Below are 122,352 nucleotides of genomic sequence, written 5' to 3'. Positions count from 1 at the left end.
AAAGCATTCAGTTTTATGTATTCACAAAGATACGGTTTGGAATTGGAATTTATGTTTAAATGGGAAGCAGAGCATAAAAGTGTGAAAAATTTGCAGTCTGATGATGCAATAGAAGACTGTAGGTACCCAGAAGTCAAGAATTGAGGTCTGGGAACCTCCGTCTAGATTTCAGAGGATACATGGAAACTCCTGGATGTCCAGGCAGAAGTTTGCAGCAGGGGCAAGACCCTCACAAAAACCTTCTGCTAGGGCAATGGGGAAGGAAAATGTGGGGCTCAAGCCCCCACAGAGTCCCCCCTGGGGCACTGCCTAGTGAAGCTGTGAGAAGAGGGCTACCATCCTCCAGATCCTAGAATGGTAGATTCACCAACAGCTTTCACTATGTGCCTGGAAAAGCTGCAGACATTCAACACCAGCCCATGAAAGCAACCAGGAGGGAGGCTGTACCCTGAAAAGCCACAGGAGTAGAGTTGTCCAAGACCATGAGAACCCACGTCTTGCATCAGTGTGACCTGGATGTGAGACATAGAGTCAAAGGAGATCATTCTGGAGCTTTAAGATTTTACTGCCTCACTTGATTTCAGACTTGCATGGGGCCTTCGTTTTGGCTCATTTCTCCCATCAGGAATGGGTGTATTTATCCAATGCCTGTACCCCCATTGTATCTAGGAAGTAACTAACTTGCTCCTCATTTTACAGGCTTATCAGCAGAAGGGACTTGACTTGTTTGGGATGAGACTTTCGACTATGGACTTTTGAGTTAATGCTGAAATAAGACTCTGGGGGACTGTTGGGAAGGCATGATTGGTTTTGAAATGTGAGGACATGAAATTTGGGTGGAGGGCGGGGTGGAGTGACATGGTTTGGCTTCCCCACCCAGATATCATCTTGAATTGTAGCTCCCATAATTCCCACGTGTTGTGGGAAGGACCCGGTGGGAGATAATTGAATCATGAGGGTGGTTCTCCCATACTGTTCTTGTAGTAGTGAATAAGTCTCATGCGATCTGATGGTTTTATAAGGGGAAACCCCTTTTGCTTGGTTCTCATTCTTTCTTGCCACCACCACGTAAGACGTGCCTTTCACCTTCCACCATGATTGTGAGGCCTCCTCAGCTGCATGGAACTGTGAGACCATTAAACCTTTCTTTCTTTATAAATTACCCAGTATTGGATATGTCTTTATCAGCAGTGTGAAAACGGACTAATACATGCAATAAAGGAGACAACTTGGTGCTCACAGTGGTCACAAGGAGAACATATTGTCTCAATAATTACTGTTGATGTGGCTATGAAACTAAGAAAACTAAGTAAATTTTTAAAACTAAGAAAATTAAGTAAAGTTCCTAAAACAAAAACGCATAGTGTAAACAAACAAAATTATTTTAAAATCTAGAAGAAGTTCAGTGGTTCGGCAAGAATTCATCTTTTTTGTTCCAAAAGGGCTCCACTTCATGAGGATAGTATTGCTTGCAGCTGTTCTCTCTGTTAGGAACTCTGCAGGCAGAGTCATCTGGAGGAGGTGGTAGGGGAAGAAGTGAAAGTACTGAAAATACAAAGTATGCTAAAGACCTCGTCTTGTTGGGTAGAATCATCATAGAAAGCTGATTAATTCGTGATACCAGTAAGAAAATGTACATTTTTTCAGTGCCTACAGTTCTTGGGCCCCACTCCTAGTTTCATTCCAGGACAGGAAGGGCCACACTGACTGAAATGAAAGCAAAGGCCCTGTTGGAATCTCAGTCCTGGAGAAACTGATAGAAACTTCCAGAGGAGCTCAAGATCATGAAGTAAATGCTAACAATGTCAAACCAACTCTCAAAGAAGCGAAAGATTGACTTTCCTCTGGTAGGGGGGATTCAAAAAGTGCATAAACTGAGGAAAATATTTAAATTGAGGTGATGATGACCAACACTGCTACTAAGGTAGAAGCATAAGGAAAATTCTGGTTTGGGGTGAGGGCTTAACATCAATCTCAAAGTTGCTAGTTTGGTGAAAAAGTAATTGTGATTTTTGCCATTTCTTTTAATAGCAAAAACCACAATTAAATTACTTTTGCACCAACCTAATAAATAATTTTAAGATATAGTCAAAATGTCTCTTTTCAATAAAAATCAAATGTTTGAAGATTTCAGGGTCAAAAATAAAGTTTGTTCCCACAGTTTTGTAACCAGACTATTTCTCCTTCCTGAAGATGTAGGTGTTCCCTGATGGAAAACTATTGGAAGAGAATAACATATCTGAGAGAGGTATGGTTGGGTGGGGCTCTGAGAAAACAGAAAAAGTTTAGAGAACAACATAAATGAAAGTAAAGGAGGGAAGAGATACTGATGTATGTGGTATTGAGAAAACCAGTCTGACTAGAGTAGATGACCCATGGGCAAGTAGAGAACAAAGATGATTCTGTAGGGAAAGTCATGGGCACTTGGAGGGCACATGTGGACATTTAGATTTAATGATGAAACTTGAATTGTATGTTTTTGAGTGATATGAAAAAAATGATATTTAAAGAGATTAATCTGGTAGCAATAAACCAGATGGGCAGTAATGAGAGATTGAGAGATTTGTGGAAGGACTTAAAATTTGGAGGATGATAGCCTGAGCAAGGGGAATGAGATTGCTGACGAAGGAACAAATACTAGACACATTAAAAAGCAGATGTTTCTTTCCCCCTTTTTTATTACAAAATTATTACATACTTCAAAAGTTCCAATTGCACAAAAGTATATAAAGTTAAAAATAAATATGTACGTATATATGTACCTATCTGAGCATAATCACTATTAGAAGTGATATTTCAAACTTCTAAACCAGTATAGGAAAAAGTACATATACTTTGACAAATCTATCAAGGCTTTAAAAAGACAGAAAAATTAATGAATATTACCAAATTATAATAAATATGAAAGGTTTAATTGTGAAATATTAAGGCAGACATTGCAAGATCGAGTAAAAAAACTCATCACATGCTGTTTTGAAAAGATATACCCAAAACAAAACAACAGAGAAAAGCTGAAAATACTGGTATGAATATAATAGGCAAATGATAACAAAAATAAAGTAGAGGTAGCATAGAAGAGTCAAGACAAAAATCATTAAATGAGTCAAGGAAGGTATCTTTTTGAATTAATATACATTGTGAACTAATACAATCCAATAAGATAATCATAAAACAATATCCTTAAAAGCAATTTCAAATATGTCAAGCCAAAAAAGTTAGAAATAGGAGACTGTAATAAAACAATTAAGTGAGATGTTTTATATATTTTATTAGAAAATTTAGATAAATCAGACAAAAATAGAAAATTTGAATAACAATGAACTAATTTGACTTAATTTGTAGAAGCATGATATAATATTTACCCCAACAAAAAATATAGATTTTCTCCAATTGTTCATGGAATATTTATAAAAAATTTATTTCATATAGAATACAAAGAAAATATTCCAAGAGGTATAACTCATGCAAGAAACATTCTCCATCCATGAGATAACAAGTAGTAATTAAGGGAAAAATGAAACAGGAAGCAAAACATCAACTAAAACCTAACCACATTGAAATATATACACTTCTAAATAACTCTTGGATTAAACAGGAAAACAAAGCTTTAACTGAATATGAGGTGACAAAACAAACAAACAAACATGAAAATGCTGAAAACTATAGGATACAATCAAACATGTGTTTAGAGGAAATTTTCTAACTTAAATGCAATAAACAGAAAAGAAAGAATTAAAAGTAAACTAAGCATTACCTAGAGAATCTAGAAAGAGATCAAACAGAACTAAAGAATGTAAAAAGAAGGAATTTACAAAAGCAGAAAGTGATATTTGAAAACACTTGATTTTCCAAAAAAATAGATAACTGAAAATAAAATATACAAATCTATGGAAAGTCCTACCAGAGAAAATAAAAAAGCATATAGCCACGTATATGCAAATTAAGGCACATCAGGAAATACTATGTGTAATTTCCAATGAACACATTTGAAAGTCCAGATGAAATGGACAGTTTTGACAAAATTGACTCCAGAATAGGAGGAAATCTTGGATAAAATAATCATACAAGAAATTGAAAGATTTAAATTTCTAGGCCCCAAGCATGCACTAGGACAAAACAGTTATACCGGTGAGTGTTACCAATCGTTTAAGGAGCAGCTCGTGTCTAAGTTATTTACATTGTGGAAAAAGAAAAAAGCTTTATTCACAAAAATATCATAATCCTAATATCAAATCAGGAAAGGGGTATCACAGAAAGGAAAACAATAAATAAGAGTTTCCCAACAAGTGTACCTTGGCACACTGGTGTCCTGTAAATGGCTTGCATGTGTACTGTAATCTTTATCTCCTAAGGCCTTGGATCAACCAGGCAGATCCTGGGAAGCCAAGTTGCCTCTGCCCTGAGCAATCTTGTCTATTTACCCCAGGGTGCCATGATGTGAAAGAGGTAATAGGGCACTTCTATAGGCATTTGTTAATATAGAGTTTTATATCCTAAATAAAATAATGACATACCAAAATGCCACTACCAAATCAGTTTTATTCCAGGAATCTAAGAATAGCTCAACATTAGGTAATTAACTACACTGATGGATTAAAGAGAATAATGATATCATCACCTTGATATCAGCTTGTCAGATGCCAGAAAAGCCATCTTGATAACATTCTATATCCATCCCTGATAAAATTATATGTCAATCAAGAACAGAAGGGCATTTCCACAACTTGAAAAGGGGTATTTATCTGAAACAATGGCAATTATAATATTTAAACAAAGAGGCATTTCTATTAGAGCCAAAAACAGAAGGTTGCCTGCTCTTTATTAATCAACATCAATCTGCATTGTCCTGGAAGTTATAAAGTATTTACCAATGTGCTAAAAGAAAAAAAATACATACAAACATTAGCAAGAAAAAGATAAATGTTTTATTATTTACAAATGGCGTGATTGTGTACCTAAGAAATCAAGATAATCAAATGAAAATAAAAACTACTGTTAGAGCTAGGAATAGAGTTCAATATGATACCTGGATATAAGATAAATATTAAATAGCTTTTCTATGCACTAATGATAAGGAATTTTTAAAATGCAGTATCATTCATGTAAGAGGAATTAAAACTATAAACTAACAAATAAGCCCAACAATTGTTTTAATATCTAAATGGAGACTACAGTAAATTAAATAAATTGAGACAGATACCTTGTTACTAGATGCAAAACTCACTATCATAAAGATGGCAGTTCTTGACATGTTACTCAAAAGGTCTGAAGCATTTCCAAGGGATTAATTTTTTTATGGACATTGATGAGTTGATTTTAAAATTAATCTAGAAAAATCGGATGCACAAGAATAGTGAAAAATTCTGAAAGAAAGAATAATGTAGGGGGAGCAGTCCCATCATACGTCAAAACATAATGCTACAGTAATTAAAGCAGTGAGGTACTAGCTCAGTACTAGAGAAATATTATCAGTTGAACAGAAAAGAAACATAAAAATATACCCAAAGAGTTCATGATAAGAGAATTCCAAATCAGTAGGGAAATAATTCAATTGAGTAAATAAGTTGAAAACACTGACTCTCCGTTCTGAAAAAAACTAAAACTAAGCTTAGATTCCTACTTTCTACCATATACACATTTATAAAACAAAAGCCAATCCTAGATAGAGTACTAAGCAATAAGAATGTACAAAATATTGGAAGAACCAGGCACACTGGCCCACACCTGTGGTCCCAGCTACTCAGGAGGCTGAGGCAAGAAGATCTCTTTGGCCCAAGAGTTCAAGACCAATGAGGATAACACAGAGACACCATATCTCAAAAAATATATTTTTTGATTAGAAGAATATGTGGGAGAATATTTTTATAATCTTGGGAGTGCAGAAGCCTACCTAAGTATGAAACAAAAACAAGAAACTATAAAAGGTTGAAATGTTTGTCTATTTACATAATTAAATCTTTTTTATGGTAAATAGCACCATAAATAAATTTAAAAGACAAATTGATAAACATTTGCAATATACACCAGACAAAAGGATATCAACTCTAATATCCAGAGGTCTACAAATTAATAATAAAACAAGACACATGACACAACAAAAGAATAGGTAAATGATACAAACAAACAATCTCTTACAGAAGAAATAAAAATAGCTAGTAAATGTATGAAAAGTTGCTTAACTCTACAAATTATTAGAGAAAAATAATTTAAAGGAATGAGATTAGATTTTCCATCCAAAATATTGACGAAAGTCAAAAATAACAGCATTCAGCATGCCAGGAGGGCAATTTAGCTCAAACATGTTCATCCAGAAATTATATTTCTCAGGTACCAGCTCTTTAAAATCATTGTAAAAGTGCGAAACATTGTAAAGATGCTTTATATAGCGTTATCTATATTAGCAACAAACTGTTAACAACCAAAAGATCTATCATGTGGAAAGAATTGAATAAAAAATTGTAAAGATGCTTTATATAGCATTATCTATTATAGTAACAAACTGCTAACCTAAAGATCTAATGTGGAAAGACCTGAATAAATAATATAGTACTCCCTACTCTGAAATTTTCTGTAGCTGTTTTATAAAATGACTTTCTACTGAGCAGGACAAAAGCAAGTTGTAGAATATATGTATAGGATGTTAATTTTATGTTAATAACATAATTATAATATGATATTATATTTTATTATGTTACAATAATATAACATTTAATGTCAATAATAATAACATATCAACACTTTTCACTCCCTGTTATGTTTTTTCATTTTCTAAAACAAATGAGAATACATTCAAGTAAATAAAAAACAGTATGAGGAAGTTAACAAAACAAAGAGTCATGGCTATCTCTGGGAGATAGGATTAGGAGGATATTTTCACTTTTTACTTTATACACTACTGCTTTTTTTTTACTTTTTACAATAAACATGTATTACTTTTATAATAAAAAATAAGCCCACCCTATAAAACACACACACACATATATATACACATATATAGGTATATATATGGAATATACATATATACATACATATGTGTATATATGGAATATACATATATACATATGTATGTGTATATATGGAAACATAAAAAAAGTGATTTGAAATCTGACTACGCAGAAGCAATTATTGTTAACATATCAACACTTTTCACTCCCTATTATGTATTTTTCAACATATTTTGGATCATGCGCTATGTAATTTTGAGCTCATTTTTCAATAAATATAATATTCTATTTCCCTATGTCAATAAAAACACATTAACATAAAGTTTAAATATATTTTAATTTTGAAAATAATGCATGTTCAAAATAGAAAATTTCAAGGACAAAGAACCAAAAGAATAAAAATCCCATGTAGTCTTACTACCCACAGATAAATTACTTTAAAAAATAATGAAAGACAAATGTACAGAAAGGGATTAATAATCCTTAGATTGTGCACACTGTCTCATTGATTCATGCAAGGCCCTCTTTTATTTTTACCCATTAACTTGCCTTTTTATTTAATGTTAATAATAATCATAAAATTATTAAATAATCAATAATGGGATTTCAAATACATAATGACACCAACCACTACCCAACATGAGTACTAGAATATTAACCATAATATGAATTCATTTATAGTCCTCCCATATTCTGACCCTCTTTCCTCAACCCCAGTGACCATTATCTTCAATTTTTAAATTATTTTTTGCTTTTTAATAAATTATTTGTATGCTGTGTGTATGTAGCCCTAAATAATATAGTGCTTAGTTTTACTTGTTTTTGAATAATACAAAAAGGATATCCTATTATATGTAGTCTTTTGAGACATGATATCTTAATATTCTAGAAGTAAAATCTACCCACATTATGTGTAGCTGTAGAACATTCATATGATGACTATATAATACTTTATGTGAAACATACTATGATTTATCCATTTTATTTTTGGGACTTTTACTACTAACATTTTAGTGTATATCTTCTAGTTATTTTCCTGAAGGCATTTAGTTTTCCTTCTACAAAACATGAATATTATACATATTTTCGTGACCTATTTCTCTCACTGGTGATACCTTATGAACATATTCCCATTTCAGTAAATATTCTTCCATGGTATAAATTTAAATGACTGCACAGTATTCCATTAGATAGTTACAATACAATTTTCTAACCACCCCAACCGTTAGATATATGATTGCTTGTAATTTTTTTGCTGTGATTATGATGCACATGGTCTTGTTTGGCTCAGCAACTCTCCTTTTAGAAATTTATCCTAAGTAATATGCAAACACATCTGCACACAGATATGTACAGGGACGCCATGTAGAATGACACAGTTTCTGTTCTTCACACCTTACATAAAGTATGTGCTGATCACAGAAGTTTTTATAATACAAGAAAATTGGAAGGAACTTAATGCTCACCCATAGGAGATGGAGTAAATAAATTATATATTAAAATTATTACATAGCTGCACAGTTACTGACATAGAAAGTTGTTCACAATTTATTGCTAAGTGTAAGAAAGAAATAGGTTAAAATGCAGTATGATTACATTTTGTACAAGAAAATATACCAGTGAAAGTGTCTAGAAGAGCATACGCAAAAATCTTTACAGTGATTATCTCTGGATATTGAAATTATTTGAGAATTTATTTTTTTCACTTTGCTAACATATATTTTGAAGTGTTTCCAACAGTAAAACTTGATTCCATGTACAAGAAAAACGATGAATAAATAATAGTTTTGTGCACAATTGTTTAAATATTTTTCCTGAATAGAAAATACCTGTACATTGTAAGAACTTAAAAATAAAAGAATATATAGAAGAAAATAAAATCATACATAATCCAACCTATCCAGTGATAATTAGTTTAGAGTCCCCAATACATTTACTTCTAGTAATTTGTCACTGATTATATATTTTTAAATAGTTGCCATCACACTTTATGTAACCTTGTATGCTGATTTTTCACTTAACTTATAAAATGAATATGCCACAGTATTTTAACGGAAGAATATTCCATCATAGGTACATGGCACATTTACTTAGTCATTCCCTTAATGTTAGATTAAGGTTTTTCTGTTTTTCACTATACCAAATAACTATGTGAGGAGTATCTTTGTGCATGAATTATCCACATGTCAGATAATTTCCTTGGATGGATTCCTTGAAGTGGAATATACTAAACCAAAAAGTATATTTTTATATCCCTTGATGTATATTTTCCAATAGTGCTTCATATATATTTTAAGGCAAAATGAGTAGCAGGAAAAACAAAGAGGTCAAAACAGCTGGGTCCCATGGCTATTGTTAGCACTCAGATTAGTAAAACTGATATATAAAAATCTTTTTTATTTAAGTCACAAGGCTATATTGTGAGAACCAAATGAGAATACAGATTCTTCAGAGTCACAATAAATATTACTTCTTTAGGAATGCTTTCCTTGATTTTCCAGACTCTCAGTTACTTTTTCTTCATGGCCTTACAACGGATAAGTAATTTTTCGATTATCTGTACGTTGTTTGTTTCCCACAGATGATTTTAAGCTTTATCAAAACAAACCTGGCATACAGTTAGCGCTCAATAAATATTTGTTGAATGAATGAATGAATGAATGAATGAGGTGACAGCACTCTATAAAGTATAAATCATTAGACATTCAGAAGGTATTTCTATTTTAATTGGTATTATTATTGTTCCTTTTTGTTACATTATAGATGATTTTAAATCTTTAGAGAGTCCCTGCCTAACTGTAAAAATTTAATTATGTGGTTTTCATGGTTTTCACGTCAGCCAGAGGCCTGGGTAGCAACATTGCTGAAGGTACCTGGTGGGAGCTGAGACTTAGAGAACCAAGTAGTTAGTTCTCTAGATCTGCATGCTGCGATTTAAGGAGTTGTAGCTACCATTAGTTGGATACAACGCAGTGGTCAGGAACCCAGGAAGCAGGTAAATGCTGGAGGTTAGAAACAAACTAAAGGTAAGTGCTCCACATAGTAAGGTACAAACTGGAGAATAGTCAGTAATAAGGGATTCAAACAGATAGAAGAGATAAATTCCAAGCACCAGTACTCAAAGCATGGAGCTATGAATATGATTCTGAAGCAAAGGGTAATTGAACTCAGTGCTTCCTTATGGTATCAGAAAGTGTTTGCACCTACTTCCATATACAGGACCAAGGGAATGGTAGTAGCTGGTTGGGGAATAAAAGCTGTGCATACAAATAGACTCTGGCAGTGACAGGATCAAGCGAGACCATTTGTATATGGAATTGTATAATATTCTACACATAATGTGGAAGCAGTCAACCTTTGGATCACATCATTCTATCATGATTTTAAACAGCAGATATCACAACATAGTGGTTACAATCATGGACTCTCACAACAGGCTAGCCAGGTCCGGCTCCATTATTTAGTAGTTGTGTCCTATGGACAATTTACTTCACCTCTGTGTGCCAGTTTCCTCATCTGTAAAATAGGGATAATGATGGTACCTAGCTTCAATGGGTTGTTGTGAAGATTAAATGAGTTAATGCATGTAAGGATCTTAGAACAGTGCCTGGACGTAGCAAATGCTATGTTAAGTGTTGTTGTTATTATTATTATATTATTCTTTGGTCACATAAGACCAACGCTAAAAATTGATATCATTTAAAATGGACAAATAATACACTACATGTTAACTTTACCTAAAATACCAGTCTTAAACAGGAATTTTTCTCATTAAATAAAAATTTCACTTAGATCTAAACATAGTCAACTGTATAAAAACTGTAAGCACTAGTGAAGTAGTAAAATTTATTGCAGCAGTCCTATCTGTTTATTCTGCAGAAGTTTTATTGTGGACATTATTTTTAAAAGTTGTAGAGATTAAATACACATTTCCTAATTGTAAAAAACACAAACTGCAGTACAGTTGGTTCATAAGATCTAGTCTATAAGGAGGAATGTCCCATTAAATGTTTTTGAAGCTAATTCAACTAGAAGCAGAAATAGTTGAGTTGGAAGATTTTTCTGTAGAGTGATTTTAACATGGGAAGGCTCAGACAGGGGAAGCCTAGATTTGAAAAGGCCTGGACCTGGGGAAAGGTTGGAAGATCTGGACTATAGAATATGTTAGAATACCTGGATATTGCAGACACTGGAAGACCTGAATGTTAGAAGATCAGCACACTGGAGACGTTGGAAGACACGGATATTGAGCCAGTTGATGGAAGACTGGGTAGTTGTTGGAAGACATGAAGATGCTGGAAGACACAGAGATGCTGGAAGACGGGGAGATGTTGGAAGACGAGCAGATGCTGGAAGCCCTGGAGATGCTGGAAGACCTGCAGATACAGGAAGACATGGATTTGTTGGAAGACGTAGCTTAGTTGGAAGACATATAGTTTCCGGAAGATGTGGATTTTCTGGAAGACATGGCTTGGTTGGAAGACATGGATTTTCTGGAAGACGTACCTTTGTTGGAAGACGTACCTTTCTTGGAAGACGTACCTTTGTTGGAAGACGTACCTTTCTTGGAAGACGTACCTTTGTTGGAAGACGTACCTTTCTTGGAAGACGTACCTTTCTTGGAAGACGTACCTTTGTTGGAAGACATACCTTTGTTGGAAGACACAGGTAGGCTGGAAGACATTAATTTGATGGAAGACATGGCTTTGTTGGAAGACGTGGATTTGCTGGAAGACACAGATTTCCTGGAAGACCTGGATTTTTCGGAAGCTATGGATTTGAGGGAAGACAAGGATTTTCTGGAAGACGTGGATAGTCTGGAAGACATGGCTTTGTTGGAAGACGTGGATTTGCTGGAAGACACAGATTTCCCGGAAGACGTGGATTTTTTGGAAGCTATGGATTTGAGGGAAGACAAGGATTTTCTGGAAGACATGGATAGTCTGGAAGACCTGGAGGCCATTGGAAGACGTGGATTTTCTGGAAGACATGGCTTTTTTGGAAGATGCAGATTTTCAGGAAGACCCGAATTATCCGGAAGACCTGGATTGTTGGGAAGACGCGGATTTTCTGGAAGACTGGGAGGTTACTGGAAGACTGGGAGGTTACTGGAAGACATGGATTTTCTGGAAGACATGGATTTTCAGGAAGACGTGGATCTTCAGGAAGACATATATTGGCTGGAAGACCTGGATTTTTTCCGGAAGACGTGGATTGACTGGAAGACCTGGATTTGGTGGAAGACATAGATTTTTCTGGAAGACGCTGACTGACTGGAAGACCTGGATTTCTTTCTGGAAGACACTGATTGACTGGAAGATCTAGATTTTTCTGGAAGAACTAGATTTACTGGAAGACTTGGATTTGGTGGAAGACGTAGATTTTTCTGGAAGACATGGATTAGCTGGAAGATCTGTATTTGATGGAAGACCTTGAAATTATTGGAAGACACGTATTTTCTGGAAGACGTGGATTTTCCTGGAAGATCTGTATTTGGTGGAAGACCTATAATTGCTGGAAGACTGGATTTACTGGAAGACTTGGAGCTTCTTGGAAGACGTGGATTGTCCGGAAGACATGGATTGTCTGGAAGATGTTGATTTTCTGGAAGCTCAGGATTATCTGGAAGACCTTGAGACTGTTGGAAGACTTGAAGTCGCTGGAAGACCCGGAGTTGTTGGAAGACCTTGACACTGGCGCCATTGGAAACCCTGGACATTGGAAACATTGTAAGCACAGGATATTGGAGACATTGCAAGCCTTGGATTCTGAAGACATTGGTTACACTGGACATTGATGATTCTGGAGGCCCTGAACATTGGGATATTGAATATTGGAAGTCATAGACAGTGAAATCTCTGGAAATTAGAGATATTGTAAGTCCTGTACCTTGGAACTCCTAAATACTGGCAGATATGAACAACAGCAAGATATAGACATTTATAAATCCTAAAATGAGAAGCCCTGGATTTTGGGAGACATTGGTAAGCATGGATACTGACATATTTATGTCAAAAGACAGTTTGGAAGAATTAAATTTTAAAGATGCTGGACGTCAAGAATACTGGCAGTCTGGACAATATGAGACCAGGATATTGAGAGGTCTATTCATTCAGACATTGAGGATATTGATGTACCTGAAAATTGTAAGACCTAGTTCTTGCAGGTATTAAAAGACTTGGGCATTGGAGGAATTGGCAATAAAAATACACTGTAAAACTAGAATGTAGGAGACATTTAAAAATGTAAAAACTGTGTGATGTAAGTGCTGGAAGACATTGAAGAATCTAGACTTAACACTATGAGATACATAGCCTCTAGAACACCTGTATATAGGAGATATTGGAGGATTAGGACCATGGAAGACTTGTAATTTAGAACTCTGGATCCTGAAAGACAAGACCTGGACTTTGAAGATGGGTTGTTGGAGATATTAGTAAGACCTAAATTTTTAATAACTTGAATACTGGGAAGTTTAGAAAACAAGGGCATTGGAGATGCTGCAGGACAGGGACTGGAATGCATGGATGTTATAATATTGGGAAGATCTGGCAATTAAAGATGTTGGAAGCTTTGGAGCTTAGAAGACTTGAGTTAGAGAAACTGAAGAACAGAAAGGCCTAATCTTAATAGTATTGGAAAGTCATGCTGAAAGATAGTAGCAATATTCAAAGAGTTGTGTATTAGGGCCTAGATATTAAATTAAAAGACATCATGAGACTACTCTTGTAGTCTTTAATACTATTGCATCTCTTCTGCTAAAAAGCAAAACACAAGGAAATAGTATTCTAGGAAGGTGAGAAAGAGAAGGCAGGGAAATTCAAGAAAAAGCAAATAGTTTGAATGGGTTGGAAGCTATTTTCATAGTCTCGATGAACTGGCCTTATTAGTTAACAAGATGGGAATGGGAAATTATCAAAGAATAAGCAGTATCTAGGTTGAGAGAACTGCTTGGCTTTAGATCAGGGATCAACAAACATTTTCTGTAAAGGTTCAGAAGTAAATATTTAAGGCTTTACAGGTTACATTGTCTCTGTTGCAACTACTCAACTCTCCCATTGTAGTGCAGTCACGGACAGTAAGTAAATGAATGGGGATGGCCGTGCTGCAATAAAACTTTACTTAAAAAAAAATGGTTGGGCTGCATTTGGCCCAAGGGCCTTAGTTTGCTATGCCCTGCTCTAACGCCAAATCAAGGATATGGTAAAGTTAAGTACATTCCAGCCTAGCATTCACATATGAGAACAAGCAGAGAACAAGAGAACTTGTTCTCACATGGAGAACAAGCAGAGAAAATTGAAGCCGAATGGTAAATAACAATATCATGTGCTGTAATGATAGGAGATGAAACTGGCAAGAACCTAAGAATTTAGATCTCTAGGTAATTGTTTGGACGATTGCCCAAACAGGGAGCCTTGTATTCAGAGCCAAAATTAAATGGGTTGCATTCAGGGGCCCAACCAACAGGGCTGAGGATCGATGAGTATGTCCTGATTTAATTAAATAAGCTGGAAGCTTAAGTAAATTAGAGAAGAAACCTACCCCTACAGACTGGACATCTATGGAGGGGAACAGGAAAAAGATTATAGCTTGGTAGACTCTTCCCAGCCACCCCGGCTTCAGGTAATATATGTACTTTCTTAAGTGACAAAGAGCTTAAGTGACAAGCTTAAGGGATCAGACTTGAGCTGTGGGCTGAAGGCCCTTAGTACTTAGATAAGGCTGAGGAGTCAGGAACTATCACATATATTACATGAAAGAGAACACTGGCATACAAAACTGGGAAAGTACACTGGAACTAGGCCATGCATGATTTAAAGACCAAGTAGTGGAATATATAGACAATGGGTGGTCATTAGACGTCTATGAACAAGGAGGTATTGGAATCAGAACTGTACATAAGGAAAGTCAGTTGAGCAGCAAGGTGCTGAATAGCAAAGACTACTAGATATATATAGTAGAACACCTAATACTCCAAGCTAAAACACTTAAAGGGTTGGGATGTGAGGCTAATACAGTTATGTAGGTAAGTGGTAGTGGGGGCTAGAATTAAGGCAGTGACATTTCTGTCACTCAGCAGACACAGCATCAGTTATAATGAATACTTAGCATTCTGAATAACACTATTTTAAACTTCTTGAATGCCATCATAGAATACATGAAATTCAAAGAAGTTCAGAAGCCAGCTGTGAGGAATTTTCCTAGCCTAGTAAGATTACATAGACTTACACAAATTCTCTCAAAAGGCAGCTGAGCTAATACCTTGGTGGTCAAGCAAAAACAGGTCCTATTTAGCTTTATCTTTACCCCTATATCACAGCTACCTAATTTTCTTTAAAGTGGAAACAAGTGGATGGATTATTTTCTAGAGAATAAGAACATATCCATGTCCAAAACTGAGATTACCTCTAGTCACTACACAAATAAATGTTATGCAATGATAACCATATTATAGCATGAAGAATCACTGCAAATCAGGGAGTAACTTACAGGCAAGCAAATTATTGTTTCATGTATCCCTCATCAGCAAACAAAAAGAAATACTAAAACTCATTTTTAAACTTCCTTCTCTCATCTTAAAACCATCATGCATACCTTAATTTGAGGGAAATTAAGTATCAAAATGTGAAAATTTTGCAAAGATAGGCACGAACTCTCATATTCTGGTTGCATAATGCTTATTCATATAATAATAATAACAATTTATTGAGCGCTTACTATGTGCCAGGCACTGTACTAAGGATTTCATATAATCTTATAGCAATCCTACAATGCAGGTATTTTTGACCCCATTTTACAGATCAGAAACTGAAGTCTGGAATGGTTAAGAAATAAGCCCACAGTCACACAGCTGGTAATTGGTAGGGGCAGGATTTGAAAGCAGATCCGTGTGATTACAAAACCTTGGCTCCATGCTGATTCTCCACAACCCCAATAACCCAGGGGTGGTACTGCCAGGACTAAGTGCCACTCACCCAAAAAGAGGGTGCCCCCAGTCCAGAGCAGACAGGAAGTCAAGAAGTCACTGGCAGAGCTCTCCCTTTAAGTTCCATTTTCTTATCATTGTGATACTCACCATACCACTGCCAAGTAGTCAAGAACCAATTCTAGGTGTTTGCAAAGATGAATGAATTATATCTTTAGCTTTATGTAGGAATGCAAGAAAGATGAAGTGCAATGTCTCAAACACAATAGATTCATACTTAATTTCTCAGTATTTGTTATTTATGCAAATGATACTTATTCTTTCATCTATGTTCTATTTGATTGTATAGTTCCCAGTAATATATACACTCTGTTCATAGTACATCATATTTCTGAATTCTTAGCAACCATAACACACTGACATCAAAGGCCATTAAAAGGTAATAACACTATGTAAAGTTCAGTGATCAATGCATTTCACATCGTAAACATTGTTCACGCAAGCTTTTAGACTATATATACTGTCAAAACCCTTTATTAGCATTCAGGTGGTAGAAGCTATGTAATCCAAATGTGTAATTTAAAGAGCTTTCTCTGCATTTTGAACTTAAAAGATTTTCAACAAAAAGTTCTTTTTAAATGTAATACAGGTTTCCTAACATATTCGTCCCATTTCATCAGCCTGGGCTGCCCTTTCTCCCCACCCCTCTCTCTCTCTTTTTTTTTTTTCTTTTTGCCACAATGGTTAAACATGTCTGTAAAGAAGGGAATTTCCATGCACTTTGTAATACTGAGCTCAAGAATTTACCCAAACCATTTGACAACAGATTCTCTCCACTCAAACTGTGCATAAAACATACTAAAAGAAACTGCAGCTTTTATATTTGGGGGACGATTCTTAAACAAGAAAAAAAAAACTCATTTACATAGCAGAGTTGTCATTAACTTCTATTTCTACCTTTAGCCTATACCAAACTTTCTCATCCTCCTACAAGTTTTGCTGACTTGTTGAACTTAACCACGGTAAAATGTTCTTTGACTCTCATCAGTGATACTTCTTAGGTTGTTTTAACTGGATATTGTCTTAAACAATAATTTGATTTATCCCAATATTTTATTTCAAATAACCTGGGCCCTAGATAAATGTTTCCATACATCAAGCCAAAGTCAAAGTATTCCCATGACAACTAAAATCATATAATAGTCAATTTCTCATTTTATTATGTATATTAAGAGTTCCTAGTTGATGCAATTCAATTTAACCTTTTATTTCTCTAATTTTGGTCAAATTAAATGGAAAAATTGCCAAGGTAGTAATCTCAATAAATGGTAAAATTATCAAAACAGCTTTTTTTTTTTTCCTTTTGTTTAGATGGAGTCTCACTCTGTCGCCAGGCTGGAGCGCAGTGGCGCGATCTTGACTCACTGCAACCTCCACCTCCCAGATTCAAGTGATTCTCCTGCCTCAGCCTTCCAAGTCGCTGGAATTACAGGTGCGCACCACCACACCCAGCTAATTTTTATGTTTTTAGTAGAGACGGGGTTTCACCATGTTGGTCAGAATTGTCTCGATCTCTTGACCTCGTGATCTGCCTGCCTTGGCCTCCCAAAGTGCTGGGATTACAGGCGTGAGCCACCGCGCCCAACCAAAACAGCTCATTCTTTAAAGTCATATAGAACCACTGATTATACTAAGGAAAAGATCACTGATTTAAAAATATTTACCTGTAGATGTGATTAAGAAGAAGGAAACAATCTATGAAAACTTAAAGCATTCACCATACAGAGTTCTCTGTTTGGGTTTGTGGAAACAATAGATACAAAATATTGGCATTTTACACACAATATCTGTGCATTATTTTTCCCAAACCCTATAACCCGGAGTGGGGAAAAAGGCTATTATCACAGAAAAAGAAACTCCCAGTAGGTATTTCCTCTCTTTCCTTTCAGAGAGTTGGTGTCTGTATTTGCCTTGTTTCTACGGCATTACGCCCTACTTCCTTTTCTGGGAGGGACTAAAACATGGTAAAACTTGAACCATGAGCACAATTACACAATGCAATAATACTCCTATTTACCTTGGCCTCTATGAAAAAGTTCAGATATTCTCAAAATCAACCATTGTGGTTGACGCACCTTTCTCTCAAGGTAATGTCAGAGATAGAAAGACTTTAGACACCAAGTAGTCTTACTCTCTCATTTGAAAGACAATGAAGGATAGGAGAGACTTGAATAAGACCATTCATTGACCTAGTGGCAGAACAAATCAAAGTTTCCTAGTTCCTGGGCCCACTACCATTTATGTTTTCTATCATAATTTTCCTTAGCGTTCGAGCGGCAGTTTGAAAACCATGGCTATGTAAAGAAACACTGGAGGAACTTTTGAAATATACAGATTCTGGCCCTATCCCTGATTCAGCAGGTCTGTGTGCAGTTCCTGGAAATCTATATTTTTCAAAGCTTTCTATCATTACTCTGACACACAGTCAGTGTTGAGAACAACTGTGGTTTAGATCAAGAGCATAAGCCCTCCTGGAACTGTGGCGGATCGCTAGATCCACAGTATCCTACAATGGGTTTTCAACCCTCATCTTCCTCATTTGAGCATGTTGAAGAATATCTGTCATCTCAACCATAACCATGCAAGCAAGCCCTTTTTTTATTATCATTATTTTACTTTAAGTTCTGGGATACATGTGCAGAATATGCAGGTTTGTCACATAGGTATACATGTGCCATGGTGGTTTGCTGTACCCATCAACCCTTCATCTAGGTTTTAAGTCCCACATGCATTAGGTGTTTGTCCTAATGCTCTCCCTTCCCTTGCCCCACACCACCGACAGGCCCCTGTATGTGATGTTCCCCTCCCAGTGTCCATGTGCTCTCATTGTTCAACTCCCACTTATGAGTAAGAACATGTGGTGTTTGGTTCTCTGTTCCTGTTAGTTTGCTGAGAATGATGGCTTCCAGCTTCATCCATGTACCACAAAGGGCATGATCTCAATTATTTTTCTTTTTTATGGCTGCATAGTATTCCATGGTGTATATGTGCCACATTTTCTTTATCCAGTCTATCATTGATGGGCATTCGGGTTGGTTCCAAGTCTTTGCTATTGTAAATAGTGCTGCAACAAACATACGCGTGCGTGTGTCTTTATAATAGAATAATTTATAATCTTTTGGATATATACCCAGTAATGGGATGGCTGGGTCAAATGGTATTTCTGGTTCCAGATCCTTGAGGAATCGCCACACTGTCTTCCATAATGGTTAAACTAATTCACACTCCCACCAACAGTGTAAAAATGTTCCCATTCTCCACATCCTCTCCAGCATCTCTCATTTCCTGACTTTTTAATAATCGCCATTCTGACTGGCCTGACGCGCGGCAGGTTTGGACAGGCCAGTGTGAGACACACCCAGAGTAGGTGGGCACGCGCAGGCTGGGGTAAGGAGGACCCCAGCGGGTGGCGGGAGAAAGGAAGGAATAGGGACAGACGGCACCACTGGTCCAACGGCCCCCCGAGCACGCAGGCAGACAAACCCTTGTGTGGAGGGCTCACTTTCAATAGATGGCAGTGAAGAAGTTGCTCTGCTACTCATGAAACCCCGACCCAGAAGTCGGTTGTCTAGGAATGGTTTAGCGCCAGGTTCTTCACAAACGTGTGTTGAATGATGCACAAGGGGGTGGCTGCCTTTCTGGCCAAGGCCCGTTTTCCAGGATGAGGGGCTCTCCGCACCGGACCCCGGTCTGGCTCTCATTGTGGTTTTGATTTGCGTTTCGCTAATGATCAGTGATCATGAGCTTTTTCTCATGTTTGTTGGCTGCATAAGTGTCTTCTTTTGAGAAGTGTCTGTTCATATCCTTTGCCCACTTTTTGATGGGGTTGTTTTTTCTTGTAAATTTGTTTAAGCTCCTTGCAGATTCTGGATATTAGACCTTTGTCAGATGGGTGGATTGCAAAATTTTTCTCCCATTCTTTAGGTTGCCTGTTCATTCTGATGCTAGTTTCATTTGCTGTGCAAAAGTCCTTTTAAACTTTTTTGTTCCTTTTCCTTCAAAATATCAAACTCACGTATAGTTCACAGACTGAGGAGAAAGTTACTGGACTCCCCTACGCCAAATTTCATGTTGAGTGGGCTTGTTTCCTGCCTCCTACAAAACCAAATTCAATTTACTCTCCAATGTCAGTTTTTGACACTGCTGTTTAAAGCATTTTTTTTCATTACTGTACATACATTTCCTCATTCTAGGTTGTCTTTATGTTTTCTCAAGTTATATAAAGTCTCTTTTTGGCAAGCACATGCCAATGAACTATCTTTCTTCTTTTCTCTATTCAGGTTTTCTGTGCATCATTATCAGATATAATGATGAGGTCAGTGCTGTGAATCCGGCACAAATAGCAATTAAGACAGAAACAACAGCATTGTTATTTGGACTTCCTCTCTATTCCCCAGAATAACTGTCCAACTGAGTTCAAAATGGACATCAGTTGGGAATGTGTACAAGCAGCCAAAAGAACGGGCAGGTTCATCCTATGTCTTTGCTCAAAATTCTTAGAACAAGATAACAGCGTCATATCTCTGGCTTTGTGATTTTTTTTCCCCTCTGTCAAATCTGCCTGGAAAATTCCAAACATCCAAAATTAAAGCAACCATAACAATAACTTTTGTAACACAATTGAATCAAATAAAGTAAATATAAGGAATTATGGAGGGAATTTAAAAACAATCTGAGAATGATGTCTCCATCACCATCAGAGAACAGGAAGTAATAATATCTGTTTTTTTTTTTTTTTTTTTTTTGGAGGATATTCAACTCTTCGAATCACTGGGGAGGCCAGATATGAGAACAGAAAGAATCTATGAAAATGAACTCTAGCAACTGTTCCTCCTTGATTAGCTACCAAAGGAAATCTGGAAATTTGACATAAATATACTGCTTTTCAGGATCAGCCAATAGCTAACATATACAACTGCTGCAAAACAAATTAATTTAACGTATACCAAACTAATCCTTTCTGGTGAGATCACAAGTTAGACTTAATCAGAATTAAAACAAATTTCAGATCAAGAGTACAAAATCAAATCATCCAGCCAAGTACAGTAGCAGCACACTCCTTAAATGCCATAGTTGAGTTCCTGAAACTCTCAGAGTATCCATGTTGTAGGAATTTAAGACCTTTCAGGAAGAAATGAGGCAGGGATATGAGTATTACAAAAGCCCAATTAGTTTGTTCACCAAAATAAAACAATAAAATAAATATCAATGATATTTTATATTAGCAATAGTGGATATCAGGCAATTAACTTCCTTTGTGATCTCAAGATGAAGATGATAACACATCAATGAAAATGCTTGGTCATAGCAGTAGTAACAGGGAAAGAATAGAGAAAATTGCATTTCATCTGAAGAGATGTAAGCTCAGTCTTCTGCTCCTCTTTCATCCCCAGCACACAAATCACCACATCATCAGAGCCATCAGAGTCTGAATCCCAAGGTTTAACCATCTGTGTGTGGCATATCTACTTCCTGTTTTTCTGTTTGCAGAACGGGTTTGAATGACATGTCCTAATGTCAACCTCTTCTCCCCTTTCAAGTAAGCAGAGAGAAAAGACTTATTGGTGTTTGTTTGGAGGTTTATTACTACTGCTTTATAGGACTGTAAATAATCATCTAAGCCTTACCTGAAAGTCAGTATGTAGTCCACCAAAGGACCTCTTTCTTTTGAATCACTGTGACAATTTCATTTGTGGAGTAGATACTTGAACATTCTTAGAGTTCTGGATGTTAACGTATGCTGGCTTCTTTTATTGCCTTTTGATGTGATCACATCTCCAAAATATTTCTAAACTATCTTTTGACGGTGAGAGTCTAACAATTCAGTAATGTCACTTAACTCAATGTCTTCGAGGCCTTCACTACTCAAATGGTTTGCAGATGTTACAACATTTTCAATTTCTTCTACTACTGGAAGGAAACCTTCTGAATCAGTCACAACCTCATTCCAAAATTTCTGCCAGACTTCATTAAGTGTTGATTGTTTTATTTGTCTCACTGATTCTTCTACACCTGTTAAAGCATTACAAATGGAGAAATTTTGCCAAGCCACTTTCACAGTAAAGTTCTGGTGTCTCCGATAAGATCTGCGAGTAGTCGAAATACAGGCCGAGCGTAGTACATCAGAAACTTTAGCACTCTCAGATGCATGAGTTGAAGGAGTGGAGTCGTACTGGGGGTAATGGAGATGACTTGAACACAAGGAGCAGCATTTATGACTGCATTTTTGTCTGTAGGAGCAGTGTCCAGAATCAGCAACACTGTGAAGTCAAGATTTTTTACTCTTTTAAATATTATTTAACCTCAGAACAAAACACTTCAAAGACCAGTTCAAAAAGAGTTTCTCAGTGATCCATATTTTATGGTTTCCCTTCATGTAGACAGAAAAGTGTTTCTGGCCTTCTCTTTTAAAAAGGCAACAATTTTGGAATCTGTTTAATCAGAACACACTGGAACAAAGCAGAACTTCGAGTTTGTCTTTTCCAGGCTTGAAGCCTCTGGTCCTTTTCTCATGCTTTGCAATAGATGTGCAAGTAGGCATTTGCTTCCAGAGTTTCAGCAGCACTGACAACCTGCTCAAGCAAATTGCCATTTTCCTCAATCATCTTCTTCAGGTATTCAGGATACTCTCCGGCAGCTTCTTAATCTGCTTCCTCTGCCAGCCACTTCTCCACTTCCTTTCATTACAGGCCACAGCTTCGCTTTGCTTCTCTTTTCTTCTTCTCTTCTCTTTTTTCTCCTCTCCTCTCCTCTTCTCTCTTCTCCTCTCTTCTTTTCTTTTTTTGAGACAGAGCTTCACTCTTGTCACCCAGGCTGGAGTGCAATGGCACGATCTCGGCTCACCTGCAACCTCCACCTCCTGGGTTCAAGTGATTCTCCTGACTCAACCTCCTGAGTAGCTGTGATTACAGGCACCCACTACCACGCCTGGCTAATTTTTGTATTTTTAGTAGAGACAAAGTTTCACCATGTTGGCCAGGCTGGTTGCAAACTCCAGACCTCAAGTGATCCACCCACCTGGCATTTCTTAAACCTACCCAACCACCCATTACTTGCAACGAATTTTATAACTGTCCATCCAGATTGAAATTTAAATGTGCATTTTTGTGATGCTCACTGGCAGATTTTACACACAGAAAGAGACCTATTCAACCTTCTCTGTTTCAGAAGCCACAAGTGCGCATCTCTTTATATTTTCTCTACTGTGGCATTTTGAGTTATGTATGATTTTTCTCAGTGATTCTTGTGTGCCCCCGATTCACTGGCCCCAACTGCTTTCTCATTTTTCTTTATTGTATGATGTGTAGGTTCATTAACACCAAAAATATGACCTAGGAAGTGTTGCTTTCACCATTATCAAGCATTTAAAGAACTTTCATTGTGTTCGCTATTAACATAACCTTTCTTGCCCTCTTTACTCTTCTTGCATCTCTATCATCCCTCTTTTTGTTCTTTTGCTTGCATGCCATTCTCACCCTAACTCATGCAAATTTACAACGACCAAAAGTTGTATATCACTGAGAGTACACAATATTAATTTGTAATACGTAAGAACCAAATGATAAAATTCACAAGACAAATAAAAAGGCTACCCAGTTTTTGTATGACAACACGTGTGTGATCAATGGCTGCAGAAGCAACAATACCAAGCAGAAGAACAAGGGTAGAAACAAGTAACCCAAATGTTGGTCTTCTCACAGGAGGTAGCAAGAAAGAGGATGGTGACTTGAACTTGCATATCGTTCCAAAGCTCTCAAAGGCGCAGACTTAGGAAAACTTAAATTTTGTATGAGAATGACTTGCAGTTGTGAAGCGATCGTAGAACTCAGGAGTCAAGGTCAGGCTACCAGGCTGAGGTGAGAAGCACACCATCTAGGAAAAAGCAAACATAAAAATAGGAAATGAGGTCAGGAACAGAGGCAATCTAAATGAGTAGCTTATGAGCTAGTGAGAAAGACAGAAATTTGGAGTAATAAAAATATATGCCAAGGCCGGGTGTGGTGGCTCACGCCTCTAATCTCAGCACTTGGGGTGGCTGAGGCAGGGGGATCACGAGGTCAGGAGTTTGAGACCAGCCTGTCCAACGTGGTGAAACCCCATCTCTACTAAAAATACAAAAAATTAGCTGGGCGTGGTGACGGGCGCCTGTAATCCCAGCTACTTGGGAGGCTGAGGCAGGAGAATCACTTGAACCCGGGGGCAGAGGTTGCAGTGAGCCAAGATCGTACCACTGCACTCCAGCCTGGGTGACAGAGTGAGACTCCGTCTCAAAAACAATAATAATAAATAAATATATATATGTGTGTGTGTATATGTGTATAGATATGCCAAATTGCCCTTACAAAGGTTGTACCAATTTGTATGCTAAAAGCAAATGAGAGTTCTTTTCTCTCATGTACTTACCAACATGAAACATAATCAGCATTTGTGACTTGTATCAATTAGAAGGTAAATAACAAGGTATCTAATTTTTGTTTTAATTGATTTCTTTCATCATCTTTCCTCTTTAAATACTTGTTCTTATCCCTTTTCCACGTTATATTTTTTTCTTACTGATTTATAGGTACTGTTAACATTTTAGAGATCTTATTTTTAATCCTCTCTATATTGCAAATATTTTCTCCAAGCATGTCATTTACTTTTGAATTTTATTACTTTTGTCTTTTGCCATAAAGTTGCTTCTAGTATTTATGTAGTCAACTGTCTCTGCCTTGCTTTGAAGAGTCTTCCCCCCAATAAGATAATACAAATGTGTTCACTTATTCATTTTTAGTATTTTTACAGTTCTCTGGTAGAATTTCAAAACACTAAGGAAAGGATGGACTACTCAAAAAATGATGTTGGAATAAACAACTGACTATCCATCCACAAGTGTCTGGAGTTCTCTCCCAATGGCCTTGTTTCTCTCTAGAGCCTGAGAGTTTCCGGTAGTGCCATAACCCTTGGGCAACCAGGTTGAGCGCTCAAGTTGATCTTAGGTGATCCCTCAGTTTCTTTGGGTTAGTGTAGCTTGGAGAGGAAAGTGTTTTCAAATAAATAATTACTATCTATTTTGTTGTCTTAAGTTTTGTTCTTCCACCAATCCATACTATGACTCATATCAACTAAGCAACAGTACCAAGTTCTCAGATCTCAGATCTTCTGATAATGCTTCACTAATAATCAATCAATAAATAGTCACTCATAGTTTTGGAAGGACTGAGGGAATCTGAGCATGAGTAGGCTGTTAGATGACATTAGGTCACTGCTGTTGATTCTACTGGGTGCAGTCACGGAACTGTGGTAATATAAATAAATATATGTTTTGTCAGGGGAGGACCTGAAGCAAATACATATATAATGTTACCAGTAATTTATTTTATGGAAAAAATGTTAACAATTTTTATATTGTTGTTTTGAGATGGAGTCTCACTCTATCACCCAGGCTGGAGTACAGTGGTGCGATCTTGGCTCGCTGCAACCGCCTCAGCCTCCGGAGTAGCTGGGATTATAGGCGTGAGCCACCACACCTGGCTAACTTGTTACCAAGTTTTAAATCCAGGTGCTTGGTAGGTGGGCATTATAATTAGCACATAATGAGCAGTGAGGACAACCAGAGGTCACTTTCATCGCCATCTTGGTTTTGGTGAGTTCTGGCTGGCTTCTTTACCACATGCTGTTTTATCAGCAAGGTCTTTGTGACATGTATCTTGTGCCGACCTCCTATCTCATCCTGTGAATAAGAATGCCTTAACCTCCTCAGAATGCAGCCCAGTAGGTCTCAGCCTTATTTTACCCCGCCCCTATTCAAGATGGAGTCACTCTGGTTCAAACGCCTCTGATACCATGTCTTCCAGGAAGCTTTCCCTGATCCCTCCTGCTGGCTCTGTATTGATGGTGGAAACTCTCAGAGCCTTCCTCCAATGCCTACTCTGATTACAGCACTTAGGATATTTCACTACAGTGCCATCTGTTTTCCTGTGTTTTAATCATTTGGGAATGCCTTGACAGTAACTGGAATAGAATAGGTCCTCATTTTATAGCATAAATGCTTACAGTACAGAAAGTAAGACCAGCATGCAACACTCTCAAAAGCAGTAGCATTTGAATGGGACCTTGAAGAATGGGTAGAATTTTTAGGGTGTGGAGGAGAAGGCAAGCAGGTGGAAGGGACAAAGGCGGAGGCACGAAATTGCTGGGTACGCGTGGAATTAGATGAGAGATGAAGCTGAAACAAAGGATGGCTGAAGTGGGCAGTAAAAATAAAACTGGAAAAGATTTGTTGAGGCAAATCATAAAGGGCTTCAGATGCCAGATTTCTTTGATGAGGTGGAGTTCTTTAGCTGTCTTGATATTAATGAAAGGGTTTATGATTGCAATGAATAAAAAAGCAGATATTTAGGATTAATCTGACCTATTCTTACTAGGTTTCGGCACACAAAGTGTATGGAAAATTTGCTTTCATGGAGGGGAGGGAGAAAAAAACAAATTTCATTAGATGCTATGGAAATCAAATGGGATTATAGAATTCCCACTGGCAAATAGAAGACAGCATCTAAGACTGAAATGGAAGACCTCTGTAAAACATAACAGGACTGGTCTAAAAAGATGTAAAAGCTGAAGCAACTGTAGATGAAGGAACAAATGGGGCCTATGAGGCCCTCTATGATCTGGCCCCAGACTGTTAAAATAGTTTCCTGACTAATTTTGCTATAACCAAGTCCACCCTCATGGCCACCAGCTTTTTGTTCCCAAAACAGTACCTCTGCTGTGTTTTACTTACTTAATAAGCCTTCAGTGGCTTCCCAATAGCTACAGGACACATTCCAAACTCCTTGAACTGACCATCAGTGACCTTGTCCTAATCCTTGCTTCCTGCATTTGTGGGCACTACAAGGCACCTTCCTCAAGAAAGGTTCTCTGGAAAGACTGCTTTAGTTATTGGCTCCTGACCAAAATCATACTTGTACCTCTGCTCACACCATTCCTTCTAGCTGGAATGCTCCCTTTCCTTTCTATCTATGGAATCTCATCATCCAACTCAAGCCCCATTTAGTCCATTTTATGACCATTAGAGAAACATGAAGCCTTAGAGGAAGCAACTAGGTCCTATACTTATATGTATTTGTGTATGTATATTAGTACAAATATATATATAATATATATACAAATACACATACTAATATATACACTAATATGTACATATACTAATATAATATATATTTATCATATATAATTAAATATGTTATATAATTATTATATTAATTCCTATATATAATTATATTATAATAATTAGATTAATAATATAATTATTATAGTTAATATTAATTATGAAGCTGAAACAAAGGACGGCTGAAGTCAGTCCCTCAACCTTGGCCTTGTCATCCTCTATAACCTCTAACAAATCCCCTCTCCTTCATCTAACTAGCTAGCTATCCCATTGGTTCTATCTCTCTGGAGAACTCTGACTAATACAAACTAGTTTATAGCTTGTCTAAAAACTTCAGAGAAAATATGTCTTCAAAATAATAATAATAATAATATATATTATATAATAATAATGATTATATATTATATATTATATACATATAATATATATTACATATTATATTATTATATAATTATTATTATATAATATATTATATATTATAATATATAATCATTATTATTATATGTAATATAACATATAATAGAAGAATTAATTATAATAAATATATTATATATTATATGTTATAACATATATTTATTATATGTATTGTATATATTGCATCATTAATTCAGAGGCCCAGAGAGAGGAAGCAGCAGTGATTTTGCACAGCTTCTAAGATTACTATTGTACTTCTATTGTATAAGTACACAATGGATGTGTTAACACTAACCCTTTTGTTACAGTCAAATCTTCTTAACATTTCATTTCCTCCTGAGGTCTTCGATCTGCACTTGAATGAAGCATTATCAAAGGAGAAAGGGAATAAGGTCGAGGAAATGGAACTAATAGGTTTTGATGTCAGCAGTCAGTATGTGGCAAACCCTTTACAACCTGGTCATATTCTGGCCTACAACAGCCTTGTATTTGAAAAAGCAGAAGCTCAAAGATGACATGTGGCATGTCCAAAGTCACACAGCTAGCGTCCAAGCTCCAGACTCCAATACTCATGTTTTTTACACTAACCTAAGCTGTTTCCCCTTAAAATGAGTAGCTGTCATTTACATTCTGGTGCATGCGAAAATTCTGTCATGGAGCTGTGTTATGGTTTGAATGTCTGTCCCCTCCAAAACTCATGTTGAAATGGAATTGCCACTGTAACAGTATTAAGAGGTGAGATCTTTAAAAGGTGATTAGGTTCCACTGTCATGAATAGATTAACGTCATTTTCATGGGAGTGGATTCTTTACAAAAGGGCAAGTTTGGCCTCTCTCTCCTTTGCCATGGGATGACACAGCAAGAAAGCCCTTGCCAACTGTCAGCCCCTCAATCTTGGCCCTTGTCATCCTCCATAACCACATGAACAAATTCCTCTAATAAATCCCCTCTCCTCTATCTATCTAGCTAGCTAGCTATCCCATTGGTTCTGTCTGTTTGGAGAACTCCGACTAATACAAACTAGTTTATAGCCTGTCTAAAAACTTCAGAGAAAAGATGTCTTCAAAATATTCTGCTCTGAGTAAGACACAAAGACTGCTTCATGAAACCATTCAAGAATTCTCTTTCATGGCCAATGTTTAAGAGGCATAAGTTACTAAATGTGCATAGAACCACTTATTTAAAATTAGATAAGCAATATTATATGTAAATGAATCTAAGCAGCTCTAGAGCTAAACAATAAACTAAGGGGAAGTTAATACATCATGTTCAAATTAAAAATATTATTAACAATAATGGAAAAAAATAATAGGTAAATGACACTTATAAAGTGATTTTTCTGGGCCAGGCACTGTTCTGGCTGCTTTACATATATTAACTCACTTAATATTTAATACAACCCTATGCAATGGATATTATTATTATTCTTTTATAGATGAGGAAATTGAGGCTCAGACAAGTTACGTAATCTGTCCGAGGTCGCACGTTTATTAAGTAGGAAAGCCCAAAATGTACAGCTATGCAATCTTGCTCTACACTCCACACTCAATCATTACAGTGTACTTGAAACTAATGATGTTAAGATCTTTTCTTGCAATTCTTAACTGCTCAAAATCATCCTAACACAAGAAACTTCTGGTTAAATAAAAAAGAAGGCCTCCACCTTTAGAAAAGATGTATGATAATACCTGTAGCATAGCAATGAGCAAAAACCATATTAAAACACCCAGAATAGCTCATAGGTTCTAACACAGAATGTGAGTCTAAGTTTCTACAATATGAATTTGATATTCCTATCAAAACTGTAAGAAATAAATTAGTATCGATACAACTCTTCCATTAACTTTCTACAAATATGACCTAAACATAGCAAACAGATTTCAATCCTAATCCTGCTCAGAATCATACACATTCTTTGTTATTTCATTTATGGCAGTTAATTATAAATCTTTTACATTTTTAATTTTTAAATTCCCACGGCACGTAGAAGCATATTTTACTGGAGACTTCTCTGTAGAAAATTGAATTGTACATTGTAAGATCACATGACTATTCATATCCCAGTTTTCATTCTTCCAATGAGTAATATAAATTCACAAATTAACTTTCTTTATTTGAAAATTTAAATATCATCCCTATGAGCAAAAGCCCTAACTACTTATGTTGGAAATAATTTAGGGATATGATACCGATATTTATTATCACATTGCTTTTATGTTCTTGCTATTTTAATCTTTGATTGTTATGAAACATCTTCACTTTCTTTCTATGGTTCAATGGGTTAAAAACCAAATAGACATCCATCAGTTTTTAATGATAATCTATTTTTCACATTAAAATTTCATGGAAAATCGTTCATACTTCTTCCTGGATGGAAGTCTTTTAAATAGCTCTGAAAATTCACCACCAAAAACAGTCAAAAAACATTCTATGTGGCTATAGTGCCCTCTGCTGGCCAGAGCGTGGAACAGCTAAACCAGGCCTATGAGAAATCCAACAGCTAAGGGGATCTGCCGTGTCCCACGTTTGACGAAGGCCACAATGACCGTTCGGCCCACCTTTTCCCGATTCCAGGTTAGACAGAATTTGGCTTGATCCCTCCTCAAGGGAAGCAAACTCTTTTTAGCAGGCCAGGGATCACAAGTGCCCTTTTCTTCCTTTTGAAGAGCTGGTCACGCCCAAAACTTCGAAAGATTTTAAGAAAAGGCACACGGATTTGAACAATAGTTTCCTGATCTTCTCCAGGTCTTTTAGAGATCTTCCTCTTAACCTCATTTTTCACTGGCACGCATAAGACAAAAATAAGCATTTATAAATAACACCAGGTCATCCCCTACTCCGGAGCTAGTTGCCCCCCTTGTCACCTCCCTTAAACGTAAGAGCAGCAAACAATTCAAGATCAGCATAAAATGGCTCTAGGGGATGGTAAGAATTGAAAACCCTTTTTTAGCCAGCACTTACTAGGAGAGGTAAATGGTGCTTCCTAAGTTATGGAGTGTGATCCTCATTAAAGGTGCTTGTATCATTGCAACTTCAGACTGAAGTGCCACACGACCAAATACACATGGCAAGCTAGAGAGGAACAATGCGTCTCCACGCGCGGAGGCATCCGTCTTAGAAAAAGAATTCCAAAAGCCGTTCCCTGCTATTTGTAGTTACTTTAAAGATTTTATACTCAATTCAATTATTGAAGGGGTTCCTAAATACTAATTAAAGGAGTGCATTTTCCGCTCTAACTTTGCTTCTGTGGGGCCTCCGGCAGTTCCAATGCAAAGCTTTGCAACCTGGCTGCATAAGCCCTCACCTTTGGGCTACTCCAAAATCCATATCGACCCCAGGGCCTCGGTGAACAAAGCATTGGACTGCGCTCCGTGAGGCTCAGTCCCTGCCCCTTCCCACACAACCAGGAAGGCGTATACACAACGAAAACCGAAGGTCCAGTACGTGGCACCACGGAAAGGATGGAATCACTTCAGAGTTGATTAGTGGCGCCGGGGATTAGGGTGAGGCAAGTGAGGCTAAGTCGTTCAAGTGCAAAGTCTGAGCTTGCCCTTATTTATTAATTGTTATCTAGCTTCTCGCGGAATTTTGGCTGTAACTTTGAATTTTAAAGAGATTGCATGAACATTTTTATCTTGATTACTGAGTATCTGGGTACCGCCTTAAATTTTGTACCCAAGGCGAGTGCCTTGCTCGTTTTGCCCTATTTACGACCGTGGTGATTGAGTGAGGGCGATTATCCAGCTACAGAAGGGGTAAAAGATACCCCGGAGGAGGAAGCCGGGAGCCGAAGCAGGAGCCCTCAGGATGGGAAGAAGGAGGAGGTCGCAGAAGTGGGCTCTGGCTGGCTGGCTGTGAGCCAGCGAAGACGCTCCGCTCAGGACATTTGTGGGGCCGCCAGGAAAAGCAGCTTGGTTAAAGCGGAATACGGGAAGCAGTCGGCTTACCGGGTCTGGCTGCTCCGGGCCACGCAATCGCCTCTCCTGTTATAACCGCCTCCCCTCTCTGGGGAGGATTCGTCTCGTCTCTGCAGTGTGCTACTCTGATGCAGTGCCGTTCCGTGCCACGTTGTCACCCGGCTGCTCTCTGCAGAGACCGGCCCCCGCTGATGGCCTCTCCAGCGTTTCGTTGGCTCCTGACTCGCCTCCCTCTGCACTGGGCGGGGTCGCCCCCTTCCCCCACTCCCCAAGGAGGGGAGGGCTGGATGCTGTCACTTCTGACCTGGTTGCAGTATGCCAGGGACTCTTCCTCAGTTACACCACTCACCACCACCTCCACCCCCGCCCCACTCCGTCTCTGCAGCGGGATTAACCAACTCAAGTCCAGAGCGGTAAGAGACCCTCCAAGGTTCTGTAAAAGTCGTCGATGGAGTAGATCATAAGGCGTCAAATCTTAAAACTGGAAAGAACATCCGATTTGGAGAGCATTTAACATTCAATATCTATCGTGAAAAGTCACCAGGCAAATTAAATGTGGGTCAATATTTAATACCAGTAGTGAATCCTAACAGATACACACAAAAAGAAACCTCTCTGAACCAGGCCCTACGATTTGCTGCCTGTGCACGCTTGACACCTCCATCAAGGGGTATAAAAAAGCTTTTAGAGGAGGACGGAGTTTCTGTTTTGAAACGGCCTGAAGGAAGCTCAGTTCCACAGAACACCAGGCTGGGAGGATTTTTATTTGCTGTTCCTACTCAATTAAAAGACCTCAAATTTCTCTGAAGCCCTTTGCAACATAAAATAGCAAGTGCTCGTTACTTTGAGATTCTTACAAAGCATTTTAAATGGCTTGTTCAACTGAGACTGGCAGCTCAGAATTTGTTGTTCTAGAAAATGGATGTGAGTAACAGCTGTTCGTGCCTTACAGTTGTTTTAATGTGTTAAAGTGCACAGAAAACAAGCAAGCCAGTGGAGATCCATATTTCTCCCAATTCCCCAAAGATATATTTTACTGGAGAAGTCTTGTCTTCAGATCTTCAACTTCATTTATTAAGCCTTTAATAAATGAGGATCGGTCAGTAGAAGAACAAATATCAGACTTAGCAATTTAGTTCACCCAGTTAAAACTGAATCTCAGAGAAACAGTGAATCCCTTTTGTTTTTATTTTAACTGAAATTCACATTTAACTGTGTGCTCTCTTCCTGACAAATCCAAGAACAATGCACCAACTACTTGAATTTTTTATTTTATTTTATTTTTTTTTTTTTTGAGACAGAGTCTCCCTCTGTCACCCAGGCTGGAGTGCAGTGGTGTAATCTTGGCTCACTGCAACCTCTGCCTCCTGGGTTCAAATGATTCTCCTGCCTCAGCCTCCTAAGTAGCTGAGATTACAGGCACCCGCCACTATGCCCGGCTAATTTTTGTGTTTTTTTTTTTTGTTGTTTGTTTTGTTTTTAATAGAGATGGGGTTTCACCATGTTGGCCAGGCTGGTTTCGAACTCCTGACCTCAGGTGATCTGCCCGCCTTGGCCTCCCAAAGTACTGGGATTACAGGCGTGAGCCACCACACCCGGTATACTACTTGAATTTTTTTGTCTATAGTTTTTAACAAACAAGACAATAACAGGCAAAAATGCCACATGGATTTTTAGTAATTTATATGTGCAAAAAATATACTTACCACATTGAAATATGTGTTATGAAAGTTATAAATATATAGATTGAGGAGATTGCCAATCTGATAGCTAAGAAGTCTTGGATCTCTGCAAACTACTGCTTGCCAGTCAAATCAGGCCTATGGTCATTTTTTGTATGATCTTTCACCTAAAAATAATGTTTACATTTTTTAGTGCTCAAAAAAAAAATCAAAAGAAGAAGAATATTTTGTGACAAGTGTAAATTATGTGAATTTCAAAATTCGGTATCCATAAATAAAAGTTTATAGTAACCTATTCATGCCCACTTATTTTCATATTGTTTCAAGCTGCTTTTCTGCTACAGTGGCAAAGCTGAATAGTTTCAACATAAACCATATAACCTGCAAAGCCAGAAATATTTACTGTTACAGAAGCAGTTTGTCAATCCCTGATATAGATGAAGACATTACCTGTAAAGTGGTGTGACAAATAATCGTTAAGTCTGTTAGCTGTAACTGAGTGAGCTCAACATTTTCCTTGTTAGAGAAATTGTTTAGCTATCCTTTTTCTCACAGTCAAAAGAAAAAGACCAGCCGGGCGCGGTGGCTCAAGCCTGTAATCCTAGCACTTTGGGAGGCCGAGACGGGCGGATCACGAGGTCAGGAGATCGAGACCATCCTGGCTAACACGGTGAAACCCCGTCTCTACTAAAAAGTACAAAAAAAAAAAAAAAAAAAAAGAAAAAGAAAAAGACCATGTTTTCATACACACGAAATGTTGGTAAACTGCAAACCGATGGGATACAGGCTGTCTCTGTTTTTTATGACTTCTAATTCACCCTTTGTCCATCGCTAGGCTGCTTCACAAACCAAAATATTGCTGTGGTTTCTAGAGTCCTAAGCCAGTCAGTACTTTACCAAGTGGCTCGCCTGCCATCTAGTGGGGAAAGATAAGAGTGCTTTCTTTCTCTCTCCCTCTCTCTCTCTCCCTCTCTCTCTCTCCCTCTCTCTCTCTCTCTCTCCCTCTCTCTCTCTCTCTCTCTCTCTTTTTCAAAAAACTCTGACGAGGTCGCTATAAGCTGTAGGTCCTTATATGTAGGACCTCAGCCAGTGATGATTATAATAGTAATTCCTTACATTTTAATGGCACTTTGCAATTTACAAACTATTTCCCAAAGTATAGTATTTTAGCTAATCCTCCCTCACCACAATTCTGTGATGTAAGCACATCTTCTTTTTTTCATAATGCATAATGCCATATTTTTTCAGATGCAGAAACTGGGTGTAAACATTGGCTTACTCCAGGTCATACAGGTGGGCTCGAACTCAAACGTCATGCTTTATTGGCTGAATCTAACACCTCTGAATTTGGGCTGTCTCATTTCTACATTTCCAGTTCTATTCTATGAATGATTTTGAGTCTCTGCCACAAGGACATTTATTTTGGGAAACTCCCTTGGGTAGTCTTTTTAAACAAACAGGACCCATCCGAAACATCCCCTCTCAAAAAAATATTCTAAGGAGACAAACAATTTTTTTAGCTAAAGGTTTAATTAATGTTTATCAAAACATGTTATCTTAGACACATTTTATGATGCAAGACACACAAATTTGGAAGAAGATACTTAAGGCTTAAACCTTGGAGAACTGTGACACTCCTGGCAGAACGCCAGCTACCAGCTACCCTAAATCCTTTTCTGATGAAGACATATAATAATTTTTCCAATTCAGTATGAGTTCCAACTTTTGGGCCTACAAAACAATGTTTGCTTAGAGCTTTGACAGTGTAAGCCACAGAGTTCTCAAGAAGAGGTCCATTTTCATTGTTCAGTGTCTCAGAAACTTCCAGCGGCTTACTGTGAATCTGCAAAGGGACCTCAGAACTCATTGTGCTAAAGCTCATTTGAGAGGAAAGATTTGTGAGTGTTTCCAGTACTCACTAAGGTGTGTCTGCCTTGTAACAGCAGCCTTTGTGCTAGGTGATGACCAAGAACCAGATTCAATGAACCAAAGGTTAGGGCAACCCACAAGAAAGAGTCACGTTTACACTGACATTCATCTGCAGAGTCTGCAGTTTGGGACACAATGAGAATGGACCAAATCCTGGACCAGCTGCTAAATGCAGCTGTACTTGAGTGTGTCCAAAACTACAAGGAGGGTAGATGCAAACAAAAGCAGGCTCCAGAGCTTTGCAGGTCCCTGTTCCCAGGCTGTGCCTATTTCTTGTGAACAAGCCTCCTGTGACAATATTTTAGTGTTACTTGCAGATTGTCACACTTTCATATTAAACATTTCAAGTTGTGGTGGGAGTGTGAAAACTAAGACACCTGGGACATGGGAAAGAAATAGTTTTATTGCTATATTTATGAACAGCCTTAAGTTTAACCACAGGTGAACCTTACTGTTTGCAAGCTCTCCTGATGATGTGATTTATATCATAGATGCAGGAGATCTCTGAAACTCTCTAGCTCAGACATGACATTTTATTGGTTGCTCAACTTGCCTTGGCTGCCAACGTTCTGGCTGGGCCATTTTTAGCTGTTGAGGACCAGATATAGATAGATAGATAGATAGATAGATAGATAGACAGACAGATAGATAGATAGATAGATAGATAGATAGATAGATAGATAGATAGGTAGATAGATAGATTTTTTTTAATGGAGTCTTGCTCTTGTCGCCCAGGCTGGAGAGCAATGGCACGAACTTGGCTCACTGCAACCTCCGCCTCCAAGGTTCAAGTGATTCTCCTGCCTCAGCCTCCCAAATAGCTGGGATTACAGGTGCCCGCCACCACACCCAGCTAATTTTTGTATTTTTAGTAGAGACGGGGTTTCGCCATGTTGGCCAGGATGGTCTCAAACTCCTGACCTCGTGATCCACCTGCCTCGGCCTCCCAAAGTGCCGGGATTACAGGCATGAGCCACCGCGCCTGGCCGAGGACCAGCTATTTATGTGTCTATTATGTGGTTCAATTCAGGTGTACCCAAACAATTTTGCAAAGAGCATACATAGTATTGATCATTTCTCAATAGTCCCTGAGGTTCACTTCTGGTTTTCTCAGCGATGTCAGGTCATCCCAAGTATGTTCCTACAAGTTTACAACACAAGCATTTCCTAACGTTGCTACGAATTATGTCACAACTATTATTGCTGCTGCTGCTGCTGCTGCTACTACTACTAGTACTACTCCTAACAACAACAAGTGACACTTTATATAGTGTTACCTCTTGTTAGGCATGGTTCTAACAAGACTAAACTAAACCAATCCTCATTGATTGTACCTGTGGAGTGTAGTATTATTAATGCCCCCATTAGACACAAAGGCTAAGAGACTTGCTCAAGTTCACACAGCTAGTGAGTGGTAGGGCAGCATTTGAACCCAAATCATCTGATTCCAAGGCCATCACTATGAATTACTATTGCCTCCATCCTAAAGCATGGTTAGAAGTAGAAAAGACATACCACTCTCCACTGCCTACTCAACAAAATCCAGTGACCTGTCTTGGCATTCAGTGCCTTCTGTGATTTTCCTCAGCCTGTGCCACCATCCAGACTCTTCCACTCTGGCCACTTCAAAAAACTCACCATTAACAGGCCATGGCTCTATTCAAGCTATTTTTTTTTTTTTTTTTTTTTTTTAGATGGAGTCTCACTGTTGCCCAGGCTGGAGTGCAATGGCGTGATCTTAACTCACTGCAACCTCTGCCTCCCAGGTGCAAGCGATTCTCCTGCCTCAGCCTCCCGAGTAGCAGGGATTACAGGTTCCTGCCACCATGCCTGCCTGATTTTTGTATTTTTAGTAGACACGGGGTTTCTCCATGTTGGTCAGGTTGGTCTCGAACTCCTGACCTCAGGTGATCCACCTGCCTCAGCCTCCCAAAGTGCTGGATTACAAGAGCGAGACACCCCGCCTGGCCTATTCAAGCTATTTCTTCTGTTTTACCTCATCCCTCACTCCTTTCCCTGTTGAACTTCTACTTAGCTTTTAAAGCTCACCTCCAATTTGGTCTGTTTGGTAAATCCTTATCTGAGACCCCAGCTAGAAGTAAACACACTCACCTCTAAACCTACCTTATAGCCCTTTGTCTGAGCTTCTTGTAGGGCACTTGGCATTTCCTGGTATTGGAATTATTCATGGGCATGGCAGTCACACTAGACTATACACTCACTGAAGAAAACCCAGTTCAACGAGTGCTTAGAACATGACTCCTTCCTTGTTTTCCCTAAAGAGAGCAATCCCCAGGCTCCCACATCACTTTGTTCTTACCTCAGTTGTCCATACACCTAACCTTATCCCAGGATGCTGTGACTAGTCTGAGTATCTGCCTTCCCTAGAAGGTAAACTCCTTGAGATCAAATAGTGTTTTGTCTTTGTATTACCAGCCTAGCATAGTCTCATTCTCCTGTGTTTGTTGAATGAATGAAAAAAAGAGTCAAGCCTTTCCTGAATTTCCCCAACTTCCTTCCTTCTCTCAACTCCAATAGCAATATTTTTTGTTGTTGTGACACTTGGTTAATTTTGTTTTAGAGTTATCTACAGACAGGTCTTAGCTCCCTTGTTAGACTATAAGCACCCTATTATAAGCACCCTATGGTTGGAGCTACGCCTTAGGGGCATCTCCATGGCCCCATCACCTAGCAGAGTCTCTGGTCCAGTAAATAGACTCAATAAATACTTTCTGAATGAATTATTTGTCACAATGAGTGTAGCCACTTAATGCTGGGCTCATAGGTCTTCCCAAAGAATAAACGAGCCAAACATGATGGCTTGCAACTGCAATCCCAGTGACTTGGGAGGGAGGCAGGAAGATCACTTGAGTCCAAGAGTTTGAGACCAGCCTGGGCAACATAGTGAAACCCAATCTTTAAACAACAACAACAAAAATTAATTAACTAGGCGTGGTGGTGCATGCCTGTAGTCCCAGCTTCTCTGGAGGCTGAGGTGGGAGAATGGCTTAGGCCCAGGAGTTAGCAGCTGCAGTGAGCTATGATTGAGCCACTGCACTCCAGCCTGGGCAACAGAGTGAGATTTCATCAGAAAGAAGAGAAGAGAAAAGAAAAGAAAAGAAAAGAGAAAAGAAGAAAAGAAAAGAGAGGGGAGGGGAGGGGAGGAGGGGAGGGGAGGAGGGGAGGGGAGGGGAGGAGGGGAGGAGGGGAGGGGAGGAGGGGAGGGGAGGGGAGGAGGGGAGGGGAGGGGAGGGGGGAGGGGAGGGGAGGGGAGGAGAGGGGGAGGGGAGGGGAGGAGAGGGGGAGGGGAGGGGAGGGGAGGGGGAGGGGGAGGGGGGAGGGGGAGGGGAGAGGAGGGGAGGGAAGGGAAAAGAAAAGAAGCTGGGGGTGATGGCTCACACCTGTAATCCCAGCACTCTGGGAAGCTGAGGCGGGCGGATTACCTGAGGTCAGGAGTTCGAGACCAGCCTGACCAACATAGAGAAACCCCATCTCTACTAAAAAAAAAAAAAAAAAAATTACAAAGTGAGCCGGGCGTGATGGCGCATGCCTGTAGTCCCAGCTATTCGGGAGGCTGAGGCAGGAGAATTGCTTGAACCCGGGAGGCGGAGGTTACGGTGAGCCGAGATCATGCCATTGCAATCCAGCCTGGTCTACAAAAGCAAAACTCTATCTCAAAAAAAAAAAAAGAAAATAAAATAAAAATAAAATAAAATAAATGAAAGAAGGCTGAATCATGGAGAAATCAGCCATCTAGGCGGAGGGGAGTTGTGTGTGATAGAATGGCTGTGAGCTACCAGGCTTATCATTCACACCAATACAGACAAGCAGCCATCAGTTGTCACTGTCAGTAGCACCATTAGAGGTAATTCATTATTCTTTGCCTTGCCACGGTGGAAATTAGGAGAGCAAATATCAATGTCTTCCAAGAGAATAGAACAAAGGGATAAAAACCTATAAAGAAAATATAACTTTTGGCCAGGCACGGTGGCTCATGCCTGTAATCCCAGCACTTTGGGAGGCTAAGGCAGGTGGATCACCTGAGGTCAGGAGTTTGAGACCAGCCTGGGCAACATGGTGAAACCCCGTCTCTACTAAAAATAAAAAAATAAAAAATTAGGCAGGCGTGGTGGCGGGCACCTATAATCCCTGCTACTCAGGAGGCTGAGGCAGGAGAATCGTTTGAACCTGGGAGGCAGAGGCTGCAGTGAGCTGAGATCACGCTATTGCACTCTAGCCTGGGAGACAAGACTCTGTCAAAAAAAAAAAAAAAAAAGGAAAATGTAGCTTTCATACATCATTTTTATACAATAGCTGAACATATTCTAGAAAAATCTGCATTTATTGGTCAGTGCAACTGTATTCCAATTCTAGTATTCCTTTCACATCACAATTTTAAGTCATTGAAAATAAAATAATTGATAATTTTAAAATAAAATAATTAGATTATTTTTTAATTATCTTAGCACCTGGTAAGATAAATAATAGGTTAAAATGCTTACATTATAACACAATGGTAGAAAGGTTTTAAAAGTTCACTAAAAATACATAGGTCTATAGGTTAATAATTAGTCATTCCTATGCCATCATGGATGAACAAATAAAAATAAATTTTCTGAGAATAAAATGATCCTCAAAACTCAGTTCTTTATACAATAACACAACCCTAAGATTTATAGGAAAAAAGAAAAATGACATTTCAGAGAACCAACTCTGTGTCAAGTATTGTCCTAGATGCTTTGACGCACATTATCTAATTTATCCCGCTAAAAAAAAATGTATACAAACAGGCTGGATGTGGTGTCTCAAGCCTGTAATCCCAGCACTTTGAGAGGCCGAGATGGGTGGATCTCTTGAGGTCAGGAGTTTGAGACTAGCCTGGCCCACATGGTGAAACCCTGTCTCTACTAAAAGTACAAAAATTAGCTGGACGTGGTGGTGCATGTCTGTAATCCCAGCTACTTGGGAGGCTGAGGGAGGAGAATTGCTTGAACCCAGGAGGCAGAGGTTGCAGTGAGCCAAGATTGTGCCTCTGCACTCCAGCCCCGGAGACAGAGGGACACTCTGTCTCAAAAAAACAAAACAAAAAAAAGTATACAAACAGAAGTGACACAGCTCATAAGCATCTGAAGGGGAGCTTGATCCTATCTCTTTGGTGTCCCTCCATTTATTCTGCCCCTCTAATTAAGAATTCATTGCAAATATCAGTACTGTTTAATCTTCTTCCTCCTCACCACAAACAGCATTTCAGTTGCTATCTGGGCCAGTTAATTGAATTTCAGAGACTCCTTCAATACATCTAAATCCAAGTAGTCAGCATTTCTGCCATTCAGCTTGCCAATGCCTATCATATAGTCCGCTTTAGATAGTTTAAACCTGTTAAGTTAGTCTTTTTAAATTTTTTTCATCTCCTCGAGGTGCACAGTTGTGATAGCCTGCTGACAGAAAGCGAATCATGGCAATCCAAGTAGGCTGAGTTCCAATGGATCAATAACTCACTTGGTGGCTGGCTGCCAAGTGGCCAATCGCCATCAAAAAATATGGAGCCAATTCTTCTCTGGTCTGCCACTGATTAATTGGCAGTTCTATTGTCAAAAACATTTTTCCTTGGCAGTGGTGACAGTCCCTTCCAAGCAATCATAGGCGTGAGAGTAAGTGTGCAACCAGCCTCCAGATAGGGAGTCGCTGCAAACATTGATAGACATTTTTGGATTGGGGAAAAGTTTGTGGAAATGTATGCATAAAGTACTTACGTAATAGGGTATACACAATCAGTTTAAAAACACTAAACACTTGTCAAAATAGCAGTTAAATTTTTTTCAGAATTAAATGAAAATGATGGAACAAGAATCAGGAAAGTAACTACCCGGAAAAAAAAAAAAAATGTTTCTCGGATTTGTAATTACAGTTAATTGCTATGAAACACCATGTTGATTTCAAAAGCTGTTAACTAAATTGAAAATAATGATACTGTGAATTCATATGTTTTGATGTTTGCCTATGCATATGGACTAGGGTAAAGCCCCAAATGACTCTGTGAACCAGCTCACCGTAGCACCTTCTGGACTGGCTGTACATCCAGCCCCCTTACTCTGGTTGCATCTGCTTTTCTCTTTCTCACTCCATCCCCATAGACTTGCAAGTTCCTGCTCCCTTCCCCGATTCCATAGAGCTTCTAGGATGGAGATACCAAGAGAAAATAATTTATGAGATTAAAAAATAATAAAATTAAGCTGTGCAGGTGACCTGGCTTTATAATTGGCATTCGATCGAATCATACAGGGTTGAGTCTTCCTGCGCTTTACATAACTTCAAGGCATGTCATTTTTATTCACTGTAGCCACAACTACCTAAGTACAAGAGGTTTCCAGTTTCATTCATTTCAAAGTTTCATTCAAATGTGATTTAGATTATTATGACTATAGTAAGACAACGAACTTTCAGAAAATCTGTCCTAAATAACAAACAGTGATTTTATCTTTTCCAACTTTACCTGACACAAAAAATAATTTAAATCCATGGCTCCATGTAATGTCTCTTTGATGAGTTAATATTGCTATCCTCTTACAGCTGTTCTTAAAAATTTGGGCCCTAGTTACTTATTCTATTTTGGGCAAGGGGGTATATAATTAGTTCAGAGAATTCTACCTTTTTGTTCAAGGACTTACATGTACATGTCTCAATAATATTTAAATACTGATCCAATATGTGCTTGTCCATTTTAATGACTCCTTATTTAGTAAAATTTATTTATATTCAACTAGAACTTACCCTCATTTATTGTTCACATTTGGGGACAAGCTGACCCCCTAAAATATCTCTCTCTCTGCAAAATGTGTACTGTGGTAGAAGGTGCTTTTCCCAGCTTCCCATCAATGTCTAGCCTCTATTTTACGAAAATGCCAGGGGAATGGAGATATGCTGAGTCTAAGTATTTGATAGAGAAACTAATTAGGCTTTGACAATTAGCTACCAAATTAAACTCCGGTACCTTGAGACTGACCCAAACAGAGGGCAACTCTGTAACCAGATACTTTCACAAGATTCATATTCATAAATTCGTCTATTCATTCTACAAATCTTTCTTTAGCTTCCTGTTCTGGGGGCATCACTGTGCAAGGTGTGGAAAATAGGTAGAACAACTCATGAAATTTTCATAAGACTATGCAGTGGATATTATGATTCCTATTTTACAAGTGGAGCTCAGAGAAGTTTAGTTATTTGCCCAAGGCCATACAGCTAGTAAGTGTCAGAGTCCCTCCAAAACAACTCAAACAACAAATACACATTTAACTTAATCTTTCACTCAGGGAAGTAGCATTTGATCAAAAACCCTGGGCAGAGGATTGGTAGAGTTTTAAGGCACTGTGGACACATAGGATTATTTACTGGAACTTTTATCAACTCTCTACTACCTTGGCAAGATATTACCACCACCAAAGGTGGCACCCAATATGGACATTCATGATCACAGTAGTTCAGCATCTCTTTTTCAAGCACTTGTAGTGTCAGGAAGTTCTGTGACTTACCGGGATCACAAGATACAATTCAATAGAGTCTGATTTAAAAGCCTAGGGTTGTTAGTTATTTTGAAAATCTGTTCTAAATTCATTACCGGGACTCCAATTTTAGTCAACCATAGAAGCTGCGCAAGTACCTATGGCTCTGAGAATCAAGAGGACAATGAGGAAAGGAAAGGAGCAGCTTCCCTTCTTACCTAAGGCCCATATCTAGAGCCCAACCACAAATAAGTATAGATTTTATGAGCATATAGGGATGGCAGACTTCAGTGAGGATGAACCCCAAAATTTGAGGGTGAGGCTAAAAAAAAAAAAAAAAAAAAACACAGCCTATGCTACCAAAAATCAACATGAAATCGACGGCTGCTTGCTCCATGTTAGAGATCCATCCAATTTCTATCAAGCCACATTGTCCAAGCCACATTGTCTACTTTTACTTCCTTCATTATATTAGGAGTCCAAAAAAAAAAAATCCCCCAGTAGAAAAAAATCTGCTGGAAGAAAATTTCTTTACCTGGGAGACAGCCACACTCTTTGAGCTCCATTTTCCCCTCTGAAAACAGACCAAGCAATGTCAAGTATCTCCCTGGGAGACGAGATGCAATGTAATAAGCTGATTTTCAGAAACTCAAACAAGAAGCGACAGCTATGGCAGGATTAATTCAAGTTACGATTTCCTGTCCATTTGCTTGATTTTTGAGTACTGAAGAGATCAACAGTTTTGCCCTTGAGACTGGTTAAGAGTCAGGGCTAAGCCTGCTTCACTGATTCATGCCCCCTTAATCCAGTAGCTGTCCAACTTGGATATACACAAGTTTCTGGCATTCATATAACAAAGTCTTTTTTTTTTTTTTTTTTAATGCCACCCATGGCCTTATGGAAAAAATGCAGAGCACATAAGAAAGGTGACTATGAGTCAGTTTAATTAGAATCATAGGGAGGAGGGGATCATTATTTTTCATAATATGCCGCTGTGATTCCAGTGTGAATCCAAGACTAAGTGCCACTAGTTTAGATGGTTTCAACCTTGGGAGGTTTTTGAACTGGGAACTCAGGTCAAATGTAGCAGGAGTAACTCCCTAGACCAGGCTTGTCCAATAGAAATATAGGAGCTGGCCGGACGCAATGGCCCACGCCTGTAATCTCAGCACTTTGGGAGGCCAAGGAGGATAGATCACAAGGTCAAGAGATCGAGACCATCCTGGCCAACATGGTGAAACCCCGTCTCTACTAAAAATACAAAAATTAGCCCTGTGTGGTGGCGTGCACCTGTAAGCCCAGCTACTCGGCAGGCTGAGGCAGGAGAATTACTTGAACCTGGGAGACAGAGGTTGCAGTGAGCCGAGATCATGCCACTGCACTTCAGCCTGGGCGACAGAGCGAGACTCCATCTCAAAAAAAAAAAAAAAAAAGAGAGAAAAGAAAAGAAATATAGGCGCCATGGGTATAATTTTAAATATTTGGAATAGCATATTTTAAAAAGTGAAAAGAAACAGGTAAATTATTTTTATAACATATTTTATATAACCAAACATATCCAAAATGTTATCATTTCCACATATAATACAGAGAAAAAATAATGGGATATTTTATAAAATTTTCAGACAAAGTCTTGGAAATGTGGTACATATTTTACAGGTATAGCACATCCTCGGTATGAGACAACACAGCTCTAGAAGCCAAAGCACTCTTCCACCATGGGAGTATGCTCAAAGAAATACCCCCCAAAAGTATATGGCTCTTACTTCCCTATTGGTTATCACTCCAACATGGCCCTGTATAACAAATAAAGGCAAAGATGTTTCACGAAGTTACAAACACTCAAAGCTGAAAGGGCCCACAGATATTTGGTCCAATGTCTTGATCTACTAACAAGGTAATTGAGGCCCAAGAGTGGAAGGCTTATTCCAAATTGTACTGATAATTAGTAGCACAGACTCTAATTAGTAGAGACTCTGGAATCTTAGTCTGCTCTCACTATCCTGAAAGAGACTGGTAGTTGAAAAGGTGACATCTGTCCTAATTTTTCCCTTTTCTTAATTTTCAAAAAAGTACTTAATCCTGAAAACAACAAAGAAACTGATCTTCCTCCTCTATTTATGTATATAACAAAGAAGATTATGTTGTCAGCAATTCAATCACATCATCTAGCCAAATACATCAGAAACTTTACATTTTATGTTAAATAATTAAAATAACTAATTCTTACTTTGTTGGGATTTTTGTTGTTGTAGCAGGCTTATTTGATGTAGATAGCTTATTTGATGCCTCCTCAACCATCAATTTCAGGACACTAAGCATGAGATGGCTAAAGGGCCAAATTAACTCAGGAGGCTCCCAGTTGAATAGCGTCATTGATTTCTGGAACAATCCACACATCTGGCAGGAGCAATAAGATGCCTCATTAACAGACTTGGTGTTAAACAAAAGGCTATTTGGGGTGTCACAGGCCACTGGTTGGTTATACAACCTCTTTAGTCTCTCATCTGTTTTTTGAGGAAATAAGAGTTGGCAAAGGTCACTTTGCCACTAATCGTCACCTGCCTGACATTCAGGAGTGTGTGGTAACAAAAAAGCCTTTTAAAAAGAGAGATGCTTAGTAACAATAAACATGTGCTTCTCTAACATGCAATTATGTGTACTAGAGAGAGATGTGGGTCAGTGTGTTTGGGTCCTTCTTTATTCTTTTAATTATTCTCCTCAGTGATTTGTGTTGGTGTTAACCTGGAGACAGTTCTGCCCCACTCAGTGTTGGCTTGTCTATGGCTTGTCACTGTTACACCACATAACTGTGCAAATTAGCAACACATGGATACATACCAACACATACATACTGATTCTATTCTTCATGCATTCATTCATTGGCTGAGCATCTCTATGGAAGGCACTGTGCTAGGCCCTTTATGGGACATAAAGAAGATACATCTACCCTTAAGATGCTTAGGTGCACGTAGAGGGAACATAGAAACAACTGAAACAAATGACACCATCTTTGTGCTCACAGACATGAATTGTGCAATATTATGGGATATATCACATATTTTTACAGCTGTGTATCTGCATAATTTGTTATTATATCATTTTGAGTAGATGTATGTGAGAAAGGGACACACAGATGAGGGAAGGACAAGTGACAGGCAGTTTTGACAAACTCAAACACTTGAAATCAGGCTAAGAATGAAAGCTAAGGTCTTAGCAGTTTCTGCAGCAAGAGCGTTTTCTCTTTATTCTGCTTTCATTGCACAGCGGTGAGAAAATTTCCATTCCCCTAGAAAAGTAATGCATTCTTGCTTGTCCAAGTTTACATTACCTGACATGATTTGGGCATGAATTTTTTACAACAAAAGTGAAAAATAGCCTCATAATCAATGATACTTTTACAAGCTATTCATACAGAGAAAGCCAGGGGATTTTTACTATGGGGCTTGCACAGAGCCCAGTTAACCTGGCAATATTCATGTACCATATTGTGAAGATACAAGCAAACGACTATGCCTGGTGGTTGGACCCAACAGACAAGTGAAGTATTGTTGATGTTAGAGACAGACAGACCCTTCCTCACAAAACTTCTAGTGGCTTTGTTCCCTCTCCCTCCTCCTTGAGACCTTAGAGTTGATAGGATTTTGTGATGTCACTACTGACTATTCAGATGTGGAAATACCAGAGATTGCTGAAAACTTTTTTTTCTTGCTCATGGTGGAAGGGATGACAGAGATGTATTTGAGATGAGCTTTAACAGATGAGATGAGTTTTAAACAGCCGAATTGAGGAAAAGCGGCACTATAGGCAAAGGCAGTGGCAGAGAGAGTGGGGGAAAAGCCTAAAGAACTGGAAGAAGCCAGAGCAAGGGGGAGCTACTACTATGTCCTGTCCCTAAGATAATCATCACCAAGGGATCAAGGGAGGGCATAAGAAAATGATTGTGGCAAAGGTGAAGGAGCGATTGCAAACATCTCCCTTCCTTTTGGCCAAGTTCCTCCTAAAACTCTTCCAGCTCTCCTTTATCCTTTTGAAATTCCTATGTAATAAGGAGGGCTGTGGGGTAGATATGTAGACTCCTTTCTGAGTTGCTGCAGGAAACTGAATAATGTGGCTTTGTAAACAAGGCTCTTTAAAAGTCCTTAATCCCAAGGCATTTAGTAATATTCACAAATACAAGATTAAATGAAAAATTTGAAGAGCAAAATATGCCTGCTACATTAATAAAGTATTAGTGGACTATAATAAGGATTTCATGTAATCTCTTTAGGAAGCCCTTAATACCCTGCATTGACTACAAAACTATTCTTGTTTCCTCTGAAATTCTACCTCAGCAAATTGTTCATCCAGCCAGGAAAGACACTGAAGCCTCTTCAAAATGTATTCTTCCCACTGGCAGATTGGTTTAGGTTGTCAAATCTTATTTTATATCACATGCATCTTGCTTTGGTTTCACATGATTATTTCGCAGATTAAATAGTCCTCTATCGGATATACAAACAGCCAACAAACACATGAAAAAATGCTCAACATCTCCAATTATCAGGGAAATGCAAATTAAAACCACCATAAAACACCACCTTACTTCTGCAAAAATGGCTATAATTAAAAAATTTTTTTAAAATAGATGTTGGCACGGATATGGTAAAAAGGGAAAACTTTGACACTGCTGGTGCGAATGTAAACTAGTACAACCGCTATGGAAAATGGTATTGAGATTCCTTACAGAACTGAAAGTAGAACTCCCATTTGATCCAACAATCCCACAACTGGGCATCTACCCAAAACAAAAGAAGCAATTATACAAAGAGACACATGCACACACGTTTATATTAATATCAGTACAATTCACAATTGCAAAAATATGAAACCAAGTCCCCATTAACCAATGAATGCATAAAGAACATGTGGTATATATGCACCATGGAATACTACTCAGCCATAAAAAGAATGAAAGAATGTCTTTTGCAGCAACTTGGATGGAGCTGGAGGCCATTATTCTAAGTGAAGTAACTCAGGAATGGAAAACCAAATATTGTATGTTCCCACTAATAAGTGGGAGCTATGCTATGGGGATGCAAAGGCATAAGAATGATATAGTGGACTTTGGAGACTCGGGGGAAAAGGATGTGTGGAGAGTGAGCAATAAAAGACTACGTATTAGGTTCAGTGTATACTGCTCAGGTGACGGGTGCACCAAAATCTCAGAAATCACCACTAAATAACTTTGCCATGTAACCAAAAACCACCTGTACCCCAAAAACTATTGAAATAAAAAAATAGTCCTCTATCAATAGACATGGTTTTAAAAAATTCATTTATTTTTAGTAGACCAAAAATGGCATATATTTATCGTGTATATGATGCGTTATTGAAACATGTATACAGTGTGAAATGGCTAAGTCAAACTAATTAACATATGTATTACCTCACATAGTTATTTTTGTGGTGACAACACTTAAAATCTACTCTCTTGACAATTGTCAAGAATACAATATATTGTTATTCACCATATTCACCATGTTGTACAATAGATCTCCTGAACTTACTCCTCCTGTCTAACTGAAATTTTGGATCCTTTGTCAAACGTCTCCTCATGTCCCCTCCTCCTTACCCCAGCCCCTGGCAAACATCATTCTACTCTCTGCTTCCATGAGTTCAACTTTTTTACACTCCACATATGAGGACAAAACAGTATTTGTCTTCTGTGTCTGGCTTATTTTATTTAACATAATGTTCTCCAGGTTCATCCATGTTGTCCCAAAGGACAAGATTTCCTTCTTTTTTATGGCTGAATTGTATTCTATTGTGTATATATACCAGATTTTCTTTATTCATTCATTGATGGACTTGTAGAACATGTTTTTAAAACTTCAAAACTTGGCCAGGCATGGTGTCTCACACCTGTAATACCAACACTTTGAGGAGGTGAAAGCAGGAGGATCACTTGTGCCCAGGAGTTTGAGACCAGCCTGGGCAACATAGGGAGGCCTTGTCTCTACAAAAAACTTTTCAAAAATGTTTAAAAATTAGCCAGGCAAAGTGATGGGAGCTTGTGGTCCTAGCTACTCAGGCAGCTAAGGTGGGAAAATCCTTGAGCCCAGGAAGTCAAGACTGCAGTGAGCCTTGACTGTGCCATTGCACCCCAGCCTGGGCGACAGAGCGAGACCCTGTCTCAAAAAAAATTTTTTTTTTTTTTTTGAGGCGGAGTCTCGCTCTGTCGCCCAGGCTGGAGTGCAGTGGCGCTATCTCGGCTCACTGCAAGCTCCGCCCCCCGGGTTCCCGCCATTCTCCTGCCTCAGCCTCCCGAGTAGCTGGGACTACAGGCGCCAGCCACCACGCCCGGCTAATTTTTGTAATTTTAGTAGAGACGGGGTTTCACCATGTTGGCCAGGATGGTCTCCATCTCCTGATCTCGTGGTCCGCCCGCCTTGGCCTCCCAAAGTGCTGGGATTACAGGCGTGAGCCACCGCGCCCGGCTCAAAAATTAAATTAAACTAAATTAAAACTGCAAAACTTAAAATACTTTTCAAGTAGTTACCCACAAACTGATTAGGTTGAGGGAAGACAATGAGGGTGAATAGAAAGACAAAGAGATCTGTACCACTCTCAGATCAAGTGTTCACCTGCAGCCATTAAAAGTGAAATTCAGTGAAATATTTTTGCTGGTTTATGGTCCTACTTTCTCTAAACAAGAAGCATATTTTCTCAAACATTTAAATTAATTTGTAACCTCATAACTTTAACAAACTTTCATTAAAACAAAAATGAGGTGACTTCTTCTGGGGTGGAAGTTAATATTTTATATTCTTCTATCCCAGTTTATCTGTAAAGGATCATGAAATGCCCTTTAACTGCATAAGATGTTGTCATCCACTGTATACTCTCCTCCTTATAAACTGTTGGACAGGCCAGGTGCAGTGGCTCACGCCTGTAATTCCAGCACTTGGAGAGGCTGAGGCGGGCAGTTCGAGACCAGCCTGGCCAACGTGGCGAAACCCTGTCCCTACTAAAAATACAAAAATTAGCTGGGCATGGTGGCACACGTCTGCAGTCCCAGCTACTCGGGAGGCTGAGGTGGGAGAATTACTTGAATCCGGGAGGTAGAGATTGCAGTGAGCCAAGACCACGCGCCATTGCACTCCAGCCTGGGTAACAGAGTGAGATTCCGTCTCAAAAAAAAAAACACAAAAAACTGTTGGACAAATAGGAGAGAAGAGTGCAGGGCAGGGATGGCATGTGGCCAGATAGGTCAAGGCACCAGAGGCACAGCCAGAGGAATTTTGCTTTCCATAGCCAATTCCACATCTTCAAAAATAAGGCAGCTCTTAGTGAAGACAGTTGGGCACAGCCATCCTAGCCCACTGCCAGCTGGAAGAAAACAAAAGTCAAAGCCAGTACACCTGGCTTCACATGTTTACAATGCCTGTGCTGTTCTGCATGAAAAGCCAGGCCAGGATTCAACGAAGGCCAATGTAATTCTTTTTTTTTTTTTTTTTTTTTTTTTTTTTTTCGGATGGAGTTTTGCTCTTCTTGCCCAGGCTGGAGTGCAATGGTGCGATCTCAGCTCACTGCAACCTCCTTCTCCCAGGTTCAAGCGATTCTCCTGCCTCAATCTCCTGAGTAGCTGGGATTACAGGTGCCAGCCACCACGCCCGGCTAATTTTTGTATTTTTAGTAGAGACGGGGTTTCACCATGTTGGCCAGGCTGGTCTCAAACTCCTGACCTCAGGAAATCTACTTGCCTTGGCCTCCCAAAGTGCTGGTATCACAGGCGTGAGCCACCGTGCCCAACCCAAAGTAATTCTTTATTCATCAGCTCAGAGATTTCCAAACTTTGAAAAAAATGCAATTCCAGCCCATTTTACCCCATACCTAAATGTTTTTTTCAGAACACTTCCAAATAAACAAAGTTTTTGTTGCATTTATTATTTTTCCTAGTAAGAAAACTCCTACGCATTTATTGTGGAAAATTTTGAAACTGCAGGGAAAATGTATTTATCTTTCCTTGTTAAGATGAATTCACTTGTGCTTTAGAAACTTACATGCCCTGTCTTTCAAATCTTAGGACCAAAAGAAGGAACCATATTTGAAACTGGCTTTGGAGTGAATCAGTGTGTGTGACGAAATGCAGTTTGTAAGGTAGATACTGAAGGAGCTCCAGTCCCAGGAAGGGAGTTAGAACAGTAAATATAGTAAATGTCAAGGGTGGAGCGGGAGGGTGGTAGAACACCTAATCATAAATATGGGACAATGTAAACAAACTCTTCATTAGTTGCTCCCCGCAAGCACACGGCTCTTTTTACTCAACACATTTCTAATACCAAATAGTTTGTTCTATTGTCTCCATAAATACATTAGTAGCTGTCACCTATCTTATAGTTTTTAGTTTAGCCCTTGTATGAAGCGTTGATTATGTAATTCTAAGTGAGTGATCATTGTGATATGTGCTAATTGTACAAATCCATCAGGAATGTGAATATTCTCAAAATGTAACTTCACACTGGATCCCTCTCTCATCCAACTATACGAAGCATAAATCTGCCAAATCACATTTTCTTTACATTCTACTGGGGATTATTATTTAGTTAATTACATAAAGAATATGTCACACGTTTTAGCCCACGTAGTGAACAAACTTAGTTAAAATCTAGAGGAATGGGGGAAGGGGGGATGTTGATCAAAGGATACAAAGTTTCAGTTAGACAGGAGGAATAAGTTTTAGCGATCTATTTTGCAAAATGGTGACTGTAATAAATAATTACGCATTGTATATTTTAAATGTTTCACCACAAAAAGTTAAGTAGCTAAAAGAGTAGATTTTAAATGTTTTCAACACAAAGAAGATTAAGTATGTGAGGTAATGGATTTGTCAGTTTGAGTTAATCATTCCACAATGTCAACATGTATCAAAACATCACATGGTCCTCCATAAATATATACAACTACAGTTTGTTAATCAAATAAATATTTTCTAATCTAGTGGAAGAAAAAATTAAAATGCTATATTTTTAAGTGACCAAGTTCTCTTATCCTCTATTTGCAGGCAGTGTCATTCATTCCTAACACTGTGGTTGGGGAGGGAGGCGTGAAGAGAGAAAGGCAGTTTCAAGTTCACTCCTGATTTATTATAAGCAATGTATATGACTAATAAAATTCCTCAATCTTATGTAAGTTTCACTTTTCCATATTTTCTTGGGCCTGGTCCCAGACAGCATATGAAATGACCAGTGAATAAACTAGGGACAATATATAGAAGAAAAATAGACACTAAAGTTATCAACAAAAAATATTACCAGATAACTTTCTACCCTCTACTTTATTACTTTCTGTGTCACCAAGACCTATATTCAGTAGTGAAATACTTTTGGTTGGAAGCATCATCTATCCCTATAGTTCTTAGTGAAGCAGCATTGGGGCATCTTCCAGCTGGGTTTAGACTGTCTGGAAACTATGGCTGAGTCGACAATGCAATCTGACCATGTCATGTGATCAATAGAGAAATGATGCTCAACTTAGGATATGAATGGTGAGACTCACCAGGAATACTATGTAAGACTTTGGTACCCTGTCCTATGGACTGTTGAGAGGAGAAAGCACGGATAACAGAAGTCTCAAAATTGTCAAATGAAGATTGAGAAAAACTTAGCTAGGCAAAGAATTAAATGAAACATAGATGCTGTCTTCAATTATCAAAAGGGTCATGTATCAGTGGGAGGTGACTTGCTCAAGAGATCAGAACCTCTATCAAAGGAGGCAGATTTCAGTTCAATATGAGGAGGAGTTATCTAATGAAGATGGTCAAAGACTGAATGGGCTACCTTAGAAAACACCAAGCTTCCCAGTACTGGAGATGTTCAAGCAGAGGTAGGAGAGATAATTTATTGGGAATTTCAAAACTGAGATATGGGGATTACACTAAATGGCCTTTAAGGGTTGTTTGCAACTCTATGACTATATTATCACCTTCCCTTGTCTTGTCCTCAGTCTCAACTGGGGTCTAGGGGAAGCACTGGAAATTTTTCCTATGTCATAAATGAGGTCATTGCTTAGCTTTCAACCTACCTTCACTGACAGGTGTGGCCTCTGGGAACACAGTAGGGATTTTAGACAATGCTGCAGGTAGCTTAAAAAACCTCTGGTCCAGCCAGGTGTGGTGGCTCATGCCTGTAATCCCAACACTTTGGGAGGCCGAAGGAGGCAGGTCACAAGGTCAGGAGTTCAAGACCAGCCTGGCCAATATGGTGAAACCCCGTCTCTACTAAAAATACAAAAAATTGCCGGGCATGGTGGCGTGCATCTGTAGTCTCAGCTACTCGGGAGGCTGACACAGAAGAATCACTTGAACCCAGGAGGCAGAGGTTGCAGTGAGTCGAGATCGCACCACTACCCTCCAGCCTGGGTGACAAGCAAGACTCCGTCTCAAAAAAAAAAAAAAAAATAGGTACCTGCACAGATGACACCCATCCATCTTGTTCAGGAACCCCCAGAGAACGTTCCCCACTAGCAGCTTCTCATATACAAGCATCTTCATGCTTGAACCCAGATCTCTGCACAACAATCAACTCCCCTCTGTCGGCTCCTTTGTGATGAAAGCCTCTCAAAATGCACAGGTTTAGTAGTAATGCTCGACCTCTCTTTAGCACAAATGCAGATGTCCAACCACATCTTTACCTCCTATCTTCCTAACTGATCTAGATTGTGACTCATCCTCCCCCAGACAAGTTGTGAAGCAGCTGGAAGTCTTTGATCTGAACCAATAACAGATCAGAGGTTGGCTCTTTGCTATTGGTTTACTAGGTTTGCAGCCCTTGCGGCAGCCGAACCTAGTGTACAAACTCAGGTGCAAAAAAATCAAAATGATGCAAATACTCCTACCTACTTTACCCTTGCATTTTGACACAACACAATAAACCCCTCTTCCTCACTTCCCAATAGAAATATGCAACCAAATATACTGTATCATTTTAGCCAGGAAACAGTCTTTTCATGAATACTCATTCCTAAAATACTACATTCCTATCCTTCTTTCTGCATGTACAAGAAACAATTTCAGCAATTTCTGATATTCCCAGGTCTGCACAGGCAGTAGCAACACCTAAAAATTTTACCAACTCCAAGGTCAAGAGGAGGAGGTGGAGGGAAAGCCTCTCAACTTTCTTTTGGGGAATGGCTTCCCTATATCTAACATCAAAACTCCTTCAAAATGTCTATTGATGTAACTGCTCGCAGGGTCATGTGCTTGTATCTTCACAATATGGTGCATGAATACTGCCAGATTAACTAGACTCTGGGCAAGCCCCATAATAAAGATTTTCTTGCTTTCTCTGTGCAAATATTTTAATGTCTTGTAACTGTATCATTAGCTGGGAAGGCTGTTTTTACCTTTTTTTTGTAAAAATTCACATCCAAATCATATTGGGTGATATAAAGTGGGACAATTGAAATGCATTACTTTTCAGGGTAGAAAGGGATTGTCTCACTACTGTGCAATTAAAGCAGAATAAACAGAAAAAAAAAAAAATCTCTCCTACTGCAGAAGCTGATAAACTTGTAGCTATCATCCTTAAGCCCTGATTCCAAGTGTCGTAGTTTGTCAAAACTTCCTGTTACTTCTCCATCTCTCATCTGTGTGTCCGTGTCTAATCAAAATGACCTAATAACAAATACCTGGCATTTTATCAGATATAAATCTCTATTTCTATTTTTCTCTCTCTCTCTCTCTTTTTTTTTTTTTTTTTTTTGAGACAGAGTCTTGCTCTGTCACCCAGGCTGGAGTGCAGTGGTGCAGTCTCGGCTCATTGCAACCTCTGTCTCCTGGGTTCAAGCAATTCTCCTGCTTCAGCCTCCCAAATAGCTGGAATTACAGGTGCCCGCCACTATGCCCAGCTAATTTTTGTGTTTTTAGTAGAGACTGGGTTTCACCATGTTGGTTAGCCTGATCTCGAACTCCTGACCTCTGATGATCCACTCTCCTTGGCCTCCCAAAAATGCCGGGATTACAGGTGTGAGCCAATGCGTGCCTGGCCACCATTTTTGCTTGCTCCTTCCTTCCTTCCGTCCATCCGTCCGTCCTTCCTTCCTTCCTTCCTTCCCTTCCTTTCCTTCCTTTCCTTTCTTCCTTTCTTTCCTTCTTTCCATCTTTCTCTCTCTCTCTCTCTCTCCATATATAGCCTTCTACCATAAGACCTTACCAACAAATATTCTTTCTGCTATTCACCGAGTGTTTTGTCAGCTCAAAGTCACACTAATTGCTTTCCATATAAGTATTTTAGAGGGATACCTTTTTGCTGTGCAGGAATTTTCTGCCTACATGAATATGAACAAATCTCAGGATATAGAATCGTTGCCTGAATGCATACTCTTTCTTTAAGGGACTTAAGTAGTTTGATTTTTTTTATGTACTTGCAAAAGACCACATTTCAGCAGGGCAAAATATAGTACAGAAAAAGGAACGTTAAAATGTTGTTTACTTGGATCTACCTGGTGGGATGCAGGAAAAATAAAAGTGTTTCTGTCCTGCTTTTGAGTACCCTGGATTCAATGTACAAATCTAAGAGCAAAGCTCAAATTAACCGTGGATTAATAATCCTCACTCTGCCAATAGGAAAGTCACTTACTTGAAGATTTTGACCTTTCTCTCTCATAGAAATCCCAAGAGTGTACCCTACACTAATCAAGCTAAGAGCCCTACATATTAAAATGTATATATCAGGTGTAATTGGTGGTTTTTCAAAATATTCAGCACAAAAACTTTTAATAAGCTCCACTCAATAATTTTAACCATAATCCAACTTACGCAAAAATTTTCCGGTAAACTTTTGCAAAACAAAGTGCCCCTGGGAAAGCTTTCTTTAGGTAAGATGTAACCAATATATTCATTCTATTTACCGTAAAGACAGATTAGATGTTCCCTACAAAGATACAGTGAGGTTAAATTAAGTTGATTCCCTGGGACTGATCAGAGCTGAGAGACAAGAAGGAGAACACTGGCCGTTTTGCCAGCAATGCCGAAGGGACAGTGTGAAATAAAGCAAACTGTTGTTCGCCATCTCCTATCAGTGAGAAAAAGCATTGCCAAGATTATTTGTAAATCATCTTTCAATTGGCATTTTCTGTGGCCTCATTTGAACTGCTACTTTCACCTCTGTCCACTGCATTTCATAGCAAGATGCTGTAATTGTTTAAGACCCTCGGGATGTACTACAGAAGGCAATCATCTACAGGCATTCTTGCATTTGGAGTCATCTGGTATTTCCTGACTTCCCCAAGGTTTCTATTATGAGCTATTCCTTTTTACATCCAAGAAAATGAGTTCCCTCATACAATAGAGACAAGAGTCTTTTCCTTACTCAGATAATGGCAACTCTGAATACAATTCTCTTCTGGGTAATGGGAAAACTTCTGTTAGTCTGAGATGGCTGGCACCCTTGGCCATTCCCTCCTCAATCCTGGTGTCCAAGACAAGTGCTTGTGACCGTGCTCCAGTGGCTCAGAGGATCTCTTCAAGCGCATTTCCTCTTCTCTCTACCAAACCCTCTAACCCTATTTGCATTTCTGCGATTTGCATCCAGGTGCCTCAACCCAGCCCTTTTGACAGCAGTGGGATGGCCTGGTTGGACTCTTGAGATTTCAAAGGCGTGATTTCCTGGTTCTAGTACCCACTGGAATACTTACTCTGTATTCATGGGTCAGAGCAGCGTCACTACTGAGTCTAACTCAGATCCCTAGAGCCCCTGGCTGGTGCTTGTCACCTAGGCTCCAAGCTCTGGAGGAGGAATAAATCATCTTTTACATCTGTTTCAACCTTTACTGTTTCAACCACTGCAAGTCACAATGTACTTTCACTAGAATTTCAATTTGATTCTAACAATTGCCTTACCTGGGGTTAAGTAGGGCAAGTGTAATGTCACAGACATTTTATAGATGAGAAAATAGAGACACAGAAGATGCCCCAGGTTGTATCATGGAAAAATGAGGAGTCAATATGAGGTACTGTTGAGTAGTACGAACTACCCCTGTTCTACAACTATGATTCCTAACAACACAATAGCAGCAATAATAGCTTATGAATCCTATGTTATGAGCTGACAGCAAGAATTCAGTGCACATTAGGAATGCTTCTAATTTTATTTTGCATCTTCAGTTAATTATTCACTGGCAAGTATCCCCTTTTGAATGGAATCAACTACATAATTGGTAGGGCCTAATGCAAAATGAAAATGTGGGGCCCCTTTTTAAAAATTTATTAAGAATTTCATAGCTGAGCATTAAGCCAAGCATGGAACCTTAAGCCAAGCATGGAACCTTTGCAAGCAAGGAGCGTTGTGCAAAAGCCCCTTTTGCCCATGAAGTTGGGCTTCTAAACCCTCAAGAAATATCTAAGAAGTCTTAATGTAAGGTTTCACTGTAGGGACAAGAGAGAAAACATGTCATTGGTTCTCTTATTCTTCTCATTGCAAGAAAACATTCACTTTGTTACTTCTTGATTGATTGATTGATGAGATTGGTATCTCATATCATCAAGAGTATCATTAGAATCAGGGATGTGCCATAATTCCTGGTTGACAAATCTTGTTTTTACTTTATTGATTCTTGAGATAATGTACTTCGTGTGAAATTTTCATGCATCCTACAGACCTCCCGAATATAATATAAAACAAAAACTAGGAAGCTGCCCAATCTTCATTCTTTCCCTTCTTAGACCCTTCAGTCAAGAAAGGATATACTGATTATGTTAAAACTAAACTAAGCCTTGACGAGGAGAACTCTATCTGTCAGCCTACTTATGAAGAAAAACAGTCATTGAAGTCATAGCTTCACACAAGACTGTGCTAAGCAGTTCTCCCAATGGAGGTACTAGACCTTTTCAGTCTGGAGAGATCTGGTCTGTCCCAGCCCTAACCCTACATGTCACCATTTACCCTAGCCCTCCCACTTCCAAACCAGGAAACAAAGAACAGAATGCCAGAAAAACCATGAAATACCAATTGTGATGAGATGTATAATGAAATGTTATTTAAGAGGACTCTGATAAAATTTTAAAGAGAATCACATTTTAAGTTTTGTAAATACAATAATACATAGAAAAGGTGTTTTCATTAGGCCAATGTCTTTGAGTTTGACTTTCTGCCCTCCATGATCTTTTTCTCTTGATAAATAACTTGGTGTATTTATCAATTCTAGGATGCATATTTTTTTATCACACTTCACATCACTGAAATCAGAATGGATCTTATAATCAATGGCATTTTACAGTCACTGTGGGCCAGAAAGCAGTTGAATAGGGGTAAACATTGTCCATGTATGCTCAAATTTGGTCACAGCTGTTGTTATATCATGATACATAATAAAAATATATATCTAAATAAGTCTAAAAGAGCTCATTAGTAAGTATGAAATTAAAATTCTAATGAATATGAAAGCATTACATCATAGTTCATCTGGAAGTATATTTTTCTCTTAATATTACATAAGAAATAACTACATAAAAAAGTTTCAGATGTTGATGGGGGTGGTGGCTTACGCCTGTGATCCCAGCATTTTGGGAGGCCAAGGCAGGCAGATCACCTGAGGTCAGGAGTTTGAGACTATCCTGACCAACATGGAGAAACCCCCGTCTCTACTAAAACTACAAAAAATTAGCCAGGCATGGTGGCGTATGCCTGTAATCCCAGCTACTCAGGAGGCTGAGGCAGGAGAATCGCTTGAACCCAGGAGGTGGAAGCTGTGGTGATCCGAGACTGCATCATTGCACTCCAGCCTGGGAAACAAGAGCGAAACTCCGTCTCAAAAAAAAAAAAAATCAGATGTGATTGAATACTTCATGTCTTCAATGGAATGCATTATCCACCACTGGAATTATGAAGAGTCTGAAAAGCTTCACATGTAACCACTAAGAAGCCTTTCAAAGTTCATATGGGAAAGTGGGTACTAATAGAAGACTTTTTTCCCAATATTCTTACTGGAATATTACTTTTTTTACTTTTTCCTGCTTAATACCAAAAATCCCCCAACATGGAAACCCAAAAACTAGTAAAAGGCACAGGTAACATCAGAATAGCAATATACTGAACCAGATTAGTGGAAAATCAATTTTTTCCGTAGAAGTGGTTTTAGGGAAACTTAGAGAGATTTCCAATACAAACTTTAGACCAGCACTGTCATATAATATATATAATGTGAGCTTCACAAGTAACTTTAAATTTTCATGTTGCAACATTTTTTAAAAGTTTAAAAATCAAGTAAAATTAATTTTCGTGAAATGCACTATGTAATTCTATATCATCAAAATATTATTTCAACATGTAGTTAACATAAAATAGTAGTGAAATACTTTATCTATGTTTGTCCTGTCCTTGAAATCCAGTGTATATTTTATGCTTACAGCATATCTGTTTGTGCTAGCCACACTTTAAATGTTAGCCACATGTGATTGTGGCTCCCAAACTGGACAAAACAAGTTTAGTCAAAATGTGCATGTATCAACAAAACCAAAAAATACCTTCCAGGACATTTTGCTCAAACATGATCACTCACAGAAGCATCCAGCAGAAATTCAAAAGTGACAGCTACTTCCATTGCACAGTAGTGAACATAAACTACAATAAATGGGTGATTCCAAGAATTACAACAATGTAGTGTTCTGGAACAATCTTGCAGGAGACAGACTAGAACAGTGGTCTTCAAACTAGGCTACTGTTACACAAATTCTTTTCAAGAAGTACCTGAGTAGGAACAGTATCAATGAATCTACTTTCAGGTTCTCAACTCTTACGTGTATTCTCTCTTGAAATGAAACTGCCTAAGAACACCATTTTTCCCCACCTGCTTAAAATTAAGCATTCTTTTCCAGCTAGTCTCAATATTAATCGCTAACATATGTCATCAACTGGGCGGGGAGAGTATCTCCTAACTAGTTACAGTAGATGTTGCTGACACTGATTCTTTTCAACATAATTGGACTGTTTTCTAATACTAAAAAATATTTAGACTTTGGTAAAACTTATGTATAGAAACTGGCAATGCCACTACTGGGTATGTATCGAAAAGAATAGGAACTAATATATCAAATGGATACATGTGCTCCCATGTTTATTGCAGCACTATTCACAATAGCAAAGTTATGGAATCAACCTAAGTGTCCATCCACAGATGGATGGATAAGGAAAACGTGTTACATATAAACCATGGAATACTACTGGGTCATAAAAAAGAATGAAATCTTACCATTTGCAGCAACATGGATGAAACTGGAAGTCATTATTTTAAGTAAAATAAACCAGGCACAAAAAGACAAATAGCACATATTCTCACTCACATGTGGGAGCTAAAAAACTTGATCTCATGGAGGTAGATAGTAGAATAATAGACACCAGAGACTGGGAAGGCTGTATAGGCAGGATGGGAGGGATGAAGAGAGGCTCATTAATTGACACAAACATACAGTTAAATAGAAGGAATAAGTTCTAGTGTTTGATAGCATAGTAAGGTAACTGTAGGTAACAACAACGCATTGTGTTTTTCGGAATAGCTAGATGAGAGGAGCTGAAATGTACCTAACACAGAGAAATGATAAATACTCAGGTGATAGTTACCTTAAATACCTTGACTTGAACATTACAAATTCTAGGCATGTAAAAAAATTTCACATGTACCTCATAAGTATGTACAAATGTATCAAGAATATTTAAAAAGTTAAAAATTAAAGAAGAAATTATGTGATTTATTTCAGTAATTATGTGATCATTGTATTCAACTTGTTAGAACCTGGTTTCTCAGACTGTATCATAAAATATCTTTTCCAATTAAAATCAATCCTCGGCCTACTGCGGTGGCTAAAGCTTGTAATCCCAGCACTTTGGGAGGCCAAGGCAAGTGGATTGCTTGAGTCTAGGAGCTCGAGACCAGCCTGGGCAACATGGTGAAACCCTGCCTCTACTAAAAAGACAAAAATTAACCAGGTGTCGCGGCTCGCACCTATAATCACAGCTACTCGGGAGGCTGAGGCACGAGAATCACTTGAATCTGGGAGGTGGAGGTTGCAGTGAGCCGAGACTGCACCACTGCACTCCAGCCTGGACAAAAGAGTGAGACTCTGACTCCAAAAAAAAAAAAATTCATTTTATAAATAATCTTTATACTTTCTGCCTCCTATTATCAAAAATAAAATGACACGCGAGTTTTATATTTAGCAATTATTTTTCAGACTCTTTCATAAAATATCGTAAAAAAGTTTGATTCTAGGCTGAGTGCAGTGGCTCACGCCTGTAATCCCAGCACTTTGGGAGGCCGAGGTGGAGGGATCACGAGGTCAGGAGATCAAGACCATCCTGGCCAACATGGTGAAACCCCGTCTCTACTAAACATACAAAAATTAGCTGGGCGGGATGGCAGGCACCTATAATCCCAGCTACTCGAGAGGCTGAGGCAGGAGAATCGCTTGAACCTGGGAGGGGGAGGTTGCAGTGAGCCAAGATCACCCCACTGCACTCCAGCCTGGCAACAGAGCGAGTCTCTGTCTCAAAAAAAAAAAAAAAGAAAAGAAAAAAAGAAAAGTTTAATTCTATGGTCTAATTAAGTTTACGGATTTGAGGAAAAAAAATGTATAAGCTATTCTTAGTTAATTATTCCCAGAAATTCAACTCCAATGTTCTAAAAACACATGCATACATATTTACATGAGAAATTCTGCCTACGTTCAGATTCCTTGTTTCATGTATGACCTCCAATGGTAACCATATACTACATTGTTTAATTTAAAATTATATATCAGAAACAAAGTTATTATTTAATTTCTTAATTTATTTTGAAGTGGATAAAAACCTCATTTTTATTTTAATATGATATTTACTTTGCTAGTTATCTGTTTAACAGGGTGCTTCATAATTGATTTATCCATGGTTTGAATAACGTGCCTCAAAATGTATATTAATATTTTTTCCTTGAAAAATGAAGTCAGACACTTTTTCTGAAACTAAATCTGATTTTGTTGATTGTTTTTATATGAATACTGCCTTTGCCAATTAAATTATATTATGAATATTTTCTATAAAATTGTTAATTCAAATCTGTAGCCTCAAGTTCTTATATTTATAGAATATAATAAATTAAAGGCTGGGTACAGTGGCTCATGCCTGTAATCCCAGCACTTTGGGAGGCCGAGGCCAGTGGATCATCTGAGGTTGGGAGATCGAGACCAGCCTGACAAACATGGAAAACCCCATCTCTACTAAATATACAAAAATTACTTGGGCGTGGTGGCGCATGCCTGTAATCCCAGCTACTTGGGAGGCTGAGGCAGGAGAATCTCTTGAACCCACAGGCTTCAAGACCACAAATATGGTACTTACTCAGTTTGGTCACTAGGAGGTTGCAGAGAGCCAAGTCCACATTGCACTCCAGCCTGGGCAACAAGAGCGAAACTCCGTCTCAATAAATAAATAAATAAATAAATAGCATTTTATCAAAATTATTGTATTGGCAAAGACATATTGATCTAAGTACTTTGATTTTCACAACCTTTTATATGTATAATGAATTTTAAATAATGCCGCAAATGAAAATATGACAGATATAATAGTTATGTAATAAATTTGGGGAAAGCCATTTTAGTAAACTTCCCAGAAACTGAAAAAGTGACTGAACAACAAATCCTTTAGTAAATCAGAGGGTTTCTTTGCTTTCACAGAATTAAAGATGGGTCTAATCAAGTTGTCTGTTAAAACTCAAAAATTTAGTTAAATTTTTTTTAATCATTAAAAATTATTTTTGATGACAGGTCACTACATGATTATTTATGGGAACAAAATTTTCTGAGTTCTTTTATCTATAAAAATGAAAGACAGGAACTGAAGTCTGTCTCATTAGAAATAAGTAAGGGTCATCCTCAGATTCAAAAATTAGTTTGGGGAAAATAAAATCATATTCACTTAAGAGATGTATTTTTGGCCAGGCGGAGTGGCTCACGCCTGTAATCCCAGCACTTTGGGAGGCCGAGGCGAGCGGATCACCTGAGATCGGGAGTTTGAGACCAGCCTGGCCAACATGGTGAAACCCTGTCTCTACTAAAAATACAAAAAAATTAGCCGGGCATGGTGGCGCATGCCTGTAATCCCAGCTACTCAGGAGGCTGAGGCATGAGAATTGCTTGAACCTGGAAGGTGGAGTTTATAGTGAGCTGAAATTGCGTCACTGCACTCCAGCCTTGGCGACAAAGCAAGACTCTGTTTAAAAAAAAAAAAAAAGGGATGTATTTTCAACCAATTTTACTTTTCATTTTACTAATTACTTACCAAATGTGTAATATTTTATATTCTTTTGATTGTGTACTACTGATAAATTTATGATAAAAATTTTAATCTTTTGAGGCTTAGAGTCACAGAAAATTTATTTCAATTCTTATATACTTTTTGCAGGCATGTATGGTAAGGTGACCAATAAGGGGCCTTTAACCATTTAAAATATATACATTATTATACATTATCTGAGGGAAGTTGAATGGAATGGCAAGTTCAAGGAGACAGAAATACTATGTAAAATTTCTGATTGCTAAAGAAGACCTTGTTCATGTTTTTTTAAATCAACAATTATGAATATCAAATGAGTATGGTATTTTTATTTCATTTATTTTTGCATGCAAAAAATTGATGAAATAATTTATTTAAAAGTCTGAGTATTCACAATATGCTGGAAATATGCTACAAATACTTAAACTTATGATAAGAAATTTCAGGTGTTCACGTCAAGATGTGTGATGGAGGGGACCGTTTTCCAAAATGATGTTAGGTGGTAAATAATTAGAAAGTATGAAGATCACTGCTATAGAACACGGTCTCAGTGAATTCCACAGGGAAATTTGGGATGGCAGGGGGAAAAGTTAGAGAGAAAGATTTGTTTTTATTTTATGACTTTTTTTTATTTCTAGATATGTAGCGGAAATCGCTATAACTTGATGTATACTTGCTTATTCACAAGCGTGATTACACAACCTTGCAATGAGTGAAGTTTTAGGGACTTGTCTGAGCAGTCCACAAATACGTTACTTACTCAGTTTAGTCACTAGGTGGCAAATGTGCACTGGGCGCGAAGCCCTCTTCCCATGCTTCCACTCCTCTCTCTCTCAATCTTCCATCTCCTCCTGAAAAGAGGAAAAGAATACTAATGACAATAATAACAACAACAAACTACACTAGCAGGAAATATTTGTTTCAGATTTTTCCATTTGCCAAAGACAATAATAATCCCTTATCATTGCTGAGAATTTCAGAAATGACCTTGTTTGTGGACATAATCCATATTACTGCATTAATAAACTATTCGTTATTAATACATTTACAAAAAAAGTGATTAATACATCTCTATGATATAATCATGCAGTTTGACCACAAAAACCAAACCCTATCTAGCTAAGCACTTTGGACCAAAACCAAAAGATAACAGCAATAGCAGCAACATCTATGACACTGTAAGCACTGGGCTAAGCCCTTCATTTCACTACATCTTCAAAGAACTCTAAAAGATAGGTGCTAATATTACTCCCGTGTTACAGGTGAGAAGGCAAGAAAATGGCCCCAAATCATTGAACTAGTAAGTGATGGAGCTGGGATTAAAATGCAGTCTTTTTTTTTTAACTTCAATAGATATGCATTTAAATATTACAGTTTGACATTTCAGTGGGGTGTGTGTCTGTGCATGTATCTTATTCTATATGTGGTTATGCACGTTTCTATTTCTGTGATTCTATGTGATTTTATGTCTCTGATTCTGTGCACGTGGGTTTGTGAGGTGTGTGCATACTCGCATGTGAACTCAAGATCTTCTAGAGATCCTTCTGGTAATGTCCACATCTACTTTTATACAGCATATTAAGCAGAAAGAGCTTGATAATTTTCATTCTCTCTTGAAAAGACTAAGACAAGGGCACGAACAGAAAACCAAACACCGCATGTTCTCACTCATAGATGGGAACTGAACAATGAGATCACTTGGACACAGGAAGGGGAACATCACACACCGGGGCCTATTGTGGGGAGAGGGGGAGGGGGAAGGGATAGCATTAGGAGATATACCTAATGTAAATGACGAGTTAATGGGTACAGCACACCAACATGGCACATGTATCCATATGTAACAAACCTGCATGTTGAGCACATGTACCCTAGAACTTAAAGTATAATAAAAAATAAAATAAAATAGAATAAAAGTCACAGCCTCAGCTGGGCACGGTGGCTCGCGCCTGTAATCCCAGCACTTTGGGAGACCAAGACGGGTGGATCACCTGAGCTCAGGAGTTTGAGACCAGCCTAGCTAAGATGGTGAAACCTTGTCTCTACTAAAAATACAAAAATTAGCCAGGCGTGGTGGTGGGTGCCAGTAATCCCAGCTACTTGGGAGGCTGAGGCAGAGAATTGCTTGAACCTGAGAGGTGGAGGCTGCAGTGAGCCGTGATCACACCACTGCACTCCAGCCTGGGCGACAGAGCAAGACTTTGTCTCAAAAAAAAAAAAAAAAAAAAGTCACAGCCACCTTTGTAAAAGTGCTTCTTTGTGGTTAGGTGTCTCTGTTTTTCATATGCATAAATTGCATGTGTCTCTAATGTCTGGGCATGTGTAAGTCTGTTTCTGTTTGTGGCATGATTAAGTCTATAAATGCATCCATATAGCTACATTGGCATATGTATATGTGTATATCCATGTATTCGATGTGCATTTAGGACTTGTATGTCATGAACCTATGAGTACATTTGTAGAACAGTGTGTGTGGATATGTGCATGCCAATGTGTGCATATGTTGACATGTGAGGGTGCATGTCTGTACATCTGTGCATTTGTGTACCTGTGTATGTCTATATGTACATATGCACGTCTAAAGTGTGTTTAGATAGGTATTATCTAAAGATATATGTATATGTCTCGTACATGCTTATGATGTAGTCTGCTTGGGTATTTCTGTGTGGGTATACATGGCATCTGAGTGTACATCTGCCTGTGCATTTAAATGTCTGTACATGCAAGTACATTTATAGAGCTCTTTATGCATGGGCCTGTAATGGGTTTTTTGTGTTTGTTTTTTGTTGTTGTTGTTGTTGTTTTTTGAGGTGGAGTTTCACTTTTGTCACCCAGGCTGGAGTGCAATGGCTCAATCTCGGCTCACCGCAACCTCTGCCTCCCAGGTTCAAGCGATTCTCCTGCCTCAGCCTCCCGAGTAGCTGGGATTATAGGCATCTGCCACCACGCCCAGCTAATTTTTGTATTTTTAGTGGAGATGGGGTTTCACCATGTTGGCCAGGCTGGTCTCAAACTCTTGACTTCAGGTGATCCACCCGCCTCAGCCTCCCAAAGTGATGGGATTACAGACATGAGCTGCCACGCCTGGCTTATAATGGGGGTTTTGAGTGTGTCATCATCTAAGTGAGTGAAATCCTGTCTTGTTTGGGGGCAGTAGCCATGTCTAGGTGTACATACGTAAATCCGTGGGACTATATCTGTATTCACCTGTATTTATCTCTGCACGAGTCCAGCCATATAAGATAATATCTGTGTCCATGTGGACATGTTTTGTCCTTATGTTTACTGCTTGCAAATATTCATCTGTGTGAGCTTCTGCATGTCTATGTATCCATGTGTACATAATATACATATACTCATGCATTGGGTGTGAGTCGGTGTCTGTGCCTGTACATTCTTGCTTGTTAGATTAAGATGCCAGGCATCATTTAATCCTTACAACAGCCTCGAAGGCAGGGAACACCATCTTCCCCAATTTATAAGTGAGGAGCTGAAGATTGGTGAATTAAAGTACCTTACCTAAGGTCATATGGCCAGTAAGTGGCAGAGACAGAATTCAAAACCAGGTCGACAGACACCAAACTTATATTCCTTGTACTCTACCACAGAGCATTTCAATATCTAATGTGCCCACGTAATAGCACCAGGGAGTGGTGGAGCTAGGATTGGAAGCAGGTAAGTCTGCCTCTAAATTCTATGTTCTGAACCTTGATTCTTTCCTGAAGTTATCTCATTTCATCCTTGGAATACTCTAAAAGTAGATATTGCATCCATGTTTACAAATAGGTAAACAGACTCAAAGAAATGAAGTCGGCTGGGCACGCTAGCTAATGCCTGTAATCCCAGCACTTTGGGAGGCCGAGGCAGGCGGATCACCAGGTCAGGAGTTCGAGACCAGCCTGGCCAACATGATGAAACTCCGTCTCTACCAGAAATATAAAAAATTAGCCAGCTGTGGTGGCACGCACCTGTAATCCCAGCTACTTGGGAGGCTGAGGCAGGAGAAGTGCTTGAACCCGGGAGATGGAGGTTGCAGTGAGCTGAGATTGTGCCACTGCACTCCAGCCTGGGCAACAGAGCAAGACTCCATCTCAAAAAAAAAAGAAAGAAAGAAATGAAGTCACTTGTCAAAGCTCTGTGTGAGCATGTAGGCCCTCTCCTCAAAATCTGTGGAACAAACAATATGTTGTTGGGTATTCAATGTAACTGACTGAGTTTGTCCCTTATGAAGTGAATCTGAATGTTCTAGAGTGAGCATACATATCATGCTACTTTTTCTAGGTGTTGTAAGGCCTTCCGAGTATTGTGTAGCAAGTCTGGGAATTATGAGAACCAGCTGTGAAATATGGAGTAAGTCTATGCGTTGTGGACTGAGTATGCGCATTGTGGATCACATTTTCGCTGTATATGCCTCTTCTGCATCATGATATGAGTCTGAGTGTATAAAGACCATGAGGCAAGCCTGAGTGTTCTGGGGCTATTTTCTGGGTGAAATGACATGTCTCTGTGTAGTGGTGCAAGGCTAGATGTTGTGGGTCAAGTCTGGTGAGGCGAGGTAAGTGGTAAGTCTGAGTGTGGCAGAGAACATCTTTTTGTTACAAGGGAAGTCTCTTTGCATTGGGAGTTGGTTCTATGTATTTTGGAATAATGAGCTTTATGTTGTGGCATGAGTCTTTCTGATAGGAAAGTGGGTTGTGATCAAGTATGTGGGTTATTCAAAGTATAGGGAAGTGTAGGTCCTGTGAGGGAGTTTCTTGTGGTGCTGATCTGTGCCAAGTGGGATACATGTCTGCCCTGTGAGGCTGTTCTCTACATTAAAAGAGATATATAAAGGCCAGGTGCGGTGGCTCACGCCTGTAATCCCAGCACTTTGGGAGACTGAGGTGGGCAGATCACGAGGTCAAGAGATGGAGACCATCCTGGCCAACATAGTGAAACCCCATCTCTACTAAAAATACAAAAATTAGCTGGGAATGGTGGCGTGCGCCTGTAGTCTCAGCTACTTGGGGGGGTGAGGCAGGAGAATCACTTGAACCCGGGAGGCAGAGGTTGCAGTGAGCCAAGATTGTGCCACTGCACTCCAGCCTGGTGACAGAGTAAGACTCTGTCTCAAAAAACAAAAAAAGAGAGACGTATATAAATGGCACACGGGGAAGCTGTGGGTTGTCGTATATCTCTCTATATTTTTTTCTTTTTTGTCCTCAAATTCCTTTTTACCATAGGCTATCTCTATAAAGTGTGGACCCAGTCAGTCATGGGCATCTGGTTTGGGGTGAGCATGCTTTGTGGGACTGATTCTAGGTGCTGTGACTTTTATGATTATGATTTTCTGGATTCAATTATATGCAATGCTAGGGTAGTCTACAGAGTGTGGATCATGTCCTCACATTGTAAGACATGTCCAGGTGTTGTGGTCTAAGCATGACAGTCTGTATATTGTGGGATGTGTCTTGAAGTCATGGGGTGAGACTATATATATATTTCATGGGTTGATTCTGGACAGCTATAGTCAATCTCCATGTGATGGGGCAATCTTTGCATTTTATTTGCATTTTATGTTGTATATTATATATAAAGAATATAAATCTTTGCATTTATATTTCTTACAGGAAATCTGTGTGTGTGTGTGTGTGTGTGTGTGTGTGTTTTCCTGAGAGTTGTAGTCCCTTAGGAATCGGGCTCTGTCTGCACCTAGTGTGGCATTTCTGGAACTTGTGGTCCAATTCTGTGTATTTTCGGGCAAATCTATACAATACAGGCTGATTCTTGATGGGATATGAGGTATGTCTTGGGGTTGCAAAGAGAATGTGGGTGGTTAGGGGCAATTCTGGGGTGTGGCGAAGCTTGTGTTTGCATAATACTATAGGACCACTCTGTGTGCTATCAAGTCAGCCTGCATTATAATGCAATTTTGTGTGTTGTGGGGTATGTCAAGTTATAATTAAGCATGTCTTGAATTGTGGGTTTTTGTGTTGTGTGATGGCTTGTTTCGTGGGGTGATTTCATGTGATAGGATGTGTCTGTGGATCACAGGGTGTGTGTCTCAGTGTTATGGGGTGAGTCTGTACATTCTGATGCTTATTGTGAATTGTCACGTACACTTTTATGTTTTGTAGGTCACACATTAACGTTGCGGGGTGATATGAGGTTGTGATGAGATTCTGTGTGTTCTAGAAGAGTCTGAGTGTTGTGGAGCACGTGAGTGCACTGTGGGGAGAATCTCATATGGGTTGAGTCTGCATGTCTAATTCTAAGTGTTTTAGAGTAAGTCTGCATTTGGAAGAAAGTCTGAAAATGACATGGCAATTGTGAGACTGTGGGGAATGTCTATGAATTTGCAAGGTATTTTGTACACTGGAGGACACCCCTTTCACTAGAGAGTTTTCCACGTTGTTGTGGGGGTAAGTACACTGTGGTAAGTACACTGTAGCCCATCTCTCGGGTTTCAGTCAAGGGTACCTCATGGGGTGAGGCTGTATCGTACAAGGCATGCTTGGTGAGGAGCATATCTGTACAATATGGGGTAGGTCTTGATCCTGTGGTGCAAGTCTGTGAGTCTTGGGGTAATTTTGGGTGTTGGGGGTAATATGGTTTTTTTGTGGGGCATCTGCATTGCAGAGTGATTGTGTGCATTAGGGGGAAAATCTGTGCATCAGAATGCAATTTTGTGTTTGCAGGAAAACCTTTCTGTCATAGGGTATATGTGTCCACTGTAAGTTGTATGTAAGTATTGTGAAGTTAGTTTGTGCATTGTAAGACATGCCTTTTATTTTTTATTTTTTATTTTTTACTTTTTGAGACAGAGTCTAGCTCTGTCCCCCAGGCTCGAGTGCAATGGCGTGATCTCAGCTCACTGCAACCTCCACCTCCCGGGTTCAAGCGATTCTCCTGCCTCAGCCTCCTGAGTAGCTGGGATTACAGGCATGCGCCACCATGCCTGGCTAATTTTGTACTTTTAGTAGAGATGGGGTTTCTCCATGTTGGTCAGGGTGATCTCAAACTCCTGGCCTCAGGTGATCTGTTCGCCTTGGCCTCCCAAAGCACCAAGATTACAGGCATGAGCCACCATGCCCGGCCTGTAAGACATGTTTTAAGGTGGTGTGGCAAGACTATGAGTTTATGGGTGAGGCTGAATATTTGGGATCTCTTCTTCTCATAGTGGAGTAATTGTCTGTTGTAGAGTGAGGCTGTGCATTGTTAGGGAGATTTTTGCATTACGGAACTTATCTGTGGGTTATAGGGCATGTCCTGGTGTGCGTATGAGCAATATAGGGCAAGTCATTTTCTTGTAGGTTCACTGTAGGCATTGTGAGGCATATGCATAGTACTCTGGTACATGACTGACTCTTCAGGCAACTTCAGGTGTTACGGTAATATTGGATTAGCTGTGGGGTAAGTCTTGACATTTTGTGAATTTTCGCACTGAGAGGTAAAATTGTTCACGGTCGGGCACGGTGGCTCACGCCTGTAATCCCAGCATGTTGGGAGGCTAAGGTGGGCAGATCACCTGAGGTCAGGAGTTTGAGATCAGCCTGGCCAACATGGTGAAACCCCGTCTCTATTAAAAATACCAAAAATTAGACAGGAGTAGTGGCGGGCACCTGTAATTCCAGCTACTCAGGAGACTGAGACAGGAAAATCGCTTGAACCCAGGAGGTGGAGGTTGCAGTGAGCCGAGATCGCGCCATTGTGCTTGAGCCTGGGCAACAAGAGCAAAACTCCATCTAAAAAAAATAATAATAATGGTTCATTGTGACGGGATTCCATGGGCTGTGCTGGGAGTCTTATGTCATGGAGCATGTGTGATATAGTAAGTTGGTCTAGGTGTTGAGTGGTTAGTGTGGAAGTTATGGAAGAGATCAATGTGGGCTCATATGCATGTTATAGAGTGTTTCTTGGTGTTGTCATACATGTCTGTGTGTTTGGGTGCCTATCTGGTGGCTCTGTGCATTTTGAGGTAATCATTTGCTTTGTGAGTAAGTCTCTGCATTGTGGGATAATGCTATAGGTAAGAGTGAAAGTCTGTACATTATAGAATGAATTTGAAAGTTGGGTAGAATTCCATACAGAGTGGGGCAAGTCTGTTTTCTGCAGTACATCTTAGACCTGCTGCAGAAGCCTATGCTGGCAGGGGGTGATGGGGAGGTAGGCAAGTCTGTGTGTTTGAGATTGTGAGTAGATGCTGTGTATCCATTAATTATGCAGTGTATGTTTTGAGAAATGCTTGTAAGTTCTTATGCAATACTTCATGTTTCTGAGGAGTCTGTATCTTACCAGGCATATTTGTGTATTGTGAGGTGCATCCAGGAGGTGTGGAAGAAGCCATATATTTTGAGTGGAATGTCTGTTCTGATGCAATCTTGGGTGCTGTGAGGTAAGTTGACGTTGCAGGAAGAGCTCTGTGATGTTATGGAATTCTGTGCATTGCTTAGGCAATGTCTACATTGTGAAAGGGTTGTCTGTATATTATAAGGTGTGTCTGGGCATTGGGCGACAAGCGTGAGCTGTCAGTTTATTCTAAGTGAGGGCAAATCTACGCGTTGTGCTGCGTCACTTCTGGGGTGAGTTATTTTGCGATGAGTGTGAATGTTTGGTGTAAATTTCAGAATTGTGTGGAAAGTATGGGAGGTGAGTGTTCTGTAGGCTAGATCTGAGTTGGCTGTAATTGTGCATTATGATGCCATTCTTTGGGGTCGGTCTATGTTGTGTAAAACGTTTGTGTATTGTGGGTGTGTCCATGTGTTGGAAGGCATGTGCATAAGTTGTGAGGCACGGACATGTAAATATATTCTGTGGCCAGGCTGAGTGTTGCAGGGTAAATGCGTAGGATGTAAGGTACGCCTGGGTGCCATAAAGTAAGTCTGAAAGTAGTGAGGCAAGTCTGCGTGCTATGAAGCACATCTTTGTGGTTTTTTATTTGTGTGTTATCCAGAATGTCTTTGTATTGTGAGACAATTGTTGGCAGTGTAGAAAAAGTTTGTAAATTGTGCGGCATGTCCCTGTATTGTAGGACATGTCTGTCAGTTATGGATCATGTTTGCGTGTTTTGGGCTATGTGTGTACGTTGTGAAGTAATCAGTCTTATTGAGTGAGTGTGAGTGTCACAGTGTGAGTCCGAATGTTGTACAGCAAGTCTGGGTGTCATGGGACATGTTTCTGTGTTGTCTGATTTGTCTGTGTTATTCATCCTTTCTGTGTCCTGTGAGGTAAGCCTTCATTTATGAAGGCAAAAAGTTGTTTGGTAGGGCATGTCTGTGGCTGTGGGCCACGTCTGAGTGTTGCTCTGTTAGTCCCTGTGATTCAAAGTAGGTATAGGTTAATGGGCCAAGTCTGTATATCATGGCCTAAGTCTGGGTATTTTGCAGCAAGCCTTCAAACAATGCGTATGTGTGGGTAGTGTATGTTTCGTTTGTGTGGTTCAGTATTTATGTGTCTTGTGAGTCAAGTTTGGGTGTTACAGAGTTCCAAAAATAGTTGGTTGGGTTAATATGCATATGATGGAGACAATCTATTTTGGGGGGACATATCTGTGTATGCTACGGAATGTATCTGTGTCTGCATATGGAATGTGTCTGTGTATGTGGAATGTGTCTGTGTATGTGTGTGGAATGTGTGTGTGTGTGTGTATGGAATGTGTGTGTGTATGGAATGAGTCTGTGTGTGTGTATGGAATGTGTGTGTGTATGGAATGTGTGTGTGGAATGTGTCTGTGTGTATATGGAACGTGTCTGTGTGTGTGTATGGAATGTGTGTGTATGGAATGTGTGTGTGTGGAATGTGTCTGTGTGTATATGGAATGTGTCTGTGTGTGTGTATGGAATGTGTGTGTGTGGAATGTGTCTGTGTGTATATGGAACGTGTCTGTGTGTGTGTATGGAATGTGTGTGTATGGAATGTGTGTGTGAGGAATGTGTCTGTGTGTATATGGAATGTGTCTGTGTGTGTGTATGGAATGTGTCTGTGTGTGTGTATGGAATGTGTGTGTGGAATGTGTCTGTGTGTATATGGAACGTGTCTGTGTGTGTGTATGGAATGTGTGTGTATGGAATGTGTGTGTGTGGAATGTGTCTGTGTGTGTGTATGGAATGTGTGTGTGTGTGTGGAATGTGTGTATGTATGGAATGTGTGTGTGTGGAATGTGTCTGTGTGTGTGTGTGGAATGTGTCTGTGTGTGTATGGAATGTGTTTGTGTGTGTGGAATGTGTCTGTGTGTGTGGAATGTGTCTGTGTGTGTGTATGGAATGTGTCTGTGTGTATGGAATGTGTGTGTGTGTGAGGAATGTGTCTGTGTGTGTGTGTGGAATGTGTCTGTGTGTGTGTATGGAATTTGTCTGTTTGTGTGTATGGAATGTGTGTGTGTGTGGACTGTGTCTATGTGTGTGTATGGAATGTGTGTGTGTGTGTGGAATGAGTCTGTGCATGTGTATGGAATGTGTGTGTGTGTGGAATGTGTCTGTGTGTGTGTATAGAATGTGTCTGTGTGTATGGAATGTGTGTGTGTATGGAATGTGTGTGTGGAATGTGTCTGTGTGTGTGTGTGGAATGTGTGTGTGTGTGGAATGTGTCTGTGTGTGTATGGAATGTGTGTGTGTGGAATGTGTGTGTGTATGGAATGTGTGTGTGTAATGTGTCTGTGTGTATGTGTGTGTGCGTATATGGAATCTATGTGTGTGGGGAATGTGTCTATGTGTGTACGTGTGTGTGTGTGGAATGTGTGTGTGTGTGTGTGTGTATGCAATATGTGTGTGTATGGAATGAGGCTGTGTGTGTATGGAGTGTGTGTGTGTATGGAGTGTGTGTGTGTATGGAACGTGTCTGTGTGTGTGTATGGAATGTGTGTGTGTATGTGGAATGTGTCTGTGTGTGTGTGGAATGTGTGTGTATGGAACGTGTCTGTGTGTGTGTGTATGGAATGTGTGTGTGTGTATGGAACGTGTCTGTGTGTGTGTATGGAATGTGTGTGTGTGTGTGGAATGTGTCTGTGTGTGTGTATGGAATGTGTCTGTGTGTATGGAGTGTGTGTGTGTGAAATGTATCTGTGTATGTGTGTGTGTATGCAATGTGTGTGTGTATGGAATGAGGCTGTGTGTGTATGGAGTGTGTGTGTGTGTGGAACGTGTCTGTGTGTGTGTATGGAATGTGTGTAGGTGGAATGTGTCTGTGTGTGGAATGTGTCTGTGTGTGTGTGGAATGTGTCTGTGTGTATGGAACGTGTCTGTGTGTGTGTATGGAATGTGTGTGTGTGTAGGTGGAATGTGTCTCTGTGTGTGTGGAATGTGTGTATGTGTATGGAACGTGTCTGTGTGTGTGTGTGGAATATGTGTGTGTGTATGGAACGTGTCTGTGTGTATGGAATATGTGTGTGTGTGTGGAATGTGTCTGTGTGTGTCTGTGTGTGTGTGGAATGTGTCCGTGTGTGTGTATGGAATGTGTCTGTGTGTGTGTGGAATGTGTCTGTGTGTGTCTGTGTGTGTGTATGGAATGTGTGTGTGTGTGGAATGTGTCTGTGTGTGTGTATGGAATGTGTGTGTGTGTGGAATGGGTCTGGGTATGTGTATGGAATGTGTGTGTGTGTGGAATGGGTCTGGGTATGTGTATGGAATGTGTGTGTGTGTGGAATGGGTCTGGGTATGTGTATGGAATGTGTGTGTGTGTGGAATGTGTCTGGGTATGTGTATGGAATGTGTGTGTGTGTGGAATGTGTCTGTGTGTGTGTAGGGAATGTGTGTGTGTGTATGGAATGAGTCTGTGTATGTGTATGGAATGTGTGTGTGAGGAATGTGTCTGTGTGTGTGTGGAATGTGTCTTTGTGTATGTATGGAATGAGGCTGTGTGTGTGTATGGAATGTGTCTGTGTGTGTGTATGGAATGTGTGTGTGTATGGAATGTGTCTGTGTGTGTGTATGGAATGTGTGTGTGTGTGTATGGAATGTGTGTGTGTGTATGGAATGTGTGTGTGTGTATGGAATGTGTGTGTGTATGGAATGTGTCTGTGTGTGTGTATGGAATGTGTCTGTGTGTGTATGGAATGTGTGTGTCTGTGTGTGTGTATGGAATGTGTGTGTGTGTGGAATGGGTCTGTGTGTGTGGAATGTGTGTGTGTGTGTGTATGGAATGTGTGTGTATGGAATGTGTGTGTGTATGGAATGTGTGTGTGTGTGTATGGAATGTGTGTGTGTGTGTGTATGGAATGTGTGTGTGTATGGAATGTGTCTGTGTGTGTGTATGGAATGTGTCTGTGTGTGTATGGAATGTGTGTGTCTGTGTGTGTGTATGGAATGTGTGTGTGTGTGGAATGGGTCTGTGTGTGTGGAATGTGTCTGTGTGTGTGTATGGAATGTGTGTGTGTGTGGAATGGGTCTGTGTGTGTGGAAAGTGTCTGTGTGTGTGTATGGAATGTGTGTGTGTGTGGAATGTGTCTGTGTGTGTGTATGGAATGTGTGTGTGTGGAATGGGTCTGGGTATGTGTATGGAATGTGTGTGTGTGTGGAATGGGTCTGGGTATGTGTATGGAATGTGTGTGTGTGTGGAATGTGTCTGTGTGTGTGTAGGGAATGTGTGTGTGTGTATGGAATGAGTCTGTGTATGTGTATGGAATGTGTGTGTGAGGAATGTGTCTGTGTGTGTGTGGAATGTGTCTTTGTGTATGTATGGAATGTGTCTGTGCGTGTGTATGGAATGTGTCTGTGTGTATGTATGGAATATGTGTCTGTGAATGGAATGTATGTCTGTGTGTATGGAATGTGTGTGTATGGAGTGTGTGTGTATGGAATGTGTCTGTGTGTATGGAATGTGTTTCTGTATGTGTATGGAATGTGTCTGTGTGTGTGTAAGGAATGTATGTGTGTGTGTGTGTATGGAATGTGTGTGTGTGTGGAATGTGTCTGTGTGTGTGTATGGAATGTGTGTGTGTGGAATGTGTCTGTGTGTGTGTATGGAATGTGTGTGTGTGGAATGTGTCTGTGTGTGTGTGTGGAATGTGTCTGTGTGTGTGTATGGAATGTGTGTGTGTGGAATGTGTCTGTGTGTGTGTGGAATGTGTCTGTGTGTGTATGGAATGTGTCCGTGTGTGTGTATGGAATGTGTCTGTGTGTGTATGGAATGTGTGTGTGTGTGTGTGTATGGAATGTGTGTGTGTATGGAATGTCTGTGTGTGTGGAATGTGTCTGTGTGTGTGTGGAATGTGTCTGTGTGTGTGTATGGAATGTGTGTGTGTGGAATGTGTCTGTGTGTGTGTATGGAATGTGTGTGTGTGGAATGTGTCTGTGTGTGTGTATGGAATGTGTCTGTGTGTGTGTATGGAATGAGTCTGTGTATGTGTATGGAATGTGTGTGTGAGGAATGTGTCTGTGTGTGTGTGGAATGTGTCTTTGTGTATGTATGGAATGAGGCTGTGTGTGTGTATGGAATGTGTCTGTGTGTGTGTATGGAATGTGTGTGTGTATGGAATGTGTCTGTGTGTGTGTATGGAATGTGTCTGTGTGTGTATGGAATGTGTGTGTGTGTGTATGGAATGTGTGTGTGTGTGTGTGTATGGAATGTGTGTGTATGGAATGTGTCTGTGTGTGTGTATGGAATGTGTCTGTGTGTGTATGGAATGTGTGTGTCTGTGTGTGCATATGGAATGTGTGTGTATGGGATGTGTCTGTGTGTGTATGGAATGTGTGTGTGTGTGTGTGTGTATGGAATGTGTGTGTGTGTGTATGGAATGTGTGTGTGTATGGAATGTGTCTGTGTGTGTGTATGGAATGTGTCTGTGTGTTTGGAATGTGTGTGTCTGTGTGTGTGTATGGAGTGTGTCTGTGTGTGTGTATGGAATGTGTCTGTGTGTGTATGGAATGTGTCTGTGTGTGTGTGTATGGAATGTGTGTGTGTGTATGGAATGTGTGTGTGTGTGTATGTAATGTGTGTGTATGGAATGTGTCTGTGTGTGTGTATGGAATGTGTCTGTGTGTGTATGGAATGTGTGTGTCTGTGTGTGTGTATGGAATGTGTGTGTATGGAATGTGTCTGTGTGTGTATGGAATGTGTGTGTCTGTGTGTGTGTATGGAATGTGTGTGTATGGAATGTGTCTGTGTGTGTATGGAATGTGTGTGTGTGTGTGTGTATGGAATGTGTGTGTGTGTGTATGGAATGTGTGTGTGTGTGTGTATGGAATGTGTGTGTGTATGGAATGTGTCTGTGTGTGTGTATGGAATGTGTCTGTGTGTGTATGGAATGTGTGTGTCTGTGTGTGTGTATGGAATGTGTGTGTGTGTGGAATGGGTCTGTGTGTGTGGAATGTGTCTGTGTGTGTGTATGGAATGTGTGTGTGTGTGGAATGGGTCTGTGTGTGTGGAATGTGTCTGTGTGTGTGTATGGAATGTGTGTGTGTGGAATGTGTCTGTGTGTGTATGGAATGTGTGTGTGTGGAATGTGTCTGGGTATGTGTATGGAATGTGTGTGTATGGAATGTGTGTGTGTGTGGAATGTGTCTGTGTGTGTGTATGGAATGTGTGTGTGTGTGGAATGTGTCTGGGTATGTGTATGGAATGTGTGTGTGTGTGGAATGTGTCTGTGTGTGTGTAGGGAATGTGTCTGTGTGTGTGTATGGAATGAGTCTGTGTATGTGTATGGAATGTGTGTGTGAGGAATGTGTCTGTGTGTGTGTGGAATGTGTCTTTGTGTATGTATGGAATGTGTCTGTGTGTGTGTGGAATGTGTCTGTGTGTATGTATGGAATGTGTCTGTGTATGGAATGTATGTCTGTGTGTATGGAGTGTGTGTGTGTGTGGAATGTGTGTGTATGGAATGTGCCTGTGTGTGTATGGAATGTGTGTGTCTGTGTGTGTGTATGGAATGTGTCTGTGTGTGTATGGAATGTGTGTGTCTGTGTGTGTGTATGGAATGTGTGTGTATGGAATGTGTGTGTGTGTGTGTGTGTATGGAATGTGTGTGTATGGAATGTGTCTGTGTGTGTGTATGGAATGTGTCTGTGTGTGTATGGAATGTGTGTGTGTGTGTGTGTGTGTATGGAATGTGTGTGTGTGTGGAATGTGTGTGTGTGTATGGAATGTGTGTGTGTGTGGAATGGGTCTGTGTGTGTGGAATGTGTCTGTGTGTGTGTATGGAATGTGTGTGTGTGTGGAATGGGTCTGTGTGTGTGGAATGTGTCTGTGTGTGTGTAGGGAATGTGTCTGTTTGTGTGTATGGAATGAGTCTGTGTATGTGTATGGAATGTGTGTGTGAGGAATGTGTCTGTATGTGTGTGGAATGTGTCTTTGTGTATGTATGGAATGTGTCTGTGTGTGTGTGTGTATGGAATGTGTCTGTGTGTGTGTGTGTGTATGGAATGTGTCTGTGTGTATGTATGGAATGTGTCTGTGTGTGTGTGTGTATGGAATGTGTCTGTGTGTGTGTGTGTATGGAATGTGTCTGTGTGTGTGTGTGTGTGGAATGTGTCTGTGTGTGTGTGTGTATGGAATGTGTCTGTGTATGGAATGTATGTCTGTGTGTATGGAATGTGTGTGTGTGTGTGTGGAATGTGTGTGTATGGAATGTGTCTGTGTGTGCATATGGAATGTGTGTGTCTGTGTGTGTGTATGGAATGTGTCTGTGTGTGTGTATGGAATGTGTCTGTGTGTGTATGGAATGTGTGTGTGTGTGTGTGTGTATGGAATGTGTGTGTGTGTGGAATGTGTCTGTGTGTGTGTATGGAATGTGTGTGTGTGTGGAATGGGTCTGTGTGTGTGGAATGTGTCTGTGTGTGTGTATGGAATGTGTGTGTGTGTGGAATGGGTCTGTGTGTGTGGAATGTGTCTGTGTGTGTGTATGGAATGTGTGTGTGTGTGGAATGTGTCTGTGTATGTGTATGGAATGTGTGTGTGTGTGGAATGGGTCTGGGTATGTGTATGGAATGTGTGTGTGTGTGGAATGTGTCTGTGTGTGTGTAGGGAATGTGTCTGTTTGTGTGTATGGAATGAGTCTGTGTATGTGTATGGAATGTGTGTGTGAGGAATGTGTCTGTGTGTGTGTGGAATGTGTCTTTGTGTATGTATGGAATGTGTCTGTGTGTGTGTGTGTATGGAATGTGTCTGTGTGTGTGTGTGTATGGAATGTGTCTGTGTGTGTGTGTATGGAATGTGTCTGTGTGTGTGTGTGTGGAATGTGTCTGTGTGTGTGTGTGTGTATGGAATGTGTCTGTGTATGGAATGTATGTCTGTGTGTATGGAATGTGTGTGTGTGTGTGTGGAATGTGTGTGTATGGAATGTGTCTGTGTGTGCATATGGAATGTGTGTGTCTGTGTGTGTGTATGGAATGTGTCTGTGTGTGTATGGAATGTGTCTGTGTATGTGTATGGAATGTATGTCTGTGCGTATGGCATGTGTGTGTGTGTGGGATGTGTCTGCGTGTGCGTATGGAACGTGTGTGTATGGAATGTCTGTCTGTGTGTATGGAATGTGTGTGTATGGAATGTGTGTGTGTGTATGGAATGTGTCTGTGTATGTGTATGGAATATGTGTCTGTGTGGAATGTGTGTGCGTGTGCGTATGGAACGTGTGTGTATGGAATGTGTGTCTGTGTGTATGGAATGTGTGTGTATGGAATGTGTGTGTGTGTATGGAATGTGTCTGTGTATGTGTATGGAATATGTGTCTGTGTGGAATGTGTGTGCGTGTGCGTATGGAACGTGTGTGTATGGAATGTGTGTCTGTGTGTATGGAATGTGTGTGTATGGAATGTGTGTGTGTGTATGGAATGTGTCTGTGTATGTGTATGGAATGTGTGTGTGTATATGGACTGTGTCTGTGTGTGTGGAATATGCATGTGTATGGAATGTACATGTGTGTGTATGTGTACGGAATGTGCGTGTGTGTATGGAATGTGCATGTGTATGTATGGAATGTGTCTGTGTCTGCATATGGAATGTGTCTGTGTATCGTGGAACCAGCATGGATCTTGTTGTATGACTCTGTAATGTGAGGTGAGTACTGTTGTATATCTGCACATTGCAAAGTTGTTCTGTATGTTTTCAATCCTTTTATATCCTTTTCGTGTGCTTTGAAGCAAGTCTTGGTGTGAGAGTGTCAAGAAGTTTTTTTTCTTTTTTTCTTTTTTTTTTTGAGATGGAGTTTCTGTTGCCCAGGCTGGAGTGTAATGGTGCAACACTGCAACCTCTGCCTCCCGGCTTCAAGCGATTCTCCCGCCTCAGCCTCCAGAGTAGCTGGGATTACAGGGATGCACCATCACGCCCGACTAATTTTGCATTTTTAGTAGAGATGGGATTTCTCCATGTTGGTCAGAGTGGTCTCGAACTCCCAACCTCAAGTGATCTGCCCGCCTCAGCCTCCCAAAGTGCTGGGATTACAGGCGTGAGCCATTGCGTTTGTTTTGCCCGGCAAGTTTCTGTGTTGGAAAATTTGTTGGGTGTGGAGTATTTTCAGGAGTTGTGGGGCTGGTTTGCATTATGTCTGGTTGTCGTGAAGCTAGACTGGGTGATATAAGGCGTGTCTGGTTTTAGGGACTAGCATGGGTTTCACACGATTAGATTTCATGTTGTGGAGTGAATCTGGGTGATATTTATGTATGTTAAGGGTTTTGTCTGAGTGTTCTCCAGTATGTCAGACTTGTATTATGAGGCGAGTCTTCGCACTGTAAAAGCAAGAAGGTATTTTATGGAGCTACTCTGGTGCTGGGGGGTAGATAGGTGTGTCATAAGGTGATGCCTGTTATTATGTAACACATTCGGGTACTGAATGCTATGTCTGTGAGGTTGGTTTTTTTAACTGCAGGTGCACTGTCCAGCATTTCTCCATTCTGTGAAGCTAGTCTTTTTCTTCTTAATACCAAAAAGGTGTTTGTGGGGACAGTGTGCATGTTGCGTGATGAATTCATATATTAGAGGGCATGTCTGTTTATCACCGGTATTAATTTTATGTTATCGGGCCAGTCTAGGTCCTATGTTATGGGGTCACTCTGGATGTTATGAGGCATACCAGTACACTCTGGGGTTCTCTGAACTTTGTCCATTGCTTCTATGCACTGTGTGGAAAGTCTTGATGTTGTGAAAGCCAAAAGATGCTTTTTGCGGCCAGTCTGTAAGTTGTGAGAAGTCTCTTGGCTGTGGGCCATGACTATGGATTGTGGGACAGTCTGGGTTGCCAGGCAAGTCTGGTTGTTGGAAGGTGTTTGAGTGATATGGGATATTTCTGGTTATGTGGGGCATGTCTGGGTGCTGTGGGGTAGGTCTAAGTATTTTGGGGGTAAATGTAGCTGCCACAGGTGAACCTGAGTGCTACGAGGCGAGGGTAAGTGGTATAGGGTATATCTGTTATTTATGTGTTTTTTTTCTGTATGTTATCCAACATTTCTATGTTTTCTAAGGCATGTCTTAATGTTATTGAGGCAAGTAAGTACAGAGTTAGTCTATGTTATTAGGACGGTTTGTGTATTACAGAGCACAACATGCAGTGTAAGGCAGGGATCCCCAACCCCTGGGCCACGGACCAGTACCACTCTATGGCCTGCTAGGGACCAGGCCACACAGCAGGAGGCAAGCAGTGAGTGAGCAAGCATTACCACCTGCGCTCTGCCTCCTGTCAGATCAGCTACAGCATTAGATTCTCATAAGGGTGTGAACCCGACTGTGAACCATGCATGAGAGGGATCAAGGTTGTGTACTCCTTATGAGAATCTAATGCCTGATGATCTGAGGCGGAACAGTTTCATCCCGAAACCACCCCTCCCACCTCACTCCCAGTCCGTGGATAAACTGTCTTCCACAAAAGTGGTCCCTGGTGCCAAATGGGTTGGGGACTGCTGGTGTAAGGCATGATCTGGTGTTGCAAGGCATGTATTCTTGTTGTGGTGCACTCTGGAGTTTTGCAGAGCCATTCTGGGTGTCGTGTGGCAATCTGGGTGTTACAGGCACATCTCTTGGTGCTGCAGGACTTGGTTGTGTATTTTCCAGCATCTGCATGTGTTCTTAAGAAACTGTCAGTGTTGTGGAGACAAGCAAACATTTTGGGGGTCTTTGTATGTATTGTGTGGATAGTCTTGTCTAGCTGTTATGGGGCAAATCAGACTATTGCAGGTCAAGTCTGGCTATTGCAATGTAAGTCTGGTGACATGGGGCAATTAGGGTTAGGTGGGGGTAGATCTGGATGTGATGTGTTAGTCCGAGCGTCTCAGGGTGAGTCCCTGGGTCGGAGTGTTGCAGTGAGATTGTGTGTTATGAAGTGACTTTGCATGTTGTAGGGCATGTGTATGCATCGTGGGGTTTTATGCATGTTTTGCTCAGCATTTCTATGTGCTCTCAGCTAAGTGTTGGTGTTATGAAATAAAAAACCTATTTTTCAGGACCAGTCTTTGTTGTCTCGAAATTATATGTATTATGGGACATGTCCATGTATTTTGGGGAAGGCTGGGTGTCATGGGGTAAATTCAGTTGTTCCCAAAATATACAGACATGTCCGATAATACCCATAATGTTGTGATTCTGTGTGGCTTGGATAAGTTGGCATGTGTTACAGCAAGTCTTAGTATTGTGAATCATATCTGTAATTGTAGGAAGTGTCTGTATTGTCCAGCAATTCTATGCACAGGGAGGTCAGTGTTGGTGTTGTGGAGCAAGAAACTGTTGTGTGGGATTAGTTGTTATGTTGTAGGAAGGATTTGTATATGTAGAGTTATGTCCATATACTGTGGCTCCTATTTGGGTGTTCTGGAATTAGTCTGGGTTCTGGGGGGCCATTCTAGGTGTGGCATAATGAATCTCTATGTTTCAGATGAGTCTCAGTGTTAAGGGACAAGGCTAGTTGAAGGGGGGTATGTCTATGCCTTGTTGAGTCTATGTGTATTTTCAAGCATTTCTTCTGATATTAAGCTAAGTTTTGAAGAGACAAGGAAGTGTTTTATGGAGACCATTTGTATGTTAAAGGTAGAGTCTGTGTAGTTCCATGTGTGGTAACGCAAGTCCATGCATTGTGGTTCTATCCATGCATTGTGGAGCATGTCCATGGGTTGGCAGACTAATCTGGGATTTGAATCTTTTTTTTTTTTTTGAGATGGAGTCTCGCTCCATCACCCAGGCTGGAGTGCAATGGTGCAGTCTTGGCTCACCACAACCTCCGCCTCCCAGGTTCAAGCGATTCTCCTGCCTCAGCCTCTTGAGTAGCTGCGATTACAGGTGCCTGCCACCATGCCCGGCTAATTTTTGTATTTTTAGTAGAGTCGGGGTTTCGCCATGTTGGCCAGGCTGGTCTCGAACTCCTAACCTCGTGATCTGCCCACCTCGGCCTCCCAAAGTGCTGGGATCACAGGCATGAGCCACCACACCTGGCCTGGGATGTGAGTCTTTAAGATGTAAAATGGATCTGGGTGTTTCCAGGCGAGTCTAGGTCTTGTCCAGGAAGGCCGTGTGTTGCAGAACATATCTGCATACTGTGTTTCTCTGTATGTGGACCATCCTTTGTGGGATGTGCTGCTGTGAGGGAAGTTGTAGCAGGAAGAGGCTATTTTGTGTGGCCAGTCTGTGTGTTAAAGGGAGAGACTGAGGCCAGGCGCAGTGGCTCATGCCCGTAATCCCAGCACTTTGCAAGGCCGAGACAGGTGGATCACCTGAGGTCACGAGTTCGAGACCAGCCTGGACAAAATGAAACCTAGTCTCTACTAAAAATACAAAAATTAGCTGGGCATGGTGGTGCACACCTGTAGTCCCAGCTGCTAGGGAGGCTGCAGCAGGAGAATTGCTAGAACCTGAAAGGTGGAGGTTGCAGTGATCCAAGATCGCGCCATTACACTCCAGCTTGGGCAACAGAGCAAGACTCCGTCTCAAAAAAAAAAAAAAGGAGTGACTGTTTATCGGGTATTGCCATGTGTTTTGGGTCAAGTCTAGGTGATATGGGGTGTGTCGGTGTGTTGTAGAGCAAGTCTGTGTGTGATGGAGTATATATGTGCATGTTGAAATATTTTAATTTGTGTTGTCAAACAAGTTTGTATTTTACGAAGCACATCTTAGTGTTGTATAGGCAAGACAGCATTTTGCTGGACCAGCATTTATGTTATGGGGATAATGTATGTGTTATGGGGCATGTCCTGGTTTCTTGTCTGTTAATTGTAGTCACGTTTATGTGGTGAGATGCTGTTTTGCATATTGGAGAAGTCTATGGCTTGTGGATTGTTTCTAGAGATTTGGAAGTGAGTTCCTTGTGTTGTGGAGCCAACGTGGTGTTCTGGGGTGAGTATGTGTATTGGAGGGCATGTATGTGTGTGATAGCGTGCATTTGCTTAAACTGAGACGACTCTTTGTATGAATGAGTTTTTGTTTCATGGGTATGTTGCGCACTGTAGTGTGTCTAGGTGTTGTGTGACAAGTCTAGGTGTTATGCAGAAACTCTATACGATAGATGCTTCTGGGCATTACATAATAGGTGCAGTCAGGCTGGGTGTGGTGGCTCATGCCTGTAATCTCAGCACTTTGGGAGACAGAGATGGGTGGATCACCTGAGGTCAAGAGTTCGAGACCAGCCTGGCCAACATGGCGAAACCCCATCTCTACTAAAAGTACAAAAATTAGCCGCGTGTGGTGGTGGGTCCGTAATCTCAGCTAGTCGGGAGGCTGAGGCAAGAGAATTGCTTGAACCCAGAAGGTGGAGGTTGCAGTGAGCTGAAATCACACCACTGCACTCCAACCTGGGCGACAAGAGCAGACTCCATCTGGAAAAATAAAAAATAAAAAAAATAGGTGCACTCAGTATGGGTGTTATAGGAAAAGAGTGGTGAGAGTATTCCTTGTGATGCGATTCTGTGCTTTCTGAGGGATATTCGATGCATTGTGGGTTGATTCGAGTTGTTTTAGATTGAGTCTTACCTTTATGCTCCAGTTCCGTGTGGAGTAACAATGACAACCTGATCAGCTAACACCAGTAACGCTAACTCTTTACAAAGCATTGCTCTAAACACTTTATAGGCATTAACTCATTTATTCCTCTTTTTTTTTCCCCTTTGAGACGGAGTTTCACTCTTGTTGCCCAGGCTGGAGTGCAATGGCATGATCTCAGCTCACTGAAACCTCTGCCTCCCTGGTTCAAGCGATTCTCCTGCCTCAGCCTCCTGAGTAGCTGGGATTACAGGTATGCGCCACCATGCCCAACTAATTTTGTATTTTTAGTAGAGACGGGGTTTCTCCATGTTACTCAGGCTGGTCTCGAACTCCCGACCTCAGGTAATCCGCCCGTCTCGGCCTCCCAAAGTGCTGGGATTATAGGTGTGAGCCACCACACCCAGCCCATTTATTCCTCTTAACAGCTATAAGAGATACGTACCCCTATTACATAATTATTCCTAACAAATAGCTGAGAAAACTAGGGCACAGAGAGTTCCAGAAACCTTTCCAAGGTCACACAACTAGTAAGTGATGCATGTGGGATTGTAACTCAGGCAGTCTGAGACCTGAGTATAAGCTTTTAACCATTGTAGAACAAGTTTTGTATCACGTGGGTTGAGACTAGATGAGTTGAGGCTAGTCTTTGTCTTGTGCCAATCTGGGCACTGTGTGGTAGGTTTTAGCATTGTGGGCATGGGTTTGCTTTGTGGAGTCTGCGTGTTTTCGTGCAAGTCTGCATGTTATGGGATGAGTTTGTGTGTGTTGTGATGTGACACTGTGCATTTAGGCTGGTTTTCTGTTTAGGGGGATATCTCTGCATGGTAGGACTTATCTAGGTATTACAGAGCAAATCTGTGTAGTGTGGGGCCTGGTCATATGTGTGGTAGTGTTCGGCAAGTCAGATTTACGGGCAACTTAGGCGATGTGGGGCATGTAGTTCTTTATGAGACAAGCATGAGATAAGTGTAAAATGTGTTGTGGCCGGGCATGGTGGCTCCCGCCTGTAATCCCAGCGCTTTGGGAGGTTGAGGTGGGCAGATCACCTGAGGTCAGGAGATCAAGACTATTCGGGCCAACATGGTGAAACCCCATCTCTACTAAAAATATAAAAAATTAGCCAGGCGTGGATATGCCTGTAGTCCCAGCTACTCGGGAGGCTGAGGCAGGAGAACTGATTGAACCTGGGAGGCAGAGGCTGCAGTGAGCCGAGATTGCGCCACTGCACTCCAGCCTGGGCGACAGAGTGAGTCGCTGTCTCAAAAACAAAAACATAAACAAAAACAAAACAACAACAACAAAAAAGTGTTGTGGAATGGGGGCTCTGTATTATCATGTGATGCTGCCAATTTTAGGAGCATGTATTTTGGAACATGTTTGTGAAGAGCAGGGGTATCCACATGTGAAACAAAAATATGTGTGTGATAAGGTGTGTTTGTGTGATGTAGGGCATATCTATGAGGTTAGGGTGTGTGTGTGTGTGTGTGTGTGTGTGTGTTGTGGGCCTGTGCCTTGTGGGGCAAGGCTGGGTACAACACACAGCCTGGCTTCCAGTCTGGGTATTGTGGGATGTGTTATACAGCAAGCCTGTGCACAAAGTTCTTACTTGTGATGCAATTCTGTGTGTTGTGAGTGATGTCTGGTTAGGGTTCCGGTCTGTAGGGTAAGTGGGTACTATGGCGGGGTATCTGTGTGCTGTCGAGTGTTTCTAGATGTTCTAGAGCTAATCTATATACTATATGGTGAGCCTTCGTGTTGTTAGATGATTCTAGACGTCTGGGGTAGGCCTTTTTTTGTTTTGGTAGTAATGACAGTGATGGCTGTAATATAAATTAACAATTCTAATTGTCAGTATGTGCCAGGCAGTGTACTAAGCACTTAACAAATCTTAATGTATTTATTATTCACAACAACTCTCTGAAGTAGGCACTACTGTTATCTTTGTTTTACAGTTGCATAAACTAAAGAACAAAGAAATATACTTACCCGAGGTGATACAATCAGCAAGGGATGGGACCTCGATTCAAACCCAGTTAGTATGGATCTAGAGGCCTTGCTGGTAACTATTACACAAGCTGTATTTCTGTTGTCGTAGGCCAGAGTTGTAGCTCAACAGCATGGAAAAGCACATCTGTCCACCATGATGGAAATCTTTACATTGGAGGGGCAATATGTGTGTTGTATGTCTACCGACTGGGAAATGTTTATGTGCACCGTCGGTTTTGCACTGTGGAGTTAAGTCTGTGTTATGATGCAATTCTGTGCATTGTGGAAGCAATCTATGCGTTTACACGCATCACTGTGAATCATAAGGCACATCTAAGTGTGGCGGATATGATTCAGTATGTTACAGAGTAAGTCTGTGGTATGTTACAGAGTAAGTCTGTGCCCCGAAGGGCTTGTGTGTACACTTAGGGTGAGTCTCAGTGCTCGATGGTGTTTGCGTGAGTTGTGAGGCAAGTATTTATATTGATGGGTGAATCTGCGCATTTTGGTGAATCTCTGTGCATGGCTGGGCATCTCCTGTTTTGTAGGCAGCAGCTTGTGCTACTTTGTAATCCCAAGGTGCTGGGATTACAGGCGTGAGTCACCACGCCCGGCTGGAGCAAGTATTTGTATTGTGTGGTGAGTGTGTCTTTTGTGACAGGAATCTGTGCACTGTAGGACAAGTTTGTGTGCTGTGGCCCAGTCCTGTGCATCAAGGAGTGATAGATGTTGTAAGACGTACTGTCGCATGTCTTTGTGGTGGGGTAAACTTGTCTGAAAGCTATAGGGGGAGTCTCTGTAGTATGGGTTTAGTCTGTGCTTTGTGGGGTGATTCTACATGCTCTAGGGAGTGTCTGTGTAGTGCTGGGCAGGTCTGTGTCCTGATGTGATGGTCTGTGGCCTGTGGTGCTTGTCTGTACACAATGGGGTGAGTCTGTCTGTTGTGGGAGAGTCTACGTTGCGATGCGGGTCTTCAAGCTGTCTCATGAGTCTGTTCTCCGAAAAGTCTGTTTCTTGGCAAGAGTCCCTGTGCTCTAAGATGAGTCTAGGATCTGTGGTGAGAGTGTGTGATCTCAGGGGTGTCTGTGTGCCCCGGGGAGAGTCTGTTTCCTGTGGGAAGAAGCTGTATACTCTGGAGAAAGTCTATGTGCTCTGGGGTGAGGCTACTGGCCTTGAGAGTATGTGTGCTTGTCGGGGAAGCCATGTTGTATGGGGTAAGTCTGCATGCTGTGTGTTTCCTAGAAAGGGTTCGTGTGATGTGGGAACAGTGCATGATGCTGGGATTGTCCGTGTGTCATAGTAGAGTCCTTATGTGGGGGGGGCAAGTCTGTGTCACACGGGGTGCGTCAGTGTGCCTTAGGTGAGTCTCTGCATGAAGGAGTACATATGTGCCTCTGGGAGAGTCTAATGATACGGGGAGTGGGGTGTCCGTGTGTTCTGGGGAAAATCTTTCTGCTGTGGTGTTTGTCGGTGTGCCTTTGGATATGTCTGTGTACTGGAAGGCAAGTGTGTGTACTGTGGAAAGTGTCTGTGTGCTGTGGGAGTAAATGTGTGTTTGTGTTATCCGGCCAGTGTGCGCACTAAAGGATGAGTTTGTACACTGTGGATACAAGTCTGCTTCCAGGCAAGTCTCCCTTAGTATCTACAAATAATAATAGACAACACTTACATAATGGTTACTATGTGCCAGGCGCTGTTCTAAACATGCTGTTAGCATCCCCGTTTTACATCTGAGGAACCCGAGAGATTTAAGTTACCTTCCCACAGTCATGCAGCGAGCAAGCAGCCGAGGCTTGAAACCAGGCAGTCTGTTTCCTGTTCTCATACTATTATGATTCCCCTCGGGGCCCTGAGGGCATCGGTGGCCTCAAACCTTAAAAAGTCACTGGTGAGCATATAGAGAGCAGTTAATTTGGGAGGAAAGAAAAGGAGCGGCTAAAAGCCTTCCAAGCTTTATAAAAAAAAAAAAAAAAAAAAAGCTCCATATACAATAACGATGGCAGCTTAACTCAGAAAAACTGACGTCATGTCTGCCAAATAACTCCAGCCACTGCGGCCCTCAGAACCCCTCCCCTGGCCTCACAGCCGCATTCTGCTACTGCAGTGGAGCAAATGCGCATGCCCTGGCGAGCTGCCATTGCCAGGGAAACCAACCTCCTCATAAACAAAACACAGTCTAATGCGGCAAGTCAGGAAACTACCGGGACTGAGGCTGTCAGCCAAAGGAGCCCCTTGCAATAACCGCGGGCAAGGCAGCCTCCCACTCACGCGCCCCCGCCCCGCCCCGCCCCGCCCTTTTTTTTCCTTCCAGAATTAGTAAAGCTAGAGGCCCGGAGCAGAAGTCAACAGAGAAAGAAAGCTTCGTTGGGGGCCCAGGAGAAGGTTGGTAATAGGCAGCAAGTGATTTTAATTGTCAGATCTCTCTGGGCAATATTTAACCCATCTCCTACTAAAAAAATCCTTGCTTTATGTCTTGAGCCTTACACCTGCAGTGAAAAGACATGGCCCACTGGGGTGTGTCCCTGTCTAGGAGAGGTAATGGCAGTGGTGGCATGGATTAGGACTCACCCTAGCTCCTTTAAAACCCTACGTGAAACTGCGACCAGCAACAGGCTGGCAAACATTATTTACTTCTACTCCTCATACATTTCTTGTATTTCCCTCTTATATCATTCTAGAAAATTCCAGGAACTGAGTGGAGGCAAGTTTAACTCACTGAGTATCTGAAGAGTAAAAAAAAGAGGTTGAAGGAGGAACTTTAACCCCGGGGGCATTTTTTTTTTTTAACGCACGATTGGGATATCAGGTGTGCCCAAGAGGAATAGCACACCTGAAACCGTGGTTTCCTGTATTTGGATTCCTTAATTTTAATTTGCAACAAGAATGTGACAAACAGTAACACAGTTAAAATGAAAAAAAATCCTGCTTAAAATACTGCCCTAATCTGCATGTGCCTAGGATTTTTGAAAGGCACATGCACAAACATGGTGCTCTAGTATGCTGTCAGAAGCTGCAGGAAGGTAGGAGCACTATTGAGAAATGTAACCATCTTGGGTAAAGAGAAAATGGCCGACCTATGGAAAGCTACACCCTATCTAATGGAAAAACAGTTGTTGCGTTGGATTATTCAATAAGTGATGCTGAAACAATCGGTGACCTATTAGGGGGAAAAAAAATTTAATCCTACTGTATACCATATATTAAAATGAATTCTAGGTGGATTAAAGAGTTAATTGTAAAAAAAAGAAGCAATTAAATAACTAGAAAAAATACAGGTGAATACACTAATCAAAGGAAAGAAAAAAATCACAACACTTAAAATGGTCAGATATGGAAATCTAACATGTAAAACTGTGAAATATCAAAAAAATCACCACCATAAATGGTAAAAATTAATAGGAAAACAATGGCTGGAAAATAATGTTTATACCACATATAATAAATGAATTAGATGATAGGTGTTGGGAGGAAGAAACCTCAAACTGATTCATACCATTTGATCCACGAATTCCATGTCTATGAATTTTTCCTAGGGAGAAAAAACCAGAAAAGCACATAGAGATTTATATGGAAAGATATTCCTTCAGTTATTTATAACAGCAAAAATAATGTACATATAAACATTCAATAATCAGACATTTAGTGGGACATCTATATGATAGAAAATTACACATCCACAAAACATCATATTCTTGTGAAATATTTTAAAATATGGGGAATTGCTCCCAATATATATTTAATGGATAAAACAGGCTAAAAATTGTATGTACATGTGATCTTCATTTTTATAAAATATATATTTCTATGCATTTATTTGCATATATTCAGAGAAAAGAGATGACAGTAATAAGATTAACAGTAATTATCTCTAAAGTTATGGGATTATGGGTAATTTTTATAGTCATCTTTAAATTATTCAAAATTTACTACAATGACTATGATATTTTTATAATAAAGGGGAAAACATCATTTTTAATATTTTAGTAAGTATATAAAAGCACCGGAAGCACAGAGAGGAGGGTGTAGAAGCAAAGACAAAATACCAGTATAGGCCAGCGGAGGATCACGCAAAACGAGCTCATTATGTACTACAGAAAGATTATAGCATTATTTGCATGTCAGTATGTATAGAATTTCTTATACAAGATGGAGTCCTGGCAAATTTTCTTCGCTACACCAGAGAATGGTCACATGTCCCTGGATGCGTCAGTCACTCTCTTTGCCGCAGTGCTCTGTTCAACACCCCCTCCCTTTGCCTCCAGTATGTTCTCTCCCTTTCCCTCTGCAAAACATGCTACCAGCAGACATGTTCAACTTGGGAAAATGGACTTTCTTTTAAGCTTTTTCATTCTTATTTTTCCTCCTTGATTGCTGCTGTTTTGTCATCTAACTAAAAATCGAATCTATTTATCTATCATTTTTCTTTTCCTCATGTTCAAGGGTCAATTTGAATTTCAGAGAAATAAACCCCCACTTCACTTGTTTTTTTTTTTTTTTTTTTTCCATTTTTCTTGCAGAAACAGAGCTACAAAAGCATAGACATTTTCAGGAATGTTTCAGAAACAAACATAAAAGCTTTGTTGATAAGAATCTCTGCTATCTGTCTCACATCTCTTTTCAAAAAAAGAAGCACTGAGAACACTCTGTCTTTACTGTATAAATTGCTGTCCAAAAATACAAATGAATTTTTTCCAATGAAGGCACAATCATAATATTCATTATTACTTTTTCATGATTTTTTCATCCTAAAGCCAAATTTTAATGTTTCTCATTGAATACACGTTCATATCTCACATGAAGCAATCAGTCTGAACATTATTACAAACTGCCCTCTTCCTCATTTTTTTCTAGTACAGACATCCCGTCACACGACTTTCTTAATTTAAAAAATAAGGCATCGTATCCTTTCCTGCATTGCAAAATATTTTTCTTATGGTCTCCCAGCACTGAGAAGATAAACCAGGTTTGAGAACATCTTGAATCATAACCCATTTCATCACGTCAAATACAAATATCATAAAGCTGAGGTACAATTCTGAAAGCAATTTTCCAATTTAGTAACATCTTCATTAAATCTTATTTTAGGAAATATTTTACGAGAATCACAAGGGGGAAGTTTCTATATTTCCTCCTAGCAACTCCGTCATTTAAGAAACAAGCTTTAAACTAGAAAAATGACCAGGTGATATTTAGAATTTAATTAATCCATTTCCCAATGCTGCCGATTAGAATCAGGGATTCCTACACAGTTCTGCATTATTCTCTTCCATAAAAACATGTCACTTGCTTTAAAAATCTTAGTCTGGATATCTATTTTACAAAATATTTCTCAGCGACTTACCAGCGGCACGCTGTCTCCCCACCAGCTCTGAGGCTGTCTGTCGCACTGAAGGAGTGGGGGCAAACAGCAGCGCAACAGCCACTTGGAAATGAGATGTGCTCTGAAAAAGGGATTATCCCTATGGAAAGAAATGAAAGGCCTTGAGATTATCCTCAAGAATTCTCCAAAAACATGAAATCATACTAAACATTATATGCTAAAATGTGCATGCTCATCAAAGGGCAGATTTTAATAGCTAAACCTCTAATCCAAAACACACTGAAGTTGCCTTGATTTCCAGAGGAACCCCTACAAGACTATGAGCTTTTGGCTCTCCCGTCTCCTAGCAACAGTCCCATTAACTTTTTTTTTCCCCTGCAGTGGTCCTACTAGGCATCAGAGAACATTGACAAGGTCTAGTCTCTGAGGATGAACATTACCATTTTGTTGTTCAGTATGCGTTTTCCCCCAGGCAAGTAATAAGGAAAGTTAGAAATTCAAATAACAAAGTCCCCAGAAGAAGATTTCTGATTCAAATGACATTCCACAGTGAAAAGCAGAAATTTTTCTGGTCCCCTCACTTGGTACAATGCTGTCAGTAGAACCCTGTTCTAATATGAATCTGCTCAATGCTACCAAACTGTACAGTTAAAATCAAGTGGAAATTTTTTGTTACATATTTTTTCCTACAATAAAAAAGAGAGAAAGAACGATTCATTCATCCCACAAATATGTGTCGTGCCACAAAGTGAGGTATTCCTGTATCACCACAGTCAAAATATGGTGCTGGGGACAGGGATTATAAAAGTGAATAAAAAAATAGTCCATCCTCCCTTTAAAAGTTCATAATGTAATAATATGCACAGGCTGCAAAAATAGAAGTATTTTGTCGAAGTTCTTCTTCTTTTTTCCATCAGTTTTGGGTAACATTATCATTAGAGTTGTTACATGATCTGCCCCAAAATACTGGACTCCCAATGGGTGGAAGAAGTAAAGAAATACAGACTTAATTGTAAAATATATAAACATATATTCGTATATCTCAACTGATCATGCACATTTATCTTTACGGTGTAGCTTTCAGAAAAATTTGACTTCTATTTTCACAAATGTATTCACTTCAGAAAAACTTTACAACATTACATCATGACATAAACTGCTTTTAAAACTAATTTAATTTTTGCCAGATAGGAAGTATGTGGCAATTCAGTTCAATATCTTATAATAAAAAAAGATCGGTACCTTTACTATGTATTTACTATAGGCCAGGCACTTTTCTAAGTACCAGGTGATGAACCTGAAAAGGCTGTTATCATCACGTTGCACAGATGAAGAAACTGAAGAGATAAAGTAATGGAACAAGGACACCAACCTTTCTTACCCAGAGCTCAAGCTCCTCATCACAACATCATTGAATCACAAACATCGGAGTTCTTCTAAATCACCTGGAGTGTTCATTTTTTTAAATGAGGACTAAAGGGGACCTGTTCCCAAGTATTCTGTTTTGGCAGGCTAGGGGCAAGCCCAGAAATCTGTATTTTTAACAAACGTCATCATTTGGTTCTGACCAGAAAACTTAAATAGAATCTTTATTATTGGTAATGTTATTGGAGAAGTAAATTCTAAAACTATGACACATACATACACACACACACACACACACACACACCACGTGTGTATATTCTGCATGGTTAGAACAAAGGAGTAAATGCATTTTGTGTGTGTGTGTTTTTTTTTTGGAACCAGAGTTCTCACTATAGGAGAAAGGAGATACAGATACGAATCTGAGAAAGTGAAGAGAATCCTAAAGAAACCTGTGGTGACAGATTTGAATTGGAAGTTTTAGTATGAACTCATGATTTCCTAAGACAAATCTTCCTAGGTCTGTCAACAGAAAGGAGGCAATGGCATCCCAGTAGCAATTAATATGATACGGCAGCTGCAATGAGTACATCTAATGTCCAGCTATTAGTTTCTAAATACTGTTACCTACTAAAAGAAACCAAGTTTTACTGGAAAAATAGCTGACGCTATATAAGGGGCAGGAAAAATACAAGTGAGATTGAAGTATCTTGTATTATGAGCCAAAAAGCACTTGAAGAACGATGAGAACACATCAAAAAGACACAGGAGATGGCTTGAAAGGGCTCTCACTGGCTAAATCTGGTACAATTTGAACATCAAAAGGAATAATAATGGTCGTTGACTATAAAATATAGAATAAAAAAAAATCCATGAGTCCACAGTGATAGTAAAAAACAAAAAGTGGTAATGGAGGAGGTAACTGCTTTGTTCCAGAAGAATAACAGAAAAGAAACTGCTTTTTTCTAAAAGAATATACATGTGTAAAGAATGACAGAATTTGTAACTGACCATTTAGAAGCCATCAGTACAGGCTGGGCACGGTGACTCACACCTGTAATCCCAGTACTTTGCCTGTAATCCCAGAACTTTGGGAGGCCGACACAGGTGGATCTCCTGAGGTCAGGGGTTCGAGACCAGCCTGGCCAATATGGTGAAACTTTGTCTCTACTAAAAATACAAAAATTAGCTGCTCATGGTGACAGGCGCCCGTAATCCCAGCTACTTGGGAGGCTGAGGCAGGAGAATTGCTTGAACTCTAGAGGTAGAGGTTGCAGTGAGCCGAGATCGTGCCACTACACTCCAGCCTGGGTGACAGAGCGAGACTCCATCTCCAAATAAATAAATAAATAAGAAAGAAAGAAAGAAAGAAAAGAAAGAAACCATCAGTATAATAACAGATTTAGGCAAGAATCATCAATGCCAGCCAAAACCATTAGGCAAAATACTGGGGAAGCGAATATTCACAGGACTTTGAAGTATTGCCCATAGGCTACTAATTAAATATAAAAGAGAAAAATGTGCATTTTCAATGGAGTGATTTGGAATACCTCTGCCTTAACTGATTAAACTTCATGTCACCGATAATAGCACAAACTGAAATGTGTCTTTCGATGTGATGAAATGGGAAGCGCACGTCATCTATTTAAGTACTAGCCAAAAATATTTCATCGGAAGAATCAATCATTAAATCCAGATTGCGGAACAATCTAGAAGACAGCTGGCCTGAACCCATCTAATTATTTTTAAAAAGCGGGGGGTGGGGTGGGCAGGGAAACTATCCTAGATTAATGAAGATTAAAAAGATACAACACCAAATGCAATGTAACAATAGGTTAATCATTGGTAAATCTAGGTCAAGTATACACAGGTGTTCACTGTGGGTTTTTTTGAGCTTTTCTGTAGGCTTCAAGTCATTTTAAATGAAAAAAAAAAAATTATTGGCCGGGCACAGTGGCTTATGTCTGTAATCTCAGCACCTGGGAGGCCAAGGCGGATGGATCACCTGAGGTTGGGAGTTCGAGACCAGTCTGGCCAACATGGTGAAACCCCATCTCTACTAAAAATACAAAAATTAGGGCCGGGTGTGGCGGCTCACACCGGTAATCCCAGCACTTTCAGAGGCTGAAGCGTGTGGATGACCTGAGGTCAGGAGTTCGAGACCAGCCTGACTGATATGGTGACACCTCATCTCTACTAAAAAATACAAAAATTAGCTGAGTGTAGTGGTGTGCCCCTGTAGTCCCAGCTACTCAGGAGGCTTAGACAGGAGAATTGCTTGCACCCGCTTGAACCCAAGAGGCAGAGGCTGCAGTGAGCCGAGATGGAGCCACTGCATTCCAGCCTGGGCGACAGAGCGAGACTCTGTCTCAAAAACAAAAGAACAACAGCAACAAAATTAGCTGGGCATGGTGGCAGGCACGTGCCTGTAATCCCAGCTATTGAGGAGGCTGAGGTGGGAGAATCACTTGAACTTGAGAGGCAGAGTTTGCAGTGAGCTGAGATCGCGCCACTGCACTCCAGCCTGGGTGACAAAGTGAGACCTCATCTCAAAAAAGAAAAAGAAAAAAGAAAGAAAAGAAAAAATTATTAAAAGGTAAATTTAGCAAATGGGAAAATACTTTCAGAAAAAGAATTATTGCACAATAATCATATTTAAAGTTAAAATCCATATACATTTTGGAATTAATGATAATCAGGTTTGTAATTCCGAAATTAGAGAAAGAACTTTCCATACTGACCAGATGGAGGATGAATACAACTGGGCTTCCGTATCCATGAGTTCTTCATCTGTGAATTCAAAGTTGAAAATATTTTTTAAAAATCCATCTGCACTGGACATGTATAGACTTTTTTTCTGTGTCATTATTCCCTAAATAATACAATATAGGCATATCTCATTTTGTTGCACATCACTTTATTGCACTTCATAAATCTTGCATTTTTTACAAATTTAATGTTTGTGGCAACCCTGCATCTAGCAAGGCTATTGGTGCCATTTTTCCAACATGTGCTCACTTGGTGTCTCTGTCACATTTTGGTAATTCTTGCTATATTTCAAACTTTTTCATTATCATTATATCTGTTATGATGATCTGTGATTAGTGATCTTCGATGTTACTATTGTAATTATTTTGGGGCGCCATAAACTGTGCCCATATAAAAGGGGAACTTAGGCCAGGTGCAGTGGCTCACCTGTGATCCCAGCACTTTGGGAGGCCAAGGCGGGCGGATCACGAGGTCAGGAGTTCAAGACCAGCCTGGCCAACATGGTGAAACCCTGTCTCTACTAAAATAAAATTTAAAAAAAAATTTAAAAAAATAGCTGGGCATGGTGGTGTGTGCCTGTAATCCCAGCTACTCAGAAGGCTGAGGCAGGAGAATTGGTTGATCCTGGAAGGCAGAGGTTGCAGTAAGCTGAGATCATGCCACTGCACTCCAGCCTGGGCAACAGAGCGAGACTCCATCTCAGAAAATCAAAGAAAGGGGACAACTTAATTGATCAATGTTGTGTGTGTTCTGACTGCTCTACCACCCTGCTGTTTTCCCGTCTCTCTCCCTCTCTTCTAGATTTCCTATTCCCTGAGACAAAACAATAATGAAATTAAGCCAATTAATAATCCAACAATGACCTTTAAATGTTCGAGTGAAAGAGTCCTCCCACATCTCTCACTCTAAATCTAAAGCCAAAAATGAATAAGCTTAGTGAAAAGGGCACATGAAAAGCCGAGAGAGGCTGAGAGCAAGGGCTTTGGCACCAAACAGCCAAATAGTGAATACAAAGGAAACACTCTTGAAGGAAATTAAAAGTGCTACTCCAGTGAATACACGAAAGATAAGAAAGTGAAACAGCCTTATTGTTGATATAGACAAAGTTTGAGTGGTCTGGATAGATCAAACTAGCCACAACATTCCTTTAAGCCAAATCCTAATCGAGAGCAAGGCCCTAATTCTCTTCAACTCTGTGAAGGCCCTAGCCTTCGTATCCTAAGAGGCGAGGAAGCTGTAGAAGGAAAATTTGAAGGTAGCAAAGGTTGGTTCACAAAGTTGAAGGAAAGAAGCTCTCTCTGTAGCATAAAGGTGCAAGGTGAAGCAGCAAGTGCTGATGGAGAAGCTGTAGCAAGTTATCCAGAAGATCCAGCTAAGATCATTGACGAAAGTAGCTACACTGAAGAACAGATTTGCAGTGTAGATGTAACAACCTTCTATTAAAAGAAGATGTCATCTGGGACTTCAATAGCTAGAGAGAATAAATCGATACCTGGCTTCAGATCTTGAAATGACAGACTGGATCTCTTGTTAGGGATTAATGCAGCTGGTGACTTTAAATTGAAGCCAATGTTCATTTACCATTCTGATAACCTTAGGGCTCTTAATAATTATGCCACATCCACTCTGCCTGTGCTCTGTAAATGGAAAAACAAAGCCTGGATGACATCACGTCTATTTACAGCATGGTTTACTGAATATTTTAAGCTGACTATTGAAACACACTGCTCAGAAAAAGTAAGATTCTTTTCAAAATGTCGCTGCTCAATGACAATGCACCTATCCATCCAAGAGCTCTGATGAAGGTGTCCAAGGAGATGAATATTGTGTTCATGCCTGCTAACACAATATCCATTTTGCAGCCCATGCATGGATCAAGAAGTAATTTTGACTTTCAAGTCTTATAATTTAACAAATAAATTTCATAAGTTTATAGATGTCATAGATAGTTATCCTTCGATGGAGCTAAACAAAGTCAATTGAAAACCTTCTGGAAATAAATCACCATTCTAGAAGCCATTATCAACATTTGTGATTCATGCTATTAAGAACATTTGTGGCTGGGCGCGGTGGCTCACGCCTGTAATCCCAGCACTTTGGGAGGCTGAGGCGGGTAGATCAATTGAGGTCAGGAGTTTGAGACCAGCCCCGCCAACATGGTGAAACCCCATCTCTATTAAAAAGTACAAAAATTAGCTGGGCGTGGTGGTGCACACCTGTAATTCCAGCTACTCAGGAGGCTGAGGCACGAGAATTGCTTGAACCTGGGAGGCAGAGGTTGCAGTGAGCCAAGATTGTGCCACTGTACTCCAGCCTGGGTGATAGAGCAAGACTCGGTCTCAAAAAAAAAAAAAAAAAAAAAAGGAAAAAAAAAGAACATTTGTGATTCATGGGAGGAGAATATCAACATATTAACACGGGTTTGGAAGAACTTGATTCCAACCCTCATGAATAACTTTGAGAGGCTTAATACATCAGTGGAAGAGTTACCTGTAGATGTGGTGGAAATAACAAGAGAACTAGAATTAGAAATATAGCCTGAAGATGTAACTGAATTGCTGCAATCTCATGATAAATCTTGAATGGATGAGGAGTTGCTTCTTACAGATGAGCAAAGGAAGTGGTTTCTTGAGATAGTATCTTCTCCTGGAGAAGATGCTGTGAACATTGTTGACATTATTACAAAGGATTTAAAATATTTCATAAACTTAGTTGACAGAGCAGCAGCATGGTTTCAGAGGATTGACCCAAATTTTGAAAGAAGTTTTTTTGGTTTGTTTGTTTGTTTTTTTCAAGATGGAATCTTACTCTTGTCACCCAGGCTGGAGTGCCAGTGGCACAATCTTGGCTCACTGAAACCTCTGCCTCCCAGGTTCAAGCAATTCTCCTGCCTCAGCCTCCCAAGTAGCTGGGATTACAGGCGCTCGCCACTGCACCCGGCTAAGTTTTGTATTTTCAGTAGAGACAGGGTTTCACCATGTTGGCCAGCTGGTTTTGAACTCCTGACCTTGTGATTCGCCCACCTCGGACTCCCAAAGTGCTGGATTATGGGCATGAGCCATGAAAGAAGTTTTACTGTGGGTAAAGTGCGATCAAATAGCATCACATTGTACAAAGAAATCTTTTGTGAAAGGAAGAGCAATAAATGTGGCAAAGTTCATTGCTCTTTTTTTTTTTTTTTAGAAAAAGGGTCTCCCTCTGTCACCCAGCCTTGAGTGCAGTGGCATGATCTCCGCTCACTGCAACCTCTACCTCCTAGGCTCAAGAGATCCACCAACCTCAGCCTCCTGAGTACCTGGGACTGCAGGCTTGTGCCACCACGCCTGGCTAATTCTTTTTGTACTTTTTGTAGAGATGGGGTTTTACCATGTTGCTCAGGCTTGTCTCGAACTCCTGAGCTCAAACGATCTTCCCACCTTGGTTTCCCAAAGTGCTGGGATTTTAGATGTAAGCCACTGCACCTGGCCTCGTTGTTCGTATTTTAAGGTATTGCCACAGCCACATCACCCTCCAGTAATCACCACCCTGATCAGTCATCAGCAATCAACATCAGGCAAGACCCACCTTCCACCAGCAAAATGATTGTGACTCACTAAAGGCTCAGATGATTGTTAGCATTTTTATCAGGAAAGTATTTTTTAAGTTACGGTATGTACTTTTTTTTAGGCATAGTGCTATTGCACATTTAATAGAACACAGTACAGTGTAAACATACCTTTTATATGCACTGGGAAATCAAAACATTTGTGTGACTTGCTTTACTGTGATATTTGCTTTATTGCAATGGTGTGGATATTGAACTGAACCTGGGATATCAGCAAGTTATGCCTATGTAACAACTGTTTACATTATCTTAGCTCTAATACGTAATCTAGAGATCACTGAAATTATACCGGAGGAAATCCGTAGGACATATGCAGACACTACGCCATTTTCTATCACAGACTTGAGCATAGGCAGACTTCGGTAACCGTGGGAGGTTCTGGAACCAATCCTCCACAGATACACGGGACAACTGTATTTGTCATGTGCCATCTAGTGGTAAAGTGCTAATTTACCGTGCCTGAAGGATTTCTAATAACACTGAATTTGACAAATGACCTATTAAATATTACTATAATGTTATTGTCATAAATAAAATAAAACATTTTTGAATTATTGTGTATAAATAGAGTTCAAAGGTATTTCCCTTAATTTTCAGTATTTGTTCTTGATTATAGGGGAATGCCTCTGCTGAGACATCCTGATAATCTTTTGCATCTTTCCATAGGCTATATAGGCAAGGCTCAACTGGAAGCTGACCTAAATCTTGGTTAAGTGGCTTGTAATTCTCCCTGGGATACGATAAGGTAAGTGGTCCTGTGAGGACTGTTTCTTTCTGTCTCCCTATCTTATGGGAGGCTGCCAAAAGACAGTTCTCATCCACCTTCCTTATTCTGCTGAGGCACAGGATTTTCTATCTTGCTGCTTCTCTTATGGTGTGACTTCAGGCTATAGAACCACTTTGACATAGTATAGGAATAGTTCTTCCATGACAGAGTAACCCACTGCTCATACCATCTGTCATCTGAAGCCTCTGGTTCACTGTAATCCTGTGGAACTAAGGATGTGGGGAGCCGACACCATAATATTCTTGTTTATGCCGTCTGTGTTAGTAATAAACTGTCTGTATCCATTTAGGCTTTTTTTTTTTTTTTTTTGAAATGGAGTCTTACAGTATCACCCAGGCTGGAGCGTAGTAGCACGATCTTGGCTCACTGCAACCTCTGCCACCTAGGTTCAAGTGATTCTCTTGCCTCGCCCTCCCGAGTAGCTGAGATTACAGGTGCCTGCCACCGTGACTGGCTAATTTTTGTATTTTTAGTAGAGACAGGGTTTCACCATCTTGGCCAGGCTGGTCTTGAACTCCCGACCTCGTGATCCGCCCACCTTGGCCTCCCAAAGTGCTGGGATTACAGGCGTGAGCCACCGCGCCCAGCCTAGAAATGTAATTCTTAATTTCCAGATTCACAGAATTTTCCCACTTTTGTTATTGGTTTCTGGATTAATTGAATTGTAATCAGAAAAAAGAAAACAACTTTACATTATTTCAATCCTTCAAACATTGTTGAAATTTGCTTGACTTCTGTCCCCATCACTTTGTAAGGCCATGAAAACTGAAGCTCAAATTCATTTGAAACTGAAGCTTTGTAAGGCCATGAAGACTGGAGCTGAGTTTGACAGCTATTCTCAGGGCAAGGAGAGTTTCAGTGTTTCCTTTTCTTTTCAAGTTCTCACTTTCACTGAGATGTTTTGCCTTGTAGTTCCTAACTCTCTAGCCAACTTTTCCATACTTTCAAAAAGGCAGGCCAGGCATAATCACTCATGCTTGTAATTCCAGCACTTTAGGAGGCCGAAGTAGGAGAATCACCGGAACTCAGGAGTTCAAGACCATCCTGGGTCACATAGCAAAACTCTGACTCTAAAAAAATTAAAAAAAAAATAGCCAGATGAGGTGGCACCTAGTCCCAGCTACTAAGGAGGCTGAGGTGGGAGAACTGCTTGAGCCTGAGAGGTCGAGACTGCACTGAGCTATGGTCGTGCCACTGCACTCTGGCCTGGGTAACAGAGCAAGACTCCGTCTCAAGAAAAAAAAAAAAGGCACACTGCAAATTTTTTTCTTTTTTAATTTTGTTAAATTGATGAATAATAATTGTATATATTCATGGGATACATAGTAGTCCTTAAATACATTTAACATATTATAGTGATCAGATCAGGGTAATTAGCATATCCATCATCTCACGCATTTATCATTTCTTTTTCTTTCTGTTAGGAATGTCCAATATCCCCATAGCTATTTGAAACTATATATTACTGTTACCTATAGTCTAGCATTTTTAATTGTTTTCAGCAAGATTGGTCTGAATCACATCATTTGAACACCAAATTTAGGTGCCCACTTGCAAATTACTATTTTTTACTTATACAATGAACAGTTTTGAAAAGTCAAAAAGGCCTGTAATCCCAGCACTTTGGGAGGCCAAGGCGGGCAGATCACGAGGTCAGGAGTTTCAGACCAGTCTGGCCAACACAGTGAAACCTTGTTTCTACTAAAAATACAAAAATTAGCTGGGTGTAGTGGCACGTGTCTGTAGTCCCAGCTACTCGGGAGGCTGAGGTGGGAGAATCATTTGAATCTGGGAGGTGGAGATTGCAGTGAGCCAAGACCATGCGCCATTGTGCTCCAGCCTGGGTGACAGAGTGAGACTCCGTCTCAAAACAAAAAAAACAAAAAAAAAAAGAAAGAAAAATAAAAATGTTCTAAATTAATAGAGAGAAATGTTAATGCTTTTTGAAGGGGAATTCATGTTCCTTGAACACTACTGCACCCTTCACTACTGTTTTTTGAAGGACACAAAAACATCTGGGTTGGCCAGCTCTTGAGGCACTCAAAGATAATCCATCATGAATTTGGTCTCTATATTTACTGGTTAACTTTGTCCAGGGACATATATTCCACACACTAAATTCTAGCCCATTGAGGAACACAAGGGAAGCTCCTTATTATTTGAAAAAGAATTGAAGCACATAACAACTAAGGTTGCTAGGTCAGTCCCATATTGATAATGCTATAATGTACCAAACTTCACAATTTATAGACATTACCTCATTTAATCTTCATCACAACCACGGAAGGCAATTCCTACTCACCCTATTTTTTCATATTGGGAAACTGAAGCTAAGCAAAAGTAAGTGACCTGCATAGGACACCCAAGAAATGACAGAAACAGCAGTCAAAGCAAGATCTGCTTTTATTCCAAAACCGTATTCTTTCCACTAATTCTTGCTTCCTTTAGTCTTCATGTATGAAATACTTAGGTATAATGTATCAAACAAGACATGCAACAGAGTGTAGTCGCACAGGAGTGAGACCTCAAATAAAATGCTTACAATCGACTAAAGTAAACACCTCTGCAGTTCCCACCTAGTGTCAGTCACTATGCTAGGTTATTTCATATGCATTGTCTCATTTTCAGTCCTTTCAATTACTTTATGAAGTAACTTTCATCAAATTCCAGTTCCTTTCAAATTTTCTTTTAATGGACGTCTCAAATTTAAAATAACTTTCATTTCAGCCAGGCGCGGTGACTGACGCCTATAATCCTAGCAGTTTGGGAGGCCAAGGCAGGTGGATCACCTGAGGTCAGGAGTTCGAGACCAGCCTGGCCAGCACAGTGAAACCTGATCTCTACTAAAAATACAAAAATTAGCTGGGCTTGGTGGCGGGCACCTGTAGTCCCATACTTGGGAGGCTGAGGCAGAAGAATCACTTGAACCTGGGAGGTGAAGGTTGCAGTAAGCCGAGATGGCACCACTGCACTCCAGCCTGGGTGACAGAATGAGACTCCATCTCAAAAAAGTAAAAATAATAAAATAAAATAAAATAAAATAAAATAGCTTTCATTTCAAAAGTAAAAGAACGTTCTCAGGGGCACACAATTAACTGGCAAGTAACCTAAAGGAAAGTAATCTCGAAAAAATCATGCCTTAGAAAAGTGCCAGCCTTCACAAAAGGTAAATTGGCAGTTATGTGTTATTACCTGTGGTCGACGATTTATTTATTATATATGCATCTGGATGAGTTTCTTTCACCTTCATTGAGACGTCTTCTTTATGACATTTCGGAGCCAGAACTGTGCAATCATTCCTAAGGGCAAGAGAGGAATCAAGTCATAAAGAACATGCATTTGGGGCTCAGGTTTGCTTTGGAATTCTGGCTCCATTCTCCCACATAATAGCTCTACCTGTCCAAATTCTACCCCTCATTTCCCAACAGGAATATGCTGAACAGAAGAAATGAAAAGGCTTAGGGGACTCATCTTCATGTCAGCCTCTTCCTTCTCCAGTTCTACTCAGTGGCTGTCACTAATACTGCCACCTACAGGCTTATTCATCCCCTCTCTTGTCATGTTCATTCACAAATCCTAGAACACAGGATGATTAATAACTATTTGTTGAACGAATGAGCAGTAAATGTATTACACAAACATTGGTTGCATGATTCTTCTAAGACAACCCTTGTATTAGGGATATAGAAAAGAAAAAGACACGGTCCCTGCCTTTGAAGAGCTCGAAGTTAACTGGACAAGACAGAGAAATAAAACAAATTAAATAATACAGTGTAGTAAATACTCTTATAGAGGTATGGTGAAGATTGTGGAGGAGCGAGATAAGAGGTACCTAAGTGGGGAAGATATATCTGAGAAGGCTTCCAGACTAGAGGCAAAATCCAAGTTGAATATTGAAAGATGAATGGGTGTTCGTCAGAAAAGTTGAGGAGGAAGGACAGCATTTCAGACCGAGCAGCAAGTTCAACGAGAAAAAATGCTCCTGTCAATAGAAGAAAAAAGTGCTACTTGATAAAATTCAATATTTATTCATGTTAAAACTCTTAGAAAATTAGGTATAGCAGGCCAGGCACGGTGGTTCATGCCTGTAATCCCTGCTCTTTAGGAGGCCAAGGAGGGTGGATCACCTGAGGTCAGGAGTTCAAGACCAGCCTGGCCAACATGATGAAAACCCGTCTCTACTAAAAATACAAAAAATTAGCTGGGCGTGCTGGCGTATTCCTGTAATCTCAGCTACTCAGGAGGCTGAGGCGGGAGAATTGCTTGAACCCGAGAGGCAGAGGTTGCAGTGAGCCGAGATCGCGCCACTGCACTCCAGCCTGGGGAACAATAAGAACAAAACACTGTCTCAAAAAAAAAAAAAAAAAAGAGAAAAAAAGAAAAGGAAAAAGAAAATTAGGTATAGCAAGAAACTTCCTTAATCTGATAAAGGGTGTCAGGAAACTCTGGCAATGTTATATATCTCCACATAGGCCACCTAGGCAAGACTCAACCACAGTCTGATGGAACTCTTGGTGGAATATCCTTTGATGCTCTCAAAAGCACAGCAAAATAGGCAGTCTTGTGAGGAGCTGTCACAAAGCCATGTCTTGCCCATGTCCCTATCTAGGAGGAGGCTGTCAGGAGGCAGTTTCTCAATCACCTCCCTGGTTCTGGTGAGCCTAGGACTTTCTGCTTGCTCTGCACCCTCCCACACTGATATGGTTTGGCCGTGTCCTCACCCAAATCTCATCTTGATTTGTAGTTCTCATAATCCTCGCATGTCATGGGAGGGACCCAGTGGAAGGTAGTTAAATCATGGGGGCAGTTACCCCCGTGTCGTTCTTATGATAGTGAGCTTTATAAGGGGCTTTCCCCCCTTTTGCTCACCATTTCTCCTTGCAGCTGCCGTGTAAAGAAGGACATGTTTGCTTCCCCTTCTGCCCTTACTGTAAACTTCCTAAGGCCTCTGCACATGCTGAAGTGTGAGTTAATTAAACCTCTTTTCTTTATAAATTACCCAGTCTTGTGTATGTCTTTATAAGCAGTGTGAGAATGAATTAATACAGTAAATTGGTACCAGGAGTAGGGCTGTACCCTGCAAAGCCACAGGCATGGAGCTCCCCAAGGCAGTGGGAGCCCACCTCTTGCATCAGTGTGACCTGAATGTGAGACGTGAAGTCAAAGGAGATCAGTTTGGAATTTTAAGGTTTAATGACTGCCCTATTGGATTTCAGACTTGCATGGGGCCTGTAGCCCCTTTGTTTTGGCCAATTTCTCCCATTCGGAATGGGTGTATTTACCCAATTCCTGTACCCCCATTCTATCTAGAAAGTAACTAACCTGCTTTTCATTTCACAGGTTCATAGGCAGAAGGGACTTGTCTTAGATGAGACTTTGGACTTGAGCTTTTGAGTCAATGCTGGAATAAGTTAAGACTTTGGGGGGCTGTTGAGAAGGCATGATTGTGTTTTGAAATGTAAGAACATGAGATTTGGGAGGGGTCAGGGGTGCAATGATATGGTTAGGCTCTGTCCCAACCAAAATCTGATCTTGAATTGTAGTTGCCATAATGTCCACGTGTTGTGGGAGGGATCCTGTGGAAGGTATTTGAATCATGAGGGTGATTACCCCTATGTTGCTGTTCTCATGATAGTAACTGAGTTCTCATGAGATCTGGTGGTTTTATAAGGGGCTTTTCCCCACTTTGTTCTGCACTTCTCCTCGCACATAGAATATTTTTCTTTCCTATTACTATGAAGTTTTTTTTTTTTTAAAGATCTTTACTTCATTTGGAATTCACTGTAGCATGCTGTGAGGATTTTAATTAAGTTTTCCAAATAATGTTGATTCTCCAATTGCTATGTACTGAATTCTATCATCACTTATTTTAAATGGAACCTTTATCACATAGTGAATTCCCATGTATAAACGATCTGCTCCTAGACTCAATTCTGGGGCCAGGCGCAGTGGCTCACGCCTGTAATCCCAGCACTTTGAGAGGCCAAGGCAGATGGAGTTCAAGACAAGCCTGGCCAACATAGTGAAACCTCGTCTCTACTAAAAATACAAAAATTAGCTGGGCGTGGTGGTAGGTGCCTGTAATTCCAGCTACTCGGGAGGCTGAGGCAGGAGAATCCCATGAACCCAGGAGGCAGAGGTTGCAGTGAGCCGAGATTGCACCACTACGCTCTAGCCAGGGTGACAGAGCGAGACTCTATCTCAAAAATAAATAAATAATTAGAAACAAAAATATAAGAATTTTTTCCTTCCTTCCTTCCTTCCTTCCTTCCTTCCTTCCTTCCTTCCTTCCTTCCTTCCTTCCTTCCTTCCTTCCTTCCTTCCTTCCTTTCTTTCCTTTCTTTCCTTCTTTCTTTTTTTGAGAGCAAGTCTTGCTCTGTTGCCCAGGCTGGAGTGCAGTGGCATAATATCGGCTCACTGCAATCTCCACCTCCTGGGTTCGAGCAATTCTCCTGCCTCAGCCTCCTAAATAGTCGGGATTACAGGCGCCCGCCACCATGCACGGCTAAATTTTGCATTTTTAGTAGAGACGGGGTTTCGCCATTTTGGCCAGGCTGGTCTCAAACTCCTGACCTCAAGTGATCCAGCCACCTCGGCCTCCCAAAGTGTTGGGATTACAGGCATGAGCCACCACGCCCAGCCAAGCATTTTTCTTGGAGAGTTCTGAAAAGAATATTTATACCAAAGAAATGACTCTATTCTAGGCTTGACCTAAATTATTCCTGGATTAAAGTGCAACCCACTTTAAATAAAGTATTTGAAATTAAATGAACTGTTTAGGGAGGATCCTCAAAGGCAGGTCATCAATGGTACTGTTTTTGTGAGATGCCTGGGACACTGGAACTGATCCTTGGGTCCCCATTTGGCATAAGGAGAACAGTACCACTGAGCCATGGCAGGCACACTGGCAGATTCAACAGCAGACTTGCTACTTCTACAGCAAAGTAAGATATTCAAGATCTATTTCATTGGAAAAATAGTATCTAGTCTCCAGAGAAGGACTCACAAAAGCAAGAGTTCATTCAGGAAAACAGAATTGGAACCACATTCCACTGTGGTTTTATCCTGAGCTGTTGATGTGCCCACGCCTAGTGTTGCTTAGAGAGAAAAAAAAAACAACTAATTTATTTTAAATCAGTTGATAAAAGGGAAGATGGTGGTGTTTTCAACCTAATGCATACAAACTCTAAGAATGTAATGCATTTAAGTACTTTACATTAAAGATGAGTCCACTGAGTGTTCCAGCCATCTGCATTTATTAGAACGTATCTTCTAGCAAAGCATTGTACCCATATCAGTACAGCATGAGTAAAATCACAGAAGGTCACCTAGGTAGCTCAACTTTTCTGCTGATAATTTGGATGAAACTTTAATTTCCATCTGGATTCAAAGAGAAAAGAAGGTCCAGAATTAGGACTTATCCTTAACACAACTAGAAGCAGTCATGACTAAAAAATTGGGAAGAGTGAGAGAGCACAAATGAGCAAGAGAAGAATGAGAAACAGTGATGAAAGTGAGATGGCTGTCTTTAGTCTGCCCTTCTCCAGATTAAGGTTTTGTTTTTTGTTTGTTTGTTTGTTTAGATGGAGTCTCGCTCTCTTGCCCAGGCTGGAGTGCAATGGCACGATCTCAACTCACTGCAACCTCTGCCTCCTGGGTTCAAGTGATTCTCCTGCCTCAGCCTCCCAAATAGCTGGCATTACAGGCATGCGCCACCACGCCCAGCTAATTTTTGTATTTTTAGTAGAGACCGGGTTTCATCGTGTTGGCCAGGCTGGTCTCAGACTCCTGACCTCATGATCTGCCCTCCTCGGCCTCTCAAGGGGCTGGGATTACAGGCATGAGCCGCCATGCCCAGCCCTTCTCCAGATTAAACCTATAAATTCATGAACTGTTTCTTCTATGATAAAGTTTCAAAGTTCTCACCATTTTTAATATCCTCCTCTGGAGATTGTCTAGTGTGTCCTCCAGAGAATTATGCTAAAAATTCACCAAAATAAGCCAGCATTTGGCTGAAAAACACAGAAAAGACTAGTGTTGTTATATCCGTCGATCACAAACACTTCTAGACACCATATAGCAAAGCATGAGGTAATGGGGAAAACCTGGCACTGTATTAGATGCTGACATATAACAGCAAAAAAGACTGACAAGGTCCATGCCTTGAAAGAGTTTATGAGTTTGACAAGGAATCAAACAAATAATAAGAATGTAAGATAACAAGCTGGGTGTGGTGGCTCACACCTGTAATCCCAGCACCTTGGGAGGCAGAGATGGGCAGATCACCTGAGGCCAGGAGTTCGAGACCAGCCTGGTCAACATGGTGAAACCTTGTCTCTACCAAAAATACAAAAATTAGTCAGGTGCGGTGCCGCACACCTGTAATCCCCAGCTACTCAGGTGGCTGAGGCACAAGAATTGCTTGAACCCGAAAGGCAGAGGTTGCAGTGAACTGAGATCGCACCACTGCACCCCAGCCAGGGCAATGGTACGAGATTCTCTCTCAAAAAACAAACAAACAAACAAACAAAAATGTAAGATAACAATGAGCACTACAAATAAAATAAAGCAGAGTGATATATGCAGCCTAGGTAGTCAGGAAAGGCCACTCAGAGAGTGACATTTGAAGTGAGTCCTAACGACAAGAGTGAACCAAGAAACTTACATGTGGAAGTGCTTCCAGGCTGAAGGAAAAACTAATGCAAAGATCCTGAGACTGAATGAGCTTGATATATCCAGGGACCAAAAGATGGAAAATGATATGAGATAAGACGAAAACAGTGAGCAAGGGCCACGTCATGTAGGGCTCTACTAGCAATAGAAATGAACTTGGATATCTAATTTCATTTGAGATGGAGTAGGGACCCCTCTTAGGGGCCTGCCTGGCACCTTCCCAACCCAAGAATGGAAATAAAAGGAAAATATTGAGTTCCTTCAAGGGAAATTCCAGGCACCTAGCTAGCCTTGAGAAGTAAATGAGCAACCTGATAAGCAAGAAGGTAATAGTAGCCTATAGTAGCCTACAATAGTAGCCAAGGAAGTTAGAGTCATAATGTGTTTAGTTCTGTATAGAAACTAAAGATAATATTTTTGGGGGGGGGGGGGTTGGGGGGGAAGGAGTTGCACGTTTGTTGCCCAGGCCAGAATGCAATGGCGAGATCTTGGCTCACTGCAACCTCCTCCTCCTGGGTTCAAGTGGTTCTCCTGCCTCAGCCTCCCGAGTAGCTGGGATTAAAGGCATGCGCCACCACGCCGGGCTAATTTTGTATTTTTAGTAGAGACGGGGTTTCTCCATGTTGCTCAGGCTGGTCTCGAACTCCCAACCTCAGGTGATCCACCCGCCTCGGCCTCCCAAAGTGTTGGGATTACAGGCATGAGCCACCGTGCCTGGCCTAAAGATAATACCTTAACATATGTCCCTGAGTTGTTCTTCAGAAAAGTGGACCCCCCACCAATGGAAAAATGCCATCTGCTGGCAGGTAGACCTCAGATGAGGGAACTGAGGACTGAACTCTGATGCCCATTCTGTGTTGTGAGTTTCTTCCTGTAGGGCCTGGAGGAAGTCACACTCATAGGCCAGAGCTCAACATTCCTTTCTGCTGTTGCCAATTTTTTTTTCTTGTTTTTTTTTTTTTTTTTTTTTTTTTTCTTTTTTGAGACGGAGCCTCGCTCTGTTGCCAGGCTGGAGTGCAGTGGCGCGATCTTGGCTCACTGCAGCTTCCACCTCCTGGGTTCAAGCGATTCTCCTGCCCCAGCCTCCTGAGTAGCTGGGACTACAGGCACCCGCCACCATGCCTGGCTAATTTTTGTATTTTTAGTAGAGACGGGGTTTCACCAAGTTGCCCAGGATGGTCTCGATCTCTTGACCTCATGATCCGCCCACCTCGGCCTCCCAAAGTGCTGGAATTATAGGCGTGAGCCACTGCACCCAGCCAAATTTTTGACAAAGCTTCGCCTCCTTAAGCAATTGCAAATCAGAAAATCTTTGAATCCACCTATAACCTGTGGGCCCCTGCTTTAAGGTGTCCCACCTTTTGAGGTCAAAGCAATGTATAGCTTTCATGTATCGATTTTTTGCTTTGTGATCTCTGCCTCCCTGGCTTTAAAAACCCTTAAGCTATCAGGGAGTTTGTGTCTTAACCATAAGTTGCCTATTTCTCCTTGCTTGGGGCCCTGCAATAAATGCCTCCCTTTTTTTCATTGCAAATTCCAATGTCAGTGTTTGACTTTGTTGTGACAGGCAGGAGGATGGGCCCAGGTTGGGTTGGTCACAAAATGCAAGGCTACTGCGAGGTCTTTAGCAAAGAAATGACTATATATATATATATATTTTTGAGACGGAGTCTCGTTCTGTTGCCCAGGCCGAGTGCAGCGGCACGATCTCGGCTCACTGCAACCTCCGCCTCCCTGGTTCAAGTAATTTTCTGCCTCAGCCTCCGGAGTAGCTGGGGCTACAGGCACCCACTACCACACCCAGCTAATTTTTGTATTTTTAGTAGAGATGTGGTTTCACCATCTTGGCCAGGCTGGTCTTGAACTCCTGACCTTGTGATCCACCTGCCTTGGACTCCCAAAGTGCTGGGATTACAGGCGTGAGCCACCGCACCTGGCCTATATATATATATATATATATATATATATATATATATATATATATATGTGTGTGTGTGTGTGTGTGTGTGTGTGTGTGTGGTGTGTGTGTGTGGTGTGTGTGTGTGTATATATATAGTGTGTGTATATATATGTATATATATGTGTGTATATATATATTTTTTAATTGTAGCTTTGGCTACTGTGTTGAGAATGAATTGTAACCTGGCAAGTGTGGAAGCAGGGAAAGCTCTCCAAAGGCTTTTTGCAGTGGTCCAAGAAAAAGATGTTGATGGATTGATTTAGGTGAAAGCAGAATAGGTGGTGACAAGGGTTCTAACCCAGAACACATTTTAGAGGTACAGTCAGCAGGATATTATTGCTGCAATAAGGGGGAAAAGAAACCTAGGATGATTGTTGGTTTATGGACATAAGTGACTAGGTGGATGGTGGTAACAGGTAATTGATAGGGGGACAAGAGAAACAGATTTGTGGGAGGAAACTATAAAACAGGATTATTCAGTTTGTCTCCCAGAGGAAACTGGGAGACAGCCACTTGGGTCTAAGCCTCTGAATGTTATCCTAGAGGACTGAGGTATGCTAAGTTGTTGATTAACTGAATAAATTGAAATAGATATTATCATAAATAATATCTGGCATTTTTATACAGAGATATATAATTGTTGATGTATTTATTATCTGGTATAGATAATCATATATAATAACTGAAATTTGTTCAGTGACAGTTACTGCTATATGGACACTGATACACTGATTGTCTTATTTAACCATCACAGTAACCCTATGAGAGAAGTACTATTTATTATCCCCATTTCACAGATGAGAAAACTGAGGTTCAGTGTGCAAGGAACTTTCTTGAAATCAACAACTAGTAAGTGAAGGAGCAGGATTAGAATCCAGGCATTTTGACCACAGAATCCCTCCTATTTCTATTCTCCTGCCTTCTCTATTTCCTTCTGGTGATGTGTGCCACTCTGAATTAGGTGACTGCCTTCTGTTACTGAACCACAACCTCCCTGAGGACAGGGACCTCGTATCATTCACCCCTAATTCCACAAGCCAACTAAAATCCCTAAGCAACCATCTAGGCCCACCTCCTCATTCTCTTAGTTACTCCATTAGCTGGCTTGGTTCTATGACCAAGCCATCATCAATGATGATCATTATCATCATCATTATGATGACGTATGCTGACTTCATATTGGTGGTTTCACTTCATAATCCTGAAAGGAGATCATTTTCATCCGAAGGAGAGAGAAAGGGCAGATAAACTGGACTAGAGTTAAACTTCTCCTTTTGTCCATAGGGCAAAAAATAAATATATTTAAATAATAAACAAAATTCCAATGTTCTTTTATTTTCTTATTTTTGTATTTTTAGTGGAATACCAACTTCATGTACATCTGGCTTATTCAGGTGAGTGAAAGTCGACAGGACAACTAACAGGCTTAAAAAATAACATTAAACATTGGGGAAGCAAAAGGTATTCCTGGAGGTAATTATATTTCACTGTGAAGTATTCTCAAGACAGTAAATTCTCACAAATATTTTGCAGCACCCATAAAATTCAATGGACCACCATCCAGACAAAAGGATAAAAACAGAACACATCAAGATAATGAATTTTCTTCAAACTATTCAGGTAAATTAATGCATTCTTCACATTCAGTGAGATTACAGTTATTTCAAAAGATAGGTTAAGGCTTCTTTCGTACACCGTGTAATTCTGTCTTTATCTGTGTTTAGGTTCACAGTACTGTACATAAAATACAATAATTGGATGAGTATTTGCTCAGATATTAAATACTGTCATCTTTCATGTCTATAAACTGACCATTCTGCTTTGTTCTCTTTCACTTGTTTTTGCTTAACACCAAAAACAAAAACAAAAACAAAAACAAAAAAACCTTGTTTACAAGCAGATTATATGAACATGGCTATATGACTTTAATTGTAATTTGACATATGTGTTTTATGTGCTTTAATTGGCAGGGAATATTAGTCCAGATGTAGACAATTTGCAAGTGTACAGCTTTCTTTTTTTTTTTATTTTACTTTAAGTTCTGGGATACATGTGGTGAACGTGCAGGTTTGTCACATAGGTATACATGTGCCATGGTGGTTTGCTGCACCTATCAACACATCATCTAGGTTTTAAGCCCCACATGCATCAGGTATTTTTCCTAATGCTCTCCTTCCCCTTTCCCTACACCACCGACAGGCCCCAGTGTGTGATGTTCCCCTCCCTGTGTCCATGTGTTCTCATTGTTCAACTCCCACTTATGAGTGAGAACATGTGGTGGTTGGTTTTCTGTTCCTCTGTTAGTTTGCTGAGAATGATGGCTTCTAGCTTCATCCATGTGCCTGCAAAGAACATGAACTCATTCTTTTCTCTTCTTTCTTCTTTCTTTCTTTCTTTTTCTTTTCTTTTCTTTTTTTTGAGACTGAGTCTTGCTCTGTTGCCCAGGCTGGAATGTAGTGGTGCAATCTTGGCTAACTGCAACTCCTGCCTCCCGGGTTCAAGCAATTATCTGCCTCAGCCTCTGAGTAGCTGAGATTACAAGCGCCCGCCACCATGCCCAGCTAATTTTTTTGCATTTTTAGTACAGATGGGGTTTCACCATCTTGACCAGGTTGGTCTTGAACTCCTGACCTCGTTATCCAACTGCCTCATCCTCCCAAAGTGCTGGGATTACAGGCATGAGCCACCACTCCCAGCTTTGAACTCATTCTTTTTTATGGCTGCATAGTATTCAATGGTGTATATGTACCACATTTTCTTTATCCAATCTATCATTGATGGGCATTTGGGTTGGTTCCAAGTCTTTGCGATTGTAAACAGTGTTGCAATAAACATACGTGTGCATGTGTCTTTATGGCAGAATGACTTACAATCCTTTGGGTAAATATCCAGTAACAGGGTGGCTGGGTCAAGTGGTATTTCTGATTCTAGATCCTTGAGGAGTTGCCACACTGTCTTCCACATTAGTTGAACTAATTCACACTCCCACCAACAGTGTAAAAGCATTCCTATTTCTCCACAGCCTCTCCAGCACCTATTGTTTCTTCAAAGTTATTTGTCTTCTGCTTTGCATTTTTAGGTTTTTGTTTGTTTGTTTTGTTTTGTTTTGTTCTTTTTTTTACAGACAGGTTCTTGCTGCTGCTCAGGCTGGACTCAAAACTCCTGGGTTCAAGTGCTCCTCCTGCCTCAGCCTCCCAAGTAACTGGGACTACAAGGAATAGCTGGGACTATAGGCAGGCACTACCGTACTTGCTGCTTTTTTGCTTGACTGCTAGTTGGTATTTTGTTTATCTCAAAAGACAGGAGTCAACACTTGATCATTGGAAAAGTCAGGAAAGAGATCTTTGTTGGAGTTATGTGGTATGCAAAAACGATTCAATTTATTACAAAGAAAGTGAAATCTATACAATCTATCATGTAATTAGTGATACTCCTGATCCATCCCTGACACTGGCTTTCTGACCTTCTGATGCAAACACAAGCTTCCCTCCAGGTCCTCAACCCAGGAAGACGCTTCCCAATGTATACTATAACAGGAGCAGACCAGAAATGAAATTGATTCAATTGTTAATGTTCCATATTACTGATGACAAACATTCAATATGAACATTCCCTCATAATTTTGCAAGTGCAGCAAAATTATTCTACTGAACATTGGACTACATTACATTACGTTTATTAGCATTTAGCATTTTCGCTATTTGAAAACTACATTTTAGGATCCTTGTATAATACCAAATTATTTCCTTATCTTCTTAAATCTATCTCTATCCTTTGTCCACTCTCTGATTTCCCTCAACAGCTTTCTAATTGGGATCCCTGCATCCAGCCATTTTATACAATCGCTGGAGCAGAACAGAAGGTGGAAAACCTGGAGGATGGGTGGGGAACCACAGCCATTGTCACAGGCATTGTGCTACATGACTCCAAGACGGACCAGTGTGGCCACCACTAGCATACATAGAGCACATTTATGCAAATTAGAGAAAGGTGCTCCCTCTCGACAGATAGATTGGAAAAAGCCACCTCTCTGGATTAACAGATCAGTAAAGCACTCTCTCTTGTGGGACATATTAAGAATGAGGACCCTCTGTGGGCTTACGTAGCTCTGTGGGCTCATGGCATAGCAAACACAATACAGGCTTAATTCCAGGCCTTACTGCCTACTCTTACCCACCAGGTACCTTTGTGCAATGTAAATTGTGCAATCATATACAGCAGTCCTGTGAGCAGCTTTCTGACCTTTTTTTTTCTTCTGTCTTGGCTTTCTCTCCTGGAACCCTATAAGGCCACTTGATTCAGAGTTCTTTGGGCCAGTGGGACACAATTGTGTCTTGCAAGGTTTCTCCCTTCCTAGATCGGACCCTTTTTTGTTTTCTTTTATATGTTTACCAAATGCCCGCTATGAGCAAGCCACTGCTCCTCACCCATCCTCACTCATTGTAAAACACATGAGTTTATTCACCTTTCTAAAGCTCAGGTATGAATGTTTCATCACTTGCCGGCTTCAAAATCTTTGTCCTACCCAAGCATCGAGCACAGAGCTTGAGTCCTGGCCACACGTCAGAAGTCGTGGATTGTGGTCCCAAAGTGCTGGGATTACAGGTGTGAGCCAACACGGGTAGAGACAGGGTTTCACCATGTTGGCCAGGCTGGTTTTGAACTACTGATCTCAAGTGATCTGACTGCCTCGGCCTCCGAAAGTGCTAGGATTACAGGTGTGAGCCATCGCACCCAGTGTTTTCTAACACTTTTAATGACAATTTTTAAATATACAGAAAAATTAAAAGAATTGTACACTGAACACACCAATCACCTAGATCCTGAAATTAAACATTTTAGTATATTTACTTTGTATAGCCCATGTTATTTTTATCATACCATTCTCCCTTTCTGTTTGATGTCACGAACCTCAGGGTTTTTTTCAGCTCTAGTAGGCTAAGCTAGCTCATCCTTTACCAATGAAGAGACAGAATGAGAGGGAAGGCGAAGGGTGGGACTAATGACGGTCAACCCAAATTAACAGATTTAAGGAATGAATAATGTATTTATGTCACCTCTTGTACTTTAATTTATGCCAACTATAACGTTTTTATTGTTTTATTCCAGGTACAATGAAAAATGGAAGTATTATCTCAGAAATTACAACTGAGAGGGATGAAGATATAGCATATGCTATACCTAAAAGATACATCAAACAGGATATTGGGAATATGAATTGATGAAATTTAATTTACGATTGTCCTATAATGCCTTTTCATTACAGCACCACACAAATTGAGGCAATAAATGCATATTTGATCAAAAAAGTATGGCCACTCGTCTTTTAACCAGATAGATTGCAAATGTCATTAGAATTCAGATTCTACGAGGCAGGAAAGAAGTGTTTTGACTAGAGACAAGGGCAGATGGAATAAGAGAGTCAGGCATTCAGTAGGAATTTAATTTGTATTTGCTTAGACAAGGCTGTGCAATGTAGTCTCAGTTCTATATTTATTTAAGGTGATATATCTTCTTTCGGTATATCTGATTTTCTAATAACAATATGATTAACAAATATGTTACTGATAGACAAAGTTAAAATCATCATGGGGACTTCATTTTTAGCAGTGATTGCACATAGACAACCCCTTGCTTAAGTAATTTTTATTGTATATATAGCCAGCCACCGCATTTCCCTGAAACACGGAATGACTATTTTTGGCAACATGTAAGTACAGTCATGTGTCATATAATGACATTTCAGTCAATGGCAGACTACATATAGAACAGTGATTCCATAAGAGTATAATAACAGACTTTTACGGTACCTTTTTCTTTTTCTTTCTTCCTTTTTCTTTTTTTTTGAAACAGAGTCTCACTTTGTTGCCCAGGCTAGAGTGCAGTGGCGCCAGCTCAGCTCACTGCAACCTCTGCCTCCCGGGTTCAAGTGATTCTCCTGCCTCAGCCTCCTGAGTAGCTGGGATTACAGGCACCTGCCACCGCATCTGGCTAATTTTTATATTTTTAGTAGAGATGGGGTTTCACTAGGTTGGCCAGTCTAGTCTCGAACTCCTGGCTTCAAGTGATCTGCCTGCCTTGGCCTCCCAAAGTACTAGGATTACAGGCATGAGCCACTGCACCCAGCCTATAGTACCCTTTTTATGTTTAGATACACAGATATGTATCATCTTGTTACAACCACCTCCAGCATTCAGTACAGTCACACGCTATACAGGTTTGCAGCCTAGGAACAACAGGCTACACCATATAGCCTAGGTGTGTAGTAGGCTATACCATCTGAGTTTGTGTAAGTACATTATGATGTTAACATAACAACAAAATCAATTAACGCATTTTTCACACGCATACCCCCGTCAAATGACTGTATATACTAAACAGCATGCACTATCCATTGAGTAAGCAACCACACCTCAACTAAGGTTTTATTTATTGTCAAATAATGCTGATAATGATGATAACAACCACTAAATTATTATGGTAAAATAAGTGTTTCAGATCGGTGTTTTTCAAAATGTGGGGATTTACTCCTGAGTTGCACCATGATATTAATTTTTCAAAAATAAATCAGAACTTAATATAACTGAGAACAGAAAATATTTTGGTCCATCACATGTAATATATGTTTTGTAAAACTTTTCAGTTACACACACACCAATACAAATACTTGGTTGTGATGCCAAATGTATTTGGTCAAAAGTTGTGAAAGCCACTGTTTAAGTTGCTGGCCATCACCCCAACATCCCACCTGAAATACAGTGCCATAAAAGAAACATACTCCAGTTGAAGTCTTAGCAGTACAGAGCAGAGAAGGACAACTACCTCTCTTTTGCCCTAGACTCCTATCCTTATCAGCTCAGCCTATGACAATATCACATTTTCGTTGTTGTTGTTGTTGTTGTTGCATATAGATCACGCTGTTTGCACATATCAAGCTGGTGCTGAAGCTCAATTCCTTTCAAAGGGTATTATCACGTTCAAATTATATTAGACAAAGTGAGCCACAAAGTATCATCACATTATTAGCAGAAAAAGTAGACTGTGAACAAGACCCACATAAGTTTCTTATACTGCTTATTCAAATATATAACATCATGACAAGTTTGAAGAAGTACAAACTTATTTGTTCTACTAAAATTAAGTTAAAAAAAAAATAAAGGCATATAGGCTGGGAGCCATGGCTCACGCCTGTAATCCCAGCATTTTGGGAGGCTGAGGTGGGCAGATTACATGAGGTCAGGAGTTCGAGACCAGCCTGGTCAATATGGTGAAACCCTGTCTCTACTAAAAGTACAAAAGAAGCAGCCGGGCATGGTGGTGCATGTCTGTAATCCCAGCTACTTGGGAAGCTGAGGCAGGAGAATCGCTGGAACCCTGGAGGTGGAGGTTGCAGTGAGCCGAGATCGCGCCACTGCATTCCAGCCTGGGCAATAGAGGGAGACTCCCTCTCAAAAAAAAAAAAAAAAAAAAAAAAAAGGAGAGAGAGAGAGTATATTGCCATGTAAGTGTGTTTATTTTGTTTATTTTCAGGTAACCATTTTAGGATCACTTTGTCATAAGCAAATGTAGGCAAAATGAGATGGAAAACAAAAATCAAAGGAATCTTGCTGCTGATAAAAGACAGAATGTTTGTCTCTGGGTTACCTAGTTTGGTTATTTAGATATCTGGGTTAACTAAATCTACATTGATCCAATTTAGTCAAAGCTGCAAATTTTTGTGTATTTCATTAGTACATATAAATATCAACACAGGCATGAAGTTTCCAAAGTAATTCTCTAAAAATTAAATAGAATATCCCCCTGAAGATTCACTGCTCAATTAAAAAGCTGAGTTAATGTAATCTCTCATAGTTTTCATATTTGGCTTACCCAATTTCTTGAACATCTTTAATAATGTTTAGTAGAGGCCAAATTCTTCCCAAGCAACCAGTATGCTTCTGGAGTGCCCTCTCTCTTCTCATCTCTGGCTCTTTGAATACAAATAAGCTAAGTCAAAAAAATTACTTTTCGTTACATAAGCCAAAGAGAATTAAGAAAGTCAGTAGGTTAGGAAAAGTAAAATTTTCTATTATACATTTTCACATCAAAGAGAAACAGCTGTTGGATGATCCACTCTTTGGTATTATCAAAGATATGCCTTTCCTACTTATCAACACAGAAATCTGATGGTGGATCACCTGAGGTTGGGAGTTCGAGAACAGCCTGGACAAACATGGTGAAACCCCATTTCTACTAAAAATACAAAAATTTGCCAGGCGTGGTGGCGGGCACCTGTAATCCCAGTTACTTGGGAGGCTGAGGCAGGAGAATCGCTTGAACCAAGGAGGCAGAGGTTATGGTGAGCTGAGATTGGGCCACTGCATTCTAGCCTGGGTGACAGAGTGAAACTCCGTCTCAAAAAAAAAAAAAAAAAAAAAAAAAAAAGAACAGAAAAAAGAAATCTGAGACCTGACTATAATGATTCAAAAGTCCATTTCCGCCTTTCTCTCCCACTAACCTCAATGCACAAGAGACTCATACAAATGTTTTTATAGCTTTCCAATAAAATAGTCACATGATTAAGACATGATAGTTCTCAGTTACAATTTATTCTTATATTCCTATATGTTAATATGTCTAGTTGTCTGGAACAGTTTAAGAAAAGATCTCAATTAGCTTATCAAAATGTGAAAATACTATTATTAGTAGTGGGAAAAGTGAGCTAGGAGGACAAAGCTGTGTCCACAGAAATTAAAAAGCTACTAGAAATGTTCTTTTTCTCAGGCAGGAAATCTATCAGTTCAATTTGTCAGATCCCTGGTTACGTGAAAGCTAAATGGGACTTCATGCAGTTAGAGGTAATAAAGATTAACATCAAGGCCACAGCCACAGAAATGAAGGAGTTTTCATCAGGTTATGCTCAGAGACAGCTTATTCGGTTGCTTGCTTCATTTTGCAGAGAAATTCCAAGCATCTAAAGCAGAGTTCACTGAACAAACTGTTTTCTTAGGCAAAGCATTTCCAACAGACATACACATTGATGTGGTGCTCCTCCTGCTGTTAGAAAACAGATGGTACCTCTTCCACCCATGCCAACTGCCTCAATCTGATATAAAAAAACATGATCCATGCCCACTTAAGTGTATCCTTGAACAAACATTAGAGAATATTAGGGAAAACATTCATCCCCAGGGATATTTATCCCTATTTTGGAGACATGCCTGTGATTAAAAAATACTCTGCGTGTAATAGTAATAAGAGTACAACAGGTATGATCATATAAACCTGGTTTTGAAAGTTCTAAAATTTCAGGATACTTGTTTCAGAAAATCTAAAGCGAAAACATTTCCATAGCAAAGTGCACTTTTAAGATACATTAATTAAGGCGTGCATAGTTTACATCTTTGACAATCGAATACATACACAGAAAATCATTCAAAGGCATGGATAAAAGGCCCAAGAGACAAAGAGATAATAGACGTTTACTGAAGTAGATGGCCCTTGTCATACTCCATAGGAAATAAAAAATTTACTATTGTTTCTAGTATAAGTTAAGAACTTATTTATATACTTAATAAATTTTTAGGAAAGTGGAAAACCAAATTTATTTATTTTTAATTTTTATTTTTTGTAGAGATAAGGTATTGTTGCCCAGGCTGGTCTCGAACTCTTGGCCTCAAGCAATTCTCTTGCCTCAGCCTCCCAAAATGCTGGGATTATAGGTGTGAGCCACCATGCTCAGCCCCAACTTTAAAATTCAATTTTTATTTTTCTGACTTTCATTTGAATTTCAGAGGTACATATGCAGAATTCTTATAAAGGTAAATTGCATGTCACAGGGGTTTGGAGTATAGATTATTTCATCACCCAGGTAATAAATATAGCACCTGATAGGTACTCTACTTATTATACTTATTATACTTAGATCCTCATTTTCTTCTCACCCTCCACCCTGAAGTAGGCCCCGGTAGGTACCTACTATTCCCTTCTCCGTGTCCACGTGCACTCAACTTTTAACTCCCACTTATAAGTGACAACATGCGGTATTTGATTTTCTGTTCTTGCATTAGTTTGCTTAGGATAATGGCCTCCAGCTCCATCCACGTTGCTGCAAAGGACATGATTTTGTTCACTTTTATGACTGCATAGTATTCTATGGTGTATATGCATCACATTTTCTTTATCCAGTCTACTGCTGATGTACATTTAGGTTGATTCCACGTCTGTGCTATGGTGAATATTGCTGCAATGAACATACACATGCATGTGTCCTTATGGTAGAACAATTTATATTCCTTTGGGTATATAGGATTTTATATTCCTTTGGGTATATAGGATTGCTGGGTCGACTGATAGTTGTGTTTTACGTTCCTTGAGAACTGCTTTCCATAATGGCTGGATTAATTTACATTCCCATCAGCAATGTATAAGCTCCCTTTTCTCTACACCCTCACCAGCATCTGTTAGTTTTTGACTTTTCAGTAATAGTCATTCTGACTGGTGTGCGATGGTATCTCATTGTCATTTTGTTTCACGTTTCTCTAGTGACTAGCGATGTTGAGTGTAAAATTCTATTTTCAACATCATTTTTTAGACAATTGGCACATATTATTCCCTCAAAATTCCACTGTTAATATTTTTATATTTCCCTACTTTTCTCTTGCCCTTTTTGTACTTATTTTTACTCCTCAACAATTATTAGCTCAATCATATTTTGTATAAGTGCTGGTAATAAAATACAAAAGGAAGATCAGTATGGAAAAGAAGAGATTAAGTGAAAATGAAAAGTTGGAAAAGCTATTAAAGAAAAGAAAATAAAGAATACTTGTGGTAGCCATGAAATCTCCTCTTTTTTTCTGTGCCTCTCAGAATTCACACTACGGGGAGTATATTTCACTCACACAGCTGCTGGGCTCTGAAATCTATCACTGTATTTGCACTGAAGCCACACTTATCATTAGCTGCTCCTAGACAGTAACTGAATGAGGCAGGGATGTTACCAGCAGTGAATCCATATGGGTCTGCAGCAACCTCAATTCTTGCCTCCTCAGAAGAAATAATTTGACCAAGGGGCATAAGGCAGAGGCAAGTTTTAGAGCAGGAGTGAGAGTTTAATGAAAAGCTTTGGAGTAGCAGTGAAAGGAAGTACACTTGAAGGAGGGCCAAGCAGGTGACTTGAGCGGTCAAGTGCACAGCTTGACCTTTGACTTGGGGTTTTATTCATTGGGATTCTTTCAGGG

General features: G+C 40.1%; 1 protein-coding gene and 2 long non-coding RNA genes across 3 annotated transcripts; 2 read left to right on the top strand and 1 right to left on the bottom strand.

Annotated features, from left to right (window-relative positions):
• Positions 1 to 7,716: 7,716 nt before the first annotated feature.
• LOC102119360 (cerebellar degeneration related 1) lies at positions 7,717 to 12,678 on the top strand. The gene is given in 3 exon segments (XM_074029119.1): positions 7,717 to 11,899; positions 11,901 to 12,044; positions 12,047 to 12,678. Coding segments are annotated over 3 exon segments (780 nt in total). The 5' UTR covers positions 7,717 to 11,410; the 3' UTR covers positions 12,194 to 12,678.
• A 6,198-nt stretch (positions 12,679 to 18,876) lies between these two features.
• Positions 18,877 to 92,046, bottom strand: LOC102118851 (uncharacterized). The gene is made up of 6 exons (XR_010584194.2): positions 92,000 to 92,046; positions 90,152 to 90,187; positions 86,659 to 88,300; positions 63,569 to 63,659; positions 21,558 to 23,802; positions 18,877 to 21,462 (listed from the first exon to the last, which is right to left on the bottom strand). It is a non-coding gene; the product is annotated as an uncharacterized lncRNA (long non-coding RNA).
• An 8,331-nt stretch (positions 92,047 to 100,377) lies between these two features.
• LOC123571211 (uncharacterized) lies at positions 100,378 to 112,852 on the top strand. The gene is made up of 3 exons (XR_006695392.2): positions 100,378 to 100,458; positions 112,492 to 112,527; positions 112,667 to 112,852. It is a non-coding gene; the product is annotated as an uncharacterized lncRNA (long non-coding RNA).
• The last annotated feature ends 9,500 nt before the right edge of the window (positions 112,853 to 122,352 follow it).

The sequence above is a fragment of the Macaca fascicularis genome, chromosome X, assembly GCF_037993035.2.
Source record: "Macaca fascicularis isolate 582-1 chromosome X, T2T-MFA8v1.1".
NCBI classification, from domain to species: domain Eukaryota; kingdom Metazoa; phylum Chordata; class Mammalia; order Primates; family Cercopithecidae; genus Macaca; species Macaca fascicularis.
This window is presented reverse-complemented; position numbering and strand designations above follow the sequence as displayed.